The sequence below is a fragment of the Motacilla alba genome, chromosome 1 (genome assembly GCF_015832195.1).
Source record: "Motacilla alba alba isolate MOTALB_02 chromosome 1, Motacilla_alba_V1.0_pri, whole genome shotgun sequence".
NCBI lineage: Eukaryota > Metazoa > Chordata > Aves > Passeriformes > Motacillidae > Motacilla > Motacilla alba.
Window position 1 is genome coordinate 46,613,451 of NC_052016.1, and position 103,593 is coordinate 46,717,043.

At 44.1% G+C, this 103,593-nt stretch overlaps 2 protein-coding genes across 3 annotated transcripts; one reads left to right on the forward strand and one right to left on the reverse strand.

Moving 5' to 3' along the window:
- The first annotated feature begins 278 nt into the window (after window positions 1-278).
- On the forward strand, window positions 279-11,265 carry ENDOD1 (endonuclease domain containing 1). Its single transcript, XM_038153958.1, has 2 exons — window positions 279-1,442; window positions 7,192-11,265. The coding sequence occupies exons 1-2, from the start codon at window positions 1,149-1,151 to the stop codon at window positions 8,323-8,325; spliced, it is 1,428 nt and encodes a 475-aa protein (XP_038009886.1). The 5' UTR covers window positions 279-1,148; the 3' UTR covers window positions 8,326-11,265.
- A 6,587-nt stretch (window positions 11,266-17,852) lies between these two features.
- SESN3 (sestrin 3) lies at window positions 17,853-62,768 on the reverse strand. Of its 2 annotated transcripts, none has more exons than XM_038129486.1 (10): window positions 62,551-62,768; window positions 39,522-39,587; window positions 36,984-37,181; window positions 36,118-36,300; window positions 35,477-35,713; window positions 33,725-33,872; window positions 31,346-31,461; window positions 28,784-28,974; window positions 27,362-27,506; window positions 17,853-26,424 (listed from the first exon to the last, which is right to left on the reverse strand). In XM_038129486.1, exons 1-10 carry the CDS (start codon window positions 62,653-62,655, stop codon window positions 26,338-26,340), a joined length of 1,476 nt encoding a protein of 491 aa, XP_037985414.1. In that variant the 5' UTR covers window positions 62,656-62,768; the 3' UTR covers window positions 17,853-26,337. The 2 variants fall into 2 exon arrangements, with proteins under 2 accessions (XP_037985414.1, XP_037985407.1); XM_038129479.1 differs by having other exon boundaries at window positions 62,506-62,768.
- Window positions 62,769-103,593: the final 40,825 nt, after the last annotated feature.

Here is a 103,593-nt window from a genome sequence, read left to right on the forward strand (position 1 = left end):
TTTGCTTGGAAATTGTATTATAAAAGGGTCTTGTGCCCTATTGGCATCGAGGATTTTTTAAAATTGTTGGCAACACAGCTGATCACATCTCACTTCTTGGGTGGGAAAATACTACCTTTTCTTGACTCCAAGGTACTGCTTTGTAATCTCCTTCCCATCTCCGCTATTTTGAAAACATTATTTTCCCAGTCACTGAAGGAATACTGCTTTAACCCAGCAGTAGCCAAGGTATCATAGGCAGCTGTTCATTGGGTGGATGGTTACTCTGCTGAACGTAAACTCAGAGGATCAGCTTCATTTCCCTTTTTTGCCAGTTTCACAGGTTTGGCCAAAATGTTCTGTGGTGGATGCTGATTAGGGGTGCGTGATACAAGGGTTCTCATCCTTCTGCCTGTTGTTAATCTCTTCGGACAGAGGGTCTCCCAAGACGAGGTGATACTGGAGGGTTTTGAATTCCCCATACAGCGCCAGGAGAGATGGGGGCTGAATGCCTTTCCCAAGCATCTAAGCAGCATGTGGCTGGCAGCAACAATGACGACAGACGCCCCAAAAAGGGACAAAGGGGGCTCCCAGCAGCTCCAATGTTGCCACCTCTCTTCTTTCTCTCCCTCTCCTTTCGCCAGGCTCACAGCTGGAGAGGACAGCTACTACCTTCTTTGGGGTGGTGGAATCTGACTTTGCAGCATCCCCTCTGACAGCCTCAGGAACATTTCTGCCTGTGTCAGCCAAAATTCCTGCCGGGGACTGCTGCAATGCAGCACACCACACCCCCGCCGGCGCTGAGCCTCAGCCTGGACAGCCGGTGCTGCTGGACTCCAGCCCTGCCGCTGCCATAGGCGTGCCTCCTCCCCTTCCCCGGGAGCCCCGATGATTTCAGGTTCCTCGGCATCCTCCTCTCCTGCGGGCAGTTGGCGTCCGCGGCGTGTGTCAGAGCAGCCTCGCGCGCGTTCTCTTTCCCAACGCGCCGCCTGCAGAACGCGCCGGCTCCCCGAAGGGATCGGCTGTGGTTTCAGGTTTCATTTCCCTCGCACGCTACACCCGAATTCCAGACGCTTACTGGCTTCGCTGCTGCATGGACTGTGAGCGCAGGTCCTTTGCCGTACCCAGCGGAGGCAGACGGGGCTTCCCTCGGCTCCAGGGAGTGGACCATGAAGACGTCAATTGTATTCTTGCTTTGCATCGCGGTTTTCCCAGGCTTTTCTCAGGGCAGAGTTGTTAGAGAGGATGAAACTGGTTTTGCCGAGTGTAACGTGTTCTTCTCTGGACAAGTCCCACCCGAAGGATTTACGGAGCCGTTCCATGTGAAAATCTGTCAGCAGTACAACAAAGAGCCACGCTTTGCAACCCTCTACAGTACTAAGGACAAAATCCCTCTTTATTCAGCTTTTAAGTTTACAAAGCCAGCTCAAAGTGAGGAGGAGAACTGGCTGGTTGAACCGCAGGTAAGGCAGCTTTTCCTTTGCTGAAAAGCAACTCTTCCTGGAGAACATTTCCTCTGGGGTGAAGCTGGGACTAGAATATTGCAGAGGAGGCAGGAACTCTGCTTGTTGAACTTCTGTTGGTATGAATTTAGCATGAGCAGAACTTATTTTTGGGCTTGGAACTGAGCAAACAAATAGTTTCTTATCCCAGGGAGCTGATAATGAAAACTGAGAGGCTGCTGCGTGAAAGTGCCAGGGGAGAGGAAAACCCTCTCTGACACCGGTGATGTGTTTGTCCTGCCCAGCCATCTCTCGTGGGCAGGGAGCGCTGCTGGTGGGTTAAACATCGCAGTGTCAAGTTCAAGTTTGTTCTGTTGCCAGTATGATCACAGTGTTGATAGGGGTTCTTTAGCTTCACTGAGCAGAGATAAAGCATCCATTTGTGGTTCACCAAGTTGATGCTGCAGCTTTTCAGCGTGTCCCAGCGCTGCAGACTGAGGTAGGAAAATGAGTTGCTGTGTTGTGGCTCATGCAGGTTTCAGTCAGGTCAGAAGTATGCAATATGAAATGAATTTTGCCAGAGCCTCAATGGTTTTTGTCGCCCCTGTCACTTGGCATGTTTTAGCAAGGCCTACAGGCTGTTCAATTTAATGGAAAGCCTTTAAAAACTAGTGGTGCTGTAAGAAAACTTTAGCTCAAAAACTTTAGCTCTTCTTTTTCTTCCCCCCCCCCCCCCCCCCCCCCCATGTTTTAGATTTTTCAGCAGTGATAATGACGAATATTGTAGCAACGTCAGGCTACCCAGTCTGTTGAGGTCAGGAGGGATTATCAGTGTGCAAGGGTGCTTTGTTAGGGCAGGAATGGCTGCAGTGTCAGAGCAGTGTGTTGGGAGTGTGGCCCTCAGCTACTGGATGTTGCCATAATCCAGTGGCAGCTTACCCCCCTGCCAGGAGAATGCTGTGCTGATTTTTCTCATGTGTGGTGATGAGATACTAAGGCCACAAGGCCACAAGCATTGAAGACAGGAGATATTTACTGGTTATCTTAGCCTGGACTGTCTTCTGGCTCTCTGGGCTGGGTTTTGAGTCGCAGGAGTTTTTAAGGGCCTTTTGATCTGAGCTTCTTCCACTTCACAGGCAAGTTGTGGGAGCTTGCCCTTTTAAAACAGAGGAAACTTTTTGCAGAATCTGTCATCATTGAGTTGTGGAAGGGTGGCAAATTTTAAAAGTGCAAAGGGGACCTAGGCTGGCAGAATCTTTGGTCAGTGCCATGGAGGCAGCTAGGTAAAGTGGCAGAGATGAGATCCTTTCCCATTTGCCTTGGCCAGTGACACCCTTCATCACCTCTAGCCCCCATATCTCCTCCTGCTTCTTGTGGTCCAGCTCTCCCAACCTACCTAGGTAGGCTCAGGAGCTGTTCCTGCCATGGAGCAGTGGCCAGCTCCCCCTCACCCAGTAACTTCAGTTCCCCTGGACCTCCCTTGAGCTGGCTTCTCTGCCCTTCCTTCTCCATCCCTTTTGACTCCTCATTTTGTCTTGGTTCCTGCCAGCATTCCAGAGTCCCAAACCTTGTGTGTCCTGCCACCAAAACCTTCTGCAGCCTCAGAAACAATTGGGCAGGTGCTGCCTTTATTTGATCTGGCTTCTCCAGAGCAGCCTCACAGGTTGACAGTAGTTCTTAGTTGACACTAATGGGTCTCCTTCGTCCAGAAGTGAAATGCAGATGTCTCAGAGGCAGGAGTTAGCAACTCTGCATTTCCCTGGAGGAACCTCTGACTGAGACATAAAAGTACTAGGGGGAAAAAAAAAATCTGCAGAAGAATATGTAATGGGAAGAAATCAAGAATATGAAAAATTCTTATAACTCAAGAAATAAGTGCATGCAGCCCTCTCAGACACTGCCACTTGGAGGAGAGAGTGGGGAAGAGCTTTCACATGCATTGTGTGTGTTCTACCGAGGCGAGGTCAGATGGCTGCTGAAGGGAGCCCTTAGCAACACCTGCTCTCAGCACAGCCCAGTGAGCTCATATCACCGATTTTCTGGGTAATTTCCTTGCCAAGACCGCCATAGCTGGGTATGAGCTGGCTCAGCTGCACAGTGACATGTGCTTGCACATGGAGATGCAGACGCACAGCAAATGGAAAGAAATCACTAAAAAACACTCTCAGCACTCCAGTGAAGGCCTCAAAGTTGTCATATCCTTTTTTTTTTGGGGATAATGATGTAAGTGGTGAGGGCACCATCTCACTCCCTCCTCAGGAATGTCTGCCAGAGAAGCAAATGCCAAATGTGGCACAGAGGCAGTAATTGGGTGAGAAGTGTGAGGAATGTCAGTGCCACCCACTGCAGATTGGCAGCTGGAAACAATGAATTAATTCTGCAATTAGTGAAAAATGAGAGAGCAGGAAGGGTAGGCTGATGAGCAGGGCGCTGATGGGACTCCCCCAGGCGCACGTCTGAAAACCTGCTCTGCCACAGATTTCCTAGGGGTTGTGAGCAAGTCACTCAGGTGTCTTTTACCTCATTCCATTTTGGTTGTCTGAAAATCTCTGATTCTTTCTGTAGCTTAGAGAGAGACAGAAAACTCTGGAGTTGCTTTTTCTGTCCTAGTTTATGAGGGGCTGGATGGATTACCTTGTGCTTTCATTTGGTTAATGGCTACCACCAGGCACACAACCAAGGTGGGATTCTTGCCCAGCTACAGTGCAGCTACCTCTGAGCTGCTCTTGCAATGTCTCTTGGTAGAGAGTCAAGAGAACAGGCATTTCTAGAGCCACTCGTGAATGTTCTACTGCAGAAACCTCAGTGTAAGATGCAGTGTGCTTCTTCCCTGAGGTATGAATCCCAAATAAGGTTGAATCAAACATTTCCACTTCAATGAAAGGCGTAAGGGTGCCTGAGGAAGAGAAGTGGGAGAGGGAAGCTGAAGTTCAGGCATCCTACATACCAGGGTGGGGAAGGTGGAGGGGCGGCAGTGTCCTGCCTTGTTAAATGACCAAACTCAATGGAAGCTGCCTGCCCTAATGACTGTGTGTTGCCATACTTCTAATCCCCCTCTGCCTCTGCCCCTTCTGTCAAGCTGCACCCTCCACTTAGTGACACACATCAATATTGTTATGTCCTAACATCCAAACAGGCTGCAGGCACATAAGTTATTTTTAAACCTCCATTCTATGATATGGAGTTTACCTGTCTGCTTGGATTTTGCCTTGAGCTCTTCCAGGTTATTTGGACAGGTGGCTTCATGGCTGACTCCATGAACTGAACACAGGTATGTTTTGGGGTGGCACAAAGTTTTTTGAAGTTTTTTGAAGCAGGGAGGGAAGGTATCTTGCAGTGCAGATTAGATGCAGTGCTGAGATGGCCTGCCTTTGGGATTGAGCTGGAGGAGGCATGAAAACCTCAGGTACACATTAGTTATGACAAACCATAATAGGAGTTATTATAAGCATAATTAGGTGATGTCAGAGCTTGACACATGAGTAGCACACAGTTGCATTTTTATCATATTCTTTTTTAATTGCACCCAAACAATCTTAATGTTAAGTGCAAAAGCCTGCAACTGGACAGGTAACCAGGGACATATTTTCTTGATAGGATCCTCAAGGTTTGCATGCAGCAGCTCATAGGGAGAGAGAAACTAAGTTTGTTCTGCTTCGTGTAGGCTGGCAATTTCTGGCAGGAGGCAGAGCTGATCCATCTTAGGTCTGTGTGTCCTTGTAGTATGGCAGCACTCACCGTGGGAGTGAGATGGGATGAGTGTCTCTGAGAGGGTGTAAAACTCCAGAGGGTCATAGCACTGAGGACAGTTCCTGGGCACAGTCTCACATCTCTGACCAATCCCCCTCACCTCTTCCTTGCTATTAAACACACTGGGTGCATCCCTTATCCCATGTCACAACATCATCTCATCAGAAGGGGAGAATGGCCAGGGAAGTGGGGGCAGGAAGAGACAGTGATTTTGTGCAGTGCAAAATGTCTGGCCTCATCAGCCAGCCCCTGTTTTTGGGGGTGACTGAGCAAGAGAAGCAGAATAAGGCAGTAAAAGTGAGGAGTAAGTAATTTTAAGCAGTGTATTTAGAAAAAGCTGTGACTTGTGCATCAGCACATGGGACTCAGTATGATCCTCCCAGTCCTGAAGCAATAAGCGCCAGATGCTTCAAAAAAAAAAAAGAGCAAGAAACCTCCTTAGCAGGAGGTGGAGTAATGCAGCCCTCTGCAATGGCCAGGCTTGGCACTGTGACCAAGCTTGGTGCAGAGAGAGCCCTGCGCCTTGACTGCAGGGGTTTGGCTGATGCAGGGGGCCAGCCAGAGCTCAGCTCCCAGGTGAGGGTGATGGACAATTGCTGACACTGGCCTTTTCACCCTGACTCTCAGCACTGGCTTGTGCAGAACTGTGAGTAGGTGATGTGCCACTAAGAGGATGCAAACTCTGTGTAAGGTTGCAAGGACATAGTTGGGTATCTGTCCAAGTGCCCTGCAGGGTGGTCAGGAGACAAGGATGGATGACCTGGCAATGATTCAAGGTAGACTATGAACTGTCTGTCATAGATGTCTCCTAAGTGCATATTATATAGTGCAGTAAACAATTTATGGGCCAGGGGCAAAGGCAGAAGGTTTAATTGGGCCAGCACAGTGTGGGGACCTGAGGGCCACACCCTCTGAAACAGAGACTACAGAAGGCAGTGACTGCCAGAGATCATCTGCCACCCCTGAACTTCTAGCAACATCTTCACCCTCTAATTTGAGGAACAAAATGACAATTTGGCACAGCCCTCTGGAGCGGCTGCAGGCAGTGTCAATGGGAATGACTATGGATCAGACAGAGCTGTGGTCACCTGAGAAAGACCTGAACACACCCTGACATTTAGTGCTTCTCCTCCCACTGCTCTTTACCTCCCCCGCCTGCCCCCTTCCCTCGTGCATGGCTCCAGGACAAATTCCCGCTGCAGTAATTGCTACCTCTGGCTCCACCGCATGGGAACCGCAGACACGAGCAGGTAGCACAGATTCCATCAAGGACCTTGGGTGATGGCACCCTCACCCATGTTATGCCAGGTGATCATTAGGGATGAGGTTCAGACTGTTAATGACATGAGGATCAGGTTACTAATGACCAGCCCTGCAACAGCCCTAGGAGCTTAGTGCTGTGTCTCCTGTTCAAGATGGGGTAGTTCAGGTCATCTGACGTGATGTCTGGCTTCATTCTTCCTTCTCACACAATAAGCAGTGAGAGGTAAATGCCTTCTCTAGACATCTTCTACACTATGGCTTGCTCGTTTGTTTGTTTTTTCTTTCTTTCCCCATGACTTGGATTTGATAGTTCAGAGGGGCTTAAGTTAAACCATGGTTAAATTCTTAAATGAACTGCAGGTACCACCACAGTAGGAGGTGAAAGCATGACCCTAAATCTAGCCATCTATTGGTCTTAAAAATCTCTTCTAGGACAAATTACAAGTCAGAGGCTTGGTATATGGTGCCTGGTGAGACTTTGAAGTCTGTGCTATGCTGTGTACCAGACTGGAGAGCTGCAAATATCCTTTGGAGCCTAAACCAGTCTCTCTCTCTGCCATGTGTTTGGCAGAGAAACTAAGCAGAGAAGACACTCCTCTTAAGCACTTCAAGGAAAGTAATGAGAGGATGCAGGATATAATCCAAGGAATGGCATGTTCTAGTAGTGCTAATGAAAAGTATATGTCAGAGCTCATTTTACACATTGTTTTCTAGGAAGGTGAATCGCATGCATTAATGCTTCTCTCTACTCTTTCAGATAGATGATCCAGAAAATGACTTGCATGAAATGGTGCATGAAGCTGATGCTGGTGGCACTGTGGCCAACCTTGGTGCAAATCAAGCCCTGACCTCAGACTACGTGGGCTCTGGCTACGAGAGAGGCCTTCTCAATCCCAGTTTGCTTAATGAGGAGGACTTCCAGGTGGCCACTTACACACTCACGAATGCTGTCCCTCTGAGCCCGGCTCTGAGCAAAAGCTGGCACAGAGACATTGGGAAGGTAGTGGAGCAAGCTCTGATCCCTCACTGTTCCAAGATGGATCATCTATATCTCCTTGCAGGTGCAATTCCTTCCAGTGTCCAAGTGAAAGGCAAGGTGTCAGTGCCAGAGAGCCTCTGGCTGGCAGCCTGCTGTGATGCTCCAGAGGGATGGTCCCTGGGATTAGTGAAAAAAACCAGTGATGAAAACAGCTTGGCAGACCTCACGGTGAGAGAGCTGGAGAAGCAGCTTCTACCAGGAGTTCACTTGTTCAAGGGCAACTGTGGGAAAGACAAACAAAGCCAGAAAAAAAGAGAAGCAGTATTGCAAGCTGTCAGTCAGATCCGCTCTGGAGAGCAAGTAGGAACAAATAACAACCAGGAGACCAAAGAAAGTGGCTGGGTGAGAAGAGTGGCTGGCATCATTGCTACCCCTTTCATCAAACTTCTGGAACTCCTCATCTACATCTTTGTGGAACTGGTGAAATTTGTGTTTTATTTTCTGTGGCTTGTTGTAAAGCGAGTTGTTGGCACAATTCTGGGTGGAGTCTGCAGCCTGTGGAATGGGATGGTGTCCTACCTTAAAGCCATCAGCATGGTGCTCATCAGCATCCCCTATGATGTTGGGAGGGTCATCGTCAACATCTTCCTGGGCTTCCTGCAAATTGTTCAAGATGTGATGTCCTTAACCTACAGGATCCTCAGGATCCCCATGGGGTTCGTCCTTCACCTTGCTGCTTTCCCTTACCGCTCCATCTGTGCCATTCCCTCTGTCCTTAAAGACATGGCCACTGGGATCGTGGGCACCTTCTCGCTGGTCATCGACGCCACAGCCGCGGTTCTGCATGGCTTTTATTACCTGGCTTGGCACATCGTCAAACGGTTTGTCCCTAAAGGCTCTTCTGCCGACTGATAGGAACAGAAACCGAGGCTGCAAATACATGGAATAAAGGAGGAGTGGGGCAATGCTTTAAGATACGTGGCCAAATGCTGTCAATTTCATTCTGGTATTTATTGTAGTGACATTAATAATAATGAACTGACTGGGGAATAACAAGGAGGGCCAAGGCCATGTCGCTCGGGGCCACCACCACTGTAACTAGAGTTCTGTCTGTTGTAAAATGTTTGGGTTTTATCGGTGCAGGCCACAAAGTTTCTGTGATTTGCAGGTGTCAAGATGCTTTCTCTGGGAAATGCACACCAAATGTGGTATGAGGTAATTTCTTTCTGGCTATGACGACACTGAGACTTATGCAGTGGCAGTGAGCTCTGCAGAGGCCCAGCCCTTCCAAGGAGCAGGTGGTGGTGGTTAGGGGAGGACATGAGTTACAGAGGGTTACCAGGACTTGATGAAAGGAGAGGGAGGCAAGAGTGCAAGGACTTGGGGGTGAGAAACAGCAGGGAGCAGAGTGGAATGGGGGCGAGGTCCTGCTATTGACTGCATTGCTCATTTCCCTGGTGTCCCACTGGTGGAGGGGATGCAGCTGGGTATATCTCATAGTCTACGGGCCTTTCCAGACACTTGAAATTGCATGGATCTTGTTCAAGGAAAGACCCACTGCCCATTTTTTTTTGCATGGTGGGAAAGCATTTTTCCTTAGCCATACCAAGGTCGTCTTCCCCCAACCCTTCCTTGCTGTCTGGTGACCACTGAAGTCTGAGCCCTGAATCTTCAGGATGTGGTATTCTCTGAAGGTCTAAACCCACAAATATCTTAGCCCTGAAGCTCTCGTGTCTGCTCCAATGCCCAGCAGATCTGGGAGCCACACTTTTGGATTCAAATCTGTTGCCAGCTGCCTTGTCTCCCTTGGGAGCTGACTGCTCCTGAAGCACACAGGGGAATATAGACTATCAGGTGGGAGGAGGGGCAGGAGGGATCCTGGGCTGCTGGGCTTGTTTTGCTGGGTAAGAGACACCTTAATGCCAGAGGCAGAATCAATTCCTCTTCTGCACTGCACATCCTCTCTGCTCACTCTTCACCCCTTCTTCCCTCTGCCAGCATGAGTCATGTCCCCCAAAATTTGTGAAATTGGAGCTGGGACACATGTCAGGGCTTTGCAGGGGTCCAGCAAGTGTTTGCAGCCAGTTGAGTGTCACAGAGACATCTGCCATTGCTGGAGAAGGGCACAGGAGTGCTGCCCTTCCCTGGGGCTTGGCTCAGCAAGGGGCTTTGGATCTCTTGGTGCAGTTGCCTGCAGGAGGGAGGCTTCCTTTCTCAGCAGCATTTACCTTGGCGGGACTCCACGAGGTGTTTGGGAGTCCTACATACATAGTTCCTTCCTTTCACACCCGTCTGTGTCTCTCCCTCCAGCACCAGTTTGGTGTGGACCCCTGATATACTGTAGCATCCCATAATAATCCCAGGAGTGAGCAAGCTGGTGCTGCCATCCCAGTAGTGCTATGTTGGTGGTGGCCTGTCCTGGGTTGAAGAGAACTCAGTTACTAACATGGCAGCTTTGCCTCTCTGCGTCGTGCAGCCTGCAGCAAGGCTGAGCTGGCATGGGTGGATCCAGAGGGAAAAGGAGATTTGCCCGGTTCATGATGGGACAGAGTTGTTTCTTTAGCTCAGGGGCTGTGTTCAATTCAACCAGATGTGTGTGCACATCCCAGCCCAGCACACCCTGGCCAGGCGGCACCCTGTTCAGCAGTGATGCAAATGGCAAAGCTGGGGATGCCAACAATGGTGATGTAGTGGGGAATCAATGGCATGAGTGGAAAGAGAGGATGACTCCTTGCCTTGCCCTTCATGGGCCACTGCTGTTTTATGGAGAAAGAGAGGCTGTCTGCAAGCAGAACTGGCTTTGTTCAAAAGGAAAGGCAAGGCAGCTTTTGTGTGCCAGTATGGGTTGTAGTTGGGTAAAGTCAGTGGCATTTTGCTGTAGGAATGTTGGGTGCAAGGTCGCTGCTCCTAACAGGCAGAGAGCAGCCAAGGGATGCTCTCCAAACTGAACTTTGCATGTCTGCCCACTCAAACATGCCTGGTCTGCTGTGTGGAGCTGATTTCCCACTCCCTCATGAAACCCTGTCTTAATCTTGGTACTCCTCAAGGGCTCCATGGCAGCTGTCAAGGCAGGAAAGAAGCCAGCTCAAGCCCCAGGGGATGCTAGGGTGGGGTGACAGGATCCTCAGCAGCCTCTGAAGACACGTGTGATGGCGGCAGCTCTCAATTGCAGCCCAAGCACTGGGGAGAAGGGGTAGCTGCCCCCCACAGCTGTCTTGCACCTTCTGTGTGACCTTATCTCTGCCCCATCTTAGCTGCATGGCACTGCACAGCAGCCAGCCATGCACCTCCTGGGGCTCTGCACCCAGAGCAGCTTCCCTACACCTGAACCCAGCAGGCCCTGCATCCCAGGTCCACCAGCATCTCCAGTGCAGCTCTGCAGGCACAGTGACATGGGAGCTCGTGTGCTGATAAGCAGCAAAGCCGAGGCACCTCAGGAGGTCTGCATTGTCAGTTTGCCACCACCTTTGCTACCTCACATAGCTCAGGCCAGCGTGTCTCTGCTCCAGCCATGACTTCTGACAGCAAGTGGACAGTCCTTGAAATCCAGTGTTCTGCAGCTCTAGAGGATTTGGGCAGAGGTGCAACATCATTATTAAAATTGTCTTAACATGCTCAGATTTCAAATGCTAAGAACAGTAACTGGCATGGGGCATTTCCCTTCTGTGCTGCGTGTCTGAGCAGGCAGTGGGAAATCTGCCTTGAACATCGAGCAATTATCACAGAACAAGTGACATCCTGCAAAAAAACACTGTTTGAGATTCTTCTTATCTAAGCATGATTTATGGCTCCTGAGCTTTACTCTATCCTTGGAAACGTATGGCTTCAACAAAATAAAATGACTTTTCCTAAGAGGGGCTGGTATCATTTTCTGTCACAGTTGCAAATGAGATAACAACCTAGCGTGTCCTGACTAATCAAGAAAACAGCAGCAGCACAGTTTTTCCTTGTAACAGCTTGATGTCTAATATTGATGGCTCTTTTGTGCTTTTTAACCACCTTTCCTCTATCAAAGCACTCTAAGACTCAATTAATTAAGGTGCAGAATAAGTAGGTAAAACCTGAGGTGTTGTAGGCAGTGAATATGACTGTGTGTGTGCCAGGAGAGGGGATTGTTTTGTTCTTGTGAGATGCAGTGAGATGCGCCTGGAGTGCAGCGTGATAGGCAGTTTTCACACAGAAATCACAGCACAGCAGCACAGTTCTTCACAGCTCACAGGGAGAAACTCCCTCTTGTGCAGTGCTGGTCCCTGGACTGGCTTTGTCACAACTTCCTTACCTTCCCTAACAGGGGTAATTATATTCCACTGAAGGTGTGGAGGTCCTGTGATGAATCAACCAGATGTTGGCACCTCCGTTTTGCAGGTATCTCTCTTTGGGCAGATGAACCCCTGCAGCTGAGTGTGCATCTGTCTCAAGTCTGCAGGAACTGCTGAGCACTGGTACAGGCTGCCTGGAGAAGCTGTGGATGCCCCATCACTGGAAATGGTCAAGGTCAAGTTGGCAGCTTGGATGGGGCTTTGATCAATGTGGTCTAGTGGAAGGTGTCCCAGAACACCCTGAGCTTTGGCACAGGGGTCTCTGCACCTTGAGGTGACCCTTTTCTCTGCTGCATCCACCTTGGGGCTGAGCACCCGTAATGGCAGAGGGACTCAGTAGCCCTGCAGGACAGCCCCTCAGTCTCAGGCCCTCTGGTTCACACCTCTGCTACCATTGCACGTTTCGAAGCTGCTCACCTTGCGTGGAACTCCATCAGCAGCTCTGTCCCTCCCTCTGGTCAGGGAGCTGCTCCTGTTCAGCAGGGAATTGAGCCACGCTTGCTCACAGGTTATCTCTCCAGCGTAGCCAGTGCCAGAAAATGGAAAAGTTATTGGATAATAAATACCAGTGTAACTCGTTTGGCCAGGAGGGATTGTCTGGGAGCAAGGAGTGTGAGGAGTGTCCAGGGTGTGTGTGTATTAGTGAGGTTGCAATACTGTGGGTTTGGCATGGGGTGATTTCTCTTTGCTGCACAGACTCCTGGGCTCTTGGACTTACTTTGGTGGATCTCACACTGGGTAACATCTGCTATTGATTTCCACACAACTGGTGTTTCCAGCCAAGCAGAAACGCCTAAAGACTTTCCAGTGGTGTTAGTGTTACAGCTGGTTGGAAGATCTCCAAGGAATTATATTCTGTCAGAATGGGGTGATTTATCATACAGGGTTCTTTTCATGGCAATTTACCATTTTTAGTGGAAAATAGTTTTCAAGTCCAGGTTGGAACGAGGACAGGAAACATCCAAGAGCAGCCCAGGGTCTGGATTAGCGGTTTGGATGTTGACATTCAGCACCCACTCCTGCCTAGCAGCAGCTTTGGCATGTGAAGGTGGCTCTTTCTGTCTCAAAGGCATATCCTTCAGCCATGGCCCATCTTAGCATATGCGTGATTTTCTTCCATTTGTAAGGCTGAAAAAACACTGTCTCTTTTCCAAAAATACTGAAACTGTGACAGTATTCCTGGGAGGTAGAAGCCATTTTCTACTAAGCCAGCAGCAAAGTTGCCTGCAAAACTGAAGCAGAGGCTTCAAATTCTTCTGCAGTATCATCTTTATTTATAAGTTGATGTTTTAATCTAATTTAACATGGTGAAGAATGGACATATGGAGCAGATGTCACTGTGTGACTTTTCCAAATCCCCAGTACCTGCTGGTAGAAGATGGTTAGGGACCAATGCCAGGAGCTGCAGCAGGTGGGCAGGACCATGCTGGTGAGCAGGGGAGGATATATGGGAGAAGAACATCAGACCAAATAAAAGGAAGAAATTTCCTTTTAAATGAAGGTAAATTACAATGAGTAAAACCCCGGTACAGGTTGTCCAGAGAGGTAGTAGGTGCCCCAGCCCTGAAAACATTCAAGGTTAGGCTGGATGGGACTCTGAGCAACCTGACCTGGTTGAAGATGTCCCAGGCTGAACTATGTGGCCCCTAAATGTCCCTTCCAACCCATGCATTCTATGATTCTGTGAAACCAAATGGCTAGTGGCTGAACAGTGAACAGTGAGGGCTGACAAATGGTCTCTGCTTGATCCTGACACTGACTAGCTGCTGATGTGAGTGAGGCAGCTCCAGAGGGATGATACGAGAGACTCATGGTGACATCACTTTCTGGATTTATGCCATCTAAATGTAGCCATTTAAAATTTCTTCACTGCAGGCACAGGGGTCCCCGTGTTCAGTATAAATATGTCACCTGCCTTTCACCTGGGCACCTCAGCTGGATGCCTGAAGCTGGGACCAATGAAGCTTGGCTGGGGTTGGTGGCTGATAGGGCTTGTCCCATCACCCTTGAAGGCCTTTGAGGTGTCCATTGACATGGTTCACCCAGATGGTGGTACAGGTGGGATGGTGTTTTCCACAGCCCCTTGGAAGGGGTTACTAAATCCTTCCATGCAGGCAGGACTAATATCAGGGTCTGGTGCCTCCTGAGTGCTGCTGGACATGACCTGCAGTGTTCGCAGCCACGTTTGGATGGTGGTGGGGGCGGTGTGTGGCCCTGTTGAAACAGATGGGATTAACTACAGTGTGCACCTCAACCACACAGCTTGGCCTGACCTGTGTGGAATGAATCCATCTCACAAAGAACTTGGCCCAATTTTTTTGAGTTCATGGAAAACATGCGCATTTGTGGGGTGGATGAGTTCATCCCTCACCCTCATGCATCTGTAGGAAGTATACCTTTGCACTGGAGGTGACAGCCTGCACTTGAAAATACCACTCCACCCTGCAAAAATGAGTGTCTGATGTAGGGCAAGGGGCTGCCTTGCCAAGGATGTGTGAGGGTCCAGAGCCCAAGGCTGCAGAAGAGGCTTGAATGGTAACAGTGGCTGTCCTGGTGTCAGAGGGCTGCAGATCTGAGGCTCTTCACCACAGCAGTTGAGGATGACTACTCCGATAGAATCATTAAGGTTGGAAGAGACCTCTAAGATCATTGAGTCCTACCATTGACACAGCACTACCAAATGCACCACTTAACTGTGTCCCCAAGTGCCACATCCACGTATTCCTTGAACTGTTGCAAGAGTGATTCACCAATTCCCTAAGCAGTCTGCTCCAATGCCTGACCATTCTTTCAGTAAACAAATTTTTATTAATCTCCAAACTAAACTCTCCCTGGTGCAACCTGGGGCCATTTCCTCTTGTCCTGTGTCCTGCTGCCTGGGAGAAGAGAGTGATCTGCTCCTGGCTACAGTCAACCTTCATGTGTGATCAAAGACAAGTGAACAGGCTCTCAGGCTCCAGTGATGAAGTATAATTTTGTCCATTCCCAGATCCTGTAATACTTCAGATCATGCCCCCATTCCCGACCCAAGGGAAGTTTGGTGGTGTAGGATCTATCTGGGAACCTGATCCCTGTTCTTTATTTCTCTCAGGAGCTTATTCAGGATCTCATTCTTTCTCCATCCCCCATTTCCAGCTGTGAACAGATGCAGGTGTTCAACACTGAGCACATTCCTGCAACATGTCCTGCTGGCACTGCTGGGGCTCCTGTGGACACAGCACTGAGGCTTTTGGACCTCTGCAGTTGTGGGGATTTGCACTCAGGTCTACTAATTAGAGCTGGTGATGATGCCTCCAATGGAACTGCTCCTGTTCCTGTTTTTCACAAGAAATGTATTTTTGTTGTTTTGTTTTTCATCAGAAGAAAGAAAGAAAGAAAGAAAGAAAGAAAGAAAGAAAGAAAGAAAGAAAGAAAGAAAGAAAGAAAGAAAGAAAGAAAGAAAGAAAGAAAGAAAGAAAGAAAGAAAGAAAGAAAAAGAAAGAAAGAAAGAAAGAAAGAAAGAGCCTAGGAGTTAGCTTAAATCTAATACCATGTTTTCAGCTGATATTTTCGGCATCGCTCTGCTGTATTGCAGATGTGAGCTGCAGTTTCACCTGAGAGCTGAATGCTGCATCCCAGCTGCGTTTCCCCTGACGTGGAGGTTGGAGGCGGGTCAGAGTCCCCCAGGAGATGATTCAGGGCAGATGTCACCCTCTGGTGGTGTCTCTGCCTCTCTCCATGCATTGCAGAGGGAGCCAAGAGAGAGTAGCTAGATAATTTTGCAAGGCAAATTAGACGCCTGTGTTCAGGCAGCACCACCGCCCCAGCCCAGCCCTTCTGGTGCTTTCAGAGATGCTGGGACATAAGTCAGCATGGCAGAGGTGGTCTGGGCTGAAGCTAAGCCCTCCTCCACGGGGCTGCACATTGTGGCAGCAAACTGCTGGGGAACTCCTTCCTAAGCAAGTCAACACTGAATGGTGCAGGTCACCACTGCTAAATCAATTCTGTTTTGACTGTAATCACGTTTTGTTGCATTTGCTGTATCTAGTTTTTTGGCTATGTTTTATTGCCAGGATATACTTATACTCTGAACACCAGCCCCAGGCAGGAGAAGAAGGAGGACTTCCCTTCTGCAAAAGCACTTTCCTGCATGTCAGAAAGGTTCCAGTTTTGCTCCAAGGGCCTTAGAAAAGCCTGAGGGGAAAAACACAAATGGAAGATGAGGAATGTTTTAATTTAGCAGGAAATACAAATGCAGTGATCATCTTCCTTATATATTGAAAAGCTTACAAAAAATCAATGAAGTTTACATGAGCTCATTGACAGGATGAACATAGATGTTATTTAAAATCTATGTAATTCTAGCTTGGTTTGTAGAGCCTCTGGCCCCCTGCCCAAGTGCCTCACCAGACAACTCCATCATGATCCAATTAAAAGGTTTTGGGGGGAGTTTCCATGCCCCCACATTGCCTAAAATTTGGTCTAATTAAGCCTGTAGTGCTGAGATGAAGTCGTGCTGGATGCACTTCAGTTAATGTACACTTGGTAGAGCAGATCCACCGATGGTTCTGTACAGGGGTCTGGGGCTGGTCACCATTTCTCCTCCCCGCTATGGCACCAGGAACCTGAGGTGATGCTGGCAAGAAGCAAAGGAGACCACAGCAGAAGAGGAAATCCAGCCCTACAGCTGTGGGCTTGCTTGGGCTGTGAGTGGGCAGCCAGTCTCCGCTGGCAGTGGCACACCACTCTGTCGGCCACCCTGGCCTGCTCGTGGCTTCTTGGCTCCAGCTGGGAGGCTGAGGGTGCCCACACTCCCAGCTGATGGTCATGGGGCACACCAGGGCTTCCCCCTGTGCTCCATGAGGAGGGGAGGAACCTGGTGAGGCTTGGGGTCAGCCCAGCCAGGTGTCTCCCCAGGGATGTGCTGCCCATGCAGGGCTGCCTACCTGTATCTCAGCCATGGCCTTTTGCCAGGTCCCAGGGACATCCCACAGCCTATGGGCTGCAGGGAGATTGCCCTGCTGCCACTCAGTGTGGGCATCCCTGTGACATGGTCCCTGGTGTGCCACCACCCTTTGGTGTCCAGAGTGTGCACAGAGATAGATGGCAGCAGAGTGGTGGCCCGGGAGGATGGGTAAAGAGGTCTTGGGGAATCACCAACACACGGATGTTTTTGGCTCTGAATTTCCTGTGGGAAACCAGCTGGAGAGGTGAGGATGGGGTGTTGGGGAGCAGAGCTGTGCTCTCCTGTGCTGGATATCCCCACGTGAGCACTCACACCACACACAGGGTGTGAGCAGGCACCAAAATCAGGGCAGGGCTCACTTGAGGGTGGCACTGTTCTGCCCTGCTGATCACCCATGCTCTGGGACTTCTAAGGGGTAAAGCAGGAATTCCAAAGCAGCCCTTGGCTTTGAGGAATACTGCAAGATTTTTATCTTTTTTTTCCACAGTGGTGCTGGTGACATGGTGCCCCTCCAGTCCCGAGCTGCTCTGGCGAGTGGAGGTGACAGCCACACCACCTGTACCAAGGGACCTGGACCTAAGATAACAGATATTTTCAGAGTTTTGAAACTCCCACTGAAAGCAAATAAACAAGCACTTTATATATGTGCAGATATTTATATACATACAGGTATTTATCTTACTGTGATCTGTGCATCCTGCAGCTGGAGGTGAAGTTACACCTGAAACATCCCAGGTCTGCAGCTTGTGTTAACTAGTTTAGTCTTTCTGAGGGGAAATTGTCATCTCCCCCAGGACAGACTTCCCTGGTGATCCCTCCCCTGGTGACCCTTCTCTGGGGATGGATGGGGCAGGGGGCAGGGTTTGGGGACTTGGGGGCAATCTGACTGCCAGGTAAGCTTGGCACTGCCCTGAGCCAGCACACATTTCCTCTCACCTTTGCTTGCCCTTCCTGTTTTTATGGCTCTTACCCACTTCTGCCCTGGGGTTTGCCGAGGTCTCCCTGGAAGACTAATTAAATAATCTCTGTATTGAAGAATGATACATAAATTAAAACCCACTACAAAGGCATGGAGAGGAAGGACACTTTGAGGACGGGATTGGTCCCAAAACACAGGATGTTCTGCTCTAGAGATGTGTTCCCCAGCATGTGGCTAATGATGGCTCAAACAGGAGTCAGGTTTTATCCATTTTATTTAACCAATGGAATTCCTACTGATAACAATGAAAGTAATTTCAGCAAGTATAAATGCGATACAGTTTTAAACAAACCCCATTGTTCCGTACCTATAAATAGATTTTTCAAAACCTCATAAAAAGTGCAGATTTATGAATTGCTGTTAAAATGTTAATACATGATTCCTTTGTTTAAAAATGCATTTTTGTCTCTTAACTCACAAAAAAAGAAAGTTCCTTCTGCATCTGTTCAGATAAATTCAAGTCGGGTAACTTAAAAACTAACAAAAGTCACACACAAAAAATTCCATCCCACTAGGTCAGTCTGTCCTTTCAAAAAAAAAAAGAAAAAAACCAACAAACCCAACCAGCAACAACAGGAAAGAAATGATAAAAGCTGCTGTGGGAACCCACAGTGAGCTCCTAGCAGCTGCCTCACCTTGCAGGCAAACCTCCCATGAAAGCATGGAGCCCGTGGCCTATCCCTGGGGCTCAGGACAGGCAGTGACCTGAGAGGCAGGACAGGAGATGTGACACCTCCCCACAGGATGCTGTAGGGACTGTGGGACCCACAGAGCTACCACACTTCCTTGCTTCCTGGTGGTGGGAGGGAGCTACAGTATCAGAGCTTTGTCCTTAACCCTCCGTCCCAAAACGCCCGCATGGCCGTAGCACAGGGAGGCAGGAGGCTGACAGCTGCTGGGCTGGGTACAACTTACCCCCTGTGCAGAGGGTCAGAGTGGGAGATGCAATGAAACGCCCCTCTCTGGGCACGGTGCTGCCCTGCCACCTGCCCCAGCCAAGGGGGCTCAGACCCACGGCTGCCAACAGGGAGCCAATGCTGCTTCTTACCCCAATGTGCCAGGCTCTGCAGTCAGCAAATCAAGGGCTAATTTTTGCACTCGAGAGAGGCTTGGAAGCTTTTTGGCTGCAGAAGTGCCATAACCATGTTCGTGGTCCAGCAGCTGGTCTGTCCATCCCTCTCATGCCAGCGAGCTCGTGCTTGCCCTGTGCGTTGGTGAGCAGAGTGTAGGAGGCAGCCTGCAGCAGGCTTTGGGGCACAGGGGGCTGAAACAGATGCCAGGCCCCAGCCTTGGCCACGTTTGGGTCTACGTGTGGTCACACGCAGGGTGGCCGTGTGGCTCGGGCCGTGCTTTGGGCAGAGAGGGGCTCGACTCACCCACAGTTGAGAGAGGTCGGCTGGTGCTTCTCCCTGTATCTACAGTGGTATTTTATCTACAGCAGGGTCTGTTTAGCAAGAGCAGTTTAAAGTGGCTATGTTTATCAAGTTTGCTACTTTATGAATTAAAAAAACAAAAACAACAAAACAAAAAACCAAACCCCAACAACTATAAATACAAAGACTCTCACACACCAGACACTTGCAGCCTGTGTGACTCATCAATAACCTCATCAATATTCTGTTAAAAAGCTTATTCTACTTAGAACTATACATAGTACAAGAGACCGAAAAGTGGCAGTCGTGTACGGGCACGCTACCTGCCCCAGGGTGGCCCACAGTCAGGTGCTTCCTAAAAAAATCAAGGAGTTACAGTAACATGGCACAGGACTGCAAAGCCGATCACAGCTTCTGCTTACACTGCATACGAAGTACCAAGGGGAACACAAAAAAAGAACTGGAGTTAATACTGATGGATTAAAGAGTAACTATAAAGATCAAAACAGACGTTCACAGCATGCTACATATATTGCTCACAAACTTTCCTTTTTTTTTTTTTTTAAAAAAAAGGCTAATACAAAACAAGGAGTTGGCAATCTGATTTTCAGTTATGTCGGATAGAAAGATAAAGCATATACATTCATCGTGTGGCTTTCCAGCAAAAGGAGGAAAGGGTAAAATCAAGAGATTTCAAGTTTGCAAAATTCCTATTCTTTGAAGCTACAGTTCATATCCAGTTCTGGTCACAGTCATGAAAAGACCTCTGACTGCACTGCCTAGCAGAGTCCAAGGGTTGTAGCCTATATATTATTATTTTCCCCCTAAAAGTGGCCACATCACCCACCACCATGAGCAGGCCGCTCCTGCAGCCACCTGGGCATGTGGCAGCTGGGCTGGAGGGAAGAGGTTTGGGTCTGGTGGCACGACATGAGCATGAAGTGAGGAATGAGACACAGTTTTGGACTGTCGGTGTTTGGAGCTGCTGCTGTTGCTGCCCCCCTGGACTCCTCAGCTGGAGACACAATGCTTAGTGATTGACACATTTTGCCTTAAAACTCCCTTCAAAGGGCTGATGGGGATGAGAAAATGCAATTCAACAGCAGCAAGTTTTTCTTGGACAGAACGGGTCCCTTCCCCTACTCCATCTCTGGAGTAAGGAAAGGATCCCAGCTCTGTTCCCAAAGAAGCCCTCTGGACACTGTGGAAGGAGGCATCCTCCACCACCTCCCCTATGTACAGGCACACAAGAGAACCTCTCAGACACATCAGTGAAGTTTCTTCAGCTGACCAATACCTCAACTCCTCCTGCACCAGCCGTGTCTCCTTGGGAGCACCCGTGGTCTGTGCCTGCTGATGCTGAAAGACTGGCTTGCTCCCCACAGTCACTGTAACAATTGGCATCTCCAGTACCTCTAACTACTGTCAGGAACAAGGTTTCTATTTTCCTCAAGTCCTGATGATACTCGGTACCCTAGGAACACCCAACTCTGTCTCCAGCAGCTGCTCCACAACATGCATTTGGATTTTCTTCCTATAGATAAATGAAAAAGCCAAATCCACTTGTTCCAGAGGCTGGATGCAGTCTGCCTGGCTGCAAGGCACCCCAGGGACTGCCAGCCAGATGGCCCTGTAAGCCTGCCTGGCAGAAGGGGACCTCAAATTCCCTCTGAGATGTCCCTCTGAGAAACCTGCAAAGCTGACAGCTCAAGCATGGGGTGTTTCACCAAAGGAAGAATTTCCTTAGTGAATCCACTGCATTTTTACTGTAACTCCAGACATACTCTTTGACTCTGTAACTCTGACACACTACTAAGCAAATATTGAGTTTCATCCTTTTGAACCACATTTACCATTTTCCTGTCCAGAAATAATCTACTACGGCAATTAAGTGTTTCTAAATGCAAGAAAGAGCCTCTGCCCTTACCAACAGGCAGTGGTAGAGGAACCTTGTTTTCAAGGTTAAGGCTGGGAGGTTGTCCCTGCAGCTGGGAGGCTGCTCGGGGTTGGGAATTGGGAAGACAGGAAGCACTTGATGCAGGACAGGGGTGGTGGCAGGTTGGAAAATGACAATTTTTCCCCTGATGAGCAGCAAAGGATTAAATATCTGCAAGAGAGACCTGATGCAGACTGGGGGAGCAGCAGCACAACCACCTGCCAGGAAATGTGCTCTAAGGAATAAATTAACACTGATCAAGATGCTCCTGAAGTTTCCTCATACTACTGTGCTCTCTCCATCTCTCACACCTGTAATCTATGCAGTAGGTATGAAATACTGTATTAATTTTCATTTGGAGATAAAATGTTTCACTTACAATTCCCAAATATAGGAAAGCTGGTGGATGCATCTTTTCAAACATAGTGCTGGGGGACGAGGAACAATAAACCTGAAGTTCAGGTAATGAAAACTGACATTTTGTCCAGCTCTTGGAATGACTGCTAACAGCAACTAATTCTTACAGCTTCATAGTAAGATCTGCTCTGGCAAAGTTAATTTACAATGAATCTACTCCCTCTTCCTTTGTTTTGTGCAACATCACCCCTTATTTATGGGAGAAGGATCCAAACATCTACAGAAAGTAACTGAAAGAACATCACTTGAGATCAAGAAGATTTGGGGTATTTCTTTTGATCCAAGAATTTTTGGTTCAGGCACATGCTATCCACTTACTACCACCAATGAATGTTTTCTGCAAGTAGACCTTAAACAACCCAGCTCTTCTGAAAGGGAGTCCGAATTCTGGATCATGAGCCTGAAATGCATGCCTATGTTCATGGAAAACACACATGCATGAGAAACATTGAAAACCTGTTCTGCAAGAGCAGTGGCTTACAGTTTAACTCCTTTAGGAGAGATTTCTTAAAGTCTACACTAAGTCCTCAAAACAACTCATTTCATTAACAATCACTGTGAATCACATGGATCCGGTACATATTATTCCTTTAGTCTCTATGGAAATTAATTTTATTCTATTTTATTTAGGTGACTCAGTTTCTTTAAAAACCTGACTCAAACTTTCAAGTGGGCATCTTCTAGGATTTTGCTGAGTGCCTGGGTGCTTAAATCCCCATTGAAATTTAGGCAGCTAGCTGCTTTTTTCAAATCCCATGAAAATATCAGTAGCACTACAAACAAATATACACTTGAATAATCTGGTGCTTTGACTTTTCACACTCAAGTAATAGAGCAACAAAATGTTTTCCTTTTTGTTCTTTTCTGATCTGTTCTAAATTTATACTTACATTTGTAATTGTTTACAAGCACTGATCTTCCTGTCCTTAAAGCTTTTTTTTTTAATACACAGGAAGAGCTGATAGTGGCAATTCTTTAACTCTTACAGCTGAAGTACATCCTTTTCAAGGATCAAGGTGTCGGGCAAGGGAGGGGATTGTCCCGCACTGCTCCGCACCGGGGCAGCCTCACCTCAACTCCTGTGTGCTGCTTGGGGTGCCACAATCTGAAAGATATGAAACGGTTAGGGAGCATCCAAAGAAGGGCCACAAGGATGGTGAAGGGCCTTGAGGGGAAGCCATGTGAGGAGTGGCTGAGGTCATTCGGTCTGTTCAGCCTGGAGGAGACCGAAGGGAGACCTCACTGCAGTCTGCGACTTCTTTGAGAGGGAAAAGGAGGGACAGACACTGATCTCTTTGGTGCCCAGTGACAAGACTGGGCAGAATGGCCTGAATTTGTGTTAGGGGAGGTTTAGGTTGGATATCAGGAAAAGCTTCTTCCCCCAGAGGGTGTCTGGGCACTGGAACAGGCTCCCCAGGGAAGACTGACAGAGTTCAAGAAGTGTTTGGACAATGCTTTCAAGCATATGGCATTAGGCCTGTCCTGTGCAGGGTCAGGGAGTTGGGCCTCTTGTGGGCCTCTTCCAACTCAGCAGATTTTATGATTCTGTGATTTTCATTTTAATGAAGGCTTTAGGACAAAGGATATATGTTTCAATTCAGCCTGGATGAAAATAAATCCATCTACAGCTCACCAAAATTCTCATAGGACACCACAGCACTAGCTATAGTAGCTATCCCCACAAACTGCACTCAAATTTAAAATTATTATTTCTGTTTTAACAATTATTTCTGTTCTTATATGATGATACTCTCATGAAATTCAGCTGTGGGTAGAGTGTTCTGGGAAATGCAAATGATTTCTGCAGTTGGCACCTTTTTCACTTCTCTTCATTACCAAAAAAAATAGAGCAAGGACCTACTCTACAGCAACACACATTTTAAGTGACTCTGCAATGATAAGAAGCTGTTCATGCTCAAAAGCTCTGTTCCCTACTCACAGTGTTCCCTGTGCTAACTGGTTAATTTGTACCTATCAAGCTTTCTCTTCAGCAGACAGGAGACTGTACACTTTGTTTTTGTGTTGGTCACGGCTGGGATTTTGTGGACTAACATGAATGCTGGTAATTACCAATTCCAATGAAGCAACACAGAGGGAGAGGCTCTACACTTCCAATCATTATGGTACCCTTAAGAAAAATATTAATGAACAAAGTGTGAGGATTCACATTCATGCATGCTTTAAAAAATGCAAAAAAAAAATTCCAAGAACAGTTGCACGTTAAAAGCTGGCACAGTGTGAACCCAAAGCACATGTAAAGTGTATGGCAGCATTTTCTGACTTTAAACACCTATTCTGAGCAAACATCTATTAAAATCCCAAATTTGTGTAAAAAAACTAGGCTATAAATTGTTGCACTGTAACTGCAATACTTTGGAAAAAAATGCCACGTGGAAAACATTTCCAGATGTTTCAAGTTTGCATGTAATATTAAAAAAAAAGAGAGAAAAATAGCAAACTAGCTGTACAATGACATTTCCTGTGATGGAATGTCTTGCAGGCCATATAGGACTTGATATGGCACTTAAAAAAACCAAAACAAAACACTGGTTTACTACAAGTTTTATGAAGCAATCCATTTATGGTTTCTATATTTCAAATCTGCTCATGTACTATGCTCATGAAGGCATTTGAGCTGGCAAGTATATTTCACAAGGAAAGAAGTAAAGGCACTCATGTTTCCAAATGTAAAACTCAACCTACTCCAGAAGTCTTTGCATTTCTGAGGGGAAACGAAGCCATCGTATTAGTTACCCAAATCTAGTTTCACCTCCTTTCCAGAGCTCAGCTGTGCTTCTTGAGGACTACTTGACTTTTCAATGCAAAGAAATTTAAAGTAGCACTGAACAGTTCCCATCACTTGAAAAAAAACCAGAAGTATTGCATGAAAACTTCTCTCAGCAGAAGCCATTAGGTATGGCCACTACAATCACAAGAGGGGGGAAAAGGATCATAACAATTTAGAAAGCAAATCCAAGTTCACACATATGAGCATCTCAGTATTTCTGAGAAATCTTTGCAGTTAGCTATACAAGATAAATAAATCTGATGTTCTACCCATTGCTCTCTAGCAGGTAGACCAGTGCTGCCTGGTTGGGTAGTTTTCTAAATAGCCAACATGACACTTAAAAAAAAAATTACTGATTTTTTTCCTCAAAAGGTTTTCACATGCAGAGTCTGCAGTCTGAAAGTGCAGAAAAGTGTACAATCATTGGGCTTTCCAATCTGGAACAGACAGATAAAGCAGAAAAAACAACATGCAAAGTCAAAGCAAGGGTCAGGAAAAGGAAGAAAAGAGAAAAGTAACTTCAGTAGAGTACTGGTCCATGGTTTTGTAAATGAAAAGTGTCAAAATATGACTGGTAGTATTTTTTTTCTAACTACTCTGCAATCACCAATGAAAAAAAGTCCTGCATTAATTTCTACAATCCAAAAGAACATTAAAAGTAAACCTGTCCAGTTAGTTATGAATGTATACCACAGAAATAAAGGTCACCCTCCTCAAAAGAAATATGAAAAGTCCAAACCATCAGACAAAAGCTGAAGCAGTTACCTTGTGTTCTAATGGGTAAGTTTAAGCATCTCTTTAGGCACTTCACTGGTTCATTAAATGCAATACAAAATAAAGCTATAAATATCAACATTTTGTGCTCTCAAACATTAGTCAAAAGCAACAGAAAACAGCACAAAAGTGTGACATTTTTGGCAGCTTATTTCTTCCCTTCCCCAATATTACTGGTTGTCCAAAAATGCTTTGTTTTGGGGATGCTTTGGCATCTCAGTATCAGGTTGTCTTAAGCCATAAAAGCTAAAACAAAACTGCTAGGCCTTAGACAATAAAGAAATTTGGTTTTAAAATTTCTTTATGGCTATATAAGAAGGACACTTTAGCAGTGGCATGTCAGGGGAAAAAAGCTTGCTTTCTTTTTAAATATTGCACTTTTCTTTTGTTCACTCATACTAATGCATAGAAACTTTTAAATCTTTGAATATTACAATTTCATGCTATGAAAAAGTTATGGGAAATAATTTCTATACATCCAATATGAAAGAATAGATATACTAGCCTTCCTTTACTTTCCTTAGTTAAAACATTGATAAAGAAGAGAGTGCAAAAAATCCCACAATCCTATTTTTGGTCAGCCTGTGTATTAATTTTATAGGTGCCAACTAAACAAATTGCAACACGTGATGAGCATGGATATTGTCAGGACAATTGAGGGTGACTGTCAGTAAAACAAGACTATGCATGATTGAAACACAGTAAGTGTGGCTGAAATGGCAAATTGTGAGGCCTCTTCTCCTTGCGAAGGGGCACGAGAAAGCGTGAATGAATTTTGCGCTTCAGTAGCATGCTGTAGGATTTATCAAGATTAATTTCACATTAAAGTGTGCTTGATGTTTGCATCCACATCTTGCATCACCTCCAATTGCTGTAGTAAGACAGTGACTGGCAGCAGTCTCCAGGACACACAGAAGAATCCAGTGGGCAATTCGATGCAGCACAGCCCGCGTGTCTCTGTCGCGAGCCACGACGTGGTGGGATGTTCTCAGGACAGGCAGGACTGATCTTCTGCTGGACTCCACTCATCTGAAAAATGATTGCTTGGAAAAAGAAGTCTCTAAGCACTTCACTCCAGTGCTTAAAGAACAAAGCGCTAGGATTGGATGCAATAAAACCAGTTTCAGGATCCTGACCACGGTGCAGAAATCCGGCCGGAAACAATGCAGAGTAGCGCTCCTCAGTGTTACTTTTGTTATCATTAGTAATGTTAAGCATCAAGAAAATAAAACACGTCATTGCACATTACAGCCGCCAAGAAGCACGGCTAAACTTTGACACTAGAGAATTGAATAACCTGATGCTACATCACAAACAGCTTCTGGTGTGTATCTATTTCGAAAGGTCTTTACATACTCAGTAAAAGCCCCAGTACTCCTGGCCAGCGAGTGCTTCAGGTTAAGTGACGAGTTATGGCACGAAGGGCATACAGAAGTTCAGCTTGCATCCGAGCCTCCATCAGAAGTAGATTGACATGAACCTGTAAAAAATTACATCAGCCATTTAGCTCACCTCTGAATGCAACATGGTTTATTCATTCAGGCTGAAAATTCTAACCCTTAGTAAAGTATCGCTGTAAGAAAACTTCGTCTTTTCTCCCTGTAGCCTGCTGCAGGACTACAGTTCCTCTAGAAACAGCTGTGTAGTGATGCCAATATGGACAACATCCCAGGACTGCAAGGAACTAGCCTCAACTGCTGCTTTAAGCAATCTTCCATCTGAGAAGCCGCCTTTAAACCTTTTTTTGTATCCTAATGGCATTAGTTCTTTAGTTCTAACTAAAGTTAGAACTATTAGTTCTAACCAATAAATTATATTTGGTTATCTTTAATACTACCTGTGACCATTATATAGGAGAACAGAATAAGGAACAGTTTCCATGCCAGATATGCTAGCAGGGACTCATGCACTGAACCCCTCTCAGGAAGTGTTTAATGTGATATCTGAAGGCATGTTGACATTTTTATTGCTGAAAAACACCATAAAGTATACATATATATATATATATATATATATATATATATATATATATATATATATATATATATATATATATATATTTAGGTATTTCTTGATCTCCGAATCCCAAGTATTGGCATAGTTGACCACTTCTGCATTCCCAAGTTTATCTTTAAAACTTTATAAAAGTAAACTATCTTTACTTTTCTTTTACAGTTGTCCATTCAATTTTATGGAGAAATTACTCAAAATAATAGTAATAATTATTATTTCCAGCACACTAAGAAGTATTTTTGTCAAATTGGTAGCTAACACTCAAGGAATGATTCTCATTTGTTTTCCTCTGATTTAAAACAGATGATCATGTGACAGATGCTGCTGTTTTAGATGTCCCCATATTTTAATTTTCAAGCAGCACAGAGGTCTCTGTGAAGCCACTTTGGCTTTGGAGCACATACCTTCTCCGAGTGCTTGAACTGGCGCCAGTAACTATCGTACATGCGCTTAGTCGTTCTCTCTGGGTAGCAGGTCACTGTCTTTATGTAAACCTTCAGGCTGCGTTCAAGTAGCTGATTAACTTCTCCATAATCGTAGTCATCATACCTACATAACACAAGCAATCATTCTGCTTCATGTTAACTTTCTAAAAGCCTTGTCTTTTGCAGCATCATGTTCTTAAGCTTGGGAACTGGAACATTTCTCATATATAACCAAAAACCACATGTTTAGAGAGGATCTGAAAGGTTTAGTAGGATCATAGAATTTTAAGGCTGGAAAATACCTTTAAGATCATCAAATCCAATGGTTAACCCTAAACCACCACCATGTTCACCATTAAACCACATGCCTTATCCACCATTTTATGAACACTTCCAGGGATGGTTGCTCTCCCACTTCTGTGGGTTGTTCAAATGCTTTACAAATCTTTCTGTGAAGAAATTTTCCCTAATATCCAAACTAAACCTCCCCTGGTGCTACTTGAAGCCATTTGTTCTTATCCTGTCACTTGTTATCTGGGAGAAGAGGCTGACCCCCGCCTGGCTACGGTCTCCTCTCAGGTTGTTGTAGACAGTGATAAGGTGCCCTCTGAGCCTCCAGACTAAACACCCCCAGCTCCCTCAGCTGCTCCTCTTAGGACTTGTGCTTCAGACCCTTCCCCACCTCTGTTGCCCTTCTCTGGACACGCTCCAGCCCCTCAGTCTCTCTCTTGCAGTGAGGGGCCCAGAACTGAGCACAGGATTGCAGGTGTGGCCTCACCAGTGCTGAGTACAGGGGGACGGTCACTGCCCTGCTCCTGCTGGCCGCACCCTGGCTGATCCAGGCCAGAGTGCCACTGGCCTTCTTGGCCACCTGGGCACACCCTGGATCATGTTCAGCTGCTGTTGTCCGGTACCCCCAGGGCCTTTTCACTAAACATCTTCCCAGCCACTGCCCCCAGGCTGTAGTGCTGCCTGGGATTGTAGTGACCCAAGTGGAGGACTCGGCACTGGACATTACTGAACCTCATATAATTGGCCTTGGCCCACTGATCCAGCCTGTCCAGAGCCCTCTGTAGGGCCTTGCTAGCTCCTTCCAGCAAATCAACACCCCTGCCCAAGTTGGTGTTGTCTGTGAACTTGCTTAGGGATGTTGTCTTTCCTGAATGAAGGATAGAGGCTGGCTTCAGAGAAGACATTTCTGTAAAAATTTCCATCCTGACTCATTTTCTGCACTGGAAGGAGAAATTATACTGATATGCCAGCAAAACCACTCCAACTTCCAGACAGAGGTACCATCTCCACTTTAAACACCCGATCTAAAATGATGCTTTACACACGGTTTATTTTTCTGTTTACATAGTTTTAACATGTATTCCTAAGCCAGGGAATTTTTGTCCATACCTGATTCCATACATACAGTGGACATAGTTAAATAAAGCTCTTCTTAGTGTAGTTGTATCAACATCTTCATGTGTTGCCATAGTGTTATATGTGAGGTTATACACCATCCGAAACTTCTCATCCAGGAGATGCCCAATATCAGAATAAAGCCTGTTTACAAGGGAAAAGCCATGATTTTCCCAAGTATAGTCCTGCAGGAAGAGAAGAAAATATATAAAGGCACAAATGAAGTGAATTCCTTATGTCATCTTCTCTACAACTCAACAGTTTTTGTTGTCTGATAGTTATGACTTTATTCTCTTCCAAAACTTGCATTTTGAATCCTTCATCCACATCACCTGCTCTACTCCCCCAGAATTCTTGGCAATGAATATCACGTTGTGACACCCCAGCCCTGGATATCATTAGCCTACAGGTGAAAAACCCTCAAGCTTCTCCTGAAGTGCTTAGGGAATCTTCTGCTTTGCCACTCTGACCAGTATCATTCCATGTGGGACTGGCCTTTAAGTTTAAAAACTTGCTCCTCTTGGAGGCTTTGGTGCTTAGCTCCACACAGAGATGGAGTTTTTACTTTCAGCTAGGATGTACAATCATTGGGTAAAGTACTGAACCATCCCTGAAAAAACTGATAAAATCCAGGCTGCTTTGGTCTTAGACAAGCACCTGGACTGCAAGGTAAAAGCCTGCCTGCTTACATGAGGAATGGGAAATCTTTGCAGAGTGGCAGCACAGCAGGAAGAACCATCCTGCTCCAGAGCAGGAGCAAGGGCGCTCCGCACTGCTGTCACACAGAAAGTGAGAGTGTGCACACATCCTTGTCAAGTGCTCTATCATCCCATCACTGATGGCATCTTTTCAACTGAGGGTATCATCTCCATCTCCTTCCTGTTTCTGGCTGTTTTCCAAAGGTACTGCCAGGCCAGGACTGTCACCTGGGCACCTTGAAGCATGTCCACTGTCCTGTCCCCCTGAGCAGGACAGCAGGGAAGAGCAGAACAGTGCTCCGTTGTCTCATGGAGGCATCAATGACATCTAAAACATGTCACATCATCATGTTTGGCCTCTGGCTGCCAGTACAAAAGACTGTAAGGCTTGTGAGAAATATGCCATACCCATAGAACCCTGGAAAAGTGTCCAGGACATCACAAAAGCCTCTTGAGAGCCAGAAGGCCCAGAGAGGGGAAACTGCTGCTGACTTACAGCAATTGATCCTATTATCAGTGAAACCTCCCCCCTAAAAACAAGCTTAGTGATATTCTGCTGTGTATAGAATACCCTTTTTCTAATAATAAATTTAAAACTATAGAGACAAAGGCAGTTTTGGTTTATCAGAGTAAGGATTAAACTTATTGCAGGTGTTTGGGATGCTTAAAATTTAAAACATTAATTAATAGCAGAGAATTTGGGAGACTGTGGGTATATACATCCAACTGCTAAGAGCAGGACATAATAAAGTTAAGTTATCAAGGTGACTCCTTTGAATGTTAGCCAGAAGCTGTCCTGTTTATTTAAGAGCAGAGATGTTTCAGTTCCAATTTCAACTTCTTTGGAGCTTTTTTCCAAGGGAGCCTGCTGCTCCTAAAGTAGTTAGGCAGATTGTTTGATTTATAGGCACTGACTATGCCTTATTCTTTTTGGCAGTAATAACCTACTTCAGGCTCATATAAAGACCACAGAATAAATTACCCAGTTCAGCAAAGACTGCTATAAAGCTAAATACATTTCCTGAGAGCAATCGTGGATTCTTTATTTTACAGTCTCAGATACATCTTCTGACCATGGAGTTTTCCTGCACCCACTGTCATTTTAATTGAAGTTCTCTGATTTAGTTGAGGATTTCTTCCCTTGCTTTCTGTTTACTTCTAGACTGCTTAGGAATGTGCTCTGTAAGACAGAACAGAACCACCTAGAATGTCCCTCCTGTTGTATATAATATGAAGCTCATGATTCTGGTCATGACAAAGGATGTCAGTATATAAGACAATCTACACGTAAAATATATATTCTGTTCTTCCAATAGCACCGAGAAAAATGTATTAAAATACAGCAAAAACTTCAGTAATCATATTTAGGAATTCCTTTTCTTTCATAGCATTCCAAGTGTAGAAATTTGGTGCACATATGAGAACAATACTCCCCAAATCGCTCTCACAGACTTGTATGTATCCAGGTATTGAAAGCCACTGGACAGAGAGTACTTGGTAAAATGACAGGAATAAAAAGTTGCTCCAGTGGATTTTTTTTTCTACAACATCTGAAGGAATGGGAAAGAAATTCTTGTTTTTCTGCCTTTCCCTTTTATTTCAGATATGCTTTACAGTTTTCAAACATTAATACTGGTAATAACTGAAGTAAGGTGGAAAGCCAAGTATTGCCTTGCCAGAGATTGACAAATAGTCAAAGACTCCATCTCAGGGAGATTTATGCAAGGTTTTGAGTTATTTAATGAACCAGGACAAGAAAAGGAGCATGCAACAAACATGCCCCACTATAACCACTTTATGCTCTGTAGTGAGATATATAAACATTCTTTGAGTTGAATGTGCTTTAAAGAGATGGTACCTGAGCTCTGAATGTTGGCAGATGGTCTTCTCCTCGCCTTGCAAAGTCTTTGTACCCAAACCCAGGATCCTCAACATAACGGGAGACATCTGTAGAAACTATTTCATCATCAAATGCTGGGAATAAAACAGCAAAATGCTTTGCTTTAGGCAAGAACAAGAGTTAATGCTGACTTCCAACTATCACTCTACTACAGGACTAGAGCACAACTTTAGAAGTTATGCAAAGGAAAAGAGTGGTACAAAGGAAAGAAACATTACAATTCTCATCTGCTTGTATTGGATACATTGCTTTCATTGAGCCCATTAAATGTCAGCCTATACCAGACATTTATTGTACTTCTACAAAAAGAGAAGAGATAGGCTATACTTCTGTCTGGAGGTTTCCTTTTCTCTCTGATGACTTCTGAGGGAGGCAAGTTATCTTAAGTCAGGAAGATGAACATCATTAGCAAAGTCACTGTGTTAGCATTAAGAAACAAATAATGGCTCCTTGACAGCAGGACTGTTGTACTGACTAGCCTTTGTGTCAGGAATCACACTGGCTCTGTCCTGTAAGCTGGAGTATGGGCACCAGAAAGCAACACAACACTCCACTGGTAAATATCAGCTAAAGATTATATGAAAGCAAAGAGCTCTACAGTACATCAGGGTGAAATTCTGCCAGAAGCTGTAGTAACTAAGCATATTCAAAGAGCTCCAAAACATATCACTAAGCACACGCAGGTTCTCTATCAGGAGTCAATCTTCCCCTCCCGAATAAACAGGTGGCTCGATTGTGTAACTACCTCTGCAGAAGTTGACTACTGCATAGCTGACTGCATTTGACCCTGATGTTAAAATCGTGGCTTGCTTCCACATGCATTGGTAGAACAGTTGCCATATGTCCACTGTTAGCACCTTGAAAAGTCAGTTAATCTAAGAATTGCAGAAGTGCTTTATCTCCTCTTTGCCTCATTAAACAATCAAAACATAACCGTGTAGGAAGAAGCTTGGACAACATCTGCTACAGTAAATTCTCAGCGAAGAATAAAAAAACCCTGTACACATACCCTCCTCTGCCCTGACAAGGACTGTGTTTCATGAAAGGGTAAAGGCCCAACACACACAGACTCCTCAACTGAAATCAGCAAATGGTAAAGAGGGAAGAAAGTCAACAAAACTAACAGCAACCCTAATCAAAAACCCCTCCTGCCTTGAATGACCCCTTTTCCTTAAACACCTGAAGTTGCACAGACTCACGGAAGTCCTGATTTGATAACGAAATTGCAATGAGTGTCCATTTAACTGCACTGCTGATACTGCCTGACCAAAGGAAACCACAGCAGGAATTTACAATGTCCATTTCAAAAAATCCAGCTTGATGTTGCTGGATCTACCTTCTTTCACAGATTTTTCCACGTTCCTAGAGAGCCACAAAACAATCTCTCTGCTGATCCTCAGTACATTCTTCCTCCCTGTTGGGTTCTTGGCACAAACCCATTGATTCTTTCAAACACATTTGGTCTGGAGCTGTGGAGACCTAAATTCACTAAGAACAGTGCAGTAAAATGTGAAGCATTTTAGTGGTCTCTTTTTAAAAAGACACAAGCAATCATCTTCAAGTAGCTTCTACTATGAGGAAATAGCTAGAGACTCTGATTGTCTTAATATTCTTTCTTCTAACACTTTCTTTGGGGAAGAAAACACCTTTCTGTCTGTAGGAAGCAGGCTTCATTCAGTAGTTTGTTAGAGATGAAGGCCTCCAGAGCATATGAAGAATATGGGAAAAGAAGGTTTCAGCTCAAAATTTGGAAAATCATTTCAGAACAAAAAAGTGCTATCAATCTCTATCACAAGACAGGCAGTGGAACAGCACAGCAGTATGATCACTCAGAGCAGCAAGTTTGAAATGTTCTTTCCAGGTGGGCAGTAAATGGTAAAGTAGTTGAGTCTCATCATCTAATTCCTAAACTAAATGTCATACCTGAAAGCTACTTCTGAGTGTCATTGAAATTCTAAGCACCACAGAACCTGCACCTATGAAATATTACTGAATATTTATTACTAATTTATTCATCATAATTAATAAATTAATTATTTTGATTATACAGAACATATAAAGAAAGAAAAATGTACACCCTACTTTTTAAGGAAGCCTACAGGCCTTTTTTTCCCTTAATATACAAAAGCTAAATTTCAAGTAGTAAAAAGGATGATATTTGTCAATCATAAAATCCTAAGGTGATGAAGCAAAAGGTAAGACCACCCTTACTACACACCTCCTACATGAAAAGCCAGAATAAAGAAATGGACAGAAAAAGTTTCAGTCACTCAACTAGACTCAAGCATTTATTTCTTAAGAAGCACAAACAAAACTGAACTGGAAAAGCCCAAATACCTCCACTAATTACTAGCAGACTCTCCTTCTTCTCCTTCTCAAAGCGAGTGGCCATTTCTTCCTGAGAGGCTTCTTCATCCTCTTTATCTTCTTGTAGTCTCTTCATCCTTTCCATCAGGGCCTCCAGCTCACTTAAAGAATCTGCAATCTGCAAAAACATCATGACATTCTGCAAAATTAGAAGATAGACAACGTGTGTCATCTTCAGATTTCATGCTTGACAGTAAACGTTCTCAAAACCAGACAGCAGCAGCAAACACAAAAACTCAAGCCAGAATGCATTTTGCCACATACATCAGAGACAAACAGCTTTCACACAGCAGGAAGACAGGAGCTGGAAGTGTTAATGTGGCCTGCTGCAGTAATTTACTGCAGGGGGATTAACAGTGAAGAGGTGGTGTTTGAGTGTGGAAACTGCAGTCACTCGTATTCCACCACATAGATAGCTCAGGAAAATCCATCTGTGTGCCCTATGTCTCCCATAAACAACATTGCATACTAAGGTGACTATATTGACTCCATTGGCAATGGAAAATATGCCTCTGAAGAGATGCAGTGCAACACTGCCTTACAGAAATACAACCTGAGGTGGCAAATCAGTACTTTTCTTTCATTATGTGTAACCAAAATACCCACTCTGTTGACCCTTTTTCTTACTTTTGTGAGGAAAAAAGACCTCTTTTTGCTAGAAATACATCAAAGTTTGGGTGCCCTGTACCTATTATTCAGGTTTTTCATAAGATAAATAATTTGGTTTTAATTTTTTATCTTTTTGAGTCTGTTCTTTTGCCCATAGTTACAACTGTTTCTGGCAGATTCCTCACTGCTTAGCAATAAGCACAGTCAGCAGCAACACTCTGCCTACTACAAATGGGGAATAAGGGACCTCCATGGCATGAGCTGGCATGTTTTACAGCCCAGAAATTTAAGACACAGTGATTGAACTGAGTGCTGACATGCTTACATTCTACTGGTAATTGTAAATTGTATCTAGCAATTGTATCTAGCAATTCTATCTAGCAATTCTGCTCATAATCCTGATTTTCCATCAAAGGCAATGAGGCTAATTCATCTGTCGGCATTAATTCAAGGGCATGTCTTCAAAAGCATTCTAGAGCACCTTTCAGGAAAAAATGTCCAGTTAATTAACTGGTAATCAAATTAATCAAGTTAATTAACTTAGTAATCAAAGTTCTCTGTTGATTCAAGACTGGAACACCAGCATGAAGAATTAAATAATTTTATTTCAGACATTTCCTCCCATCTACATGGAAGTGTTTCAAACTGTTTCGTGACTGTAGGCCTTGAAGTAAAAATAATAATAATAATAATTATTATTATTATTACTACTGCCACCACTACTACTACTTCTATTTTTTTTATATTTTTCTTTTCACTCCCTATGTTAGGAACATGGATGGAACAATGCTCCAGTCAATGCCACACTGTCAAAAGAAACTGGGACTTTGAGGTTTCTGCTGAAAGCAAAGTTTTAGTCTTGCCTGGTTGGTGGTGAGATTAACTATCAAAATTACATGGCTCTGACTACCATCCACTGTTACAGTGCGGTTTTCAACAGATTACATTGGAAATTGCCAGAGTGTATGTAAGAATTACTGGACTGAAGTATTCCTGTAAAGTAGACAAAAAAAATTTCAAACTAAAATTTAAACAGGAAAGAATGGAAGTAAAGAATGGAAGTTTTTTAATGCAAAACAGAGGCAAGCAAAAGAATTTTCTTGCAACACTAACCCCGAAGTTGCTACTTGTGAGGGATGCGTTTTCTATGTTGTTGTCATTGGCAAGATCACAGACACAGAAGTTGTTGACTGCTATAAGTCTGACTCCATTGGATGTATCCGGATCTCTCTCTGGATTAATGCCACTACCAAACACAAAACTTGCCAAGGCATGATAATGGGCCAACAGGACAACAGCATGCACCAGTTCAGGAAGAGACCAATTATTTTCCCCAGTCTTGACAAGTTTCTGAAATGAGAATAAAAAAAAGTGTAAATATAAAATTTCTTTTGGCCCCCGGCTTTTCTATAAAACACTACACACTTCAAAAAGGGATCAATTATTTCTTCCAATAATACCATATTCCCCTTACACACAAACTCTCACTGGATAAAAAAAGAGACACTTAATATATTATTTCTTTTCTTTTGGGCTATTTTAGCTATTCCTAAAAAGAAAATCTTATTGGCTTTATCACACAGGAGAATCAGCTTGTTTGGTGCACTAGTACTTCCCTGAACTTTTTAACTCAGGGTAATGAAGCCTAACCAGGCAGAGTTCTGCCTGCAGTTCCAAGCCCAACCTGCACAGTTCTAGGCAGTTCTTTTTACCAGACATTTACTGGTATTTACAGGGCACGACTGAAGAGGTACCTGGATGTGCTCTTTTGTGATCAGCCAGGGCCGGTGTGCAAGAAGTTTGTTTATTTCATTCAGGTTTTTCAGTCTTTGGGGAATGTATTCTAAACCATTCAACCACTCTGCAATCCCTCCAGTCTTCAGAAACTCATCAACGTGCATATTTATTAGGTAGGAACACTGATGTCTGGCAGCAGCCTGGAATAATTAAACACAGAGTGAACAGTGCAGCACATTAGTGTGTGATCTGGTTTTGCTGTGGGTGGGAGACAGGTTAATAACACAAAACAAAAGTACAGTGTCATTCCAAAAGGCCTTGTGAAAATGCACTGCAATGCACTTCTACACAGTACAGAGGATTCTCCCACAAAAATATATTTGATTACTCTGAATTGCAAAACATAATTTTGGTTGGAAGCGACCACTAGAAGAGAACCCTCTGCTCACAGAGCTGACTTAGAACTTGTTGCTCGGAGCCTTGTCCAGACAAGATCTTCAGCCTTGGAGATCACAGAACCTTTCTCGGTTCCTGCTGCAATGTCTCAACATCCTCAGAGAGAGAATTGTTTTCCTAGTTTCCATCTGGAATTTCTTGAGACTTGAGTCCACTGCATCTCATCCTACTGCTGCACAGTGATTTGGGCATGAGAGAGGAGCATCACTGTGGGAAACAGGGCATAATGAAGGTTGCCAATTCTCCCCTCTCACTGAAAACCTTACGGCTAGGTATGTTTTATTGTGATTAAAATCTACAACAAAAATTGAGCCTCTGTCAAAATACCACCCTAATTTCTCCTTTCTACATGCTTCCTTTTTTTGTTCTTTTTTTAAACACAGAAGTCAGAGTTGCAGGAGGAGAGACTCAGCCTGTTGGTACATACCATGATAGCAATGTAGTGCCTGTAGGGCAAAGGAAGGGGCCCATCCATGCGCAGCATATAGAACTGGCTGCGGAGGAAGGACTCCAGGTATTGAGTATGGATACTCATGACCTGTGTGATGTTGTCCAGGCGACCAGACGTAGAATATTCTTCCACAAGAAGATTAGTACGTTCATCCAAACCGTTTGCTTGCATAACCTTGAAAATAAGATGGAGAAATGTTAACAAAGGGAGAGATTTTCTCTAGCTTTAGCCCCGGGGAGAAACACACTGCGATATGAAAGGTTTATCTGTGTCCAGACCTAAAGACAATGATGGAGTTCTGGATGTGTATTTGCAAACACACATGCCTGCATGAATGCAAATACACACACAGAGATCCTACTCGTATACTGAGAACTGAAGACCACATTACACTGAACCTCTGTTATTTTTTTATATGTTTCTAAAAAACCCAAAACTATTTTTCTATACATGTTGAAACAGAGGAAGTCGCAGATGCTGAATTCAAACCTGTACAGAGGGCTGAAAGTAAGTAAGAGCTAAATGGAAAGTAAATTCTTTATGGAAGACAACCTGTTTAGACACACACCACCTGAATGCTCAGCCCTAAAATCAATTTCAAAATTAATGGAGAGGAACTGGATTATGTAACCAAATTATAGAAAACAGCCTGGCAATCTACCCCTTCTGTGCCTGTATAATTGAAGAGGAGATCAAATGCTAATTTGTCCATAACATTCAGGTATTATTTAGAATAGGAATTTAATGCTTTCTTTAAACAAAAGCTGTTCTTTAATTATTCCGACCAATCCAAACCTTGGGCACAAGATGAAATGAAACAGCAGAGCAGTAAGTAGCTCTTGCATTGCAAGCCCTGACACAGTATGAGCGCTATTACTCAGTGTTTATCACCAGGAACAGCCATTCTCAACATGTTCACCACTGAAGTTACAAGCACAAGACTAGAAAACCCAGTATTTATTCTGACACTGTGCAGTAATAAACCAGCCAGCTTACTATTGCAAACACCATGAAATGAGAACATATTTTAGTTGTTTATACTGCACATGAAGGTAGAAAGTGCCTAAAACCAAGAAGCATAATGCTTTTGCTGAAATATTCTATTTAAAATAAATTTTCTTCTTTATGATGGGCTGATGAACGGATCATGTCTAAAATATTTTTCTATCAGATCTTATATAGAAGTCACATGCAAAGGAACAAAACAACATATTACATCTTCATTTCTCACCACTGTACTTTCCTGGTTTAATTTGTGGGCCCAGAAAGAAAAGGGAGAAGCAGCTACACAGTTAGGCAGCTCCATCCTTTTTACATGTGTATCTTCACTATGGCAGCTTTTCTGTGTCTTATACCCAAACTGATGCCTTCTCAGTGGTCCTTAATAATGTTTTTACCATCAGAATTTTATTCACACATTAGAGACCATTTATCTCCCTTATATACCTCACTCCACTCCTAGGAGTCCCCCTTATTTTTCAGCAAGTGTATCACCCATGTGTTTAAGAGATTCTTGAGAGATTCTTAAGAGATTAGTGGTTTCTTAGGGAAATCATATTTTTTGTGTCTCTAGTAAGGTTTCTAATCTTCTCCAGCTTGTCAGGAATTTTCCTTGTAACAGTGCAAGTTATAGAAAGACATTCTGCTGACAGAATCAAAATATAATCCTGTAGGACTGTGCTGTTGCTATGTTAGGCATAGCAATATGCCATATGATTATTTCTAAGCTTTATCTTCATCTCTATTACTATCCTCTTCATACTGTGCATGTACTTCCTCCGGATTTATTTCCATCCACAGACAATTTTTTTTAAAATTCTGCTTTCAAAGCCTTGTGGCATGTTAATAGGAACCTTTACAATTAAGTCATTATTCTCTGCCCATATTCTTTCCATTGCAACAATAAAGCAGCTTTTAACACCAGAAGTGTTATTATCACTTCAGTGTGTTACTATTCTGTCACTAAACCCGCTCTATTCACTGTACTATTTCATGACAAGGAATGAGGGAGAAAGGCAGTAGTTTGTTTAACAAACCACGGTTGGCATTTGTCGTGGTAGAAATCTCGAGTCTGAAATCCACTCCTACCTTTCAACCACAAATTCTCTCAAGAGCCACAGCTGCAGTCTAAGGAGTGAAGTCATATTTGCAGGTTCTCTCAAAGTGAAGGTCAGGCACTGCTCTGACAGCTACATAATCACACTGGTGCAATACTGGACAGGCCTCCCTTCAGGTCTGGCATTATAAATAATGTGTTCACACCCACCCGAGAAGAGCAGAGCTGTCACTCATGGATGTCTCTGGGAAAGCTGGTAACAGAAAAGATGTCAAACAGTACCACTTGTGTGAAGGCATGGGGTGGGTCTTGACCACTGGAACCTGCTCCAGAGAAACCATTACTTTTGCTTCCAAGGGAGCTCATCGAGGTACCATGGAACAAGCAGGGTCATAGAACCATCCTTCAGTGTCATTATTTTCAGAACCATCACCCAGCCCAGCTAACTGCAAACTTACTTCATTCTCTGGTATAAAGGCACTTGGTCCTCTTGTCAACGGTGGGGAGACCTGTACTCTCTTTTCCTGCAAAACAGTCACATAGTTCAGTCACTGTCAGGAATTACATGTTCACCTCTTGAGACGAGATCTTCAAGGTCTGGATTCTATTCTCAAAGCCCCCTGGGTGTTCACTGAGGATGTATGGCACCACACCACATTAGATCAGCTTTGCATCCCCTGTACTTTGCATGAAGAAATGGCATTCATTTTGGCAAGGAACAGCACCAATTTTGGGCAGGGGTAAGGCAGAAACAAACCCCAAAAATCTAATTCCAGTTGGTTGACAGACCAGTTTGAAGATACACAGACAATAGCAACAAAACATGTGGCATGATGCTAAAATTAGCCATTTTACTGGATTGAATGGAAGTTTGAAAACAGAGGGGAAAAAAAACCACACTCAGGAAATTATAAGCAAGATGCTGGTTTTTTTCTACATCAGCATCTGATGAGATCCTTAGTGTGTGAGCATAAGAACTTTTTGTGCCAAATATTGGCATGAAAAGCAAACCAGCAAGACCTAGTTATATGCATTTTCAAGAAACCTGATGAAAAGGCCACCTGGCTCACTGCTGAGCCTGGGGCCGACTGCAAGCAGCATGAGCCTGGGTGTGCAAACCCCAGCTACAAGGCAGGAGGATATATTTAGTACAGAACAAGCTGATAGCGTAACAAGAGCCAGAGGACTTTTTTGATTTATTAGGGATAAGAAACTGGATTAAGATAAACTGTGCTGCCAACCAGAGGAGGGAAGGGGACCTGGGGAGGCTGTCTGCTCCTCCAACTCATCAAGGGCAGGACCTACACTGTCCATGTGATTCCTGAACAGTGCTGGTCCAATTCTCCTGGAGGTTCCTTCCTCTCCACAGGTCATTTATTTCAGTGACTAACTCCTCAAACTGTTAAAGTTTTCCTAATGTCTAATCTGAATTTCCCTTGCAATAATTTAAAGCAGTTGTTTCTTGTCTTTTCTTCTTTTCCTCTTTATGGTTATTTTCCACCTATCTGGCTGGCTGCACACTTGTCTCAAGTCCCTAATTGCAACCACAGTGTTGGTGACTCTTAATATGTTATCCATAAACAGCAGTATTGGATTTGCATACTAAGTATTTCGTGCCCCTAACATAAAAGTCTGAAGTTTTCCATAACAAATGCCTCTTAAATACCTCTACCAGGGGGGCTTTAAGCTTAACTGCCATGTGCACAAACAGCAGTGCCAGTCCCATAATGAATGTGCCACTGATTTCCACCCAGGAAAATTAAGCCACTGGAGCTGCGTAACTATTGTCCTCATCCTTAAAAACATCCTGTCCTTTCTAAATTAGATTAAGGAATAACATGCAAAAATCAGCAATGATTATTCAGGAAAGATGTTCCAAAGCAAACTCTCACAGGACAATTGAATTTGTGACTTTGGAACAATTAGCTGCTAAAAGATGCAGAAATAAGCTGGATCAACCGAATGAAGCCCAGCAGCCAGGAGACAACTTCCTGCATCTGCTGCCTACTGTCACAGCCTCCAAAATCCTGTAAAACACTTCTCATGTACAAAAAGTACTCAATCTAAAGTATGAAGAAATGGTGAAGAGAGTCCTGGTATCTGCACATGCAACCCCTTCCTCACACAGTTACACAAGGCACAGGAAGACATCTTCTGCCCTCAAATACACAGTCCTGCCAGTAGCCAGTCATTTCCACCAACATTAAAAAAAAAGAAATGCTTTCCAAGATTGGATCTAAGCTTGGGTTTTACTTGGTTCATGAGGGTTATCTGGATATTAAAGTTTAAAACCTTTATTTCACACTACATAATCTGGAGGAAGCAGCTTGTGTGAGTGATACAACTTGGATACCTGTACACTGTCAGCTTTTGCTGGAGCATACCAGAGCTGAACCTTCTCCATCCTGCTCTCTGATCTGTACCTTCTTCAGGCTCTGCAAAGCTGGTCCTTAAGGCCAGACCATGGCAAAAAAATCCCTTTGTTGCTTCTGGCAGGATCTGGCCTCCATTCCCCTGTTTTCCTATTCAGTGTGACTGCTATTACTCCTTTGTGCCTGCAGATAAGCTACTGCTGAGGAAAGGAGGAAACGGTACTTGGGTGGATGAATATAGGCAAGTATCAACAGTTAATTCCTGTGAATGATGACAGAAAGTCCAGGAGATAGTCAGACATGAAAAATGTGTGTTAAATCTACTACAAAAAGAACAAAATCCAGTTCCTTTTGGGTGGTGGCAATTCTGAAAAAAACAAGCCTGGAAGAAAAAAAAGACAAACAACCAAAACAAGAACAAAACCCCAAAAGCTCAAACATGATCATTCAAGCTGACAAGTCTTATCACTAGACACTTACAGGGACCTGGGTTTTTTTGATATTAGAAGTGGATATTCTCCCCTTCTACCAACAAGAAAGATTATTTTGCCTTCTTGCCAAAGCTTTTATTTTATTAAAACTGGTTAAAACAAACTTGTGAGGAGAAAAGGAGCAAACATCATCTGGTTGCCCAAGTTCTCAGGATGCTATAAATAAAACCACGTGAAGTTTACAAGCATCGAGAAAGATAATGTTGGCTTTGTTAAGCTGTAGATAAGAACCACTCCTTCTGGGCATGCTTTATCTAGAACAATGATTTAAGATCTACCCGAGGACCCAAACATAAAAAACAGTACATGGGAATTAGAAAGCAACAGTGCAGATTTATGGTTCTTTATGGTGAAAGTTCTTGCAAAGCTTCTTGTTTTCCAAGAAAGCCATTTTGTTTTCCTGTCCAAGTAGTCTTTGCAGATTACACTAACTATCACTAAGTCAGCCAGGGTCCCAAATATCTTATTTGAAATTGGATTCTTTTGCTAAGAGGCTGAAAGATGAAACAGGTTGCTCAGCAACTAAAATGCTGCACGCACATCTACCAGTCATTCTCTTCTTCATGATCCTCCAGAAAGAAAATTGCTAGAGTAAGAACAATTTCCATTAAGACTAGTACCTTTTGGAGGGCTGTATCCTCAGAAGGAATGAGATATGAAGGGCTTCAAAGCAGAAAAAGGTGTCTGTGACCATATGGGTTCCTGAGAGAGGGGCTGCTACAAGCCAGAGCCTCAGAGCAGGTTTAGCAGCAGTGTCACTGTCACACCGTGGTGTCAGACAGCAGAACAAGACCCCTGCAGAGCACAGGAGAGCTGACACAGAAATCCATGAAAAATCTGACTTAAGTTTTAAGTATTGAATTTGCACACATGTGACTTCTTCCTGTCCTTAAACTGCACTTGCAATGGTGGCAGGACCCGCATCAGGAATCTGAATGGTGACAAAGTAGGAGCATTTCCCCTTTACCCAGGATAAACTGTAAGAAATACCTTCATCCTTGGGCGAGCTCTGCACAAACCCACAGACACGAATCTGCAACTTGCCATCTCACAGATTTATTTTCATTTGTGGCAGTGACTGCACAGCCTTCCCTCCACAGCCAAGACACGCACTGGGATGAGGCACCTGCATCCCAAATAGCTGCCAAGTGGCAGAGCAAGGAATGCCAGAGCCACTGGGGTTGGTGATGTGGCCACGAAGGCCAAGGGGGAGCAAGCATGAGCCCAGCTGGCACTGGGATAGCACAGCGGCTTTCCTCCCAAAGCCCAAAGCAAAAGAAATAACCTTTCTTCCTCTTCACCACCACATGAATCACCATGTCCTCAGGCTTTAAAGAAATGGCTATTTTTAGCAAGCTGTAAAAGGAGGCTGTTTTGCTTGAGAATGGAAGTGCTAGCTGGTGGAGCTGATCAAACAGCTGCTTTAAGAAGCCCTTCTGAATACCTACATATTCAGAAAACAGGGGCAAGAATATTCAGAAAACAGGGGCAAGAAGCAAGTCCTTGCACTGCTACGGGTGCAGGGAGGTTCTTACACACACGGCACACAAAATCGAATTCATCCTGCACTTGACATCAAGGTGGTCATGCTTCCACAGGATGGGGGGAGGGGGAATCACAGGGAAGAAACATTCAAGAGGGAATTTTGTGAGCCATGACAGCGCTGCCACTTGTGCCCCTGCGAATTCCCAGAGCAGTGCAAGCGTCTGGGAAACACTCATGAAGGGGCTCAGAACCTCCACTCTAACACCTGCCACCACTGCCAAGACATCAGGATAATAAACAACACCAGATCAAATATAAATCCTAAGGGCATCCCAAAATTAGCTTCTCCTGAGGAACAAACTCTTTTTCCTAAACAAGCAGAAATGTTTTTGGAGGGGAAGGTAATGACTAACTTATTATTTATTAAACCTTTTCTTATATTGTAATCTACAAGTCATTTTGCTACCATCTAGAATTTAAATTGTTAATAAATTCCGTGGTCTATCTCTTTAAAATACTCATTATCATCTGCAGCAATAATCTGAGTCAAGTGTGTCACTGGGTGGGAGTGGAGAACTAGGTTTAGGATTCCCTGTCTGGGGCTGAATCTTACCAAAGGAATAGTTTCTTCTCCCCAGTCTCAGCTTTATCTTACAGTTTGTCAAACTCAAAATACACCAGTTCAGTCTCACAGACTTAATGTTATGGAGCCCACATTTGGTTTTCAGCTGACAGACACAAATGCCTTGAATTTTAGTTCACATTACAAGCAGCATTATTTGCGGCTGCTGCTGGTTAAAACCCTACCTATAAACTGGTTTCTCCTACTCCCACTGCTGTTACTGAACATATTTTCATTTTTTGTTCTTGGATCCTGGAACAGGGTCTACCTCAACTGCCTCAAATTACAGTCAAATGCTCTGATTTTCAGTAAATTGTAACACAATTTTAGTCGTACAATCATACTGGACCATCTGCTTATTCCATCCTCACTGAAAACAGAAGAAAGCATTAATAAAAGTTATCTGAATACTGGTTGTGTCTTAGCATCTACTTTTATTCAAACTCTTCCCTAGGATGCAGGAGGGATTTTGTTTATTTCTGCGCATGCCAAGTTGCCTTTTGATTTAGCCACCCAACCTTGGCAGAGGAAGAGCAGTTTAGAAATGCAGCAGAAGTTTAGGATGCATCCCATTCATTTGAGATGGTAACTTTATTATTTGTTGTAAATTTGCAGAGGATTAATGCAATAGTTTAAACAACACATAGTCTTGCTGACTAAAATGAAAGCCTCAGTAGTCAGTTTACCTGTCTTCACACGTGAGTTCTCCTGAGAGACTCTGATCGACAAGAACAAAGAAGTATATTCAGCAAAGCTGTGAAATTTTGACATTTACTGACAACAATTTATTGATGTATCATTCTTTAAAGAAAAAAAATCTGTTTACAGCATCTAATGTAATAAAATCGGGAGCTTTATAGCTTCAGAACATATCTACAATTCATCTCAGATGAAGTTTGCATTGCAACTTCAAAAATTTAGATACACATTTGAAGAGTAAACCTTGGTGTCCTGTTAGTCACAGCAATTTCTGTAGAAAAAGAAAAGCCAAAAGACAAAAATGTGAAGAGCAATGATTTGAATGATACATAACACTTTATTTGCTGGCAGTGCAGAACTCCTCCTTACAGCCAACCTATTCCTATAACTAAACCCAGGATATATCTCCAGAAGCAATAAAAGAAATGTTCAGAACAAACAATGTCAAAATGTTGAGAGTTCACAAAGCAAAAGTCCTAGCCTAGGGTCATTTGTAAGGGGTATTTCAAGTGATTTTGCAACAGTTTCTTCCTCTTACCAGACTGTCCAACTCCAAAAATGCAAACTAAGCCATAAAGATGAAAATTAGCAGAGGAAGTCAAACAGCAGGAAATCTTTTTTTAAATGAAACAGCATTTCAAAATACTTAAACCAGTAACTTTTAACATTAAGAATTTGGCATCTTTGTGCCTCCCAGCTGATGAAGTGGTGCAAAGAGCTGGGAAAAGAGCCAATGTAGTACAATTGATGGAGAGCTTTTGCTCTGGTAACAGGTTACAGCCCTTTTGGATTTCACACAATAAAAGGAAGCCTATCCCAAGTTCCCGTCCCTCTACCAGCCATTAAGAACACAATCCACACTAATTAGAAACCAAAGGTCAGCAATTTCTGCCCAGCTCAAGATGGATGGTCAAGCAGGAGAAAGCCCACAATGGTTCCTTGCTCTTTGAAAGATATCCGGTACGCTCAGCCCATGGGAGAAAACCTCAGCAGTGAACACAAAGTTACTGGCAGAAAAGCCTATCACCTTTTCCATAAAGCAAACCTACATCTGCATCCTTACTGCTCCTACTGCTGAGTCTCTCTCCTTATGCTAGAGATCACTCCTGTTAACCAAAACCAACCTCCAACTGCACCTGGGAGCAGACAGGCAAGGATCACAAGGCAAATGTCAGAGTAACAAGTATGCTGAAAAACACTTTATTTAAGAAACCAGAACTGTATTTAATTTTTTTTTAAATTGGTCAGAATAGATCTAAATGTATCAAGTTAAAGACACGTGTGTAACTTAATATTGACTGAAGTTCAGGGTGCACCTAGCTGTGTAACTAAGTCTGAGGCTCCTAAGTAGAAAAATGGAAAGACCTTCACAACAAAATTCACTCAACCAAGTCAAACCTAAACATTGATTATTAACACCTGAAAAGGATGAGAGACAAACAGCTACTTTTTCTGCTTCCTGGTTGCTTGAGAATCACTTCCATTTAATATAAGCCAAACCTCAAAGTCTGACTTCTTACTCATGACCCAATTGTTCTCAGATACCAAGCATGAAACTCAACTGACCAAACACAGGCACCCAAATCAGAGTTAGCCAGCTGCCTGCTGGTTCAAATGAAAAAAGGAAGGTGATGTCTAAGTCAGGATGCGAACAACTGTGTCATGGAAAAGCCGGAATTTTCACCACAGACTAAAAGGACTTCATGGCTAACCAGGTATTGGTCTGAAGACCACCAAAACATCTATCACCAGCAGACAACAAAAGGTCTTCTGGTCTATTTCAGCCTTCAAAAACTGCTCAAAAAACCAAACAAAAAAACCAAAACCAAAATTACAGGGAGAATAGAAACAAGGAGAAACAACACTTCTCTCATTTGTCCATGGAGAACTTCACCTCCTTCCCTCCCTGCACACCCAGCAGTAACACTGGAGTTTGTGTGCTCCTCAAAAACTGCCCTGAGGACAGAAGATCTTGTGAGTGAATGTCTAGATGACTCAATACACTACAAGCACAGCAGAAAAGCATTTTCTATGTTTCAACAGCACCCGATATTAAGAGCAAAAGTTAGAAAACTTCAGTGGTTTTAGCTGGGACTTGTTTCATCTGTACCTTGGCTCCCTTCCACCTTCAGGTTTAGTCCACATCTGACATACTGAGACAGACCAGCATTATCTAGTTTGGAGAACATAGCCTTTAGCCATTAAGTTGGCAAAACTGCAAAACTGCAGCGAGTTAATCTGCCTCCTCATCAGCCAGGACAGGAGCGCTGCGTGTTGAGAAAGGCTCTCTGAAGCAGCACAGCATATCCTTTAATCCCCTGCCTCCATGCAGAGGGCTGCCTTGTCCTGCCTGAGCACAGCCCATCTAACCAAGCCTGGTTTCGCTCTGCCAGAAGGGTCCCATGTGCTCAGGAGGCTGCAAGCTCAGCGTGGGCCAGGGCAGTGAGTGTGGTCACACGTGTGGCCTCCATCGTCTAACGGAGAGACCGGATCGACCTCCCCACTGGATCCATGCAGCAGAACACTGCCAACAGGTACAACAAACATTTGCTAGAAAGTGCAGACAGAACAGCAGCTGCTTTGACAGGCCTGAACGAATACCTAAATTAATGACTGAGAGCACAGCCTCTTTACAATACAGTAACTGAATGGTTAAATACTTCAATTCATAAACACACACACATTTGATTTATTGGGCATACTGCCACTTGGAGATTAAAAAACGAAAAGAGAGAAAGACCCCTGGGGTATGCAAATCTATCATGTATCTCTGGCAGAACTGTCTCCCAAGAATGCTCTACCGAATTTTTAACAGAAGTATTGTCTAAAAGGCACGCCTTATAAGCAAGCAAAATAGAATGGTATTCATCCATACTGTAAAGGCATAATGGCATCCTCCTACTGTTAAGAAAGTGGCCCAGGGTTTGGTGGTTTTTTGTTCTTTGGTTTTGGTTTTTCCAAGTATTTCAAAGATGCTAAATGATTGAAACACTAAATTAATATAAGTGCAGTACACTACACAACACTTGGACAATTTTTTAAAGAAAGTCTTGAAAGGACTCCACTGCAATTCATGCTAGAAAAACTTCAAATGCTACAGTATTTCAGCAGAGACACCATCACCAAGGGTTTACAGAAAAGAAGATGCATTTAACAGCATGTTACTATAAAAACAGACTGGGTGAATTTTTTAACTAGGCACCATCATCAAGGCTGTATTCTCTCATCTCTCATCTTTGTTGCTGCTGTTGCATTCATTATGACAAAGAGCAGAGAGAGAGACATTTTAGGCACAGTGTGCCCTAAAACATTAGGATTTGGATATTTACCAAGGTGAGACTCTTAAGGTTATGCCTACACTGCAGTTGCTAGAACAACTGCTGCTCTTCTACAAGCCAGCTTTAAAGAAGTTCCTGGATTCACTGGTTTTGAAGAAGTCCTTGGTTAACAGTTCCTAACTCAGGCAGGCACATGAAGCTCTGCTGCACAACAGGCTTGAGAAACCAGACAAATGTTGAGTCAGCCACTGCTGAGTTTCCAGTTAAAAGGATGAAGCCTGACAGCTCAGAGTGAACATAAAGAGATCTGCTCACAGCAAGTATGGAGTCCTACCTTTGCACTTTAATGGAAAAAATAATAACAATATCCTCCTCTGATTAGCATCTCAGTTCCCCACAGCTGCAGGGGAGGAAGCTGGGCTCTGACCTCTGCACCAGCTCACTAAAATAGTTTTCCTTCTCAGCTTCAACTTACCTGCATGACAGACTATCAAAAGCTACAAGGTCTCCTGCACTGGTGTCCTGGCCACACAAAGTATTTTGCTGCCTGAGGTGTTATTCAAGCTATGTTCATAACTAATGCCAAACACTTCATGTTTACAGACTGCCGAACACGGAAAAAGCTTCACAAGCTGAGTGTGGTGGAAATCCACCATAGAATTTAACTCAAGAAGGCAAAGGTTGAGGACCTTTTCCATGTGAAAACCTGTTTGACCTGTAACTATGAGATTTTAGATCACACAATCCAGCTTCCCAGGCATTTCCACTACTTTTCACCCTGCAATGTCACAGTACAGCTCACTCTTCCTGTAGTTGTTCTTTTAAAATTCAGTAGGAGGTGCACTCTGCCTGCTCTCCTGATTGGCCCTTGAACCAGGACATATAAGTGGGAAGTCTGAATTTCATCAGAAGAGCAGCAAATCTGCTGCAGAGACACATTTTGCTACCTGGAGCCTACCACAGGTGCTTCTTTGTTGCATTTCAGGGAATAGGTCCACGAGCAGACGCCCCACACTCCAGAAATAAACTTAGCATGTGTGCCTGCCAACACTCCTTTCTGATAAGTCCGTGTCCTTGTAGGGTTTTCAGCTCAATAAAAATTTCTAGGACACCATCTCTTTGCTGAGTAGTAAATGCTGCTGCAGACATACATTCCCAAGCACCTTTCACTAAACAAGTACTACATAAAACCAAATTCTATTCAGAGACATAAGAAAGTCAAACAAATGGCACAAGCATGGGCTTTCAAACTGCTTTTCCTGTACCTTTATGTTCCAAATGATCATAGCAGTTATTTTGAATCTCTGTGTACGAACTATCTTAAGTGACATGGAAGTAACTCGCCAAGATTCAGAAAACAAAATCCTCTCACACAGAGGGAAATGTGCTCTGCTCAGTACTGGAGCTCCTTGAGCTAGTTTTCCACCATCTTTTTCATACAGGATTGTGAAACACAGTAGCTTGAGCCTTGGAAACAGCAACTCTGAACTGCTGATGTCGCTGTCACAAGCATGTCAAATACTTTTAATTGACTGCCTCCTTGCTGTCACAGTCCATGCATAATGTGCTTCTGCCACCTTCAATAAAATATTATGAACCAACCAGCAGGCGACAAGCTCAAGCAGAGATACTTAGCCTTTTCCACAATGTGCAACTAAGCTGTGGAAATCCTTGCTGTAAGATGCTAAGGAGAAAAAGCCAGAGTGTGTTTAAAAGTGAGCGTTCAAGTTCATGGAAGAGAAACACAAGAACGGTTATTAAATATGGAAAATTCCCCTCCAGCTCAGGAAGTTTTCAAATGGCAAATACTTGGATCCTGGAGGTAGTGCTGTGGGAGTGCTTAACAAACTGCTCCCTTTTGTGTCTCCTTTCTTCACTATCTTCCCTCAGCCACTGTCAGAGATTGGAGTCTGAGTTGCAATCCAACCCACTGTATCTGCCATAATGCTGTCATGTATCTGCAATAGATTGGTGCACAAATAATACTTATTCTATATGTCCTATTAAAAATTGAACTTATTTTCTAATAGAGATAGGAACAGGCATACCCCAAGCAAGGAAGCATTTTAGCTAAACTGAACCATTTCAGAAATAAGCATTGTGCTAATCCAGGGCAGATGATGCAGGCCATGGTCTGGAGCTCCTTAGTGCCTGGGTGAGCACATTCCTATACTGCCTGCTCAACACAGGTGGTATCTTATAATTTACTTCAGAATGTGAAGTACGTTTAGACTTCAATTCTTTACTAACATGGTTTTAGGAAGCCAGTGCTACTATTCCAATTTTCTGAATGCACCTCATCAGAAGTTTCCTCAATTTAGATTTGAAAAAGGTGAAGGGAAAAAATGCCTATTGTCTTTATGTTTTAATGCCTTAAAACATGAAGACAATATACTTATGACCCTCACCACTCACCTAAAGGGCAGAGGATGTTTGTTTAGATAGATGGTAGTGGAAGAAAAGCACATATTGGCTATGCTACCTCACCATGGAGAACTTTTAAGCCGTTTGCGTTAACATTCAAGACAACATCAAACATGAAAACATGAGCCAGAAACATAAGGTTTCTAATTTATAGCAAAATTTGTAGCCAATGTTCCTTAAAATTTTAAGTTAATCCCTTGAAAAGCTTTTAAAAGAAGAAGAGAAGCCCCCTTGGCACAAGTTTCTTGGACAAATGTTTATGTACAACTGATGATCACTGACATCTTTGCGACAGTTCAAATAATGTAAGGCACACTGATGCTCTTCTCCTCACTCTGCCTGGAAAGGCATAGCCCTCCTGGACATCCAAAAAGAGCAATATCCTCCTGCTTTAAGAGAAGCACCTTTTTTCACCATCTTTCTTTGGTTGATGACTCAAACACAGAGAATGTGCCAGACGAAAATAAAATCTCCCTGACTAACATGCTTTACGTCTAGCCTAAAGGTACAATTTCCAAGAGCAAGCGCCTTGCTGTCTAAGCCAGGAGTTTAAGCCTCTTTTTGATTAGTTGACTCGTAAGCATTTTTCAGAAGGAGGTGGCATCCACACCATGCCTCTGAGTTTACTGAAGTAAGTCTTCTTACACAGTCTCCCTGAAGGAAGTCCAGAAAAATTCTATAGGTGCTAGGGCCACAGATAGAAAACCACGGGTGAGCCCTTTTGATTTTTCACCTGATAGGAAATCCTAAAATGGTCACCAATTAGAACAAATTATTTCTCCAAGCAGTCTTGTTTGCAAAGGCAGGAGACTGTTTTACAATGAGCAGGGAGCTGACACGCTGCTTTACATTTGATTAGTCTGGGAAAGTCTGGCTAAGAGACAGACAGGGGAAAGGCTTCATCTCAGTAGCACATTCACAAGCCACCGACTTGCTGGAACGACCATAAGAATTCTTGCAGTCAGGCAGTTTCTTCCCTTTTTTTTTTTTTAAAGAACATTTTGCATCTTAAGTTACATCTTACCAAAGTGAGTCATTAGTGAGATACAATCTCCAAAACACACTGACTTAATGTAGCTGAGCTGGTGGCAGCAAAGACCTAAGATACAAATGTATTTTCATGACGGAGCTTAAAAGATATGCTGATTTTCAAAAATGAAGGCTCCTAACTGTTAGAGAAGATTTATTGCATGTAAATACAGGACTCGTCCAGAGACAGATCAGCTACTCCTGCTCTCTCCAGCCACCCAGGCCAGCAGGTTGACAGAACTTCAGATTTATCTGCAGCCTCTGCTGGCAGGTGCTACCATTTTCCTCAGAGTACTGCCTGTACTTTTACTAAGAGGGCTTTTGCTACAGTTTGGTGACTTGATGACTCTTCAAAAAAACCAAAACAAAACCAAAAAACAAAAAACAAAACAAAACAAAAAACAACAAGAAACCAACCTCACATATTTTATACCCTGGGAAGAGTGATTAACATGCACTGCCTAATAAGGTTCTTCACTGCCCTCCAGTCGACTTGCCCTTTTTCTTAATGAAGTCACCAAACCCAAACTGAGACCTTTTCAACAGAGTAAGGCCAACTCCAAAGAGACACATTCACAGCCTCTACTTGCACCAGCCCTCCCTCTATACAGACAGAGGTGAGACAATGCAATTTTTCATCCAACTTTTCTGGGAAACAAGAACTGACGCCATAGACCTACCTTCTCAAACAAGACAAATTAATCATTTTGGATGGCTGGATGCTGCCTCTGTGTATTCATGAGGCACAGCTTAACTCAAAGGAGTGTCCCATACAAAACAGCAACAGCACTGGATAGTCAAACTGCTTCTGCTTGTATGGCAAGTTTCTGCTGGATAAATAGGTCAAGTAACTACACCTTTATCTAATACCTTTTGCATTAGTGGCCTAAAGAGCAGGGGCATGGAGGGAGACCCTCCTTCCACCTCCATTCCCCTCCTGCTTTTTTAAACCATGTGAGAGATGTTTGCAGCACACCCTCCATGGCTGCAGCCTGCTTTCCTTTCACTTGGACTCTGCCCTGGTGGAAGCTCCATCTTTCCTGAAGAACTACAATGCTGGCTGCAGGCTCCTTCAACCTTTAATTACGTTAAGTTGACCTTTTCAGCCAACACACCTTTCCTCCTAACTACTTGTCAAGCACCAGCACAGAGACAACTTTTAAATTGCTGGAACAATAGTCACTTATTTCAAAGCAGATTCTACTTGAATGACCCCCAATGTTACCGCCTCATCCAGTCTTTCCTCAGTAACACGAAACTTAAAATAATAATGTAATTGAACAATTTGTTTGTGTTTTCTGGAGGGAAAAGAAGATGAAAATATTCTATGAACCATTAATACGGCATAAACTAGTCAGGAGTTTTTCTGGTTCAATCTTTCCACTGCATTTGTTTAAATGTGGCAATTGCAAAATGTAAAAATATTAAATATGGTGGAGAAGCAGAAGTGAAAATTAAAACCAAACCAAAAAACAAAACAGAAGAAAGAACACAAAAGGCCATGTCTGATTCTAGAGAGATGCATTAGAGCCTGTCTTCTGGATTTCATAGGGAGAAGTCAACCAGTCCAAATGAACTGTTGACTAATGAACACCAAGCACCTCAAGTGTTCCTGAAGTATTTTGATATGTCTCCTATCATTGGGGACTGGAAGTTTCCACCACAGGATACTAACAGAGTCCCAATTTAGAGTTTTCTAGCCATAGTAGTCTAGAATGAAATTGGCTGCAATGGAATTAAAGAAGACTTAAAAAACATGGGTGCTCAAACAGCTGCCACTGCACATAATGGGCGTTGCAATCAGCTTTTGGAGGGAACTGAAGGAGCCAGCTTATAACGGGGAGAGAAATATGGTGCTTCAACTTGAAATTCTTATTTATAGTGTGTTGTCACCTTATTACTGGACAACAACAGGGACAAACTGGGAACTTCAGCATGTCTCTACCTCATATACACATCACGCTGTGTATAACACATATGCACAACCACCTGAAGTGCAGCTTACAGAGTTAGTAGTATGGGTGCTTCTTCTAAACAGTTGCCTTAATTTTCTAACTCTAAGCCAGATACTGCAGACAGCCAATCATTGCTCACTGAAATAATCACATCCTGATGCTGATTTCCAGGGAAGCACAAGGTTTGCTCTGCCTGCTGAATAGCCAGTGGGTATTTGCATGCAGGCAGCACGTTGACTTCAAGACACAAAACATATTGTAGTAAAGCAACATTTCAAGTGTTCTTCCACACTGGATGAGATCCAGCTGGTGTCAGGTAGAATATTTAGACAGCATGTAGGCGCTCCATTTCATTAGAGGTCTAATCAAATTTCTAAATGCTAGAACAAATTACTATTTCCACACCTCTAATCAGCAATGAGGGTGCTTTACTGAGAGGAATGTCAATCAACTCAGAGGGGAATATTTTTTATTTTTTTAGTTAATAGGCATAATTACTTTAAAACAGATTTAGAACCATATGGCCAAAACCCCTCCAGATACATTTAGACAATAATGTAACTATATTCCCTTTACCACATGCTACAGCAGGAGATATTAAACATATTTACAAGCACTAGTGCTATTAAATTAGGTTCAACACTGTTAAGACACTGTCTTATTAAACAGTTTTTGACTGCAGTATTCATATGAGGAGAGAACATATGCTAGCTTTCAATTGTTTTGTTAGTATCAGCCAGAGCAAATCCAATGTAATAATAAACTGCCCAGAGACAAATAAATGATGATTTTGAATAAGCAGCTGTGTACTGCTCTAGAGTGGTTTACACCAAGACAGCTTGTATTCCTCCACTGTCATGGGCATAACTTTGTTTTACTGAGGTTATGTGCAATTGCTCAGAAGCATGAATTTTTCATTTGAAAATGTTAAGTGAGGAGTCATTCTTGCAACCATTCCTCCTTTCTAAGGAACAATTTTAATCCATCCTATAAAGTGTCAAATGACTCTTAAGGAATTTACATTTCTCTCCAGTTTCATGACAAAACTAATTTGAAATTTAATATCCTTTAAAACAGATACACAATTATGCATTTTGATTCCACACTGCAGCAATTGAGACATATTGACTGTATTTATGACTTTACTGCTCATTCTGAATAGATGAAAATCTGATTTTCAAGTTACCTTTTACTTTTCTTCCAAATGTCTTTTGCATTTGCAGAGGTAACAGAGATCTAGGACTCCAAAGAATTCTCATGAATGCGATTCCTCCTGGCTTTCCTACACATTAACCTAACATTAGTCTATGTTGGGAGACTTAAACCACGAGCCAAAGGGTGGTCCACACACTGACCACACCATATTCCCTTGTGATGAAGACTTATTACTTCTGTTCCAGCCTACTCTCAACACATGAAGCCAGGAATACCTCATATTCCACTCCATTATTATTTTTTACCACTTAGGTCCCCTAAGGAAGGGGACTACAGGTAGCCTCACACTATTACCAAGTTCAAGAGGTTGGAAGCTGAGCTCAGAATCCATTAGAAATCCATTGCTAGTCTAATAAAACAAGGTGCTTACCTTAAGAGTAACATGAGAGTCATTAACAACAACAAAAGGTGTTTAATCATGAGGTTGTATCTGTTTATTTATCTCACCCTAACTCAGGTAACCAGGAACATTCAGAAAAGAATTAATATATCTTGCTAGATCAAGAGCACTGACTTCTGTCTCTTACCCTGAGCACCACCACTTACATCCAGTTCAGCCTCTCCCTAACTTAAGTCCACGACTGCCACAAAGATTGTGCCCACAAGAAAAAATCCCATGCTTCAAAACGCCTTGCTCTCAAGTTAAGAAAGATGTGAGAATGAAGATATCTGAATAAATAAGTGGTTGATATGGTCTGTAACAGGAACAAAATAGTTATTCAGCTTCATAAACACATAATATTGTCTACCATCTCTACCAGCATTTTGGCCCAAGTGATAGTTATCTAATGTCTGATATGCAGGAAGCATCCTATAATAAAAATTTGAAACTAGTAATTAAGAGAGACATTTAAAATTAATACCCCTTGATCACGCTTCCCCTATTATCAGTAACACTGGTCTGCCCAGGATGGCATACCAAGAACTGCATAGAATTTCTTGAACTATCTGTAATGTATTTCATGGACTGACTGGCAAACAATCAGAAAAAATTGTTTGTGGAGAGTATCCCTACCTCCCTGTAATGGCATTTCACAATTTGACTCATCTGCATTACATTCCCTATAGCTTCTACTCAAAGCACAAAGACTACCAGGCTGGGCTGCAGAGACAACAATGGGGAACACCTCTGCATACAAACAGGAACACCTGCAAAGAACAGAGAAATTAAACAGCATAAATTATTTCCATACAGGTTTTTCCAAAGATGATGAGGTGCAATTTCTCATTAACTGAGGTCTCCCTCCTGAGAATTCAAATTTCTTTTCTACTGAAAATGCCCCATTTCCCCCGGTCCATCCTGACCCACTTAGACAAAAGCCAATATTCAGCCCGGACACGCAAACTCTGCTTGAGATCCCCCATTATTCTCCAGCCCTGTAAATGGAAATATGATAATAAAATCTCCAGACCCCAGCTATGCATAGCCAGGGGAGAATTATACCACTATCTTCTCTCTCTCAAATCTCCCTAGCCAAAAAAAAACCAGTTCAAATAAAGAACTAAATGAGTATTAGCAGCTCCCTCACCAATGTGGGAGAGAGGAAAAACCAAGGATGCTTAATGAACTATAGTATTTTTTTCAGATTTCAAAACACTGCCATTTAAAGAGATGTGAGATTTGAAGCCCTAATTAAGTAATATGCATAAATTTAAAGCAAATGTTCACAGAGTCCACATCTCCAAACCACAGTCTGTGATTTGGCTAATGCAATGCTCCACTCCCAGAAGTAACTCTTAGCAGAAGACAACCTCCACACTTGGCTAACCCACTCGCAACACTAAACCTCAAAGTTTCTTTTGAAGAAAATCCTCCAGCCCACTTTCTTTCCTTTCTCACCTCCATTCCTTCCCTGTAATTCAGAAAAGACTGTGTTTTTTGCCTTTTTTTTTAACAGAATGACTATTCTAAATGAACATGGTTGCTACGAGGCCACCTCTTACAGCTTTTCATTGCAAAACAGCGTCGTTCACCAGAGGTTCATTTCACTCATGCCACTCTCATTACAGGTCTAATGAAAATTTAATAGTTCTGCCATCTCATTTTCAGCCAGTAAAACTAGGAAAACACAAGGAAATTTCTTTACAGTAGGTTTTTAAGGCAAAAGTAGGAGAACCCAGCCTGTTGCTGTCAACTTTAACTGCCCTAAAAAGTTTGGTTTGTTGCTCTTGGTTTACACCTTTACATTTTTGGATCCTAAAAATTCCATCTTGTCCCCCCAGCTGCGCATGCAGGATCAGTTGGAGGAGTGACTTGAGCTGGTTTCACCATGTTTCACCGGTGCTCCAGGGGACTGGAAGACACAAACACTGAAGGCAGACAATGTTTTACACAACACAATGTTGCTAAAATTAGAACCAATGCAAACAGAGTTGATTTTTCAGGACAGACTCTGCAAATAATTTTGAGAACTCCTTTAAGAAGAAACACATTGGAGATTTAAAGCCATCTAGGCAGCTCCTCACACCCTCTACAATGTGAAGAGAAATTATTATTAAGAGGCATCAAACTATAGAAGACATAATTTGATTTTACAAATTAAGCTTCTCTGTGACAGCCAACATTTGTTGATGAGATTTACAAAGCCAACTAGACTATGCAACACAACAACAACAACACAACAACAACCAAAAAAAAAAAAAAAAAAAAAAGCGCTGCACTGTGGAAAACCCAGGGTGTTTTCCAAGCAAAGGCATAGCAACTTTGATTTGCCTATGCTCAGAATAGATTGAACCAGGTTGACTTCCCTCAAAATAGCTGAGATATCCTTGAAAGGCCTCTGGATTTTTACAGTGCAGGTAACAGCATCTCCATGCATCTTTCATGACTCATGGTGACACATATTTTAGCTTTCACAGGCTTATGAGACCTGACATTAAACTATTCTTGGTTCACTTTTGGGCTACTTTCTTATTCACCCACACAGAAGAATAATGTGAATGAAAGTGTATTTTTTCTTTTTTTTTTTTTTTTTTTGGATATGACCTCAGCTCCCTGAGCCTAGGCTAGTGCTATTGTAAGCATGGCATCATTTAATGACATTCACACATTTTTACATTTTTTTATCTTAAAAGCGGGTGCTTTTTTTTTGGCAGCATCAGACCTAGAACAAACTCTTCCAGATCCTCGTACCTGTGGACACTTCAATTTTCCAGCCTAAATGATTTATGACCATATTACATCCATCTACTCTTGAGCTAATTTCTCTTCACTTACTCTTACCATGAGATGTATTTATAGACACTGATCATACCCGCTCTCAGCCTTTGTTTCTGCTGGATTAAAAAACCAAACTTTTTTAGTTTCCTTCTGCAAAATCAGTACACCCTTTCTCCCAGCACCCAACCAGCTCCCCTCTGTGCCTGTTTAATTAGGGTCCATCCTTCCCAGCTTCCCTCCTCTTCAACACCACAGCCCTGCAGGGTGACAGGAAGGTCCTCCTGCATCAACATCCTTCTCCCAGCTCCTTCCAAGGAGCTGCTCTTATTAAAGTGATCAGCAGCAAACAGCCAGGCCTGTAACTCTCACATTTCATATCCCTGGATTTCGCACCACTTCAACTATGCCTGTGCTCAAGATCTCCCAGCTCTCCATGAAATGTCCCTCTCTCCCTGGATCAACAACATTTATCACTTGTATTGTCCTCTCAGCACAGCGACTTCTCCTTTCAGCGTAGCCCACCAGAATTTCCATTCTCATCAGTTCCCAATCTCTGTAATTAACAGTAACAGGAAAATTGACAGTGTCAGATCAAAGGTCCCTCCTGCCCAGTACCCTGCCACTGCCAGGGGACAATAGGATACATCTAACAGCCAGGAAAGCATACAGAAACTATACTGAGAGGTGATGCTATTTCATATTTACATGTGTTGTTTCATTTTTCTGTTATGAATTTGCGCAAATAGTTTTCAAATCCAGTTAAACTTTTTGATATATAGAACATTTGATGTTAGTAAATACAAACATTTAATTTGCACTGACTTTCTAGGCTCCATCAAGTTAAACCTTTGATATTACTTCAGATGTCTAATGACTACAGTGCAGTTTTAGTCCATTCAAAGCTTTTTGAAGAGGACACTCTAGCAGCTGTCTTATCAGTAGAAGTCCACTACATTAGTCTAGTATGGTCTGCTTTTGGTGACATCAAGTCATACACATTTTTTTCGTATTTGCTTTAGTAACTTTCTAGAGTATTGGGAGTTGTACTAAAGAAGGACACATGCATGGGAGGATAAAGAGCAAATTATATCCATCATTTTTATGGGTATTTCCCCTCTCACAAGATCACCCTGATCAGGTAGGTCTGTCTATAAATACCAGGAAAAGTCCTGGATTTAATATTCCTTTATGCTGCACTCCAGCACAGACACTGGCTCAAGCCAGGAGGGTCAGCTAAGTCGGGTCCACCTTGCCAACACCGAAGGTTGCTTTTAAACCACACTCCCCTGTCACCCACCTGGCCACTGCCCTACTATCTCCCTCACTGAAATCTAACACAAACCAAATATTTAATCCTGGAACCATGTTTATACTTTTCTGTCCTACCAACTTGTATGTACACGTAAAAGAACCTTTTGCTTCACACACTTTGCAATTTGCAACCAAGCTTGAACAGTTGGCAAATCCTCCCTGTTCCTACATTTCCTGACATATCAGGATTTTTCCATCCCCTGAAGACTTTTTGCTTATTCCTACAAGCCTTCCTGAAGCAGTTATTTATCCAAAGAAATACTGAGCTCTTCCTATATAATATTCTCTTCCTTCTTGCTTAGGATATTGATTTTGTTTATGCAGGAGAACCTTGGGTTTCCATCAGGCTCCAGGATAACACCCTGGAGTGCCCCTGCCCAGGGACTCCCCTACAGGTTGCATTTTCCAAGGGGAGAGCTGGAGCTGTCCTGGTTACTGAAGTGGCAGCAACTCTCAGCCACCTCTAGGCAAGACTTGGCAACAGCACTCCTATGCCCTGTTAAGCACTTTTCCCTACTGGTATGCCAGAGTTTTGCTACAAGGGCTGACCATCCATCCCAGAACCAGAGCTACTCAACTTGTTCAGGTCATTCTTCCATGTATTTAAAACTGATTAAGAGCATTAGCCTTGGCTGTGTGTTCAACAAGCTCACTCACCAAACCCAAGACAGAATCACCTATTACTGGCTGTCCTTTTTTTTTTTTCCCTCCTAAACCAAGCAATGCTGCAGTTGTTGTACCTATGACTGTCTAAGCCCTTCTGATTAGCAACAGTTCTTCTGCAAGCAGATCTGATTATCTATAGAGTGCCATAACAATAAACCCAACTGGAAATTGTATCCTTTTAATATGAGAAACCCTCTTCATAGGCAAATTCAACCCATGAATCCTTAGCAAGATTCTCAGTGCTGCCCTCATGGAACTTTCCATAACAAAATGTAACTTTGATTAATCTGAAATTGGATGAAGCATAAAGTGCTGCATCTAGCTTTTCCTGTTTCCCAACTGAAAGAGAAACTTACCTTCACCCATGAGAATCCAAAACCTGCTAGACCATTCCAAATTTCATTATATGCCACTGAGTTGAAAGCTTGCTTTGTCCCTTATGATTCTGACAACAGTTCTACCTAAATGGTGAGCATTCAAATGACTTCAAATAAAGACTTAAAATGGAGGAAGGCAGAAGAGATTCAACATGTTCCAAGGCCAATCATTTTTTTCCAGTATATTATCACATGAACATTAAGGGAAAAAAACCCAATACCATCAAAAGAACAGATGAGGCAGCACTTATCTGAAGATTATTACTCCTCGAGATTCAGGTCAAATTTACATCTTGCTTCTATCAAGCGTTTTGCTTTTTTTCCTCATATCTACTACTTGCATGCTTGCCAATGAGGTGCAAAAGGTTAAAATTTACAGTGATTTTTACTACACCAACTTTTAAATAATGACAGATGTAGTCAGAAGCTTTGCACTTCTGTTTTTATTGTCCAGCCTCCAACAGAGATGGAACGATGTCCCAGTACCACCACTGAAAGCACAGAACACCGATGCTTCAAGAGGCTTTCACGGGCTGTCGCTCACCTTCTTCATTCTTCCCCAATTTTGTATGGTTGAAATGACCAGAGCCAAAGCAGAGCAGCACTGAATTGCCTTCCTCAACAGACCCAACTGGGTTCCTATGTTTCACCATCATCCCTAAACTACTTTAAAATAAAATAAAAATACAACAATAAATCAAATCCAGCAAGTTTCCCTTTACCAGAAAAGTACCATCTAACCTTGCCCCACCTCCTACCTCCCACTGATATTAAAGAGGTATACAAAAAAAGTCCTACCCAGCAGGATGGGAATATGACTTCAAAAAAATTCACTAACTTAAATTTAATTTTAGATCTACAAGCGCTGCCAAGCACCACTTTATTTGTCAACAAAACATTTTGATTATTTGGCAGAACAAAGCAAGCTCCCTCCCTGCTTGTTCTACAGACATATTTGGCACTGGTTAATTTGTATGTCTTCAGACATATGTCAAGTCTGAAGCTGTTTCAGGCTTTAACTCTGCAGAACTTCTCTGTTTTAAGTACTTGTTTTTCTTAAAGCGGGAACAGCAGCAAGCTAAAGCCAAGAAGGGATTTGGTCCTGCAACGAAATGGTTAAAAATCAGACTCTGCTGATGTGTGCTTCTCTGATCCATTACATTTCTCGCAAGCTGAGCTAAGAGCTGAGCACCAAGTATCAACTGTAATATGATCCAAGAGTTTATGGAAAAAATAACTGCACATACCAAGCATGCACATTTAATAAGATTTTGTTTCCATTAAAATATTCAAGAAACACGATTTTTAAGATCTGCTTCTCTCTCTAACCGATTTTTAACGTTTCTCCTCCCCCTCCCCTAAATACACACCTCCTTTCCAAAAACCAAACCCTTAAAAAAAAAAAAAAAAAGGGAAGAAAGAAAAAAGCAGTCCTACTGCAGGGAAGAGAGGCTTGAAAAACAACTTTGATTGGCACTTGGCCTGACCCACAGAGGAAGAAAAACAGTTTTTGGACAAAGAGCGCAAATATTTGAGCTCATTGACTTACAGGCTTTCTTAGCATTTGCAAGAACCAACCTGGAGCAAAATGTGTTGGGAGAGATTGAATTAAAATAAAACCAAAACCGGCACCGCGTTCATCTTGGGCGCTCGGAGACTCAGCGCATTTGAACAGCTCAGCAATTTTAATTCATTTGCGCTGGACAAACAAAAAGCACCTCCACTAATGCTCCCCGTGAGGCAGATGCCGGGAGCGGGGGGCGCGGGCACCGCACCCCTCCGGGGGCACGGGGGACCCGCGGGGAAGCGGCCGGGCGCTGCGGGGATGCGGGCTGCGGGCTGGGGGGCGGGGGGCTGGCAATTCTTTGCTGCTTTTCTTAGGTTTTTAAAGCTCTGATCCCAGATTCCCTCCCCCCCCCGCACAAAGACTTGACGGAGATCGCGGGGATGGATTTCGCCGGCGGAATACGTGGATAATAAACTTTACGAGCGCGGCGGGGCCCCAGGTCGAGCCCCCCAATGCCGAGTGCCCCCCAAACGCTCGGGATGCAGGGGGCAGCCTGGGACAAGCCTGGGCAAGTGACAGCCGTCCCAAGGGGGATGTGGGCGATGGGGGCGCGGGACTTGGCACCCCTCGGCACCCCCTGGGCTCCTCTCGCCCTGCTCCCCTCCGCTACCCCCACCCACACTCCCAGGCACTCGTCTCCTGGAAAGCCCCCAGGCCACTGCCTCCCTCCATCCCTCCGCCCCACTGCTGCCCTACAGCCCGCTTCTCCTCTGGCCACTGCTGCCGTACGCGTCCCACCCCGCCAAGTCTCTGTCCCACTGCTCCTCGCTCCCCCAGTACCCCCCACAAACCTCTCCCGCAGCTCCCACCGCCTCTGTGCGGGCGCCCCCCGATACCTGTCTCGGCACCTTCCGGCAATTGCCGCACACCCGGTACTGCCCGGCGGCGGCGGCAGCGGCGGCGGCGGCGCTGCCCACGGGTCCGGAGCCGAGGCGGTTCATGGTGGCGGGGACGGCGGCGACGGCCGGGCGGGACGGGGAGGCCCAGGACGCTCCGCGCCGCTCAGCTGCCCGCGCCGCCGGCCGCCCCCATCCCCGGCCGCGGCCCCAGCGCCCGCTCCGCGCCACCGCCCCCCGCGCACACCCCCGCGGGCCCCGCCAATCCGCGCCGCCCGCCCCGCCCACCGCCGCCGCCGCCGGCCAATCGCGGCGGGCCGCCCGCCGCCGGCCAATGGGCAGCGCCCGCTCCGGCTCCCATCTCCGGGCAGCCTGCGAGAGGGGGCGGGGTGAGAGGCGTGACCAGAGCATCGGAGGGGCGTGGCCGGTGGCGTCTCTGGGCAGCCTTGGGCAGAGAGGGGCGGGGCCGGCGCCTCGGCGCGTGCTTCCCGCTGGCCAATAGGGTGGGCGCCATGCAAAGCAGGCCTAGAGGCCACGCCCCCAGGGCCGGGATCCCGGCGGCCGCGGCTCCCCCGCTGCCTCTGCCGCTCCCCCTGAGGCGTCCCCGAGGGCCCGCTGTGGGCCCGCTGTGGGGCATCGCGGGCATGAGGGGCCGGCCTCTGCTCCCCGCCCCGCCTGCCTGCCTGCCGACCGACCCCCCGGGGCCAGAGCCAGTCCCCGGCCGTCGCCGTCCTCCTCGTCTCGAGATACCCCGGCTCCCGGGGCGGGGGCGAGCTGCTCTCGCAGCCAGAGCAGTGGGCTGCACATGCAGGCGCACGGCTGCGCTGCTGCCAGGTCCCGGAGCAGGATGGGCTACTTGCTCTGGGAGAAGCTGGGAGCACTCATGCGAGAGTGTGTGTCTCTGTGGGTGTGTGTGTGTGTGTGTGTGTGTGTGTGTGTTTGCCTCAGGTCGCCGGGATTGTTAGGGATGATGAGTCAGGTTTTCTAGGCTCCATGCTAATGCACGCAGATGGAGTGTATAATTAGGACAGAGGCAAATCTATTATCTGCAGCCTCGGAGAGGGAGAGCTGGAGTATGAACCTCTTTTTTTTTTTTTATCCCGGCATCACTGCAGTTTCCCTTGCCTGTGTGCTCTTTAGCTTTAAGTGCCAGCAGAGGAGCTTCAGCATAAGTAGTCCCAGCGACGTCAATAAAAGTTCATTAAATGTTGAGCGTTATATAACTCATATTTTGAAAGATGATGATATAGAAGGATTTTATTTTTTATTTTTTAATGGGAACAGAATACTGTTACTCTACAAAATTTCCAAGCAGATTTGGGATGTTACATTGTTTTCAAGGTTTCTCTCGGAGAAAGAATTTTAAATTAAAAAAGCTGCTTTTGCTTTGCCTGGGAATACTTTCTGTTTTTGCAAAATGAAGCATTGTATAATTTAGTTAACTGGCTGGCTAAAAAAAGGGCACAATGCAATTAGTAATTTACATATCTTAAAGGAGACTGATTGAACCTAGATCTGTCTTTGAGAACTACTGAAAAGTTTCTCAGATCAGACTTTGTCACCATAAGTAAAACCACAGAAACATTCTCCTCCATCCTCTCCCTTCTATCCATTTGAAAAGGGATCTTTTCCTCAGGCAGAGCAGCCTTCAACAGACGGACACTCTGTGGACTCCGCTGTTGGGAACGCATCCAAATGTTACACTCACAGGCAGCCATACAAAATGCTTGGAGAGGAATACATGGGAGGGGGTTGGGTTCTTTTGTTTTGTTGTTTTGGGGGTTTTTTCCCCCAAACAGTGTACTAGAAATGGCATCCCAACATGAGAAAACAGTTTGTTTGCCTGAGTGCAGCTACTTGCTGTGCCTTGTCTGAATCCCACACACTGCAGCATGGTGCTCTTTAAACCAGGGGAGAAGGGTAGCCAAACAGGTTCGTTTTCATCATGTAGTCTGAATGTAATGCTAAAATCTAAGTAAACTAGGTGAATGATGTAAACAGCCTTTTATTTCTTCCTGAACTTCATTATAATGTTATCTGAAATAGGAATTTTTAAAAGAAGCAGTAGAGGATCAGTGCTATTAGGTCACAAGCAAAGGGGAGTTTACTCTTCAGCTCAAGTAAGATCACTTTGAGTCATTTGCTGTTAAAGTGTCTGGTTCAAAACTCAAACCCATTGGCAATGATGGTAGCAGATACGCTTGAAAAACAGGTAAGAGAAAGATTTTGGCTGAGTTACTCCTAATGTTTAAGATCAGAACATTTGCAAATACTCAGATTTTGGTAATAGCATCCATTAATTTATTTTATATCCACATTGGCAAGTACGCATGACTAAACATTCTTAGAAACTTGTTTGGATCCCATTCCCCTGCTGAAATTATTTCTGCCTCGAGTGACAACTTCAGGTCTTCAACATAGTCCATTAAACCCAGGAAAAATTTCCATTAGTCAGGTGTGAAAGTTAGGCTGACTTCTAAGGCAGTTTAAAATTAAAGAAATTTGGTATCTAGTCTCTGTTCTGCCACAAACATCTTGTGAAAGAAAGCAGGACATGCGTGCCTAGATGTTTAAGTATTTGGTTGACTAACTCTTAATTAAACAAGAAGCACTTAAGTACCTTTGTGGCTCCCAGTCTTGCCTTTCAGTACTTTAGTATCTGAGAAATGTCAAGAGAAATATAAACTTTGAAAATGTTTCATTGTTTTTGGAAACAATACAGCATATAAAAGTTGCCTAAAACCCTTTTTTGCCTTCAAGAAACATTCTATTGGATATCTTTCCTGGAGTTCATTTTTCCCCTCTGCAATTTTTTTTTTAATAAAGAGTTTTAATGCTAATAGAGATCAGACATGTACTTAACAGGGCCAATGCTTACCCAGTATCAGTCTTAGAAAACTAGTGTATAGACTAGAGACAACATGACAATTTTCAAAACACCTGAACTCCTTCTAGATGTCATATTTGGAAATGAGCTTCTGGTCTCTGTGTGACAATGCTCTGGTAAAATGCTGGTTTTGTGCTGTTTACAGCATCCAGACTGTCTGCAAAGGCTTGTGCATGTGGGCCTGATTTTGAGCCCTTGGATTACTCCATTTTGAGTTAAACATGCGCATAAGTTCTCCAGAATAAAAGCCTATCTTTGTATAAGCTGCTTTCTTGGTGAACATATCCACATTCTTGAAAGTTCTCCTTGTAAGCTTACTGCTTAAAGTATGCCAAAATATCCAGTCCTCTCTTCACAATTGTCTGGCAGTTTTTATGATTCAACTGTACCTTGCTTGCCATCCACTGCTATGGATTTCCTCCAGTTTTTGCCCAGCTACTGAGTCATAAAGGAAACCAGACTGTTGAAATTAAGAGGTACTTGAGTTACAAGCAGCATGGCATATTGACCTGCCCGGGAATTTTACAAAGATTGTCAGTTCTGTAAACCCAGTCAGTTGTCTCTGCTGAGGTCACCTAGACAGGCTGTGAACTATTGCCATGTAAGGGTAAGGTGAAGATTTTCTTTTAAATCTTGATGATATGGAGCATACTGGCTTGAGACCATCACATCCTTTCACAGAGATTTCTGACTTGCTGGGATAGATTTGCACAAGTGGTTACCGATTTAAACAAATTTTTATCATCAATGATCATAACTTTTGCAAAGTTTAAAAAAAACAAACACTGTGATGAAACAACAAGGCAGGAACAAACTTCCAAAGGAAGTAAGGATTACTCTGGCTCCTGAAATCATCAGATGCATTTTGGCAGACACATTGCAGCCAGGCACGGACTGCTGCCCTTGCCATAGGAGTGGCTGAGATGTGATGGCCTTTGCTAGAAGGTCAAATTTCTCCTAATGCCTTAAGCAGCCTTCAAGTTAACATTGTTCAAACAGATTGGCTGAAAGACACAGGTGCATCCAAACACTGAGCTGCCTTCATCCCCCAGAGCATATACTCATGCTGTGTTTTAGCAGTGTTATACCAGCTTTGAACTCCTGCTGAGGCTGCAGTATTTCCACCTGGAATTTGGACAAAATGCATCTCCACTGTCTTCTGAGAGCATCACACCCAACAACCATCTGCACAACCATTCTGTAAGGAAGCACAGAGCGATAAAGATACACTTTTTTCAAGAGCAATAAGATGACCTGTAGATTGACTGCACTGATCACATTGTGTGTCCCAGAAGAGTCAGCTTGGTGGCATTGTGCTGTGCAGGTGCTATGGGATGCTCACAAAATCTACATGATCTTTCCCAATATTATGCACCTACTCTACAAGTGTGCAGTGCTTTTGTTGTTCATACATTATGGAACAGCTTGATGCTTCCTGAAAAGGCTAGATTGACAAGATCAAGCGCTGTAAAATTGAACTCGTTATGCTGTGGAAATGTTTGTTATTCATAGACATCCCACAGCTTGGAGAGAGAGGACAGGAGGGGGCAGCTGCCATGCAATAGCTCTTACTGGATTGCTGCAAGACTAGAAGTCCCATATGAAATTAAAAGATCCTCAAGTTTTGCCCAGAAGCAGGAAGAGAGAGCATACTTGAGCACCCAGCTCTGGAGCCTTACCCAGCTCCCTAACTGCCACAGTAAAGTGCTGTGATTAAATGAGCTGATTGACACATGTCACATGCCTTACATTTCATGACTCCATGAGTCATTCAGTAAAGCCATACTGAACATGTATACACAGGCAAATAGATGTAGTTTCTTCAGGCCAAAAATCCAGCCCATTGACATTATGTCAAATGAGTGATTGGCCCTGCCAAATGAGTGATGGCCACAATCATTATCATAATTTTTGTTGCACTGTCCTAATATAATTTGCACAGTATTTATATTATGTTGTTAGGAAAAGGAAGAGCAACAGGTAAACTCTGTGCCCTGAGTGATGTTATGCACACTCTGACACTATAAAATGACTTCCCATCCTTACTATTACACATCCTAATAATTGTGTGAGACAGGGAGATGTGATAGTTTATGGAGTTCTTCCTTGAGGGTGATGGTACTTGCCTTTTCATTTGCAGGGTTTAAACCCTAACTAGATAAAGCACTTGAATTTATGTTTATCATAAGAAACAATTATGGCCTGGCCAGGAAAGCTGAGCTCAGTGACCTAATAGGCCTTTTTAATACCTGATTTCTTTGACAGAAAACATTAAATCACTATCCAACAAGAAACCTCTTCTCTCTCTCTTCATGCTCTTCTGTGGTTTGTGAGATAATTCACTAAATGTATTTCAACATGTTGTTTACTTCAATTCAGCCTTCTGAGACCACACTGGCCGGTGCTGCAAGCCCATAAATAGGGATCATCTGGAAAAAAAATACTTTATGCTTCAAGTTAAAGTTGGAAATGTTTCAGCCTGTACAATTTTTGGGAGTGATACAGAAGGGAAAAGTATTAAGTGGAAAAAATCGTATCTGAAAATCAGGACAAAGGCAGCCTGGTCTAACTCCTTACAAAAGGAGAATTGCAAGTAATTCCTTATAATGTGTTCCTATTAATATTGATGGTAGTCCTACAAAATAGATTTAATGACAGCAGCAAGGCTACCTGTGGGGACAGAAAACGCTCTCCCCTCCAGGACTTGAGGTGGAGTTCATGGGGCAGACAGGGATGCCTGGGGACAGGCAGGATGCGGAGCAGGGATAAGTCTGGGTCTCAGCACTGCCTGCACAGCTGCAAGGAAAGGCACCAGTTCCAGCCCTGGTAAGGATGTACCTGGGGTTTTGTCCCTCTCCTAACCATGTGTGCCTGCATCAAAGCTGCAGTTGTGACATCTCTGTGAGATGTAAAGTGTCCTCTGGCGCTGTGGACCAGTGGTAAGATTTCCTCAAGAAGACAGAAATGCTGCTGGCCTGTGGGTGGAAAGTAGGAGCTCCTGCCTTGGCTCCCAGCTACAATGTGTATCACTGAAGAGCACAGCCTAACCGCACCTGTGTAGGTCAGGCTGGGCAAAACCCCTCCAGCTTTCGTTTTACAGCCAGGATGCCATGAGGCCAAGAGTTCAAAAGCCAAGGAGCCAGAAGAGGGCAAGCAGGAGGCAGCTGGCTGGGGAAGAGAACTGGAACCCGGGGGTTTGCTGCCCCTTTACTCCCACTGCTTTGGCTCAGTTTTGTGCATGGCCAATGCAAAGCACACAAATGTCTTTGACTGAAAAACTGTAATGTTTCTCAAGCAGCAGAAGTTCTCTGTTTGTATTTTGCAAATGAAACACTTGGTACAGCATGATGCCACATTAAGGATGGAGCTGATAAGTAAAATTAGCTTTCTGTATTCACTGGCAAAGTTATGGTTTTCATTATTTTCAAATACAAAACACAAATACAAAAAACCCAAAACCAGAACTTAGCAGTTTGTGGGATATGGCACATAGTTTAGCTCCATTTCTCATTGAAACCCATGAGATATGAACATAAATATGTTGGAAGATCAGGCTAAATTATGGCTGAGTTTTATTCCTTGTTTTCAGACAAAGAAGAGCTGAAGTGCTGAAAGATATGCATCTGTTATGGACTTGGCTTTTTTTAATTTAATTTTTTTTTTACCCTATTTCATTATTTTTCCAATGGTTACACCCTGGAAAACTAGAGTGTCAGTGCAAGTGGGATTTTCTCAGAAGGTACCACACTTAGAAGCAATTAGGCATGTGAGTGGAGGCAGTTAGCACATGGGATCTTCCCCAGCAAAATCAGCAAAGTGCTGAAGGCTTGTTTCCATGGTGTGTTTTCTTCTTTCATTCATCTCTGTCTGGATGCTGGGGACGTTCTTGGACAGGAGAGGTGTTGAGATTCAGCCTTTAAGAAAGCCCCCTGCAGGGGAGTTGGCTGACTCAATCAGCAACACAATTTGCCTGTGCAGAGCCTCACAGCCTGCTAACCTTGGCACTTCCACCTCCCTCCCTCCTGCACAGCCAGGCGTGCCTGCTGCGATACACCAAAATGCAGCAAGCGGGATGGGACTGGCCATCTGGCACTGCAGAGCAGAGAAAAGGAGCAGCAGTTTCCCTGAACCAGCATCAGCCAACTCCTTTCTGCCTCTGCCTCCTCTAGCCTGCTGGTTGTCTGCTGCTGGCTGGAAATTCATGACTCCTGCATGTAGATTTTTCTTTGAAGGCTCCCTGACCTATTTCAGCTCAGTGTTGCTGTAGACATGAGCTCTATTTGTAATGTCAGGAGAGGGGAAAGGGAGGGTCAGTCTGGAAGGAAAAAGGGTGTAATCAATGCACCTTGCTCTGCTGGTGAAACCCTGGCAGTGACTGCTTCAGTGCTGGCTCTTTTGAGCTGGAAATGACAGAACCCAACTCCTGTTTGGGCAAATAAATTAATAATAACATGGGTCATTGCACCTTGCTCTGCTAACTTCCAGATCTGTCTGGTATAACGGAACCTCAGGCACACAGACCAGACTATTTGCTACGGCCACTGAAGCATTTATATTGATGAAGATTCATGAGAATACTGGACAGTAGAAGCAGAGACTATTTTAGGTGAAATGATGTCTTTGTACAGCACAGGGTCTGAGATGGAAAACATAAAAGGATTCTATTTCCACAGCAAGGTCATATCTTAAGAATTTTATTTGTCCTTATTTCTATTAAAAGGTCATTTTACAGGGAGAAATAACTTATTTTAGTCAGGTTGTATTGCTGTTAAACTTAACCTTCCTCTAGCTGGACTCTAAATCACTGGAGATCATGGATTTTCTTGTAAACAGACTTCAGAGTAGCTTCCTTTTTTTGCATTATTTGGCTCCCTTGTTTCAGAAAGAGTATGGACCAAATTCCTCCCTGGCATAACTTCAGTCTCAGTCCTAGTACTGCTATTCTGAGAATGTTGGGCCAAATTCCCACTCCTTGTTTTGTCAATATATGTTTGGATCAACTCTGCTATAACCACTGGAGTCATACATCATTAGCACTAATCTACTGCTGAGCAGAATGCAGCCCCCTCCATAAATATCACTTTGGTGAATGGAAGTAAGGAAAATAACGTTGAATGTGACCTTAAATGTATTACTTACTCTGTTGAAAGATCATTCACTCTTGGCTTAACTTATTTCAAGCATGACAGTCCAGGAAAAAATGTGTATCTGTGAGTGGCATAGGACTCAATAAGAGTCAATAAGGCCCGGTGTTAATAAATGTATATTTGTGCTGAAGCATGCTAAACCTCAAAGGCTAGGAATAAATATTAAGGTCTATTGAATTTCAGGAAGAGATGGCTGGCGGTAACTACGCTCGATGTCATTCTGCAATATGCAATCTGTGTTTACACAGTGGCTATTCATAGGCACATTCCTGCTGGTAGGCAGAGAATTTGCCTCTTTCTAGTCAGTTCATGAGAAGTGAATTTCTTCCCTTACATCCCTGGCAGGATTGTTAGATTTCCTTTGAGTAAAGTAGCAGTGATGTGCTATCGAGCAAGTAATGTGTGAGCCAAAAGTGCTGGAGAAAGAGTGCCAAGTAGTCCACTACTGGATGAGGACGGCACTTGGCTAAAGGCAAAGGGGGTCCTGGTGCCTGAAGCAAGTTTCTGCAGCTGGTGAGCAAAGCATCTTCTGTGCAGACTGGGGATCCTCTGAACATCCGCAGCAACTTCTCTCTGCGATGAAGAATGGCATTCGTGCATTTAATCAGAAAGTGTGTCGTAAGCGGTGGCGACAAGTCATACTGCAACAGAAGGATGTGGTTTGCAAGCGGTGTCTGAAACATGATTAAGCTTGGAGAGCAGAAGAAAGTGGTTGGTAACTGTTTGTCAGTGCGGTGAGCAACTTGCAACTGTGCCAGGTAATTTTCTTGGTTGTGTTCTGAGCTGCCACGTGCAGCTCTTGTTAAAGTGTCGCCAATTTGTTTGGCTGTGGGTGGGAAAGAGGGTCACAAGTGAATAAATCACATCTTTGGGTTTGCATACCTGTAGCTAGCTGTCCCAAAGCAGAGAAGCTGGCATTTAATATGAAAAAGGCTGGAAAAAATATTGTCTGATTAATAAAAAAATATTGAGGCATGTCCTGTCTGTAGCATGTTTTCCTTTTCCCCACTGGGATGATGTTCATGAGAGATTATTCAGAAACAAGAAGGGATGCTGCTCAGCTGCTTTGGAGGCACCTGTCTGCGGTGGGCACCTGGGCACTGTGGCAGCAGTGAAAATCCTAAGTGCTAAAAAATCTGTCATCTTCCCAAGCCACATGGTACCTGAGGCTGAATCTCCACTGCCTCTGTGCCTGAGGCTCAAGGCACAAGGCACGAGGGGCTGGGACAGCTGACTGCTGCCTTCTGGGACTGCTACAGACTTCTTGTGTCTTCCGTGTGAGAATTTTCTAGAGACACAATGCCCACCAGCATACAACTTCATCATGAAAAGTAGACAGGATTTGTAATTCTGTGAAACGGATTCTCCTTTCCCACACCTCAAATTGCTTTGCAGATCTTTAAGCTTTATGTTATTATGAAGAGGTACTGGAGAATCAGACCCCATCTGCCTCCAGATATTCCTTTCCAGAGCTTCCTGAAGTATATGGAGATGTACTCCTGTAAGATGCTTGATGAACAGTGAAAATAAAAGTCCAGAAAGAGCAGTTATTTGTGGAGTTGTCAAAGAACAGTGTCTGTACTCGATAAGATGCAGAGAAAGTAAAACAGGAAAATACTCATACAAAGCTGATGTGGCTGCTGAACTCTTGATAATAGCATGAAGGGGAGGAGCCCAACAGATCATGCACAGTGTGTCTGAAGTTATCTGAGTGCTGGATGGAAGTTTTATTCCTCTCACCAGTGTGATGGTTTAATGTGAGCTCATTTTCTTCTGCTATCTAGAGTTTTCTCGCAGTTTATGCTAAAATGATTAGCCAAGTTGGGGTTTCCCAGGACAGCCACAAGGCATGGGGGGGACATTTCGCATTTAATTAGCTGCCACTGGTTAGTGCAGGAAAAAAGCTGAGCAGCAGCTTCTCTCTCCCCCTCAGTATCATGGTTGCATCCATCCCTGAAAGCTGGGATGCTGTCAGAAGAGCAGAATACTTCCGATCTTGAGGAAGCCAAGGCATGGCCATAGCCTGCGCTGGAGCATGGTGCCCAGACTGATAAGCTTGTGTTTCCCAGGGTTTGTACTGACACAAAGGACAGTGGTGTGCTGGGAGTGATTCATGGGCAGAGCCAGTTAGCTTCCCCAGCTCTGGGCTGAATGCCTAGCCCTCTTCCAGCCCTTGAGCAGAGCCAGTGAATAGCACCACAAGCCTTGATCCCATCACATCCTGTTCCTTGAGAGGACAAATACCTATCTGAGAAAAGCCCATAGGAAGGCAGGCAGGTCCTGTGCCTCTGAGGTTTCCTGCATGCCTTGCCTAACTGCTGCAAAATTTCTCGGGGACTTGGAGTTAAGGCAATCTATTCCAATGCCAAGCTTCCCATGAGAACTGCAATGGCCACCATTTTTTTGCATGTTTTACTGATCTGCAAAGTTTACATTTGGACCTGAACACACCTGCAGCACAGCAATGGACAGGGGGTTTCCAGCCCCAGGTCCCATGCACTGCAGCTGAAATCAGAAATGGACCAACCCTGTGCAGCAGCATTATGGGCATGTGGTGGGCTTGCCATTTTCCCATACAATCTGTTGTATTACCATGCCTCACTCTTCATCTCCTAAGAAGAGATGCATGCTGTGGGCTCCTCACAGGTAGGAGCACAGGTTTGGCCTTTGCTGAAGAGCTACTGGCTGAAGTCAGTTGCTTGTGGTATAATGAAAACCAAAGGTATTGTGCATCTAGAAGAATATCCTGAGCAGCACCAGGATATTTGCATTAAGTTCTTGCACCAATATGCCCTGGAAGGAAGAAATCCTCAAATAGTTGTGTTTAATGCTCTCTTTTGCACTTCTGTACATGAAGACCCATGGCAGACTTGCAGCCTGGGGTGGTTAGCAACTTTTCTCTTTGATTAAGAAGCAAAAAAGTAGAAAACAGGAAGACCCTCCGGAGGTCAGGACAGGCACTTTGCCATCACAGGCAGCATTCAAATGACTCTGTAATCAAGACTGTATTTCACAGCACGTGAGGTCACAGCAGTGAATTTGAAAGAAACTGCAGGAAGAACCAGACATTTTAAGTAAACTTTGCTGTTTCTAGGTCTCCTGTGGCTTATCCAAATGGCCCCTGCTCCAAAGGCTCCTCATGGCCAGAGGCTGCAGCGCTGTGAAGCAAGAGTCCTGAAGGTAATTGCAGAGGTCAGGCAAGTGCAAGGCTTTTGGCTTTTGGCTGGTGAAAATGGGACTCTCAAGCCACAGATGAGAAACAGTGATACTGAAACTTCATCTGAGACAATCGCTACCAGGAAGATGAAACCAGCAGTTAAGGGTGTCGGTGTGAAATGAGGCAGCCAGTCAAGGAGGCGCGTTGGCTTCAGGCACCTATGAACAAAAGGCTGTTTCATGAAGACGATGCCCTGGGAACAGTGCTGATGGGGGGAGGAGGGCAGAAATCAAAGAGTGGGCAAAAAATAAGGTGGCTGGATATCAGTGGACAGGGTGACTCCAAAGACTGCTAGTCCTTCCAGCTGAGATGAATGGTTTCTTTCTATTTACGTAGATCTGTATGCAGAAAAACATTATAACTATGATCTAAGCAGAGTCACAGACATTTTGGCGCCTGGGCTGGTTCCCTCCTCCCACTCCAACGAGCAGGGCTTGACCCGAGTAGTGAAACGCATCCCGCAAGCCCTGTGCGTGTCACCCCACACCATGCCGAGCCCTGGGAGCAGCACGGGCTGCCCTCCACCCGCCACTTCACCCTCGGCCTCCTCTGGAGGGGCTGCCCATGCTGGGGTGACCGTGTCGCTTGGGGGAGCTTGTGTGGGCAACACATCCCCCCTGCCCTACCAGTGCTGCAGACCTCGCCCACGTCCCACACCTTTTACAGCGCATCTCTGTGAGTGTTTCACTTTGAATCCAACAAAGCCAACAGAGCCTCAGTTGCCATCCCAAGCTGAGTGTGTGCTGAAGGGCTCTGGGAGCAGCCAGCTGAGTCATAAGCCGATCCAGCAATTCCTATTCAAAGGCTGCTGTCTCTGCCCTTGTGGAAAATGCATTTATTGTTTTGGTTTTTGGCTTCTTTGTGCTAAGGTTCAAGCAGTGCTTTGCTTGTTATTGCATGTAATGGTTTGTACACAGCACACCAGCCCAGCAAGGGCTGATGCCAGGTTGCAGCAGTGCTGGGACTGAGCAGGTGCCCTTTGTGGAGCACAGCACAGCTGTGGCTGGCACGGCGGAGCTGCACTGGGCACCTCCTCAGCATCAGATAAAATGGGAAACTCAGGAACTACCAAACTAGGACGGATCTGAGCACAAAGCTACCAAAGTGAGCCATTTGACTTGCTCGCCTCAAGACTGAATTTATTGAACCGCTTACTTACCTCAAGATTAAGTTTATAAAATTATTTGTAAGTTAAAATTTTTTTCTCTCCGCAGTCTCAAGGTGTGATATGTAAGTGGATAAGATCTGAGGAACGTCTCATCCCCTCTCTTCCTTCACAAATCTGCCTGCAGGCTGGACTTTGGCACAGGTTCCAGGACCCTACAGCAAGTAATTTCACCTCTCACCTTGGGAGGGACAATTCCAGAAACCCACTTTTGTATTTTATTCATGCAAATGAACAAATGGGAGGCATCTGGCTATGGAATGGAGCTCTGCCCCTGGGCTTCCCACCTCTCCCCAGTGCATTGCACTGTGCTCAGCCCTCGAGGGTGGTGATTCCCTCCCAAGAACCTCTCCAAAAGGTGCGTGTGTGAGGTGGCTTTTGGATGCTGTCACCTTGCTGGCATGATGTATGCACACCCTCCAAGGGCCCCAGCACTGACCCCAACTGCTTGGTGGTCGCTCCTTGTCACCCACTCTGGGCAATCTGCATCACCTGCTGGCAACCAGGGTTCTAGGAGGAGAATTAAATAAAGATGCACATTTTTATAGGCTGAATAATGACACATTATCCCCATTTTAGGGGCAGACTAGCAGGACACCACACTCCATAAGAAGCTAGCCACAGAATCAACAAGAATAAAATAGAAAGTCTATGTTTCCTCCTTGCCAGCCCCTTTTCTTACGCCCTGGAGGGCTGCCCTGAGCAGCACATAGGGAGCAGGCAGATTTTGGCTCAGCAGTGCAGTTTGGAGGAGGGGAGGAGTGCTGGGCCGCCAGCATCGTGTGCGGCAGAGTGCAGAGAAGCGTGGGGCTGGCCTGATGAAAAGGGTGAAAAAACCCCACTGACAACCCCACAGCCTTTGAATGGCAGCATCCTCCTTTGTAAACAGAATATGCAGATATATAATGTAACACCTGGTAAATTAACTGGTTTTACATACTGTTAAAACATGATAATTAAATGTTTGCTTGTCTAGTGCCTTTGCAACAGCAACATTTTGACTGACTCTCTACTGCTTTTACTGTTGTGGCTGTGTCATTTGTGCCCTTTCTGTGTTACTGCCATTCTGCTAACACCAAATGTTAAAAAAATAACACCACCTCACCTCTGCATATATTCTCAAGTATGAATTGCTAGTGAGTGCATTTTCAAGCTTGCCTGAATGTCTACTTCCCTTTTAAATGAAAAATGAATTTAGTGCAACATCCCAAGAAAGGATATTTCATCACAGCCTCCAAACATGCAGACCTTCAGTAAATCCCCAAGAACTGGTAACATTGGCAGTGCCAAGAGGCACAAATCAGGCTGACAGCTCTGGTTTAGTATGCATTGTACAAACACAATGAAACTCATCTGCCCAGCTCATAAGCTGTAGAGATAAATAGAAAAAGGTTGGAATGAAAAAGGAAGCATGAGAAGATGAAGTGACTGGCACAGGTCACAGCACAGGTCATGGGCACAGCTGAGAACTGAACTTTTGAATCTGTCTTTCCAAAGTGGTGCACTCTAGAAACAACTTGATTTGACTGTTCTTTTACTTAGGTTGTACTGTGAGCTCTCTCCCACCAGCAGAAAAATCAATTGCCAGCAGAGATGCTTTTTAGTTGAGGGTATCACACAGGATATACCAGTGATACTGCAAAATCATCATCTAAAGGGATGGTATCCAACAAGTGAGATAGAGATTCTGAACAGCTGTACTTTTATAACAACCACTGCTATGAGAAGCCCTTCTTGTTCATGTTTCTGCTTAGTTGTTGCAAATGAAGCAGGTCCCTGGATGTACACCTTATTTGGAAAATCCACAATGGAATAAGGTGTTCAAATGTCTGCTTTTATTGAATGTGTGCAACAGTAGCACTTTGCTGCCAGCTACCTGGTCGCTTCTGCTGTAGCTATTGATACATAGAGGGTGATGAGGGAAACAAATGGCTCACAAATATTTAGAGGTTGCTGCAGTTCCCCTGCTTACTCTCTGCATTTGTCCATCACACAAGAATGAGGTAGAATAAAAAAAAAAAAAGATGCTTAGGCAACTTCAAGACTGAATAGATTTTAAAAAATAATGCCTCAGGCTTCCTTTCAAACCAAACTGCACCTTCCTTTTTAGTTCATACCCTTCTTTTGCCACCTGTTTCAAAATGCTGCTGCATTAAGAAATCCTGTTTGGCACACAAAGCTGATCTCCTTCCCTTGTCCATCACTAGTCTTGAGCCAAATTCCTTGGCCTGTTTTAACACTTACAGCGCCCCAGATAAGGGTTCAAGGAATGAACAAACATTTTCCTCTCAGGGGTTCAGCATGTATTTGCACAGGCTCATGGACAGCTCTTGGGCATTATTCAGCTCACCTAAGCTCAGCAGACACTTGAGGTCACCATTGGTAGCCATGCTTCAGCCATGGGTCTGGGCCAGGAAGGCAACCCAAGTCTTGGTGTTGGTGAGTCTTGTCTTACCATAGGCAGGAGAAATCAGGAGCCACAGTGCAGTGCAGACTGTATTGGTTGTCTCTTACTGGCCTGAGCCTTGGTGGCCTTACTTCAGTAGGAAGTCACGCAGGCTGGTGAAGGGAAGGTGAGTGGTATGGGTTTTAACAGATATACAGCACACTAACATGGGATGAACAGCAGTGAGTCCCAAGCACTGCTCTAACCAAAGGGGGCTGAAGAGCTGAAGTCCTCTATCCACTTAATAAATGGAAGATCTTCAGCCAACCCCCTGCACTTGGTCTGACTTCCCCAGCCCTGCAGGAGGGTGTGAGCATTCAGGATGTTGCAGGAGCTTAAGGGGGCCCTCAGACAGCCAACCTGACTGCTGTCTCAAGTCTGTCCTCCCATTTCTGGCTCTGAGTTCTAGTTCCTATATTTTTTGAGATCCTAGAACAGCCCTTTGTCAGCTGCAGTAGTTATTTATAAAGACAAATGATATTAGGAAAGAGCTTGATATCTTTTAAACTGCGTCTGATGAAATCTGCTTGCAATGGCCACATGTGTGAGAGAGTCCTTTTGGCTCTCAGTGCTGTGCCCATACATCACAGCCACTCTATTATCCCTAGCTTAGGGCCCTCATCTTCCAGTGGAGAAGTCCCTGCCCTCTCAGCATTCATGAACCCTTTATCCAGTTCGTCCCATGTTCACCACAAAACTGGTGCTTTGGCCACTGCAACTGGCAGTGACTAACTCATAGGCCAAGGCCAAAGCTGGAAGGCTCAGAATTTTGTTTCTTACATGTAAGAAGGATCCAGCATTATTCTAAAGTTCAGTAAGAAACTTTCAGGTGACTTTACCTTGCCTTGGTTCAGACCTCAGATTTGAAATTAATTTTTGAGCCAGTCCCATTAGCATCCAATGAGGGATGTACTGTGTACAAGCTGACCATCCTCACTTCAGACATATACACAGACCTGGGAGGAAAGAGAGGTAGAAAAAATAATAAAGTGAATATAACAGAAGTAAATCAGTATGAAGAAAATAAGGGTTCCATCTTAATTTCAAACATGATTAGAAATGACATAACCTGAAGAGGTGAAACTCTTCCCCTCACAGGCAGCCTACAGACAACCCAAACATGACCATGCTGTTAAATCTGTTCATGTTCTAATAATGCCAAAGAAGCTCAAATGGAAATGGAGCCCCATTTTCATACGTGCTTTCCAAAGCCAAGCTTTTTCCTGCACTGCGTCCCTGCCCCATGTTTCCAGGGTGGTGAGCTGTAAAACAAGGTGCCTGTGTTGCTTGGTGGATGTTCCTACGCTCCCTTGGTGCCAGGATGGGCAGTGGCTGCACCCATGCTGACCTGAGCCAGCAGGAGACACATCTCTCTCCTAGACTTCTTTATTGCTGCATCTCAGTTAATTTGAGTAAAATTAATGTGTGTTATTGCACGTAATCCCCTAGCTGCTCCAACCTGCAAAAATTCCTGTGAAACTTGAGACATGGCTAAGAGTTAGCTTTCCAAAGTGGCAGGTACCAGCGAGTTTCATTGCTGCTTGGTGGATTTGGGAATGCAAGATGATTGGGAAATTATGGGTGCAGATGCCCTGTATAAGTAGAAGATAGGATTCATGGCATCCAATTTTGGTAATCTGTAAGCCAAGTGACGCATTTTGGTGGCCCATCTCCTCTGGTCACCTGCAGAAGCAGGAGTCCTCAGCAGATGGTTTATGCCTTCTGTTTCAGATGCTCAGGACCATGTGAGTCACCGTTTCTCTCTGTGTATTTGGAGGGCTCATGGCAGGTTACTTGTCCTGCAGCACCATCACTGTCCCCAGTCACAGAGGGGCATTAGGTGACTCTCAGAACAGCTGCTTAAATTTGTGCCAGACCACACCAGGGGAAAGAGTAACGAAACAGAGCTGTGCTGGCCAGACCTAGGAAGCTGAGCTGGTTTTCTGCTGATGTGGAAACAGAATCTGCTCTATTGTTCCTATCCAGGGCTGTGAGCAAGGGCACACGCTGTGCTCTGCCTTTGCCGGGCAGGTTCAAGGACTCCATTTCCTGCTCACCTTACAGGAGTTCTATAGATAAACATCTGCACTTTTCTAGGCTGAGAGTGCTAAAAGCTAATGCCACCCCTGCTCAGCTTTTCAGATGGTTGACAAAGCACTGTAAAGGTCCAAGTTTTATTTGGAAATGAAAAGATCTTTGTACCAAACAGAATATAGCTTGTGTGCTGCTGAGACCGACAGTCACTAAAAGCAAGCACATCTGCTGATGCAACCTAATTGCTGTTTTGATTGCCCAGCCATGACGGGGCATAAAAATATTGTCTGTCTACAAAAAAAGAATGAAACCTCACTTGACCGTTTTGTGCCCAAATACCTTGGCATCCAGCCCTGCCGAGCTAGAGTTGGGCAATCTGAATTCAAAAATTTCCCAGTGGAACCAGCTCCTAACAATACAAAGCTGTGCCTGTCTGACTGGATGGGCTATTTTCATGACTCTGAATAAAAATCATGTCTAGAGCACTGCACGTTTCTGTGGGGGCTGTGCAAGCAGGCGGGCACACTGGCCCGTGCCCAGGAGCTTTCCAAGTTAAGTAGGTAGAGAATGAGCCACTGTTGAAAGGCAGTCTCTCAAGGCTTATGGGCTTTCTACTTGCCTGTGGACAAGGATCCTTAAAAACATCATTAAGAACCTTTCTGAAGCAACATGGCAGGGCTGAAGCTAATCTCCAATTAGGAGAGACCACATCTGCTTACTGAGAGAAGTCCTTGACTCTTGTGGGGAACAGGAGTATGGCCTCCTCAAATTCAGGTATAAATCACAAGGATGTCTCACTTTCCCTTGATTTCGATGAAAACCAAATGTTGTACCTGACCCTGTTGTCTAACAGGACAGCTTTTCAACAAGTTACACCAGCATGGCTGACCCTAACTTTCCTCCTCCCTGCCCCAAGTAATGTGGACATTGCAGAGCCCCAGTTCTGTACTGGGGCTGGTGTGTACCAGCTGGACTGGGATGGAGTGGGAACCCTGCCACAGCCAGCACAGCCCTGCAGGATACTGCTCCAGAGCAAGTTTTCTGGGCCAAATCCAGCCTCCCACAGTCCAGCTCTTCTGGACTTACCTGGTTACAGGACGTGAATAGAAGGGAGCTGGGGTAGGAGTAAGCCACAGAACCATAGAAACATAGAATTCTTTGCACTGCCAAGTCCACTACTACACATGTTCCCAGTGCCACATCTGCACATCATTTAAGTACTTCCAGGGGTGGTGACTCTATCACTTCCCTGGACAGCCTGACCCAGTGCTTTCTTTTTGATCAAGAAAGTCTTCCTGATATCCAAACAAAACCTCCCCTGGTGCATCTTGAGCTTGTTTCCCCTTGTCCTATTGCTTGCTGCTTGAGAAAAGAGACTGACCCGTACCTCACTACAACCTTCTTTCACAGATCAGTAAGGTCTCTCCTCAGCCATGTTTTCTCCAGGTTTAACAACCCCACTTCCCTCAGCCACTCCTGATCAGAGCTGTGCTCTATAAACTTCAACAGCTTCATTGCTCTTGCAGAGAAAAAGATTGATCTTTCCCTCCCATTAAAAGGGATATTGATTGATCTGCCCATTTAATAGGCTTCACCTGCTAAACCCCAGCTTGCAGCCTGTCTGTGCCTCTTCAGCCAGCTCCTCATACCAGTGCTTTTGTGTTTTCCTTCCTCCGTGGTGGAGCCTTTCAAGTTTTTCTTTAAACAGTGAACCAAGTTATTTCAATCAGCTGCCAGCCCAGCCCTGTACCAGTGAGGGGCTCCTGGCTGCTCCCTGGCTTGGCATTGCAGCATATGAAACCCCCAAGATCCTCTTCCCTCAATACAAAAATGGTTTAAGACTTTTTAATGTGGGGGTTTTGTTTGTTTGTTTTTGAGGTAGTTTTGTTTGGTTTTTTCCTTTTTCCTTTTTTTTTTTTCTTTTCTTTCTTTATTTTTTTTCATTTTTCTTTTTTTTTCTCCTCAAATTCCTCTTGGGAACCAGTGCTGCTGTGCAGCAGAGTCAAGCTTTTGCAGAGCTCTGACTGCAGCATATATCAAACACTGTGGGGCATTGCAGTCACTTGATCGCACGTGAGAAAAGAATGGAAAAGATGGGCTGCCCCTTTTCACAGCCTGCTGGGCAGACCCTAACTGCAAATCTGGCTGTTTCTCTGCTGTATTCAAACCACCAAGGAAAAATCAGAGAGTATAAAATCAGTTCTGAATTGCATGTTTTCTCTGAATTATGAGAATGTGTAATAGAGTAGTCAAAAGTGCTGGCATGGCTTTCACCACATCTCCATGTTGCCATAAGCACCCTCACCTTGCCTCCACTGGGTTCCCTTTGGGTTATCCTTGGCAGTGCACCAGTGGTTCCCATGTAGAAGGTGACCTGTGTTCTCCAGGGCAGAGGATACAGCGCCTTGCCTTTGGCCACTGTAGACCCGATAAGAAGAAAAGAATGCTGCATCTTGCTGAACAGCCTTTCCTTTTAGTCACCGGGAACAAGGGAAATTGTCAGGATTAACATCTTGTGATGTTCCACAGTCAAGAGCCCTTTAGGAGAATGTGTGGGGAATGGGACCATTTGTGGAGATCTCTCAGGGAGAAAGAATGAAGCTGCTGAGAAGAGGTTGTGTCTACTCCCAGCAGCATTTGCAGGCAGTGCAGCAACACCTTGCTGTTGATAGAGTCAGAGGAATTTGAACAGATGGATCTACATTTTATTTCATGTTCAGCTCCACAGGTGACACCAAAATAAATAAGCTTTTGCAATGGTGAAATTCCAAAAGTCATTTGAGAAAAATTTTAGACAGTATTTTGTGTGTCAAGCATTTACAAATATTCCCAAGACTCTCAGAGAGAAGGCTTGGGGAGGATGACTTTCTTAGCATGGCAGCCCTGAGATCAGTCGCCTTTGCCAGGGTCTTTCTGTGAGCAAAGGGAAGCTCTAGGAACTTGGTGTACCCATGATCCTTGTGCCTGGGATCCAGCTGGGCAGCCTGCCAGGGGTGCTGTGTGTGAGCTGACAAGAAACAGGGAGGGTTTGGAAACCCACCTGGCAAGTGAGACTGTATTGGAAAATTGCCCGGTTTCTGTCAAAGTGTTGTCAAAATCATCCCATTCTCAAAGCATGTTTTCTTTGTGTCAGGTCAGCATTTTCGGGGTAAAAAAACCCAAACCAAAAAACCCCCCGAGGAAGACAACCAAAAAAAGTTGGAAAGTTTTCAACCAGCAATCAGCCCAATGGCTGTATGTTGTTGGTCTTCACAAGTCTCCAAAAGGAGGTTTCTAAGCCAACTCTGCATTTTACACAGAGAGAGTGAGGAGGGTGAGCAAAGGCACTTGGCTCCTCTGGGACCTGCTTCTCCACAATCTGATCCCAAAAAGAAAATGCTGTAGCTGAGTGTGACCAGAATTACAAATACTCAGCAATGACTTCTTGAGCAAAAACCCCTTCAAAGCAAAACGAGTCTGTCTTGATCAAAAGCAATACTGACCATTTCTAAGTCAAGGACCTGATGTTCTCCACCAGTTTTCATCTACCACAGATGATACAGATGCAAGATATTTTCTTTTTTTTTCCAACATCTACACTACCTAAGGAGTACCTGTTGCCCATGCTTTACAGAAGATGAGTACTGTGTTACCCTATGGGTTTGTTCCACCCCTAAATCAGTCCTATCCACAAAAATGCAATTCCCTTCCTCATTATAAGAACCTGGCTTTGCTGTGAAAGCAAGATCATCCAGACTTACCAGTCTATCTAAGACCAGAAGAAACCTCTGTCAGAATTCTAGATAGCAAAAAAGGACAAAGCCATAGCATGAATGGAAAATAGGTTGTTTCTGGGAGGCATGTGCCTCCCCTCTGAAATGCTGAGGTAGTGGTTGATGCACAGTGTAAGATCTAATTTACTACACTCCACTCCCCACTTGAAAATGAGATCCAAACATTCAGGTACTGGTAATCACTGATGTGTAGCTGCTTTTATGAACAGAAAATTCACATCTGTCTTCCCAGATATTTAGTCAGGTGGACACTGCCCCAAGTGACCATGTCCAGTGTCACTGCAATGAAGAATTAATTTAAGTTGCGAAGTGACATGAACTAAGCTGATGATACACCCGAGGAAACAACACACTAAATCCAGTGTCATTTCATGTTAAGCAGACATTTTCATCTCTGAGGACAATCTCCCTTCAGTGATCAGTACAGCCTCTTCTTCTCCCTAATGGTCTTAAATCCTGGTCAACTGCTACATGATGGGCATGTTCAATAACATTCTTGTGCATAGGTAACACACTACTTCTAATTTTTGGATTGCAGGTTGCTGATTTTTCCACCAAGAGAACATTTCTTGTAGTTAATGTGGATTTTTGGGTGGCATTAATCTCACCCTATTTAAAAGTCTACAGTAATAGTCTATATCTGAGCTGATTTCTCTGGGAATCTTTTGATGGTTGTTGGAAGAAACAGGCAATGCAACGCATCTGTTTTACTTTAAAATTCTTAATTAGGATTGAAACAATCCAAAGTGATCTCTAAGTCTCCAGGTGAATTCCACCCTTGTATCGCAAGGATTTAAGATCCTGAGAGGATGAACTGTAAAGAACTGTAATGAAAATTAAACTCTTTGTGCAGGATGTATTGTCTCTGTGGTTTCCCCTACCTTGTTTCAAGGTGCCACTGGGACTGAGGACACAAGACTCCGCTGCTGATGTTCATCTTGGGTCCCTGTTATTGCACCAGTGACCTCTGATGGAGGCAGCTGACAAGCAAAGAAGTTGATAACAAGAGTGACCTTGTATCACCATACCAGAAAAGAACTCATATTTTCTGCCCAGCTCCTGCTCCTTGTCTCACACTGAAGGACTTTCCAGGCATTATACTTCTGCCCCTCTTGTGCCCTTCTTAAATCCCCTTTTGTCACAGTGGCCAAACAGAGGTGAATGTGAATGCAGTCACTCCTTAGGCTGGTCTCTGGCTGACCTCTAAGTCCTGATACCAGAGTCCCAGAAGTGGGGGGAGAAGTCAAAATTGGCTTGTCTCACACCACCAGGGGTTTCACTCATCTGCAGTACAAGCCCTTCATCTCTCCTCTCCCCATGATAAGACCACCTTTAAAGAGAGGACTCCTCATCAAACTAGAAGGCTCTCCAGAGCCTATCAGTACCAGTTGCCCCCATTTCTGGCTGTTCTTTCTCTCACAGAAGCCAAACTATATGAATTACATTAGGGATTCAGCACTTAATGAAGTCTTATTCTTTCCTCTTGCTCACACAGCAGAACCATCACACCCTATCCCACTGAGTCTCTCAATATAACCAATATGTAAGGACTGGAAGGAAGGAAATTTTATAGCCAGGGAGGAATGAAGGTAAATCTGTGGTTGTGATATTTTATGAAAATCCCTTTGCTAGGATTTTCTTCTCCTGAGAAGCTGAGAGGGCCTCAGCTGCAAGTGTAAACAATTTGTTACCTGCTACTGTGGAATGCAGCAGGTGCTTCCTCGATTGGTCAATGTGGGATGTTTCTACTTGGTGGCCAATAGAGGAGGCAGCAGCTCTCGGACTCTCTAGGAGTCACAGAACTTTGTTATTCATTCCTTTCTATTCCTGTCTTGCCTTCTGATGAATCTTTCTCTCTGTTCTTTGTAGTAAAGTTATAGTGTGGTCTTTTTTAATGTAATATATATCTTAATATAATAAACCAGCCTTCTGAAACATGGAGTCAAGATCTCTCCTTCCCTTCACCAAGTCCTAACTGCCCAGAAGACCCACGGTAATAGTAAGTCCTCATCCTGGATACAAGTTCCCACTGACTGAGAAAATTCTCTACCCATCAGAGTGGTGGTAGATGGGGAGCAAACAGCAAGACAAGGTTCTGAGCTGTGTGGTACTTCCCCACTGCCTGGGAAGAGCTGCTCTTGCAGGCCAGGTCCCTTCACTAGTAATCCTCCCTGTTGCTAGCAATGTGGGTCTGCTGTGTAAGGTGAAATGAATTAAAAAATCCAAACTGGTATTGATGCAAATGAAAAACAGGGATTTTTTTTTAAACAGCTGTCAACTGTTTGAATTCTTGCAAAAGTCTTACTCAGTGTTGGAGCTGAGTCACTCCTACAGTGCACGGCCAAACTAACATCTTGTGGGGATATGTTTGGGGAGGGGAGTGGGAGTAAAGGGGAGGGAGGGGGCTAATCATACTCATAATTTCTCATCTTCCAAAATAATCTGTTTTCTAAATGCACTGCTAAACCCTTGTGCTAGCAATCCACCATCTGCTCCTTCTTTCAAAACACCCACTATGTAGTCTGCTGTCTTGTTCTACTGCCAAAGCTCTATATACTGTGGGTAGAATAGTCTCTTCTTTCAGATGCTTTTCTTAGGTGACAGGGGGAAAAAACCTTTGGAATTAGTCCCAAATATGAGTTAGTGCATGGCCATGCAGCTTGCTCTTATCCTGCAATCTGTGATGTAATCTCAGCAGCAAATAAGCAACTAAATTTTATCCATCTAATTCCAGGCAGGGGCTCTGGTATCACCCTCCAGCATAGACTGGAGCTGGAATGTTTTGGGTAATCTCTGGAATGCCTCAATAGAATTATAAATCCATAAATCAAAGCAGTCATTATGTATTTGAATAATATGTGGATCAAAGTCTCAGATTGAGGGCCCCTTTGTTCCCATGCTCTTTTTATATCTTACTCAGTGAGCATCTATTCAATGAGAAACAATTACTGTGAATTTAGAGCAAAAACATACAGTGCTAATGGAGCTCTGAAGACCTCCTCTGGCAAAGCATTTAAGCATATGCTTAATTTTAAGCACATGAGTGGTAAGAGTGAAACTGCACACAAAAGAGTGGTATTTAGTTCAGCAATATGTTGAATTCGTATCTAAATTTAAATTATCGATCTCTCCAAATTGAGCCTTTTTCAAAGTAGTTCATCTTTACTCTCCCACCCAAACACTTTGTTAGCAGCATTTCATACCACAGGTCTGTGCAAATACTGCATTAAATCCTGCTGATCCTACTCTAAGGCGAGTCTGTCCTCAGTAGGAGCAATTAAAGAAAGAGAAGCAAGACAAAGGCCATGTCTTGTTAAACAGTGCAATTATCCTGGGATATATGAGCGCTGGTTTTTTGCCAAAGGGAAGCTGAGACAAAGGAACCAAGTGAGTTATGATGTGCATCGACTCCGTTCCATGACAGACACGGGACCAGACCGTTGGATCACAAAATGCCGCCACCAGAAACATCAGCCAAAAACCTCCTGCCTTCAGTCTAGGATAATCCCAGCCAGTCCAGGACTCCTTTCTCATCTGAAAGGACATTGTGATGAAAGGCAGTGTTTGCAACACTGTGCTGGTAAGCCTCTGAAAAGCAGTACAAACAAACACAGGTATGACTGTACCTCCAATAAAGGAAAAAGCAGAACTGATGGATCTGGAAAGGCTCTTCATATGGCTGTGCTGATGCTTGCTAGACAGAAGTGAGGCCAGCGAGACGAGGCCTTTGGTGCACTTTGTTTACACATGGGGAAGTAGAAAAACCCTCTGGCTTTAAACCACCTGCGGCAAACAAAACAAATCTGACATCTTTGCTCTGCTCTGCTCCAGAGAGGGTCCATTGGATGTACTCTGATGTTGAGATGAAACGAGGCCTTGAGGTGGCTTGCACAAATGTTTGGGAAAGATGTGGTTCATCCTCCAGCATAGCTCCTTCCCCAGCGCCTGGGCTGCTGCCCGAAGAGACTTCCAGCTGCTCAGGGGCCACTTCCCTGCTTCAGCCCAGCTCATGTGGGTGGTCCAGCTCAGTCCCTCACTAGAAAACTTCCCGCTGTGACTTGCCCTGTCACATTGGCAAAAGTAGGAATTGTGAAACGTGTGTCAAGGCAATTGGGAGCACAAAGGTGGTCTGCTCACAAGGTGAAAAAACCCCATTATTTTAAAAGATAGGTGTTGCAAAATACTTAATAAGATCAGAAGATTGCGTAAAGAGCAGTGAGACGAGCTCACATCACTGAGAGAATGAGCCAGTTTTTTGCCCCACAACCTGCTGTGCGGACCGGGGAGGGCTTGTCTGGAGTAGAAACCTTTCCAAAGAGAGCGAAGGAGAAATGGATAATCTTTTCCTCCAGAAAGCAGGAGAGTTTCTCTCTTGCTTCAGCACATATTAACTCACCTACTTAACTTTAAACATATTCTTAACACTTAGGGCCTTTCCATGATGCCAAATCCTAGATCTTCTTGCTGTATTAAAAAAAAAAATTGCTTCTGTACCAGCTACAGAATCTCTTACCCCACTTCCCACAGAAACACCAGACCAAATATGAGCCTCCAACTGGGCAGCAAAGATGAATTCTTTCTAGACTTGTAGTTAATGAACATAGTAGAGACTGCCATGTTTTGTCCTAGAATCTCCTTGTAGAGATGCTGCTACATAACTTCCCTGGTGGGCGTGATTAAAATCCAATGAAAATAATGGCAAAGACTTATTCAGGTCAGCTACTGTAATGTGAGAAAAAGTTGTTTATGTCCAAGCTCTTTTTCCCTTGTATGTGTTTCCCCCTCTTTAAATGCCCTTAAGTTTGGCCCCAACTGAATCACAGATCAAAGCATTTCAGTTTTTGAGACCAAATTGCAATTTATAATGTCTGTGGTTTGAGCTAATCTGTCTCTATGTCATCTCATTTTAAATCAACAGAAAGCAGCACAAAATAACTCATTTTGGTATGCCCTGCTGAATGAGGATTTTAACTCAAGCATCCTGTTACCAGTTCTCTCCACAGGTAAATGGGGTTTTCTGCCTTTATCTGAGGGTGTTTTGTTCCTATTGTAAACACCAATTTTGTAAACAACTTGTGTTCTACTGAGGTGAAACAACTACATCTCCAAACTTAAGTTCTGGTTTGTCTCCCTTCTTATAACTTTAACTGTATCAAAGGGTAGCTTAATGCTGTAAATAGCCTTTCATTTTTAATTAAGACAGTCCTAATTTCAAACCCACTTGAACGATCTGGGTTTAAAAGCTCAATTCATGATTCATGCCACAGTCTTATTTATTTTTCACAGCAAAGACCATAGCAAACAGGCCAGTTCTGGTGGAAACACTGCTCCCCAGCTCCCAATATCACTGCTGTGTGATTCCTTCTTTCGTGCTGATCCTGCTCCCCTGACAACAAAGGGGATGCACCAAAGTAGCATGAGGATGAGTCAGCCCCAGGGTGCATCACACATTAGCATGTCACTGGCACAACCTAGCACATCTCCATGGGCTTCATGGGCTCTCTGCTGGGCTATCACCATCCCTGCGTCCCTGCACATTTTGCTGTGTAGCACTGTTTGTGAAGAGAAATCCAACCTAATGTACCCATTTCCTATTCTGATTTCACTCTTCCAGCTGACCTTCCTCTCCCTTTTTCTTGCAGCCTGGCAGACCCTCTGATGCTGTGCCTGGGTTAGTTGTCTCACTATTCCTGCATCCCCCACCTTGAGCCCATGGGAGAGGCGGGTGCATGCTGGATGGTGGCTGAAGCAGCCATGGGTGACTCTTATGTCATAATACCCTGGGAAAGTCAGAGACAGAGACATGGGCTCCTGGTGTTGAGACTACAGATTAGCTCTGTTGGAGCAGATCTCCTTGAGGAACAAGTAACACATGAAACTCCCACTAATGCCAACCTGGCTTTTGTTTGGTATTGCTTAACTTTGATGAATAATGGAAGAGTCCAGCCTTCACTTCTTTTTATTTAACCGCATCCCTCTTCAAAACAAAACCAACCAAAACCCAAGCAAACAAATACCCCTCCAGAGCAAGCTGATGTCTGACCTAAAGTGTGGCTCTACAGAGTAAGGTGCACTTGAGAAAAATGAGCTTTATGTTCATGGCAGAGATGCTATGTGTGGAGAGAAGAACCAAGGTTGGTTGAGCAGGGCAAAAGTCCACACAGCTCAGTCCACACTCAGTCTGGTCCATAACAGGAGTTCAAGTAAAGAGATAAAAGCAAAGAAATAAAGCAAAGCCAAGATCTTCCTGGCCTGGAGGTTGTACCCGAAACATTACTTTCATCAGCCCTTGGTAGATCTGTCCTTTATGAACTTGTCTGAACTACTGGCCTCCAATATCCAGGCCATCAAGTCCCACAATTTCATTATGTGTTGGATGAAAAAGTACACCTACTTGTTTGTTTTAAAGTTCAGACTGGGTACTGGTATATTACAGATCAAATAGAGTAAAAGCTAAAAGAACAAATGAGATTTTCAGAGCTGTTATTTGCACTCACATTCTTAAAATATGACCCAATTTCTTTCCACATCAGTAGACTAAGTTAATACTGAGGTTGTGTGACATAAATGGCTCTGGTATATTTGAGCATCCAGAGACCAATGCCTGTGTAGGGCCTTAAAACTCCAAGTGCTGCAGTCCTGTCCCTGGAGAGGTTTGGGTGCAGGGGACAAGGGTTTCCAAGGATGAGGCCAAAGCAGGGCTCTCTCCAGACCGCAATGGGAGGAGGGAAGGTGCTGTGAAACAGCTTGTCTTTGGTCCCCATGATCTCCCCAATTAAGTTTGAATCAATTTTCTCCCACATCAGTCTAAAGCAACCATCTTCTCCCGGTCAAGGGCACCAAACTCATCCTGAAAGGATATGGGCCACTCTTGCAGCTACAGTAATTTCCAGCCTCCAGCTTCCTCTGACAATGTGTCCTAAATCTCTCATGGTGCTGGTGGAAGCTCTGAATATAGAATAGGAACATGACTGATAGCCTGAATGGGCTTCCCATGGAGAATGCACAAGCCTGGAGACAGGGCAGTGCTGCCTCCAGCTCTGCTGCTGGCTCATCCCCCAGAGAGAAACATCTACCTGGCTCTGCCCAGCTGCTCCTGGTGGCACACAGCTGGCACACAGCCTGCCTTCCGGGCTGTGCAAAACCTCAGGCCAGCCAGGATGCTGGCATCCGGCCAGCCAGGATGCCATTGTTACCCTCCCGGGAAACAATGAGAGTTTGTGTCACTGCACGCAGAGTAGCTGAAGGGGGACATGTATTACATCATGTCAGCAAAGCAGTGCTTTAAAAGTTGGGGTGTATCTTGGGGAGGTATCCAGTTCATCCAGTTTGGCAGGGGTAAGGGGGGAGCGTGGAGGAGGAAGGAGAGCGTGCTGTCAGGAAAAGATAGCTTACCTCTAAGCCTCTTTCACTGAAAAAGAGCAAATGGCACTCTGCCTGTCAGACAGAAACTGAAATAAACTGCAAGATGGAGAGATTCCTGGCATGGCTGAGCTCTGCAGGAGCACGTACCCCGGTCATCTTTCCAGATCTGTTTCCATAGGTTTACAGCCAGAATATAGAATTGCCTGAAAAGCAGCATTCCAAGAAAACAGAGTTAAACCAGCTCAAATGTGACAGGCCTAGCCCTACCCTACAGAAGGCATTGGCAAAAATACCTCTTGATTTCTTCTTTGTGGTTTTCATGTTATAATGTCCTGTTTTGCCCTCGAGTATCATATTGTTATCCCCTGTAAGGGATGGGTAGCAGGGCCCAGTGCCCAGGAGAGGTACACACTGACACAGTGAGTCAGAGGACCTTCCCAATTTGCCCAGAACGCCACCATTAGGAGGAGCTAATGCTAGGTGGATTCAAGCAGTGGGCTGGGTAGCAGGAAGTGGTAACACCCACGAGGGACAGAATAAAGAGAGTATAACCAACAAATGGCCAAGGCTGGCCGGGGACACATGTACAACCCCAGAGATTGAGAAGTGAGGAGAAGACACCAAGAGAAGCACAGAGGAATGAAGAGGTGAGACAGCAGCAGAGGCTGTGTGGTGGTAGCCTCTGATGAGGATGTGATGAGACATTTTCAAATGGTTATTGAGATGTGTTTGGAAGTAGAAAGTTGAATTTTCCATTTCAAATGTAATTTGAAATACTTTGTTTGACTTTCAAGACCTTCTTCACAGCTTCATCAAGGTTGGGACCTGCCTGACCAAACATGACCAATAGTGCCCTTCTATGATATAATTACTACAGCAGTGGAAAGGGCTAGAGGTGTCATCTACCTGGACTTCTGCATAGCCTTTGACACAGTCCCCCGCAACATCCTCTCTCTAAACTGGAGAAAAAGGATTTGATTGGTGGACTGTTCAGTGGAGGAATTGGTAGGATGGTCGCATCCACAGGACAGTGATCAAGACCTCAGAGTCCCAATGGACAGCAGTGTCTCTCCAGGGAGTCTGGACTTCCTCCTCCAAGTTGATTTGCCAAGGTATATACTGAAGTAATTTTTTATTTTGTCTGAGTTCAGTCCTTGGAGTATCTTCCATATTATTTAGTACAGTCCTGTAAAAGCTCCCCAGCATTTGGAGGGAAGCTGTATTTATGCTGGTATGCTTCAGCACACAAATGTAATCATAATCAATATTAAAGAAATTAATTTGTAGGGTACCTTGATGCAAGTTTTTCCATTGAGGTAATCTGCACGAATTGTTCAGATGTACATAAATTTGAGATTTCTATCTTTTGTACCAGTTTGCGACAAAACAGTTTTACAGCATTTTAGTAATTTCTGCAACAAAAGAAATGCTGTTCTTTTCAATTCTACCTTGAGTTGGCTGCAATATCCTGAGGTGAAGGCTGTTTGTGCCTGTTGGTAATTGCAGTTGTTCTGCTAATTGCAGATGGAGCACTTATCAATACAACGGCTTTGTGAGTTTTAATTCTGCTAAGCTTATTGGCAGAATGGTATCTCTAAGCTCTTCAGGCTGCTTAGCCATTGTGAAAAATCAATTCCTTCGAAAAACGTCCATCTTCTTTATTCCAACCAACTTCCTTTGCTCCTGGAGTTGTAAGAATGGTCCATTAACTAAGCAGCCCAGCGGAGCCCAGGAGGGAGTGCTGATACCTCTGCAAGTACATAACCCATTTTGGAGTGATGCCTGGCCTGACGGGGCACAGGAATCGTTGGCTCTGACAATTCACAGGAAAGAGCATTTGGGAACATGTATACTGTGCCACTCATTACTGAGCTGTGATTCATTCTCTCTGGCTCTGAAAGAACCTCTGACCTTTCTGTCTTTGTTTTCTTCTTGCCATATCTTTACAGAGAGTGCTTTAAAGGGCACCAAACAAACTGGGTGGTGCAAGACCTGCAGCCTACATCCTGCTTTCTAAATTCCCTTCCTTGCAGCCATGTGTATCACCCTATTGGGTGATTTCATTTCAGTAGCACCTTGAGCTTTTCCTTGGGAACTGCAGGTAATCCTGATGCCTCAGGGAGCCTGGGCGGCTCATGCTGTTCCAGCCAGCAACTCTGCTACATTTTATCATTTTATTGATGCAGCCTCTGGAGCTAATGGCTTTGTGAAGGAGTATTGCTTTTCTGCACTGGGATGCAGCGAGCAGGAAGGATCTGTTTAATCTTAGTGTTTAAATCCAAGGGGGTGCTTTCCCTTTTAGGATGGGACAGATTAGGATTGCCTATTTTTGCTATCATAAATCCTAGCAGAAACCTTGAGTGTGGCAGTACCCCCTGTGTCCCCTCCTTGTGCTCACCACCCTGCAGAGTGGCTGTCTCTGTCCCTGCCTCAATTTCCCTATCTCTGAGTGAGGGTTATTGTCCTGAAGAACCTTGGGACTTATTGGTGAAAATGTAATTTAAGCCCTGCAATGTGCGAAGAACCCCTTATCCCATGTGTTCTTGTAGCATGGTCTGCCTCCTAAAAAAGTCGAGGAATCTTCAGTTTTGGCTGCAATTCATCACTTTGAGCCATTTGCAGATCTTTCCCTCTGCTTCTGTTCCTCCCTGCAGCCTCCAAGGAGTCTGTACACCTCAGGAAGCCTCTGAAGGGAATATGAAGTGCTCTGTCTGGTGTTGCACGGACCCTGTCACTGGTGCCTGTGTGGCTTGCTGCTCCAAACCAGGCCTTGAGGGAAGGCCATAATGCTAGGATGTGGAGGATGCCTTAGGGCAAGGATCACTGCATGTGGTGCCCTGGAAGATGACATGTGCCCTGATTGTCCCTGGCACCCATGCTGATACACCAGAGGGGTCCCACATTCAGTCCATGCCTGGCATGTTTCACAGGGCAGGACAGAAGCCACAGAAGCAGCGAGGGAGCACAATGCAGGAAGCAGTCAGGTCTGTTGTTTGGATTTTCACCAGAGGGTCAGTCACTATCTAGTGACAGGCTCACATTTGACAGGCTCAGCAGCAGGTCAGAGACTGAGCCACCGTAGCAGGATGTGGTGGTTGCGCCTCCTTCCCAAGCTGGAATACAGGCAGAGCTGCTGACCCTGTGAGAACAAACACAAGACAGATCCCAGATGCAAGATATGAGACCAAGAAGCAAGAGATTTAAGTTCTGATACCTCCCCACTCACCAAGAGTAGCTGGAACCAGTTTCTATGCCCAAACAGGATGCAGGATTTTTAATGCTGATCAGCATTTCTGGTTCCTGGTGATCCCTGAGTCATTACCACTTGGGCAAGTACATGGGCCAATTTGAGAAGCTCAGCTAGTCCTGATGGAGTTGGGAGGTCCACTTTGGTACAGCAATGTGTCCAACTGAGCTTAATGAGAAATCTTCCAGCCTTTGTTTCAACCTTGACACTACTGGTGCTCCTCAGTGGATGGAAATCCCAATCCAAAGGTCAGAGAAATCAGTGACAGAATTTCCATTGGTTCTGAAGAACTTCAGACCTAAAAGGATTGTTTCATGGTCCATTTTCTGTTCTCCCTCCCCCTATTCACAGCATATCTTGTCCCCTAGTAATGCTGATAACATGGTTTTGGCAGCTGTTGACTCACCATATTCCCAGTTCTGGAAAGAAGCCCCCGGTGCCAGGTATCTAGGGTACATCTAACCTTACTTCACATCTCCTCAGCGTCCTTCTTGTTCCATTTCCTGCCTCTTCTCCTCCTGCACCCACTGCTTTTTATATCTCGTGGAAGCAAGTTGGCTCTCAACACACTCAAAATGTAGCAGCAGGAGCTTCTGCCCATACCTTTGCACAACAAGGCTGCAGGAGAGTGAAGAGAGCAGGAAACAAAAGTGAAAAGCAATCTGGATATGTGGGAAGAGTGTTGTGTTTTGGAGGTGTATTTTATTTTTTACTTGTTTGTCTTGTAGCTTTGCAGATCCTTTCCTTGAAGCTTGTCACAGGAGGTACAGTTTGCTCTTGGCTGCAGGGTAGGAGACTGTGGGGATGAATTCCTGCTAAGCGCCCAAGAAGTGCTCAGACTCAGTCTCCGCGCCCACAAATAGACGTACAGACCATTTTATGCACAATGAAAGAAGCTGCTCCGAGAACTACAATGCCTAACCTAGTTTTTATTCATCCTATTTTGATCAAGGCCTCTAAAAGGTTTCTGGCTCTTTTAAAACTAAGGAAAATGTGGATAGATGCCCAGACGCTGTCCTGCTGACAGTGCACTTCTCTGATACATGTACCATGCGCTGCTGAAACACTGATAGTGGTTTTTCACAGAGGTCTGCAATCTATTAGACAGCACTTACTGGTATGTTTCGATGTATCCACCGATCCAAGGCTGAGCAGACCATAAAAAATTATGAAATATTCGGCTACATGGCAAAGATCCTTTTAACCATCAATGTGCATGTATTACACTGTGCATGGATATAAATAATACACCCACACAGACATAAAATCAGTGGCAGTGATTCTGATAAATTGATTGTGTGCCTTTGATCACCGCTGCTCCGTTCAGCCACACTATTTCATCTCCTAAGGGTGCTTCTCTCGCTCCTAAACCTCCCATGAGGCTGTCAGCAGGAGGCATCATTGAAGTAAATCAATTTGACACAAAACTGCTTCACTCCTTATCCCACACTGGGAAATTCCTCTCCCACCCACCCCATACAATTTCACATAGAAAAGCAGACTAGACAATATTATGAGTTCTGGACCAAAAATGAGATTGAGGTCCAATTTTTGTTTGATCATGCAGGACAGAAAAAAGGGAATTTTATATGACAGGAAAAGGTAAATTCTCAGCCTTCCTCAAGGACCACTGACATCATCTTTGACTGTCAAATTGAGACAGAGCAGACCTTAAAGTCATGATGTTTTCATCTCCAGCAAATGTAATTTACATGATTACTAGAGATGTTGAAAATTCATTAATTGGATGTTTTCCTCTGTTTTAGTCCTTGGCCAGTTGAACTTACAGAAAGAAAGATTTAACTTAACAAAAAAGGGCATATTACCTTCTCTAATTGCACTAAGGATTTTCTGTTTGAAGGAAGATGCACAAAATGCATTGATTTGAGTGACATGAAGTGGTTTGTTCCCTTTTAGGTTTCCTTCCACAATTAGTTTATCATAAAATCATTAATGTTGAAAAAAATATTACTAAGTTCATCGAGTCCAGCCATTAATCCAGCACCACCATGTTCACTGCTAAACCATGCCCCCAAATGCCACATCCACACAACTTTTGAATACTTCCAAGCATGGCAATTCCACCACTTATCTGAGCAGCCTGTTTCCATGTCTGACCATCCTTTCAGTGAAGACGTTTTTCCTAATATCTAATCTAAGCCTCCCCTGGCACAACTTGAGGCCATATCCTCTTGGCCTCTCACTTGTTACCTGGGAGAAGAGACTGACCCACCTCTCCTTTCAGGCAGCTGCAGAGAGAAATAAGGTGACCCCTGAGCCTCCTTTTCTCCAGGCTAAACACCCCTAGCTGCTCTTCATAGGAGTGGTCTTGGTTATTGTGTTAACCAAGAGTTTACACAGATTTATAGAGACTTTGGATCCAAGCACTGCTCTGCCATGTACGACACATGGCTCCAAGCATTTGTGCAGTAAAATCTTTATGCCATGCCTTATGCTGCAGGTGGAGTGGATTTCAAGTAGTGTCTGAGCACAGGTTTGAAAGGCTCCTCAGAAATGTGTTCGCAGAATTACCCACTTTTGACCCCCATAATTTAGAAAGGGGTTAATATAAACACCAAAAGACTCCTTAACAAAGATCCATTAAGCTTGGCAGACCCTTCTGGATTATGTTTCTCTAGAAGAGTGCTTGCAATGACTGAGATGATGTCAATGTGATAATGGCCTTTTCTATTTCAACCAGCACTCAGACAGGACTGCAGAAGTGATGTTAATATTGTGTCTGCTTCATTAGTTCACCTACTGGCAGTTGCCTTGCTGAGATCACTGTTTTTTCCCTTTCTGTATTTATAGCTTTGTGTGCAACTTTCAGCATACAGATTATCAGAGTCCAAATTGTTGCATTTTGTAGTTCATCAAGACCTTGTTTTGCTAATCATGAAAAAATAGTCTCAAGCAACAGGGCAGGAGGGAAATTTTATTTTTCCCTTTCTCTTCCATAAATTTGTGTATGTGGTTCAAGTATTTAGACACGCACACAGTAGCTTAGAAAATAACTAGTGCAAATGTTGTCATTTCCAACATGAAACTGCTATCATGTAAGATCTTTAGAAATGTTTAAAGCCAAAACAGGCTCAACTTATTATTAGCTTGAGAGGCAACACAGGGCAGGAGAAGTTCTGTTTACAGATGGACATGCTGTTTGCATGGAGCCCATGCCTGGGTTTAGGACTGTGGACCAAGTTCTCTTCATCCTTCCTCCACATCGACACCAGTGTGTGCTTGGCAGACAGAGCTCAATCTGCTGGTTATTCTTGGGTATCTGCTGTTTTAAAGCATTAAAGCTTTTTGTTCAGGTGACAAGTGATCTTGCATTAATATCAACCATTGCCTTTTAAGAGAATGTCTGAATTTTAAAGTTGAAGATTAAGCTTACAATTGGAGTGAGAAGCTCTAAAATCTTGGATGCCAGCAAGTAAATGAAGAAAGACATACATTTCCTATTAAAAAGAATGGAATGATATAACTCTTGGCTGAGGGCCATGGAACTGCTGTCAGCATTATTTCCGTGTGCTAGGGCCAGGACTGAGTGCACAGGGCATGTCTGTGCTCCGGAATGAGCTAGCGAGGGCTTCAGCTGCGTGCCAGCTCAGCACGCCCAGCCCAGCCCTGGACGATCTGGATGATGACTGGCTGTGCTAATGGATGGCTCTTGGGCAACTATGGCATTGCCATGGCTGCACCCTTCCCTCGTATCACTCTGGGCATGGCTCAGAGCTATCTGGAGCACTGGGAAGTCTCTGCATGAAGGCCCATCATGAGATGAAGGAATCTACTGTAGGGTTCTTTTTCCATTTTGTTTTGATGAGGGCTTAGTTCTGGTATCTTGTTGTTTTTAAGAGAGGGCTTTGGCTTAAGCACAGAAATGGACATTTCCCCATATGCCTGTCTTTTGTTGAGTAGTTTCTCTTTTTCATACCTCCTTTATAAGATACTTGGATCTATTTCTGTGTGGTCAGCAAACATTCCCGCCAGCTAAAAAGGAAAAGGAAGAAAATCTCAAATGTCAACTCTTATTTGACTGATTTGGCTGATTGTTGGACGATATGAAATTGTTCTGTCAATGTGAGGCAGGTTCTCAGACAAGAAGACATGGATAGGAATTGAGGAAAATTCAGTTGTACAAAAGGTTTGTGTGTAATGTTCAAGATTAAAACAATAGCATATTGTGAGGGTGGTATACTGTAAGACAAGTAATGCCAAAAAAGATGCCTAAAAGATGGAATTGATCACCTTTTTATTTTACTTCTTGTTCTTCGTCAGTGGCCCAGAAGACCTAGACAACTACCTTACACTGAGTACTAAGTCGTCATTAGGTTACCTGAAACTAGCATTTTGGGCTATTTGAGACCCTTGAGGGCACCAGCATGAGGCTGGTGGATATGAGAGCTCCAATGAGTGATGGCTGGAAGGCAGGCAGGACAGTCAGGGGCGCATCACATGGCACAAGATATTTGTGATGGGCAATGAAACTCAGCCTCAAGGACAGAGTGCAGCTGCCAATTCAGACACCTGCTTTTAGATATTAACTACACGAGCTGGGCATCCAAAGTCTCACTCTAATCAGGGAAGACCTAATCCCTGTAATCAATGGAACCTAGAGAGAGATTCAGGTGGGCACATACAGATAGCTACTTACAGGAAACATGAATTAGTCTCTAGTCTCCATTGGCTTAGGTAATGTCTACTCGTGACACACAGTGCTACATGAGATGATTTGCAGTATCAAGATACCCATATAGGGTGGGTATATTGGAGCTTGACCTGAGACCTTCTGGAGAAGAAGGTGGAGGATAGGCAGGATACCCTGGGACACACCAAATACCTGCACCATGTGAATCAAGTCTCTAGATCTCAATGGGTATGGAGAAATTTTGACACACAGCTCACACGTGCACCTTATGTGGCAGACATCCTCATAAAGCTGTCTCAATCTGCAGCTCCTCTCACTTCTAACTTTCAGATGGAAAAAATAAGAAATTTATTCCTTTTAAAATGGATCTTTACCCTAAAGACCTCATGTTAGTTCACAGGATCCCCTGAATTTCTAACTTCTCATGCTTTTTAAGGGCTTTGAGAAGGAAGAGAGGTATTACATTATCAGCCAGGTCTTAGCTTGGGAGTTAGCTGCAATTCAGGACACATTTACAAACCCAGTGCCCACATAACTGGACAACACTTATCTGCTGGTTTTCTCAATTAAGAGTCTGCAAAGTTTAGAAATTATATCAATTGCCTGATCTCTTGCATACCACAGGGCATATTGCAAGTTCTGGTCACTCACTGAAGCCAGAACATTTAAATCTGTGACTTCCATGAATCAACCAGAACTAAGGCATGACTCCTGTGGAAAAACATAGCCCTGAGTTTAAACTTTCCTTTGACAAAGAATTCTCCACAGCACTTGGTGACCTAATCTGCTGATTAACCCTTTCACATTAAATCTTTCTACTCTGGGTGTACCAAATGCCAGCTTATAGACATTGGATCTATTGTAGGTTTGCCCATGAAAGTAGCCAACACTTTGTTGTTTCACTACCTGCATGAGGCACTCAGCATTTTAATGATTGTTCAATCACTTTGGCTTCATTTGCTTTTGACTGCAAGTATTTATTTACCCACACATGGCCTTAATAATTGTTTTCCTTAGCATTCCCTCCTTTTATATAAAACCAGTAATCTTTGTTGTTAGATATTTACTCTGTCAGTGATGTACTGTCCTCATTAGTTGCTATTGTGCATATATTTATGCTATCAACTTTATTAAAGAACTCTTTTTCCATGTTACTGTCAAAAAAGTTAAATGATAGTAAAGTCTCATGGGATCTGGTCTGAGGATGTTTCCCTGGTTACCCTTGGATCTGAAATTTGTCGTTGCTAGCATTTAACCCTTGTCCAACCCTGTGCAGTTCTGTTTTTCCTATTTTTTAAGCCTGTGAGTGAAAGTGCCATGTATAAGGCCATTCTGGTGCTTTGTGGGAATCTCTTGGATGAGCATTACACCTTTATCAACTCAACCTGTGATTCCATCAGTAAAAGTCAGCAAGTTATATCTTGTCACAATATTTTATGTACCAGTATCCTGAGAGAAGGAATCCCTTCTCTATCTACTTACATTTCCTTTCCAATAAGGACAGTCTCGTTCCTTGTCTTCAGGAGGAAGGACACATAGAAGACAGCGGTGGCCCAACACCTTGTCATGCACAAGTTGAATTGGGTGGCAGTGGAGAGCTTCATCCTCACAGGGCTTTGCTGGGGCTGCTTGCTCTTCCTGCTTCCCAAGGAATGCTGCTGAAACACGGCTCAGCCCAGCAGCTCAGGGGAACCACACCCTACCCATGGGAGCTGGACCAGGGGGCACTGCTGCAGCTCACTCAGCCCCAGCGCTGCGCTTTCCCCTTCTGTCAGGTAATGCCAGCAAATACCGACCCACCTGCTCTACTCTGATGCTGCACTGAGCTAACTGTTGCTTAAGCAGTCCTTTGGAAATGCAGAGCATTGTGAAGGCATGGTGTTGTCACCATTGTATCAGTGTTAGTGCACAGCTCTGCTTAAATTTACAGCTCTGTGCTAGAAGGTGTGAAAAAGACCATCTCAAGAGGGGCTGGGCTTCAGGCGTACGCTCAGACTTTAGGACCTGAGGCATAGTAGTACTTCGGTCATGCAGTTTGAATAATTGCAGGATTATGGAAGATGTGGGACTGAAAGGTTACAAAATTTTCACATTATTATACTACCTCCTTGCACTGTTTCAGCTCACAGACAGCAAAATCACTGAAGTTGAGGGAATGATATCGAGCTTAATTTGAGAGAGAACGTTGGTTAAAATAGCAGTGATGTACCATATGCAGTAAATTACTAGGACCTGGAAGGAGGAAGGGCAAAATCAAAGGTATATATATTGTTAGTGCAATTGATTACGGCATGCATAAAATTAATAGTTAGGTTTAAAATCCTGAAAATGTATTTTTGGTTTTGTGAGCCATCTGGGCAACTGGGTATTTAACAAATCATAGATAGTATCAGAATGCAGTGCTGTTACAGTCATCTGCCTGTGCTCACATGTTTCTGTCATAAGGCTCCTGCTATTATGTGAATCCTCGCTGGATCATCAGTGAACATCACTATCTTCAGCTTCTGTTTACTGCAGCTTCTTGATATTGTAAATTTTACAGGCTTAAAAGAATGATGCCAGAGGCTCTCAGAGTCTGCACTTGGTTAAAATTTGTGGTATAGAGAAAAGAGAAAGGAGGTGGGGTGGAAATTAAGATCTCCATCTGGGGTAAATTAAGATAGTGCTACTCCAATCTATGGCAGCTCAAGACCACTTTAAGGAAAAAGCATATGCTGAGAGCTCATGGAGGTTAGCTCAGGGAGTCCCTGATGAGTAGTCAGCCAGGTGGTACTTTAATCCTTTTGTTCTGTTTAGCTGAGAAACCTGAATTAAGTTCACGGTTGTATTCTGGTTTTGTTTCTTCCTCTCTACATGTACTGACAGTGCAGTGGCAAGAAAAAGAAGTAAACCACCTTCTTGCAAACCACCTACTTGCTTTTTCCAGATAAAAGTTTAGACTACCCCCATTTCAGGTGGGGTAAGGTAAGAAAGGGTGATTCTGAGGCTGGTGATTTATTTCCTGACTCTAGAAGGAAATAATTAGCAAAGTTTACAGGAATTTCAACTATTGCAAATCCTGGGATATCCTTACCTAGATTTTGGGTTTCAGTCTCTATATCCTTTAAGGAAAAAACACTAAATGTTAAAGTGGCCCGTGACCCCATGTTCTGCCCTTCTTCTGGCTTCTTTCAAGTACTTTCACAATAAACTTCGCGTTATGAAGGGCAACTCAGATTTTTCCAATATTTTAAGACAGTTTAGGGAAATGTCTCAGTTCTGGTATCATAGAATATCAGCCTTCACCTTCCAAATGTGTGTGTTGGGGGCTCAGGTGGTTACAACTTGGGAAGTATTTGGTACTTCATGAATTTTGTGCATTTCTTGAACAGCTGTGCACCTCACCTCCTGTGCCACCATGAGGAACAGTCTCTTTAGACAACTAGCCTCAACAGGTATGCAAAGGTGAGCTTGCTAGCCAGCATTCACAAACTCTTTCCTTATTAAGGATGAGGCCAGATTTAGTCCATCATCCCAGGGGATGCAGACTCAGGAAGACTACTGAGCATTTGCAGCAATTGCAGTAAGTATTTTCTTGAGATCAGCAAATGCTTGTCTGAAAATGAGTTTTAGGATTACAGCTGGAATGCTTCAAATGGGATTGAAAAAATGCTTTGCTCTGTTTCCGTAGGTTTCCTAAGGTGTTATCCCAATGAATATGACAACTGAATCTGGAGTGATTTGTTGAGCCTGGGTCTCAAAGCGCCTCTGAGCTTGTATAGCATTCAGCTGGGCATCTGTGTTTGGGGTGATTTACTATCAGGATTACTTCCCACTTGTTTGTTGTACCTAAATCCTGACGCTGGTTTCAGCAGTCAGCAAAAGCCACTTTTTCCCGAGTTATTTTACTGGCATTGCACAGACTTACAGAACAGAGCTTCACTTTACTTTTCTTCTTTTTTTTTTTTCTTTTTAGTTTTTACTATTCAAATACCCTATTAGGTGTTTCTAAATGTAGTGCTTTTATACATCATCATGGATTTGTTAACAACTGTATGCATCTGGCCTAAATTAGACCACCTACGAAGGTAGCCTACAAAATCTAGATATTACCAGAGGAAACAGTGGAAAAGGCAGTTTACTACCAAGAAGAGAAACATTTTAGAGCCAGCCCACCAGCAAAGAGACCCTAGCAGTCCATAAAGAACTTTTCAACAGAAAGTGTAAAGTGCGTATGAAGGACAGATATTGATCCTAATTCCACCAAAGGTAATTAACTGTGTTGACCTTGGGGTACTTGCTCTAGCCTTGCAGATGTGGGGCAGAATGAGGCATAGAGAGCAAGATGCAGTTCTGAGTCACTGTGAAGCCATTGAAGATTATGTGCTTAAATTTCACCTGCAGGAAGAGAAACCCATTAGAAAACCAAAATATTTCAAGAAATTTTTGGAGAACATTGAAAGCCTAGAACTCTGCTGGAAGTAGCAGGCTGTAACAAATGTAAAAATTTGTGGCTTGTAGTGAGTTTGACCCACACAATAATCCAAAAAAAAAGGAAATTAAAGTAAAGATGCATGCAATTAAAGTACTTCCTATTTCCTCTCTACAGAGCTGAGAAGTATTGGTGCTTACCTCACACACCAGAGCAGAAGGACCACATGCTGTCCTGTTTAAACACTGCCAGTCCAAGTTTGATTTTATGGAGTCCAGGTTTGGCTCAAGACATTAAGACTGCTTGCAGCCCTATGCACTCCCACTTGGCTTCATCACCATTGCACAAAGCTAAATGGGAATGACAACTCTTACAAACAGGGTTTATCTCTCCACGACTCAAAGAAAAAGGAGTGTATTATATTGTGGCAATCTGAGAACAGGAGCTGAGGATCTGAGCATAGAGTGCCAGTGTTTTTGCAGACTGCAGTTACAGATCCTGTTACATGTCTGGTATTCTTTCAGCTAAACCATTACAGAGAATCCGGTGGTTGGTGCTTAGCTGTTACTATTTGCTTTTAAGACTATTTAAGTGATGAAATATTTGGAATAAGATTTGAGGTTGGTGCATTCTTCCACCCTGCAAGATGAACAGAGTGGTCCAGCAGTGCTGGGGGGAGGCACAAGAAATGTGAAGTCTT

Excerpts from the sequence above, each read along its gene's own strand:
- ENDOD1 (XM_038153958.1), top strand. The coding sequence starts at position 1,149 with ATGAAGACGTCAATTGTATTCTTGCTTTGCATCGCGGTTTTCCCAGGC. Across the intron at positions 1,443-7,191 it reads ACTGGCTGGTTGAACCGCAG|ATAGATGATCCAGAAAATGA; the intron begins GTAAGGCAGCTT and ends CTACTCTTTCAG.
- SESN3 (XM_038129479.1), bottom strand. The coding sequence starts at position 62,655 with ATGAACCGCCTCGGCTCCGGACCCGTGGGCAGCGCCGCCGCCGCCGCT. Across the intron at positions 33,873-35,476 it reads TCACAAGTAGCAACTTCGGG|ATTGCAGATTCTTTAAGTGA; the intron begins GTTAGTGTTGCA and ends ATGTTTTTGCAG. Across the intron at positions 27,507-28,783 it reads CACTGTATGTATGGAATCAG|GTATGATGACTACGATTATG; the intron begins GTATGGACAAAA and ends TGTGTTATGTAG.